This window comes from Crocodylus siamensis, chromosome 15 (assembly GCF_052110815.1).
Source record: "Crocodylus siamensis isolate JL-2025a chromosome 15, ASM5211081v1, whole genome shotgun sequence".
Lineage (NCBI taxonomy): Eukaryota > Metazoa > Chordata > Crocodylia > Crocodylidae > Crocodylus > Crocodylus siamensis.
This window is the reverse complement of record NC_143409.1, coordinates 4,739,554-4,867,067: the sequence shown is the minus strand read 5'-3', so window position 1 is coordinate 4,867,067 and position 127,514 is coordinate 4,739,554. Positions and strand designations below refer to the sequence as shown.

The 127,514-nt window shown below is 43.1% G+C and overlaps 5 protein-coding genes and 5 non-coding genes across 12 annotated transcripts; 2 read left to right on the top strand and 8 right to left on the bottom strand.

The window, feature by feature from the left end:
• Positions 1-9,119: 9,119 nt before the first annotated feature.
• On the top strand, positions 9,120-64,028 carry MAP2K1 (mitogen-activated protein kinase kinase 1). The gene is made up of 11 exons (XM_090028748.1): positions 9,120-9,566; positions 36,228-36,438; positions 39,448-39,594; positions 42,712-42,789; positions 43,300-43,351; positions 52,505-52,629; positions 56,157-56,364; positions 57,079-57,143; positions 60,461-60,522; positions 61,545-61,590; positions 63,089-64,028. Exons 1-11 carry the CDS (start codon positions 9,487-9,489, stop codon positions 63,200-63,202), a joined length of 1,188 nt encoding a protein of 395 aa, XP_089884874.1. The 5' UTR covers positions 9,120-9,486; the 3' UTR covers positions 63,203-64,028.
• Positions 64,029-67,795: 3,767 nt separating this feature from the next.
• Positions 67,796-70,335, bottom strand: SNAPC5 (small nuclear RNA activating complex polypeptide 5). Its single transcript, XM_090030166.1, has 3 exons — positions 70,196-70,335; positions 69,999-70,091; positions 67,796-69,349 (listed from the first exon to the last, which is right to left on the bottom strand). Exons 1-3 carry the CDS (start codon positions 70,283-70,285, stop codon positions 69,209-69,211), a joined length of 324 nt encoding a protein of 107 aa, XP_089886292.1. The 5' UTR covers positions 70,286-70,335; the 3' UTR covers positions 67,796-69,208.
• Positions 70,336-72,297: 1,962 nt separating this feature from the next.
• RPL4 (ribosomal protein L4) lies at positions 72,298-78,524 on the bottom strand. The gene is made up of 10 exons (XM_090030165.1): positions 78,386-78,524; positions 77,410-77,581; positions 76,482-76,588; positions 75,890-76,028; positions 75,411-75,535; positions 74,766-74,895; positions 74,159-74,315; positions 73,882-73,965; positions 72,514-72,634; positions 72,298-72,426 (listed from the first exon to the last, which is right to left on the bottom strand). The coding sequence occupies exons 1-10, from the start codon at positions 78,386-78,388 to the stop codon at positions 72,373-72,375; spliced, it is 1,092 nt and encodes a 363-aa protein (XP_089886291.1). The 5' UTR covers positions 78,389-78,524; the 3' UTR covers positions 72,298-72,372.
• Positions 74,631-74,701, bottom strand: LOC149852036 (small nucleolar RNA SNORD18). The gene has a single exon (XR_016439485.1). It is a non-coding gene; the product is annotated as a small nucleolar RNA SNORD18 (small nucleolar RNA).
• Positions 74,961-75,028, bottom strand: LOC149852035 (small nucleolar RNA SNORD18). Its single transcript, XR_016439486.1, has one exon. It is a non-coding gene; the product is annotated as a small nucleolar RNA SNORD18 (small nucleolar RNA).
• On the bottom strand, positions 76,097-76,196 carry LOC149852034 (small nucleolar RNA SNORD16). The gene has a single exon (XR_016439487.1). It is a non-coding gene; the product is annotated as a small nucleolar RNA SNORD16 (small nucleolar RNA).
• Positions 76,670-76,741, bottom strand: LOC149852033 (small nucleolar RNA SNORD18). Its single transcript, XR_016439484.1, has one exon. It is a non-coding gene; the product is annotated as a small nucleolar RNA SNORD18 (small nucleolar RNA).
• LOC149852032 (small nucleolar RNA SNORD16) lies at positions 77,655-77,755 on the bottom strand. Its single transcript, XR_016439488.1, has one exon. It is a non-coding gene; the product is annotated as a small nucleolar RNA SNORD16 (small nucleolar RNA).
• A 172-nt stretch (positions 78,525-78,696) lies between the features above and the next one.
• On the top strand, positions 78,697-108,874 carry ZWILCH (zwilch kinetochore protein). Of its 3 annotated transcripts, none has more exons than XM_090030163.1 (19): positions 78,697-78,914; positions 83,987-84,038; positions 84,765-84,860; positions 84,959-85,071; positions 86,290-86,486; positions 87,137-87,216; positions 87,627-87,782; positions 88,912-88,983; positions 89,392-89,485; positions 92,618-92,673; positions 95,181-95,286; positions 97,935-98,014; positions 98,230-98,386; positions 99,393-99,421; positions 100,471-100,607; positions 103,962-104,057; positions 104,154-104,272; positions 106,299-106,421; positions 108,746-108,874. In XM_090030163.1, exons 1-18 carry the CDS (start codon positions 78,859-78,861, stop codon positions 106,388-106,390), a joined length of 1,788 nt encoding a protein of 595 aa, XP_089886289.1. In that variant the 5' UTR covers positions 78,697-78,858; the 3' UTR covers positions 106,391-106,421; positions 108,746-108,874. The 3 variants fall into 3 exon arrangements, with proteins under 3 accessions (XP_089886289.1, XP_089886290.1, XP_089886288.1); XM_090030164.1 differs by lacking the exon at positions 108,746-108,874 and adding an exon at positions 108,098-108,729; XM_090030162.1 differs by lacking the exon at positions 108,746-108,874 and having other exon boundaries at positions 106,299-108,732.
• Positions 108,848-122,674, bottom strand: LCTL (lactase like). Its single transcript, XM_090029530.1, has 13 exons — positions 122,551-122,674; positions 121,678-121,838; positions 117,078-117,165; positions 116,568-116,677; positions 116,094-116,222; positions 115,897-115,992; positions 114,625-114,679; positions 114,373-114,534; positions 113,558-113,832; positions 113,065-113,191; positions 112,311-112,510; positions 111,402-111,465; positions 108,848-108,963 (listed from the first exon to the last, which is right to left on the bottom strand). Exons 1-13 carry the CDS (start codon positions 122,672-122,674, stop codon positions 108,848-108,850), a joined length of 1,707 nt encoding a protein of 568 aa, XP_089885656.1.
• Positions 122,675-127,514: the final 4,840 nt, after the last annotated feature.

Below are 127,514 nucleotides of genomic sequence, written 5' to 3'. Positions count from 1 at the left end.
CTTGTACATCTACTTTCAAGATAAAAGAAATATTACCAATTTGTGGGAGACTATGGGATCAGAGCATGATGTACCATTGTTGCAATAAAAGGCTGATAGCTATCCAGAGGAAACATTCTGGGATTTTTATTTGAACTGAGAGCCAGGCTATAGACTGCTAACAACCTGAAGTTGTTTTTTTTCTGTGGGGTGCAGTAAGATGTGTTAACAAGGTGACATATTTGTTTTAAATCTGAATGAATTGGTTATCTCAAGAAAGCAGGAACACACATTTTGCTTTACTGGTTTCCATAATTGGTTTCATGAAAATAACTGCCCTCTGGAAGAATAATCTGTTAGAGACTGAACTATGAAACACTACCTTAACTTTGCAAATTTTGACTAAAAATGCCAGCATTCAGCTTCCCACTCAGATTCTAATGAACCATCTCATTTGACTGAAGAAATAGTTTGCAACTTTAGCTGTGTTCCTGGACGTGTCAAAATAAGCACAAGACCCATTTCAGTTAACAACTGATGATTGTCAACAACTGAAATAAAGCAGTTTATGAATCTATCCTGCAATCAAAATGTAAGCACATAGATTACCTGAATCTTTCTCTCTGGTTTGCTCTGAATGTTACGTATCTAAGATCCTTGGCACACATTACACTTAAGACATGATTCACCAGTTAGCTATGTCTTACATTGTTAACTGTCCACACATTAATGCAGTTAATGGCATGATAAAACAAGGAATAAACAACAAAGTTATTACACAAAAAATGTGTAGTAACTTTGTACAGTAGTTGGTTCCTATCATACTATTAACTGAACATGTGGCCAGGCTGGGGCTCCCAACTTAAGGAGTGGGAACCCCATCAGCAGATAGGGCTTCCAGTAGTAGGACCACACCATGTGCCTCCACAGCTGCAGTTTGCTACCTGCCTGTTCAGGGGGAGCTAGGATCATGATCCTGGGCTCCCTCTACACCAGCAAGAGGACATGATGGGATCGGACACTGGGTCCCACAATCATGAATCCTGCCATGCACATGTGGCATGACAGGAAGCACAGTTGTGGGGGTCCTGCATCAGATCCTAGTGTGCCTTCACTTGCATGTCTGCCATGGGTCTAACACTACCAAATGGTGCATTAAAACATGTATTTGTATGTAACTGGATTCAGTACATGGGTTTCTGTCAAGTTTGGTGAGACTTAATTGCATCAACTAACTCTAGCCTTGACTTCTTCATTGGTTAAAAAATAAATGGTGGCATTTCTCAAATCCAGCAGATGACACCTAAATTACAAGTCATGAACTGTTAATTGTACAGTTCTCTGACACCTCCCCCCATTTCTATATGAAAAATTGAAATCCACCGTGTTGAAATTTTAAGTATTGGAAATGATTTTCTGAAATGATTTCTCATTGAGATAGGTATGTTGGTTAATGACCATCAAAGTAATTATTGCATGCTTCTTATAGATTAATATAAACACCATAGTTCAGAATATTTAGATTTTGTTTAAGCCAAGCAGCTCATAACTACTTCTTTATTTTTCCTTTTTTTTTAAACTTAAAGCTGAAATTCAGAAGACCAAGAATGTTATGTTAGATAAGTGCTGGTAGCAGCATATGGATGTATACCATCTGTTGGTACCCTGTGTACCATGCATACCAACTGTTTCCAAGCCTTACCTAAGGATATAGGCAGATAAACAAGTCACTGTGAAATAAACTTCAGCATGAATTCAGGATATGAACCCACAACTAAGTTCGTACAAGGTAATCTAATGTTCTGAGTACTAGTTACTGTGCAGTAATTACCCATGTGCATGCTTTTATCACATGCTAAATTGAATTACCCATCCCATTTTAATTGAGGAGTAATCAGTCTCACATTTACCTTGAGGTAAAAACATGTATTCAAGCAATAACTACAGAATAGCTGATATACTCTAACCCAGTGGTGCTCAACATCTGGCCTGCAGGCCAGACACACCCCACAAAGCCATGTCATCCAACCTGTGGAGCTCCCCACAGGTCAGTGGGAGTGGGGAGTGATGGCAGTGTGTGGAAAAGACTGACCAGACAAGCCATGGAGGCGGTGGGATGCCACGCCAGAAGACAAATGCAGTGAAAGTGAAACCATGGTGAGTGGAGTCACCGCAGGTAAAGATAAAAAGGAAAAAAAATGGCTGAGCCTAAAGGAGCCGGGAACGGCTCCCACGTCAGCATGGGTACACTTTGTAAGAGTGTGCCGGGACCGATTGGTCGGCCAGACGCTTGGGGCCGGGATAAAAGACCTGGCGGAAGACAAGCAAGGGGGACTGGAAGTGGAGTCCCCAACCGGCCTGGAGGGGCCAGAGCTCACAAGCAGTCCCAGTGAGGGGACCTGGTGGGTATCCCAGGAAGGGGTCCCTACAAGAATGCAGGACCAAAGAGGGCCCGAGGATATACTTACAGCGTCAGCGTGGGTAGAGGAGGTCTGCAGTGAAGACTGGAGCCCAGCAGGACCCAGCAGTACCAGGATCCAGATGTAGCTGATGGACGGCGAGTACCAAACCCGGGGAAGAGGTGACGCACCAGGGTACGGAATGGTGCCGAAGCTGGATGCCATATAAACGGAGGGAAGGGGGCCGTAGGAGAAGCTTGGGATAGTAACATCACCACTAGAGATCCCAAGAGCCAGAGCGCTGGGAAGGTTCAGGACATCAACCTCGATGACACAGGTGACAACATCACGGTTGGTGTTAGGCAGGGTGTAGGGGTGTCAGAGCGCCACAAAGGAGGAACAGTGAGAACTACCAAGGGAAGGCGCTAGGTGAGGCAGGACCAAACATCGTCTGTCCAGTCGGAACATAACATCAAAGACGTGGCAGATGAGGCCCCCTGGGGAACCAACCCAAATTTACCCCAATAACCAAACTCTTCATCTGTAAGAACCATGGCGAGGTTCAAGACGAACCCATATACGTGGCACCCAGGGGAGAGACACAGAAGAGTACACAGTGTTAATTGCCACTATGTTGCTGCCAAATTTTCAGACCCGTGAGGAGCTCCGTGACCCTGTGTGCTAGTTAGTGCTGGCACCTGGCCAGATAGTGTTCAGAGTTGGGCCATGCACTGGACTGAGTCAATGCACACAGCTGATTCTGGTACACAGGGTTGGGCCAGCATGTTGGATCATATGACCTTGCACTGGATCTAACCCTTAAACTAGTCCTGTTGGCAGGATCCAGCCCACGAACCAGATCTATACATAGGAGACTGGTTCCATGTCACTCATCTGTCCACGGGGCCAGAAGTTTGAGCACCGGTGCTCTAAACCCGTACCCTAACTTACACATGATAACTGGTTCATGTGCCCATGTCCTAAGGCTGAATACTAGGAGTGAACTCTCAGTGGTCTGAGGCATTTGAATAATTTGCAGGATTTGTTTTTTCCTGTTATTTAATTGTATTAGTCTCTACTTCTGCTATAAGAAATGCTTTTGGGCTTCTCGTCACCATGAAAGACAACTGCCTAAAGTCTTTATTAATATTTTTCTCCCAGTACACTTTTTTGTGAAGGTGAGAGGGGAAAACTGGAAGGTGCACTTTTTCCAGGGATATGGCATACCAGAAGATCTGCAAAGGCAGGCAGATACTGGAAAAAATAAAGTATTATTTTTATATGGTACCCATGCACCTGCATATTAATTATATTCAGAGTATAATTATTTCTGTGTTCTAACTAAAGTGCTCTTAAAACATATGGGGTGAATAGAATATGTTTTCTATTGTTTGGCAGTGTTTTAGCTTTGTAGTATATGTATACCACAGGAGGGAGCTGTCTCTTAAAAGGAAGTAATCTGTTACATTGGAGAAAATACTAATATGTCTTATATCTTTTGGACTCTAGAACTGGCTAAATAGCTAGATATATAACCTTGCTCTAACATTGTTATAGAAAAAAATGCGTTAAAAGGATAGAATTAATGCAAACACTGTGAGAAACTGGAACTAACAAGACAAAATATTTTCTGTTTTAAAACTTAAAATTATATTAAAAAATCACTTTAAGAGCATGAAAAAGAAAAGGACAGACTTTTGGAATGTGGGTATGTAATTAGTGCAGGCAGTTACTAAAGATCCTTGTGCAATTGCACTATTTGTGTATTCAGGCAACCAATCAGATATTTAATGATTCATTTTTCATTAATACTATCACAATTGTACAATACTTATTAATAATGCAGTAAATTCTGAGCACATTTTTCTATGCCAGTAGAGTTTTACAGTTCAAGAAATCTGGCTAATTTTAAAGTAATTTTTGGTGCTATGTCAAATAATATATGATCGTTCTTTATATTAAATAATGGCTACATATTTAAAAAATGTAACCTCTTCCAAAAAATATTGGGTAAAACTGTTTCAGTGGTAGTAGGCAACCATCTGTCCTTCTGGATCATGGTATATGCATGAGAGGTCACCCAGACCTTTGACATGCATGCCTAGACAGGATTACAGAGCAGCAGGGGCTGCCCAGACCTTCCACCCCACTTTAGGCCATTGAGACAGAATCCAAAGGCCAGGCTGAGTCTAGACATTCGGTGCCTTGATGGCAGTAGTTATGTACCCATCAGGAATCAAACCCAGGTCTTCTGTGTGGCAGACATGGATTCTACCACTGAATTATGACAGCAGCTATTTTAGTAGTATCTTTTAAATAAATTGAAATCCATAGATGCATCTCAGGCAGGTCCAAGGAGGTGATCCTCCCCCTCTGTGCGACACTGGTCAGGCTGCAGCTGGAGTACTGCGTCCAGTTCTGGGCGCCGCACTTCAAGAGGGATATGGACAACATGGAGCGGGTCCAGAGGAGGCCACCCACGTGATCAGGGATCAGCAGGGCAGGCCCTACGAGGAGAAGCTAAAGGACCTGAACCTGTTCAGCCTCCACAAGAGAAGGCTGAGGGGGGATATAGTGGCCTGTTACAAACTAGTCAGGGGGGACCAGCAGGCATTGGGGGAGTCCCTGTTCCCCCGAGCACCGCCAGGAGTGACCAGGAATAACGGTCACAAGCTGGCAGAGGGGAGATTCAGACTAGATATCAGGAAGTGCGACTTCATGGTCAGGGCGGCTAGGATCTGGAACCAACTTCCAAGAGAAGTGGTGCTGGCTCCGACCCTGGGGGGCTTTAGGAGGAGGCTGGATGAACACCTTGCTGGGGTCGTTTGACCCCAGTACTCTTTCCTGCTATGGCAGGAGTCAGACTTGATGATCTGCTCAGGTCCCTTCTGACCCGACCAACTATGAAATTATGAAACTATGAAAGTTAAATAATCAGTAGCTCTTAAGAGAATGTCAGAGAGAAGTTGGGCTGGAAGGGACCTCCAGAGGTCATCTAGTCCTATCCCCTGCCTTAGTCAGGGTCATCCCTATCCAAACCATCCTGTATGATCCATAATTAGGGACCTATCACAATAATGATTTTGTGGATTTTGCAAAATCCAGCATTTCCTGTGAAATCAGGCAATGCCCACACAATCCACAGAAAGAAAAAGAAAAGAAAACTTATTGAAAATAAAATGCTGGCTCCCCACTGAGGCTGAAAGGGGGAAGTGGGACTGCTCGCACAATGGGCAGCCCAAGATGACTGACACCCCCCCAACGCCTCTTGCTGCTCATTGTCTGTAAGACCTGTCCATCATACAGCCCTGCCCCTGTCCACCAATTGGCAGCAAGGTGGGGCTGCATTGCCTTCACAGCCAATCAGTGGCAAGGGGTGGGTCCTCAGCCTATCAGAAATTACTCCACCCAGAAAAATGACTGCTGGGCCCTTGTTTTCCCAGCAAAACGGGCTTATAGCCACCTTGAATTCAGTGGGTCCCTATCAAAAATCTGAAGTCTATGTAAGACTACCCTCATCCGTGACACAACATATAGATCTAACACCCTAACTTGTCACAGGTAAAGCAGGGGAATCATGGCCGCTGATGTACTGCTTCTATAAAATGTTGTCAATATACACGCAAGAGGTCTTGGGTCTGACGCACTAGCCTCAGCAGTATTAGCATAGCTCAATCTGATACTTTCTACTGTAGTTGCTGTAGTTACTAGTTGTTAGTTTTGACTATAAAATACTGATTTTATTGTAGACTACTTTTACCCTTAAACTTAATTAATTTTGAAGGTTTAAATCTAGTACTAGCGTTTTGGATTACAACTAAATCCAGGTCACTAGATTTTAAATCCTGTCTATCACATGACGAATTAATTCCTTCCCAAATGATGAGCACAATAAATACCGGTATTGTTTAGGAGAAGGTCATATCACTTCAAAATGTGCATTTTGTAAATCATTAAAAAAAACAACCAGATTTGGAAGTCCCAAGTCAAGTTTTATCTCATGGAAGGTTAAATTTTATGGTAGATTCAGGCCACTGACTCTGCATTGAAACCACACTATTGCGCTCTGACACCAGACCAGGAGCCTGAAGTCTTAGGCGAGCTTGATTCTTATCTAGAGGCTCTAATGAGACGATCTAAGACACCACAGGAACTGTCAATTACTCCTGTGCCCACAGAAGGAAGGCAGGCATCTCTAAATATACTTCTAAGTATTGGTTTCTGTTTCCAGTACCAAGCAGAAGGAAATTTGAAACAGTAAAGACTCAAGATGGAACTGAAGCAGCAAGAAAGGCTGTACTAAGAAACTGGATATTGGTACTGATAACAATTGAAACCTTAGTACAGTGGTTCTCAAAACCATTTTTGGACTTGAGCACCCCTCCATACTCTTTGTGAATTGAGTGGTACCCTATTTAAAAAAAAAAGGTATATATTAGAGTACTTATCTCTTTGGAGTGGCCAGGCAGTTAGGGTGGGGAGATTAGCTAGGCAGGGTCTGAGCCTGAGCCAGTGCTTATCTGTTTATTCCCTCACAGATTCACACAAGTTTAAGGCTGGAAGGGACCTCGTGAGATCATTGAGTCCAGCCACCCTGCTCTGGGCAGGAAAACTGCTGGGGTCAAATAACCCCAGCAAGGCATGTGTCCCATCTCCTTGTGATGATCTCCAGGGTAAGTGCCTGCACCACCACTGCTGGGAGTCTATTCCAGAGTCTGGTCACACAAACCATGAAGAAGATTTTCCTTATATCCAGTCTGAAACCTAGGAGTTCATGACCATTTCTCTTGGTTTCCCCCTGGGGTGCTTTGGTGAATAGTTGTTCACCTAGCCCCTGATGCTTTCCCCTGATATATTGGTAAGCTGCCACCAAGTCGCCCCAGAGTCTTTTCTCTTCTAGGCTGAACAGGCCTATATCTGTCAGTCTTTTCTTGTATGGCTTGCTCTTCAGGCCTCTCATTGTATGAGTGGCTCTTCTCTGGGCACTCCCAAGCTTCTCCACATCCTTCCTGAAGTGTGTTGCCCATGCCACACCTCACAACACCCTCACAAAGGACATGGCAACACCCCAAGATGGCCATGGCCCCCTGGTTGAAAAATCACTGCTTTGGTAATAAACTCATAAATTGTTTGGCAATGACTCATTCATTGCACAATTTCAGGGTAGACCCCATCAGTACTACTTTGTCTGGTGCCATACGGTTCAGACCCTTTCTGTATTCATTTCTTGTCTCTTGCTCTGCTCTTGGACTGTGACTTGGTGGGGCTTTTCTGTTTGTTCTGTGTTTGTACAATGCCATGCCACTTTGAGGTCCTAGTCCATGGTTAGGGCTCCTAGGGTCTAATGTAGGAGTAGGCAACCCCCAACATGCATGCCAGAACGTGGCACAGAAAGGCATTTTGCTTGGCATGTTCACCTCGGGGAAGAGGCTGGGGCTCCGTTGCCACAACAAGGATCAGGCCCTGCCACTGTTCACCCCTGGCATGCCAAGACCTTACAAGTCGAGGTTGTGGGTGTTTTTGGCACTCTACCCAAAAACATTGCCACCTCTTGCTCTAGTGCAATACAACTAATAGTGTTGGCCAGTTGAGGCCCACCCTAAATTCTCTACTAGGGTTTACTGTGTACAGGCAACACGTATGAAAACTAAAATGATCTTGTAGGCCCTCCTGACTAGATCCTTAGCTGTTACCAACTGGCATCGTTCCACTGACTTCTCACCAGCTAACGCAGCAAAGCTAGGGTTTTAACATATGAGTATGTGTTAGCAAACGTGTTAAAATGCACCTTTTCCTAGATAGACGGCGTCTCAGTGGCACAGAAGGTTAACAGTATTTTAAAAGTAAAATCCTTCTGCCCACTTCACAGTTGCATAGCTCAAATGACAGACAAGGCTCTTTGGGTGTATGTGATATCTTCTATTAGACCAGCTAAATTGTTGGAAAAAATTGTTCTTTTTCCAACAATTTAGCTGGTCTAATAAAAGACATCACCTCTACCCATAGAACCTTGTCTGCCTAGGCCTTAGAGCCACACAGCTACAACCAACACTCGCTCAAATGACACCTGTGCCTTCAACAGTGAGGCACACGCTAAGAGCAGTGTCCTTGTGACGCGTTGTCCACGAGTCACTGAGACGACGTACAGATGTTGGAAGTCCACTGGAGTTGCAATACATGAGATCCATTAATTATTTTACACGAGGGAACAAAAAGCGCATTGGTTTTCTTTTGGAAAACAAAGGCAACCTACAGAACGGAGCAGGGGCACCAGGCCCTAAGAAAAGTCTCTATTAAATGACTTGGGTGCATAATAGCTGAACAGAAGGGAAACCCGAACTGTCCTGCAAGCTTCCTGCTGGCTCTTTGCAAACCTCAATATTGCGAAGTCGCTTGTTAAATGTCAAACTATTAGCGCCGAAATAATCCGTCTTTAGAGCAGAAGGCATTGTCAGTGTCTGCTCCAGAGCAGTCGGCAAGGAGGGAGCCTCCTCCTCCTCCTCCTCCTCCTCCTCTCGCTTCTCCCTCTGCCTGGCTCTGTGCTGGTTTCCACGCTCACGGCTCTGCGGTGTGCAGTTTGAACAAGCCCCGGAGGAAGGGACGTGGATGAGAGGAGCAGCACCACCGCCCGCCGAAAGGATCTCCCATTAAGCAACACCACTGGCCCCACGCCTTTCCCGGGAAGTAAAACTGAGGGCAAAGGACAAGGTAAGGGCAAGGCTTCAGTGCAGCTTCACTTCCCCAGTGCACATGAGCGGGCGCTGCACACTTGCGCACTAGCGCCGCCCGAGAAGCTTGCACATGCACAGTAGCAGAAAAAGGGCACATTTTGATCCAGGGCACTTGCATCGCGGAGCAGCAGCGCTCGCTCGGGAAGAGGCCTTTGGAGCTGGGCGATCGGGAGCCGCTGAGGAAGGGGCACGCTCCCGTGTGGCCGGAGAGCAACCCGGAGCAGGGAGAGGCGCGCCGGCCTGATCCGCAGCGAAGACCGCCGCCAAGCTAGGGGAGCCTCTAAGTTTGCCTGGCTGCAGGGAGTCCTCTTTATCTGATCGGCGTCGGAAAAAAGGGTTTCTCAGTAGTTTGAGCCTCGCGTTCTGTTCATTTAAGCATGCCGAAGAAGAAGCCGATGCCAATCCAGCTGAACCCGACCCCGGACGGCTCCACCGTCAATGGGACCAGCTCTGCGGAGTGAGTGCGGCGTCCCCGGGGCTTGGGTGTTACTTCTGCGCGGGGGGAGGGCGGCAGGGCTGGGCGAGCCGCGCGCGGGCGGGCGTTGTGCCGGGGGCCGGGCCGGGCCGGGCCGGGGGTGCCGCTGCGTCTTCTCCAGGACCTCAGCCGCGCACGGCGGGAGCGCTGCCGTGTTCATCGTCGTGCGGGGGAGAGCACGAGGCGGGGCAGCACGAGCAGAGCTTGTAAACCTCTGTGTTTTAAAATCAGCGATGCTTTCAGACCTGGCGGCAGATAGCACGGTTTGGCTTTCAGAGAATCGAGATGATTCCCGCACAGTTTGCGTCGTGCTTGCTTTTAATACTTTAGAAATGCCTCTTCAGCTGGGGAGCAAGTGATTATATAAAAGTACGAGGAATTTGGTGATGCCTCAAGTCTGGTCACATTCACGGCGTAAACAAGTCAGAAATGCAAATTCTGTAACTTCCTTCAGTTTGAGTAGCCTTAGCTAGTGTTTGTAATGAGAGGGCAGCAGATTTTCAGATGGAAATGCAATTTTCAAGTTGATAGCCTTTCAAATTATGAAATATATAACAAGTATCTAACAAAGCTCAAAGACATTTTGCTTTTCCAAAAAAAGTATGTTGGGAGATTTGGGGGGGGAAGACATTATGACAAATCATAAAGATTCAGAAAGGTAGTTTTTTTCCCCCTTTAACAACAAACTTCTCCCCTTTATATCAGATTTCATTTACCTCACCTGTATTGCAGGGTTTTAAAAGAGTATTATTGTAAAAACAGTTGACACTTCCTTAATTATAATATTCAAATGAATATGTGTGAATGCATATGCTGCAGTTTTTGGTTGTAGCCATGTTGGTTTAAGGACATAGGCAGGTAAGCTTCTTTGAATAGATGTGACGTCTCTTATTAGATCAACTGAGTAGTTGGAAAAAACTTCTTAGCAAGCTTTCAGGCACAAACGCCCTTCCTATGCCTGAAGAAAGGTGCTTGTCTGAAAGCTTGCAAATAACCTTTTTTTTCCAACTACTTAGCTGGTCTAATAAAAGATATCACATCTACCCAAAAAATCTTGCCTTCCTTTTTATATAAATGTAGTATAGAATTAAACCAAGAGTAGCTGTGCATGGTGAAATGGGACACCTCACTAGCTCACATTTTGGTTGCACATGTTAAATTGTTACTTTTCAATAATCTGTGAATTTATGGGACAAGATGAAGGAAACAGGATCGCTAGAGAAGCTTACAGTTACACTAGCTGTAGTGTAGAGTGTTACCAAAGGAGTTTGCTAGAGGCAACAGGTCTGCATTCATCACTTCATTGTTAGACAGAGGTGATGGATTACAACTACAAGCTGTGGTTTAAACACTGCTGTGCCACGGAGCCACAAGTTCCTGTCCCAGCAGGATGAAATCAGCCTTTTGTTTTCTTAGGTAGGCAGACAGTTACAAGAAATACAGTTGTGCCTCTTTTCAGACAGCTGATAGGACTTCCATTTCAGATGCTGTGTTAGTCATGTAGTGATAATGCTCAGCTCATGCAATCAGAGCCTGTTTTTTTTTCCCATTGTGCTCAGTTTCTGTTTAATCACCTATATAAGAGACTTCCAAAATGTGTAGCACCCATTGTGATGCTTATGACCCAGTTTTCAAAATATTCAATATCTACTGTGCTCCTTGAAAATCTGGCTTATCTATTTGGGCACCGAAATAATTGTTGAGAACCCAGCTTCCTGCTCTGACAGTTAGGTGATGATCCCTATTGAGAGTTATGGTTTAAGTGACACAGCATCTGCTGGGAATTGTGTGGCAAAAGTGCAATAATACCTTGAAATTATACTATTTCTTGGTCAGTTACCTTTTAAGGGCTTTGCAAATGTAATTTGGTTTGATGTTTCCATATCTCTGAGAGTAGACATTATAATTGTCAGTTTGGAGAAGAGAAACTGAGGCATGTATCAAATGAATTAATTAATTTTGATACCTAAACTTAAAGCGAACCTTTCTGATGCTCGGGACATATACCTCCAATGTTCTTCCTGCCAAGAAATGTCACTCATTGGACCACTGTATGGAAACTTGGGTTACATACCGATTTGTCCCTTCGCTTCTGTGGTTGAAAATTTACAAAGAAGCATGAAATTAAGGTCACTTAGAGAAAAGTTTTATTTTCATAAAGGAGAGGATGTCTCAGCATTTTCAGTTTCCAGTATTAAGAAGCTTTTCTGTGTAGCTTCCTTATTTGGGATTAGATGTTGCTTCCCATATTTGGCCTGTGGAGGATGAGGGGTGACCTAGGTTCTTTTGATGATATGGTTTATGTAACACACATCTCCCAACCTGTCGTCATTTATACAGCCAAATTAACTAACCACAAGAACCAGAACTCCCCATCTTCCCCACGAGCACTAACTCTCATTAGGATGCATCTCTGGGTTGTTTATTTTGTTATGCCTTAACCTATAAATTCATCCTTTTAGATTTAATTTTCCCTTCCCAAATTCTACCAAGTCCAAATAAATTAATTCCTGCTATACATTATAGAAGTGCCTAGATTTTGGTAAAATGTTTCAGGATTCCCTGGAAGGAAAAGTGCCATGCATATGTAAAACTAGTAACACTTGTAGTAGTTCATTTGCTCAACTTCTGCAATTCTGGGTTTCTTACTGGCTGGGTGTCCTTTAGTTACTCATAGCCTGGTTTCATACGCACACATAAGCGTAGTTAGCTTCATTAATTTCATGCCTCTTTAGGGGAATGCAAAGCCTTTCTTAGGAGAGGAGGCAAAAAGAGCTTGGTTTGTTTAGCTTAGTGAAATAGTCTGAGCGGGATATGATTGCGCTCTGTAAATATATTAGGCAGTAAACACCAGATGGAGAAAAGACTATTAAAGCCAGAAGACGGCATTGGCCAGAAGAACTAAAGGGTATGAGCTAGCCATGAATACATTTCAGTCCAAAAAAGGAGCTTTCTGAGCATTGGCAGATAGAAGCACTAATCTTCCAATAGGAGTAGTTTAAAATTAGTTAAAATAATGGTCTTGATAATGTTATAAAAGGGATTGTGATGAGCTGCTGTGATGACAGTGGATGACTGAATGATTTGGGAGTCCCTTCCAGACCAACATTCGTGTGTTCTCTGTGCTCCAGGATCAGGTTCCACAGTGCTTCTGCCTTGTTTTGCATGCTTGAATCGGGCCCTGGTCTGCAGGACTCCCCATGGATCTGTGGGGAGCCATGCAGGCCAGATCACATGGTGCTGAGGGTCAGAACCAACCCAGAAGCCAGAGCTTGAGCACCCCTGGTTTAGGTGACCAGAACATATGTAGTTCTTGAGCAATTTAAGAATTGCTCCTGATGAGAGAACTAGTTCAATAAATATACTCTCTTTCAACTTCTATTTTGATTTTAATTTTTGCATATTTATTTTGAGTGGTCATTTTAACATTACAGTATTCTTGGAGTATTTGGCACATGTGCACCTCTAAAGCTTTTGTTTCCTGTGGCTCTCGGCTGTGTCAGTTTTTGGTTTGCAGCTAGAAGGGTCAAGAATTTTGGCCACCCCTCTGTTAGAAGCCAAGAAAAGTATACTAGTACATGAATATATAATGACAATTGTAAAGTATGTTCTAGAGGCCTGAATCTCACTTTCGTCAATGTCCCTTCACACTGCTAACACGCAGAGTTTATTTTTCTTCCTTCTACTACATAATTTGGGATAATTCCCTTCCCTTCAAACTTCTGCCTTTCCTGTACCTGTCCAAAATATGTGATCATGCAAGGTCCACGTGAGTGAAGTTAAATGCAGCATATCTTAGGTCAGGCTGGAGAGTGAACATCCTAGGCAGAAGCTCTTTTAAGAAGCAGGAAGGGAATTCTATCAAAGAGAAGCTTCCTTTATTCTAATACGGTTTCTTGTTCCCTGTAAAAGGGAGTGACTGTAATTTGTAGGTGGTATCTTTATTGCAAATAGTGTATGCACACTGAGATACTTATTCCAATGTAAAATCCAAGTGGAGACAAAGCATAGGTCTCTCTTGGTTTGATGCAACTGGTCAGTGTAAACTCTGTGAAAGAAGGCAGGGCAGGGTGGAACCTTTATAAGCAAACTTGTTCGAGGGGTCTGAGCTTCTCACGAGCGTTCATAGTAGCCTAGGAAAGCTCATGCCTCTGAACAAGCCTGTCTATTCTCGACCCATGCAAAAGGATATAGGAATTACTTTTTTTTTTTTAATACTACTACTACTAATACTACTACTATCACTTCTGCTGCTTCTACTATTTTCCTTCTCCTTTTTTGAGTATAGACAACTTTTAACACATCCATATGGCAATTCCATGACTGGAACAAATCTGCCTCGATTTCACTTCTCTCTAGAATTTCTTGCAACTTTGATATTTACCTGAGCCCTTTTGCTGTATTTAATAGCAGCAAAAGTCCCTGCACCGCTTGAAGCAGCACAGCAAGGGCCAGGGTTCATACCAGCATGCACCAATTTAGGTAAACTGGTTTCCTAAACCAGTATAGTTATTTTGGTACAAGCTTCTTTCAGGGTACTTATTTTGGACTAAATGTGACTAAAGATATTTTAATTTAAATTAGCTGGATTGAAAGGTGGCAGCAGTTTTGCAATGCATGCTCAAACTCAAAGGAAACTGCAGCCTCTTGTATCTTTACTAATACTTATGTGTTTTACTTAAACATTGTCATAAAAGTGGCACTGTAATTGGGGATTTATCATTTAAATGACTAAATTCAAACATTCCGTAATTCATGCTTAAGTATTTTAATGACCTCAGGAAACTGGGTGAAAATGTCTGCTAAAATACCTGTGCCCAAAAAGGTGTGTAAAGAAAAATCCTGTCCCCACGATTTAAACTGCATGTTAAAAGCCTGGTTGTACGTGCAAAGTAGCGCCGCGTATGGTATCGGGGTGTGTGGATTTTTTGTTCTTTTGTGGGGGAGTGGGGGGGGGTTGTGTTTTGTTTCTGAAAGCATGCACTAAATGACGGGCAAAACTGATAGGCGGCATTGTCCTTTTTTCAAGACAAACGGGGATATAAAACATCGAAGCAGATGAACTTGTTTTGCTCCATGTATACTTGGTGTTCATTTATCTTTCACAAAAATAACTTGTTTCCTTGTGAAAACAGCTAAGTGATGTTTGGCATTGTTGAGGTACCTATATTCTTAATAAGATTATGTTATTAGTGAATGAAGCTCATGCATAGTATGATTTAGCACTTCTAAAATTTTTGTTTTGAATGATAAAAAAGGTAGAGTGAATAAACAGAAGATCTGTGTGGTACCTTTGAATAAAAGCAATATTTCTAGACACCATCAAGAAAGGTATTCCCTGAATATGAAGTTACATGGGAGAAAGCCCAGATGGAGAGAAGCAAACACAGAATATCAAATCTAGTCCTATTGTTGTCAGTATACAATGAGGTATGGGGTGATGATGTAAGACTTTTTTTGTATCTATAGTAATGAATCCAGCCCCTACAAATAATACACAAGAGTAATTCCTGGAAAAAAAAAAACTGTGAGAAAAGTAACATGCTAAATGCTGCCAAGTTGCACTCTATTCCCTGTCTTCAGTCTTGTTGAAGGGGGATTAAAAAGGCTGCTAAATAGCTAGCACTATCCTCTGAGTACAGTTGCCCTATTTGATAGTCAAAGATGATTCCAGGAAACTGTTATGCAGAATTATCTTTGAATTCATTTCATAATAGAGTTTGCAAAGGAAATAGATGGTCGTTCAGTATGTACATCACAGGTTTTTCATAGCAGAAGTCTTTGCCAAGAAAATGTTGCTTGTTGTGTAATAGAGACAGCAAGTCAGGTTGGCTCCAAACATTTTCATTTATTGTCTCATCAAATGCTTTTGCCTTTTTTTTTTCCCCTGGGCTTCTTTCACCTCCCTCCTAAATAGTCATCTTCCCCGCCTTGTAAAATGGACCTCAATGGAGAGTGGAATTGAATTAAGGCTCTGGCATATGTTACATTTGTTGTGGTCCTCATGCAAGTTTCCTACAACAGATTATGACTGACCAGATGCTATAGCAGCTTGCTGAGGGATGGCAAATCTGCCCCAGAAACTGCTGATTGAAATAACAACTTCGTTGTGGTTCCACATCTGGCCAGTTACTGTAACGTCTAAGAAACACCCAGTATCCCGTGGTCCCCTGCTTTCTCTCCCCCTCTGCAAGATGAAGGGAAAGTGACTGCTTCCTGATCGCCCACCCAGCAGCAAGCTGTCATGGTGCCTAGCCCACTGTCCCCTGCCCAGTCCTGTTAACTGACCGATCAGTGTGACTGAATAGTCCTGCGGGGTGTGGGAGCTGCCCAACAAGGCCTTGGATTATTTTTGCAGGGCTCACGGGCAACCTGTCAAAGGCCCTTATGTTCATTAGGCCACTCCTTGGCATATCTAGTGGTTTCACCTGTGCTCCATATCTGATTTCTGCAGAGCAGATCTATAAAACATGGTGATAAAATGACCACTACTTCCTCCCACACTATCTTGGGTTTAAAAAAACCTAAACCCTCAGGTTAAACCACTCATGTACACCTGTGGTGTCAAACTCATCTGGCTTCATGGGCCAGGTAAGCTGGGGCAGGGCTGATTCATGGGCCAGCCCAGCCCCACAGACTCCAAAACCCACCGGCAGCACCAGGGTTTGAATGAGATGACCTGTGGGCCATATCTTTGACATCCTTGATGCAAGTGGCTTCCACTGGCTTAAATGAAAGCTGTATGTGTGGTATGGTCCATAAGTTTAGACCCCAAAGCCTCTGAAACAGCTGAATAGCAGTTGCAAGCACACAGTAATTGTGGATGTGTAAATGATGCATCTCTTACTACATTCCAAGCTGTTGTCTCTGTCATTTTCTTTTCATGGCAGGATAACATCTTCCAAATATATGGCACAAGGGTATTTTTGCTGGATAAGGCTTTGTAAATTTAGGATAATTTCAAAGGGAATACCGCCCATCCAGTCTATAGCCACCTGTTCAAGTCTGCATGTGTATATTCTCCTTCACTGGATTAGAAATGCAAATTTAATAATATTGAAAAGGCTAGTATAACATTATTAATGCAATAAGTGTTGGAAATTCAGGGTCTGCAACACTCTTCACTTCCTTCATTGTGGCTAGGTGAATGGATTAAAAATAGTTTGAAATATTTAATTAGCTAACAATTAATGCACATAGTGCAACTCCTAGACAATATTATATAATTCTTTTTTGCAAATAAAAAGTGCAGACGGTTTTTTTTTTCAGTGTCTTGGATATTCCAGCTAGTGTTCAATTCTGCTTTATTGCATAATTGCAGCAAGGGGGGAAAGATTTTACTGTAATAAGATTTTGGTTTGCTTTAGAAAGCATAAATCAATTTAGCACTAGGAAGACTAATTACTTTTAAAAGAGTAAACTATAAGGTACTGTAGTGAACCAATTTTAAAAACTCCACATGCTTCTGTTTTATTACAATGTTTAGACTGTAACTAATGTATCTGACTTTTATGTTTGGTTTCTTACAGTTCCAGGCAGGCAGGCAGTCTTTTGTGATAACTTAGTATGTACTAAGTAGGGATGAATTGCTTTTGTTTCTGTACGTACCTTGAGGTACTATGTAAACATGAATTGTGTAGTAGGTTCTTCTAAAAAGCTGTTTCTCTTTACCCACAATACAATAAACTGTGATTGGACTTTTAACCACAAGTGTCACTGAGCAGAAAACTTTATGGTAGAATTTTTTTTCCATGCTAGAACTTGCAATATCAGTGCTTTTGTAAAAGGTTTTCGATATCTTCATTTTATATTTTATACAAATGAGTACTAAAACAAAACAAAAAACCCTCAACCTACTTTCTACCTGAGGTTTATATTTAATTCAGTATTATAAGAATAACGGCTTAAATTTTTCTACAAAACAATGTTCTCCTATGAAGCAGGAAACAGCAGAAAAGCTAGTTTGTTCAGAAAATGTAGTTGTCTTAATTATCATCCTTGTGAATTAAAGGGAAAAGATTCAGAACAGCTCCCCCCCCCCCCCGGTGCCAAATGAATAACAGGCACATAAACTGGTCAAATTAAGTTTAAAATTAACATTAGTAATAATTACCCTGTTTCACCTGCATCAGCATTTGGAAATGTTTTATCTTTTCTGTTTCTGTGGTATTTAATGGAAGCTTGTGGGTAGCATCTCAAGTGTGGAAATGATTTAAGGCTGAAGGATTAATGGCATTTAAGCAGAAGATGTTTCCTTTCAAAGAAATTGTTTTAAAAAAAGTGTTTTAGTATTTGAATTGCTTATCAGCCTACATTTCTGTAATCCAGGGTGACTGATGTTTTTAATTTATAAAAAAAACAGAACAAAACTGACTTTACCTCTTGGCACTCCTATATCACAACACATCTGATCTATCAATACACACAACTTATTAAGAATTAAAGTTATAGAGATATCGGCCTACTGTTTCCAGTTGAAACAAAAAAGCAATTGAAAACAGTGATAGTTTTAGCTCTCTTGTATCTCTGTGTGGTGTGACTGACATTACAAATTTCCATTTAAAAAAAAAAATGTGGGCGAGTGCAAAATGTTTAATTCCCACTATTAGCATTTTATTGCTAATTTGCACAGGGGTGAAGAAAAGACATGGTATACAAGGAAGGGAAAGAGAAGGTTTTGTGAGTCGAGCTAGTATTACAACTTTTTTGTATAGGCATGACTTTGTCTTTAACCCAGTTTCTATCCCTTTTGGAGCACTTCATAACATCCTGATTAAACTAAGGAAATCTACCCTGATTTCAGGCTAACACTGTACTGAGCAAAGTCGTTCTTGGGATTATCCCGTTTTAGAGTGGTGTCTAGCTTTATCCAAATGTGTAGTATAAAAACCAACTATATGCTAATGATTATTGGATAAATCAAAGTATAGCGTAATATTTTCTGCTGTATTTCATGAATGCTCTCCTCTGTCCAGCAAAGAGGCAAAAATGTATTAATTAAGATGGCAAGACTGTGAACCTCTCAGACTGGGAGAAGAGCATTAGTTCCATTGAGTATTTTGCCTGACTGTAACCTCCCATGGGAACCCTGCCATGCAAGTGGGGCTTCATGTGTTCACGATGAGAAAACAGCGTGTAGAAATAAGAAGCAAACTTTAGCAGTAACTACCATACGTGGCTGATAGTGGTCTCTTAATGGCTAGCTTCTGGAATAGAAATCCACAAGAGTAGGCAAGGTTATACTGTTGTCCTCTGTGTTTCAAAATGGGCTATTACAGAATTCTGGTACACTCTCTTTAAATAGTATGGCTCCAAACCTGCAAATAACTTTACCTGATGTGAGGAGGTCTGTTTAAGCATGTGTATAAACATTCACAGGCTAGAGACTTGAGCATAGATCTCTTTGAAAAACAGGCTTTTTATCATCTTCCTGCTCCTGGCATGTAGACCTTTGGAGCATTTAAGAAGGATACTATCACTTTCTCAGACCTATTTTCTTCATGCTCTCAGTGCTGATTCACACTTGCTTTATCCTGATTTACAGTTGTGGTTTTATGGCTGCCATTACTATGAAACACCTACTTGTAGGCATGGGGGAGTGTGTGTACTGTGTCCATAAGAGTGCATGAAAATGATGTCTTTCATTTGCTGGTGCATGACACAGGAAGCCCACAGGAAGTTGTTTGCCGGATAGTGTGAGGGAGTACACACGAAGTATATCCATATATGCATAACGAACACACAGCTCATAATTCTACGTGTTTCTTATAATAGGATAGATGCATTTTCAGATAAGTGTTTTGTTTATTTCCTCTCGTCCCCAAGTTGTTGGTATCTCTCTACTCTTCCTGGAAGCAGTGCAGATCCCCTCTCCACATATTCCCTTGTAGCCTTAGGGATTACCTGGAAGGCTTGGAGAGGGGTTTTTGATTGGCAGCACAGTCTCTAAGTAAGAGCCTGGTTAGCAACTTTGGGTTTTAACTTGTAAAACTTTGTTTGTTCCCACTTCCCCAAGTCTTTCTCTGGAGTGGAGCAGTGGGCAGTTGCATCTTAGGGTTCTCTTTCTAAGAACCCTATTGATTTCTTAGCATATGGGCATTTATACATGTGCTTCGGGAGCGTGGGGGGTGGCACTTTAGAGTGCCCAGAGCATCTCTTGTATTAGCATCCCCATGCTGAAAAATGGTGGTGGGGACACTTTAGTTAAAGTTCATCAAATGAGCTTTAGTTAGTGCCCCAGCCACCACCTTTAGCACAAGGATGCTAATTTATGAGACACTGGCTTGCGATTTAATGAGTATGCTCCAGCAGACCCGATTAATTAGGTCTGCTCTGATGCCTGTATTAAAGCACATTGGAGCAGCCTCACTACATGTGTATAGGCACTTTAGTGACCAAGTGTTTTTTATTTGGTAAAGATGCAGTGGTATTAACTCATACAATGTCACTTCTACTGAGGTTAATATTTCTAAACGGAGACAAGCTTCCCTGGGAGTTACTGCCTACAGGGAATGGACAACTATTTCAGCAGAGGGAATAATTCGCTGCTTAGTAACTCTTCACAAACGTCTGCTAAAATGGAAACTCCTTGTTATCCACACTCATGTCTGAACAAGAAGAGAGTGAACTCCAGTAGAACTTAATCTACTTGTATTCTTTAATGGACATCAGCTTAACTCTTTCCTATATCTCATCAATGCTCCATCAAGAGAAGGTATACTGTAATGTCAGTGACTAGATGATACACAGGAAACTAATGTTCATGAAGGAGCCTTATTTTTAATTTACAATCTACACATGGGAGTTGGAAGCAGAGATGCTACAACAATATTCTGCCTAAGATTCTTCATAAAGATAGGTAATATCTTTGTCATTTATTTATTTACCTATTTACAATTTTTTTAAAAAAGCAACCAAACAAGTAAGGAAAACTTTCTTATAACACTTCTTGTGTTTTTATTTTTAGATTTGTATTCTGTGCCTCAGGGGTAGAGATGGTGAGTCAGCAAATCTGTTTCCCAAAGTAAAGCCTCCAGAGATTGCAATTTTATATGCCAAATCCAACAGACAAGTCTGGGTTGCATGACTTACCTGTGATAACTATAGACAACATACAACCTTTAGATCCAGGGACTGCACTGAATTCCAACAAAAGCTTTGCACATTTTCTTTCCTGTATGGTTTGACAGTGTCATTGTCCCTTTTTTCCCTCAATTGCACCCATGGCAGATGCATGTCTGTGTGTTCCTTTTTTTCACCTCCACAAATAAGGAATGGGTATACAAGAGTTCTGTCCTTATTCTGTCCCTGACTTCTATAGCTTTGATCAGTCATTTCAATCAGATAGAAACCATGGAGATACTTTACACTTGGGATTTAGTTTGGGATCTGAGTTTCAGCATCAAGAGATGAAATGCAAATGTGTTAAAGCTCATTTTACTTTGAAATGAAAATATTCTGCATCAGACAAATTAATTCTAAAAAACCATGCTTTATGCAAGGTTGTAGACAAACCCCCTCCCACTCCCCAGAACGTAGGATTTGTCTATTTGCTGAAAGTTTTGTTGTTAAAGAACTACTATCAGAATGCAGAGAGCTTTGTACACGCCATTTTCATCTGATTGAAAGTTTGTTACTAGGAATGTAAACCGAGTGCTTGGAAACTGGATAAATTTGCTCTGTGTGTGTGAGAGAGAGATGGATGTTGTATGTGTTTGCTTATATATGTATTTTGGTAATTTTGAAGAAATAAGGATTTAATCACTTAAATTTAGCTTGACTAGAAGTAAGGGTTTTTTTGTTTGTTTGTTTTTGGGTTTTTTGTTGTTGTTGTTCTTGTTGTTTTAAATTGATGATTAACATATGACTGCTTAAAGCCAGGGCTGCTCTTAAACATGTCAGGACCTTGGGGAAATTGAAACCCAGCTCCAGATCTGATGGGCTGTCACAGTGAACTAAATGGTAGATTTTTCTGGTCTTTTCAGTTAAAAATTAAAAGTTTTATGTCAGTATGTTACATTGTATTTGGTACAGTGGAAACCTTAGATCACTTTTAGGCACTTTTGTGCACCTTGTGGCTGGTGCATGTGCACCTTTTTTTGGTGGATGGTAGGGGAGCTGCAAGGGGCCTGATCCTTCTTGTAGCAGTGAAGCCCCAGCCCCTTTCTTGCAGTCTACTCCGGGGCATGTGTTCACCTGCTTCCAGCAATGAGCCAGGCTGGGGCTCTGCAGACCCCAGTCCAACTGCTTGCAGCCTTCCTGCCACATGCTGTGAGCAGCCTGAGCTCTGTGGCAGGCAGCAGGGGCCTGCCTGGAGCCTGAGCTGGCCATGGTGGGTAGCTGGGAGATTGCAAGTGGCTGCATCAGGGTCTGCAGAGCCCAGCTAGTTGCTGGCAGTGGGTGAATGTGTGCCTTGGGGCGGATAGCAGGTAAGGGGCTAGGGCTGTACTGCCACAAGAAGGATCGGGCCCCTTGCAGGTCCATCCCCCCCTTTTCCTGCCATGCTAGGTACTAGTCCCTCCTCCTCACTCTTCCCTCCTTCCTTCTCTCCCACCTGCCTGCCCTTCTGCCTTCAGGAGCTGCACACCACTTCTCTTCCCCCTTTTCCCCATGCCCCTCCCCATTGGACTGCTCCTTGGCCAGTGCTAAATGATAACCAGCATGGTTTTACCCCCCATTATCAATGTGTGAACAGTTAAACATTTAAACGTTGACATCCCTAATTCTAGTGAGCTGTGTAAGTAGAGTATTTGATGCAGAATGTCTGAAAATGGTAGATTTCAGACATTCTTTTCTAATAGAGTGAATTGAGAATCTTTCTTTTAATTAAAAACAAACAAACAAAAACCTCACCAAACCCCATGCTGATTCATTAATGTGGAACTGGATGCTAGTTGATGAAACTTGCTAAGAAGGCTTCTAAGCTTGGGGGGGAGGAGGAAGAGGAGGGAGATGAGAATCATACCCCAACAGTATCTCCACCATTGTCTATATATGCATTTATTAATTAGATTTATATGTCACCCTTCCCCCCCCCGCAAAAAAAAAAAAAGGCAGCTTAGGGCACAAGGGTTCTCATCAGGAATAGACAAGACTCAAATTCAGGTCCTTGCTGTGAACGACCAGTCTACCGGCGAGGTTGCTATAATCTTCAGCGGGCTATTGGCTATTTTGTTTTTTATGAAAATTCCTGACGAGCCAAGGCTTTGTTCAAGAAGAAGCAGAATGAAAACAAATGATCAGCTCAGAAGTTTTCATGAGATGGGATGTTATGTTCCTGCTGACCTCCTTCCTAATAAAGTCCCAAGAAAGGATTGGCAGACATTCACACACAGATTTCCATTAATTTGGTAGTAGAATACCCAAAACACCTGTCAACAAACAGACAAGAATCTTTCCCATTTACTAGTGGGACTCAGGGCAACTGATTTTTGAGGCTTTCCTTAACTCTGTTAAAAGTGACTTTGTATTAGAATTGAAATAATTTTCAAATCTAAAAACTTCTTTTCTAAGGGCTCCTCTCAGTCTTTCAAGTCATTTGATTGGCATGCTGAAATACTGATTGTATACATGCACACTTGTTATGGATAGGGGAATTCTGACATGCATTTCCATTCATTGGGTTTATACGAGACCGTTGGGTATTGGACACTGGCTTAAACATACAGGCAGTCCTCGACTTGCAACGTTTCGCACTTGCAGCGTTCCTAAATTGACACCCTTTTTCAACTTTTCTGATGTCAGTTTCGACTTCACAATGCTTGATCGGATGTGACACCACACCAGCGAACAAGTTCTGTGTCACCCATCTCCCTGGAGAACATCTGTCCAAACTTCCTTGGATGCCAAGACTCCTGAGAAGACTCCAGCCAAGAAACCTTCAAAAAGTCCAGGAAAGTCACCTCCAAGAAGTCCTTCCAAATCAATATGATTGCTGTTTACAATATAAATACATTAATGTAGCTATTTTACTCATCTGTAATTGACTGAGTACACAATTCTGGGGTATTTTTGGTGAAAATAGGGTATTAGGCCTTGATTCAGGAACGAAGCCGCCGTTTATAACACTGTTTCTCATGAGAAAATTGGCTCAGAGTTGCAATGTTTCAACTTAAGACATGGTTTTCAGGAACCAAGTAAGGACTGCCTGAATTAGAAAATAGTATTATATCTTATTACTCAGCTGCACTTGAAATAGTGAGCACTGTCTTTACACGAATGCAGTGGTTCTTGACCTGTTGAGATTTGAGGCACCTCTTGCTTGACTTGAGGCACCCTCCATAACTTCTTGAATTGAGTGGCACCCATTTTAAAAAACACTATTTGTTACGGTGCTTATCTCTTTGCAGTGGGGCTGGGCAGTGGCCAGGAAGGGAGAAGCCTGAGCCTGCACTTCACTCCTCACCTTACAGCACCTTTCAGAAATCTTTTGGCACTCTGGGTGCCCTGGTACCCTGGTTAAGCATTGCTGCTCTGGTGACACGCTTTTGACAATTGGGTCAGTAGTTTCGTTCAAGAAGAGCTTACAGTAACAATCGCCTCCATACATTCAGTATACCCTGGGTATTTTTATATTTTTAAAATCACTCTGGGATAAAAATATTTCTCCGCTGGTTGTAATCTTCTGAAGGTGGCTAATTAGCACAACTGAAGCACACTATAAAATAATTTGAAGCAAATTAGGTTGTTTGGGAAGTGTATAGTTAGCTAGAAACAGTAACTGTATGTAACAACTTGCATCCTTTTCCCATGCAACACATTTGACAGGTTTGAGGAGTCTCTGAAGTGGGTTGCCTATAACTGAGTCATTTCAGCAAATTTCCAGCACTGTTTTGGTGAAGACTGTATCTTGATCTTTATGAGCTATAATAAAACGGTTTGGCTAATGCCTTTTTGATGCTGAATACTCCTGGATAAGCCTCTTTTGACTTGCATTCAGGGCTTCTTTCTTCCCCCTCTAGTGAGATTTCTAAATTTTACCCTATTTCAAATGTCAGATGAGTAGGGTCTCACTGAAATATGTTATAGTCTGATGTAGTTCTGCAGTTTGAGATTGTTTGTTTGGTATTTCAGAGACTGGAAACCCTGCCCTCTTTAGCTTTTGACAGATTTCACCAAGGACTTCAGACTTTTGCATCCAGCTGTTCTGCAGAGTATGCAAGCAAGGAACAGTGGAGATAGTGAATCATGCTTTCAGCTCTCCTTGACTTCACCCAGTACTATGGATACTAGTAATACCAGCGTTAATTTGAGTAAAAGAGTTTTTCATGCTACTCTGTTCTACATCTACCTGCAAAAAGAGGGGAGGAGCCTAGAGATTTACTGCAACTTTCAATCCAGAGTGGCAAAGACATGCCTGCTTGTAAACTTGTATGCTGTTTTGGCCAAGAAACTTTCCTTGCTATCATGCCTGTTTTAATCTCTTATTTTTACATAGAGAATGAAGTTTTAATTTAGTTTGGTTTTGCTCATGGGGAAAATAGGACTTTTGTAAACACAGATGAGTTAATGGCACTTTCCTTCAGTTGCTGCAGTCTGTCAGATCTGTTTGTCCTCTGCAGCAGTAGTACTAGTTTAGTACCTCCTTGTGGAGGGATGTTTCTGTCTAAAGTAAGCCAGTTTTCTGTTCTGGGAACCATACACATTGTTTCTGTACAAGGTCGGGGGGAGGGAGAGTAGAGGAGCACTAGGAGGCCAGCAGGTAACCGGTAAAGGGAAAATCTGAGTTTTTACTGAGTGTTCAGTGTATGTTCTCCTTTATGTCCTCTCTCTTCAAAAACTCTATAGCAAACTTGAGCTTGGCACTTGGGTCAGGAAGATTTCTCTGAGGAGCTCGTATCAACCAGGCAAAAGTAAATGATGAATATATATTTATTTATTGCACCCTCACCAGTCTCTGTGACTACTTTTTCCTGTGGCTTGCTCTCTTGTTGGTTTTGGTTAGTTCATGTTGCTAACAGTGTTACCTGCTTAAAAAAATACAAGGCCTAATTGTTTTCCATGACTTTGGTAAACCTATGGCCCCCCCAAAAAAAGATGGAAGAATTACTGGGCTTTCAGTCCAATATAGTAAGCTTTTGCAGATTTATTTTGCACCATTGGTTGCCAAAGGCTTTCCAAGAAGAAAGGACAAGGGAACCAATAAATTGAAGTCTATCTTCCTGGTTTTGGGGGGTTAAGAATAGGGATCTATCTCCTTCTGGGGAAGGAACACTGTTCAGAAAGAGTGCCTTGCTAATTCTTTTTTTTTCCCCCTCAGACTTCCCTTTTACTTATTGAGGAAATGAACTCTAATCAGAGCTGTCTCCTTTTTGGTCCTAATTATAGTGTTTGTTTCCTGATAATATTGAACCTGAAAATGTGTCCTAATTTATTCCAGTAATGAGGTGTCTGAACTTCTGGCAGCTTTGGATGCTAACCCTTTTTTAATGGCCTGCTTGAGCAAATAGAAAAACACCCAGTTTCTCTAATGACTGATGTAGTGGCAGTTTGTATATAATGCTAGCAGATCAGCTGGGGTAAATCAATGTAGCTTCAGTGGTTTAGTGCTGCTATACTAATTTTACACAAGTGGGGAATCTAATGATTGAGGATTTCCTCAAAAAATCTGAATGCGTTTCTTGTTTGTCAGTAGGACATGGGTTTTTGTCGGCTCTTAGTTGTGCATTGCTTCCTGGATAGGTGGCCACCGCAAGGACTTTGGAGCAAACCGTGAAGTCCACTTCTGACCAGGTGCCTATACTTTTCCTCTCAGTTGTGGGGTAGGGATTGATCATTTTGGCATATTCTAAATAACTACTTTTTAGGAAAAGATACTTGAATATGAGCTAATGGAATGTTAGACTCTCTAAAGATGGCTCCTGTTTCACATTTTAAAGTCCAAAAAACCCCAACCTCCACCAAAGGAAAACATAACACTCATAACGCTTTTTTTATATAGCACCTCAAACGAGCTGTCACTTTCCAATGCTTAATTTTCCCCAGTAAATAAAATGGGAATAATTATATTTTCGTTCTGTTCTGTAATTGGTTTTAAATATTGTGGATCTGATGTTCTTTAGTGGACTTGTACTTTTTGAGCTGTACTACAAGTAAAGAGACAGTCACCACCAGAAGAAGCACTTGTAACACAGTAATAAGTTGTTGCTTTATTTTCTCTTTTGCGAGAGAAAAAGTAAATTAAATTTTTCTTACTCAGTTTTAGTGTAGTGGTGCAGTATTGAATCCAGATTCTTTTCAAATATATAAGTTGTTTTCAAGATCTTAACGGATTTTTTTTTTAATTTCCCTGACTGTGGTTGTTCATGTAAATGATGTAGTGAGCTGCCTACTTTTTTTACTATTTGACAGGTGTGTAGGTGCTTGGAGAAGCATTGCTGTCACTGTTCCGAAAAACAACCCCCAAACCTATATCCTTTGGTGACAGTAGATGTGAAAATTATGGTGCCTTTTGTGCAATTACCAAATTGGCTTTTAGACTGATAAATGCACAAAGCTAAAATGTGTAACTTTATAGAAAATATTTGAAGTCTTCTGGCAGAACAGTCTGTGATAACGATGCACACTAAAGAACATTAATCGAGTATTAACATTGTGGTATGGTATTAACCTCTGGAGAAGTGAATTGAATATTATCTTGCCCTCTTAAATAGAAGTACATTTATTTGCATTAATGTATATGGCATTATTGCTAGCGTGCCTTGAAAGCACTTTTCTGTTCCTGCCAGGGCTAAATTGTGACATAGCGAAGAAAGCAGCAGCAAACAGTCTTCTTCCCAGTCTCTCAACTACTCCAAAGAGCAAGGTTACTGTGACATATTGCAGCATGGGGTCCCTGGCTTATTGTCATGGTTTCACTCTCAGCCATGAACAAGGGGATGGAATTGATCCCCTCGCCTCTCTTGCCTTCCTGCCTACTGCGTACATAGGATGGAACTGTTTTGCATTGCCTACCTAACGGTGTTACAGTCCAGAGAGTTTGTGGCCACCTGTGCACCCTCCAAATTGTGGGCTGCTTCAAGGACTCTAAGTTCGTCTCCTTTAGGGGCTGTCATCTAAGCTATATACCTGAGCAAAATCTCGACAAGTTTCATGCTGTGATCCCGGCAATAAACAGGCATTCATTTCTACCAGTGGAAATGTCTCAAACTTCCCTAGGTAGAAATCTTTCATGGTCTGCACCCTCTTCCTCGCTTTCTGTGCCTTTACCAGGTTGGGACCCAGGTCTGGGTGCTGTTCTGCTCTAGTTGCTGGGGGTGGCAGCTGCCCCTGCCCCAGTTCCTCGGATTGAGGATCCTGGTTGGCTGAGCAGGTAGAAACTTTACCCTGTTGATCCTGTCCCCTCCTGGACTAGCCTGTGTGCACCTTAATTCATGTATGGGTGGCAATGCCCCTACCCATTCCCCTGACTAGGCAGCCCCCCATTTGGAGAAGCATGGGGAGCATTGCCTCACTACTTCACTCTCTTCTTGGACTAGACTGGTTGATACCTGGAAGATCTTCTCCCAAAAGGGGCATGTTTCCCCTGGGAGAACTTCTCTTCTCTACTGGGAGAATTTACTAGGTAGAAAGTTTAAGACCTGTATGTGGCCCTTGTCCAGACATGTCCCAATCCCGGTCATGCTTCCAACACCATGTATGGCATGGGCTCCAAGGGGAGGTGTTGGGCAGAATGTCCTATACTGTTTTCCCATCATTCTGTGGACAGAGCTGGACTCCTCCCTGATGTAAAAGGGCTGGAGTGGAAATGAGAATCTCACTCTAGTAACTGGAAGGTTTTTATTTTCTGTTAGTAAGAAATGGATACCTGCTGCTGTTCTCTTTAAACCTGAAAAGTAAACCAGATATGAACCTTGCAGAGAAATCCTGCCCTTCAGTTAGCCTTCATGTATGCATCTTAATTTAAGTTGTACATCTTGCAGTGAACTACTTATACTGGAAATGCTTTAACAAAAAAAGGTACATCTATTTTGTATTTTCAATACACCTGTATGTATTTTTGTACTTCTGCATTTCCAATATAAGTCCTATTGCGGGGTGGGGGCAGCAGTTGTAGATTTCTTTTTCGTTTATTGTTTTGTTTTTCCTCTGTCCTCTGTTGTCCCAGAAAGCATTTTACAGACCTAGCACCTCCAGGCTGATTGTTCAGACATTACATGTTCTAGTGAGGCTCTGGCTGGGTTAATTATGAACTATGTATACTGGTTTCCACTACCTAGTTGAGAATGTGTTTACTAAATATTCTGTGTGAAACTACAGAGTGCCTTTAATAAATGATGAAAACGGTGCTGACCTTACTAATGTTCCATTTAGCTGATTGTGTTCAATAACCTGGAGTCTTTCACTAATGCAGTGTCTAATATGCACTCAGTTTGAAAAGTAATATAAATTAATGAAATGATACCTGTTGTTTCAAAGTAATACTTGGAACAGTGAAAGAGTGGGATGGTTTGGTTATTTTTTGCTTTGATGGAACTCTGGCAAAGACTTAGCATTTTGACAGTGAAAACTATTCCAGGATTGCATGGAGTAATGGTGATGCATTTTAATAAGTATCTTTTTGTCTTTTGAATAGGCATTGTATATAAAAGATACGGCATCCATCAACATTGATTCTGCACCCAGACATTTTTTTAATGCTAAATGACTACCCCTTCCAGCTGGATATTTCTCATTATATGCAGATGTGGGCCCCTTCCTGGCTTGTGGCAGATTTAAAAATCAGCAGCACATTACAATGTGATGCTGCTGTTTTGGCTACCAGATCTAGAGCTGGATGCCATCTGGGAATCGGTAGGGACCTAAGGGCAGTTTATGATGCCCATGACATAGGTTTACCATCTTTCTGATTCCCTGGAATACTGAAACCAAATTATCAAAGATGACCAGAATATTACTCCTTTTTGACTTGTTTAAAATTGAAAGGTGTAGTATCTAGTACTTTTAAGTAAAGGACCAGGAACATGGGGATTTGAGTTCTATACCTGAATCTGCTGTCGCTTAGTTACTAGCATGTCACTTGCATTGCAGTTATATTCTGAATAGTGACTCTGAAAATGGGTTGATTGGATTTCATTTTTTTTTCTCAGTGACTTGTCTTCAAAATGTGCTCAGTTTACAGTTAAAAAGATGTCCCTTCTAGTCCTGCAAACTCAAGCTAGGATCTGAAAATAACACTAATTTTTCCTTACCTTGCGTATCAATACTTCTAATAGGTTCTGCAGTCAGAACTTGGTGAACAATTGTGATTTTTGTAGAACCCAAGAAGAATCTCCCTCTTGCTCTCAGATCTCTATTAGTTCTGCTGTGTTAACAAGTAAAAGCAATAGCTTTTGTCACACAAATATATGTGATCCTGAATAGAAAGATGACTATAGAGCCAAAGTAGCTTGAGTTATGTTAATTTTGATGTCCATAACCACACATTAGACAAGTAGAGAAATTTTAATCACTGTCAGAATCATGAGGCTACTACTTATTTACCTTTTTGAAAGCACTTTAAAATCTGTTAATGAAGAATGTTTCAACAAAGGATTGGTTCATATTATACCTCATATATATCAGCAGTCCAAATGTTCATTTCTGGCTTTCTTAAGCAAAAGTCAAGCATGCTGCAAATGAGGAACATCATAAAATAAAACAGGGTTTAACACAAACACATTAAAAGGTGTTTGCAAGAGGGCTCCATTACTTAAACTCTTACGTAACCAAACTCCTTTGGGTTTGCCAGCATAAGCATGCATGAACTCTCGAGAGTACTTGTTTGCTTTGGATCACACGTTCAGACATCTCTCTTGGCTGGCTAAATCCAGGAAGTCTCTCTTCTGGAGAGGAAAAAGGGTAGTGAAAATTAACTTCACACTAAGTTTCTATAGTTCTAGTTCCCTGAGTTGCCTTGGTACATTTTCTTGCCTCTGTTTACAACAGCCCCTAACATAGCAGGTTTATAGCTGGTGTCTTGTTAGCAAATATAATTCTACCTCGGTGCTTATAAATTAAGACATGGATTTTACCCACCTTCATAGCAAGTAGCTCATGGAAAGGATTTCCAAAAGAATTTTGAAAATCTGGTCTTATCAGGAGATGCTAAAGACTTCAGCTCCCACACAGGAACCAAAATTGGAGGCCAGTGTGGTGGGTACTAATCTGTTATGAAAACCTGCATATAAATATCATGGTGGGAGCTATTGAGTGCTGAACTTCTTAAAAAAAAATCTCCCTGTTTTATTTATGGGCATGATTTTCACAAGTGGAAAAGTGATTTAGGAACACAGATCCACTAAATCACAGTGAAGCTTGTGCTTCTATGCTACGTTGGTGTACAGTATTTAAAAATCCTGCCCTAGGTGTTTAAACAAGATCTGAACTCTGTTGAAAGGAAGGCCTTAATTGTAGGTGCTGAACACTTGCCTTTAAACTCTTTTGAAAATCTAGCCTCTTGAATGTGACAGGAAATCGATGCCTTCATGTAGAAAGGTCACATCAGTTAAAGTATATCTTAATGGACTATTTTTCTAAACTGTTAGAGACTATATGTATGCAGTGTCTAGTATCCACCTGATACTAGACTGACGATCCAGCCAGTTTTCTATCTACCTTATGGAGTCCATTCATCCAGCCCATACTTTTAGCTTGTTTGCAAGAATGCTGTGGGAGACTGTATCAAAAGCCTTGCTAAAGTCAAGGTTATGTTGCATCCACTGTTCTCCCTGCATCCAGAGGCAGTCACCATCACAGAAGACATTCAGGTTTGTCAGGAATGACTTGTCCTTGGTGGATCCATGCTGACTGTTCCTAATCATCATCTCCTCCAAGTGTTTAGAAATGCATTCCTTGAGAACCTGCTTCGTGATTTTTTTCTGGGGACTGAGGCAAGGCTGATCAGTCTGTAGTTTCCTGAATCCTTCTTCCCTTTCTTAAAGATAGGCACTATATTTGCCCTTTCTCAATCATCCAGGGCCTGCCCCAGTCGCCACGAGTTTTCAAAGATGATGGCCAGTGGCTCTACAATCACATCGGCCAACTCCTTCAGCACCCTCAGTTGCATCGTAGACAGCCCTGTGGACTTGTACATGTCCAGGTTTTCTAAACAGTCTCTTAACCTGTTCTTTTGCCCCTGTGGGTTACTCAACTCCTCCCCAAACCATTAAGTATTTTTTTTTCTTTATTACCTTACCATAAACACTTAAGTAATGGTGCAAGCAGTTTCTGCACCTGACCCAAAAGTGTAAACACTGGAACAGGCAGCTCATATTTTCAAAGGGAATATACTAACACTCTTCTTATGTCTGTTTACCAAGCCAGAGTGTCTTGGGCCTTTTGAAGTGTTTGTAACTTATAGGTTAGTCAAATAGCCAAGCACTATAATCAAAAGCTTAGCAATAAGAGAACAGACTTGAGTATGTGGTTTTTTCTTGAAGCAGGAGTAAACTATGGGGGAAGGGGAGCAGGGGAAACAATACACTTACCATTGCTTTGTCATGTATCTCTATTGCATGTACTGATGCATACACTTTGAAAGTACAGGCATCCAGGGCTGGCTTCCTGCTCACCCACCCCAAGCTGTCTCCAGAGGCCTTGTACACTCAATAAAAACTGAACTTTTCTAAGCACTTCTCATGCATGCAGGCATATAGCCAGCCAGTATCAAGTAGAGTGCCCTGGGGGTCAGTCCTGGGCTGGTTTTGTTCAATGTCTTAATCAATGACCTGGAAGTTGGCATAGAGTGCACCCTCAGCAAGTTTGCAGGGCTGCGGGGAGTAGTTAATATGCTGGGGGGGAGGAGGGCTAGGATTAAGAGAGACCTAGACAAATGGGAGGATTAGACCACAAGAAATCTGATGAGGTTTGGTAAGGACAAGTGCAAAGTCCCCTGGACCGAGACAGGCTGGGAACCAACTGGCTAAACAGCAGCTCTGCAGAAGAGGATCTGGGGGTTGCAGTGGACAATAAGCTCAATATGAGCTAGCAGTGTCCTTGTTGTGAAGAAGGCTAACAGCGTCCTGGGCTGTATTGTGAGCAGGTTGCAAGAAGTGATTTATTCCTCTCCATTCAGCACTGGTGAGGCCACATCTGGAGTCCTGTGTCCAGTTTTGGGCCCCCCACTGCAGAAAAGATGTGGACAAATTGAAGAGAGTCCAGTGGAGGGCAGCAAAAATGGTTAGAGGGCTGGGGGACATGACTTGTGAGAAGAAGCTGAAGGAACTGGGCTTATTGGGTCTGGAGAAGAGAAGTAGGGGAGGGAGACATAACAGCAAGCTTCAAGTACTTGAAGGGGGTTCAAAAGAGGATGGAGCTGAACTGTTCTCAGTTGAGGGAAGATGCATGAACAAAGAGCAATGGGCTCAGGCTGCAGCAAGGGAAGTTGAGGCTAGATATTAGGAAGAACTTCCTCACAAGGAGGGTAGTAAAGCACTGGAACAGGTCACCCAGAGAAGTTGTAGTCTCCATCCCTGGAGGTTTTTAAGACCTGTGTGGACAAAGCCTTGTCTGGGATGATGTAGCTGGGGCTGGTCCTGCTTTGAGCAGGGGGTTGGACTAGATGTGACCTCCTGAGGCCCTTTCCATCCCTAACTTTCTATGACTTCAAGAAAAGTGACCTTTATTTTGTTATACGTAGAGTGATTTGGAAGTGGGGTAATTGTATTGGAATAAAATGGCTTTTAATCATCACTAGAGCATTCACACAGGGACCTGTTCTAGCATAATGAGCTGACTCTGTCACGATTATAGTTATGCGGGCAAACTTTACCATGTAAACAAGCCTGTAGGATTGAGGAGTCTTGCAAAATTACACTTTCGTAGGTGTTAGGGTCAGAAGGGACCTCAATAGATCATTGAGTCCAACCCCCTGCATAGGCAGGAAAGAGTGGTGGGTTCAGATGACCCCAGCCAGATGCCCATCCAAACCCCTCTTAGACCCCCAGGGTAGGGGAGAGCACCACCTCCCTTGGGAGCCTGTTCCAGACCTTGGCCACTCTAACTGTGAAGAAGTAACTCCTAATGTCCAGTCTAAATCTGCTCTCTGCTAGCTTATGGCCATTATTTCTTGTGACCCCCAGGGCTGCCTTGGTGAGCAGAGCCTCACCAATTCCCTTCTTATCCAGGGTCAGTTGTTTGTGTGCATGTGATACTTCTTGATAAGTGAGGAAAATGTATGTTTGACACCCTGTGGATAAGAGAGGATGAACGAATTTGTTGGCTGAGCTGAAACATTTTCAATTAATTGCAAAAGAGGACAGAAATCAATACTGAATAAAAATCTTCATATTCTATATGCAGTCTACCTAATAGCTTGTAATTAAGCTTGCCTTGATTGTGCCTTGTTTCACTTGGCTGCGTAAACTGCTAACTTGTATAGGAATACAGTGGTATTCAAACCTTCAGATTGACCCTGGTTTGGAGAAGGGCTATTAAGACTTAGAAGTGTTAGACCCTTTCAGTTTTTGGGGGGGGTTTTGTTTTGCTTTTGATGGTTGAATTGCATTTTCTCAGGAAGGGGCTCTTACTTGGAGCTGCTTACACCTCCTTGATGTTAATTCCAAGTCTGCTGTGGAAGCAAGCAGTGGGCTTTTAGGAACTGTCTTTGTCCTTGGGGACAAGTCTTCATACATAACATAGGGAAAGTCACAAGTCTGATGCTTCCTGTTGCTAGATTAGGATCGCTTGTCAATGTTATTTGAAGAATCGTTCTCTCAGCCTGGCAATTTGTCGGCATTTTGCTGGGAACATAAAGTGCGTTCTTCTCTAGGGTATGGTTTTGAAATTAAACAATATAGTTTGTAGGGTCGGAAGGGACCTGAGCAGATCATCGAGTCCGACCCCTGCCACGGCAGGAAAGAGTACTGGGGTCAAACGACCCTGGCAAGATGTGCATCTAACCTCCTCTTAAACACCCCCAGGGTAGGGGCCAGCACCACTTCTCTTGGAAGCTGGTTCCAGACCCTAGCCGCCCTGACCGTGAAGTCGTGTCTCCTGATGTCTAGCCTAAATCTCCCCTCTGCCAGCTTGTGACCGCTATTCCTGGTCACTCCTGGCGGTGCTCGGGGGAACAGGGACTCCCCCAGTGCCTGCTGGTCCCCTCGGACTAGCTTGTAACAGGCCACCAGATCCCCCCTCAGCCTTCTCTTGTGGAGGCTGAGCAGGTTCAGGTCCCATTGCCTCTCCTCGTAGGGCCTGCCCTGCTGCCCCTGATCATGCGAGTGGCCTCCTCTGGACCCTCTCCGTGGTGCCCACATCCCTCCTGCAGTGCGGCGCCCAGACCTGGACGCAGTCCTCCAGCTGCGGCCTGACCAGTGCCGCATAGAGGGGGAGGATCACCTCCCTGGCCCTGCTCGAGATGAACTAATATTTGGTGATGGCTTTGTAGGCTTTTATCCTTCTCTTTCACTAGGGAGGATTTTTAACAAGGGACCTGGGGTGTATGCTGTAAGGCAGTGAGGACTAATTTCTTTGTCGCTTGATCTGAGCCTGCAAGAGGCTCTCTCCGCAAGTGCCACTCCGATCTCCTTCCTCTGCCTGATCTGCTGTTTTGCTTTCTTCTCCCTGCTGCGCGCTCCCTGCCCAATTCCCTGCTCTGCCTTCAGCTTCCTGCCCTATCTGCTGTCGTGCTGCCGGTCTCCTCTCCAGTCTGCCATATGCAGCACGCCAAGGATGGCTGTGCTGTTTGTGGCACTTGTGCCTCAGGCTGGCCACCCTTACTCTATCGAACTGGGAGCCGGTCCCTGGAGTGCTTACCCAGCAGCACCTAGTCCATTGTGGTTGTACGTTGAGAAGTACTTTATAATTTGGCTGAGCAAGATTGGAGGCCTTAGAAGTTTGCTGATGCAGCCGTTGTGGTTGTTATTGGAAGCAGGAGTCTGTATATTTGAATGGATGCCTGTCTGGATATACTGTTTTGTTCAGATGTGACATCCTGTTAAGACTTGGAACAAATAATTACTTTTCTTTCCCGCTCTTAACTGAGAAGCTGACCCTGCAAATCAAACTGGTGACGTGTAGCTGACCACAAGAACAAGTGGAATTTAAACCTTTTTGACTGGGTTCTGTTGAAACAAACACAATTTTATTCCCATACTGCACATGTTAAGTTTCTTTCTTCCCTTATGCATGTTTTGAATGATTTAATTACTCTATTTTAGAGTCAATGCTTTATTTTCATTAGAAGCCATGTGTTAGGTTTTAAATGGTTTGTCAGTTACATAATCGCACATGAAGATTGGGGGCTAAAACATTTAGACAAATTCTCATGAAGTTGCAAAGCACCTCCTCTTAACATCTGAATCCCAGAATAGTTTGTGCTGAGGTGTGATTCATCAAATCATTGATCAGCAGTGCTGAATCACTGAGCCCACTCTGGTAATGAAATTACATCAGACACAATTTTGGGCCAGTGCCTCAAAGATGGCAAAGCAATACATTTTTCTTCCTGTTTTACATTATTCATTTTAGAATACTACTTAAAATATGTTGCTACTTCCATATAGGAAGGACATGGTTGTGTGGTGCGCATGCTGGAGAACATGGCCCTGAGCCTAGATGATGATGTAACTGCAGAGATTCAGGGCCACACAAAGTGGTGTACTTCTTTCCCCCTCTGAAAGCTTTAATAATCAACTTAGTGCTCTTTCTCTCTGTGCTGTACAGGACAAATTTAGAAGCACTTCAGAAGAAGTTGGAGGAGTTGGAGTTGGATGAACAGCAACGCAAACGTCTTGAAGCTTTCCTTACCCAGAAGCAGAAAGTTGGGGAGTTGAAGGATGACGATTTTGAGAAGATCAGTGAGCTGGGAGCAGGAAATGGGGGTGTGGTCTTCAAAGTATCTCACAAACCTTCTGGCCTCATTATGGCAAGAAAGGTGAGAGCCTTGGGGACTGTAGGAAAAGGCTTTAACGATGCCTTTTCAAAGCTTTTTTTTAAATAAATATGTTGAATTAATTCAATTGAATTGCAACCCTTACACCCATCAAAAAGTGACAATGAGAATCTACTTTCAGGGCAATTGAAAATGCCTGCTAAAAACAGGAGAGGTTAAATTTCTTTACCTCCCACTTATCCAGCCTGCAGAGGTGGCATATATTCCTTGGGTTACCAGTGAAAGGCCAAGTAATCCATTCCAATTTTTTATCTTTCTGTATTTTTGAGGTGTATGTTGTATTTTACTTCTGGCCAAAATATTGTCTTCTGTGGCTAAATGCATAACAAGACCTCAGTATTAACACACAATACTTGTAACAAATTACAAAGCGTGTGTGTGTGTGTTGCGGGGGTTTAAGGATGGAAATATCTTGGGGCTGGAGGAGTAGTGAGAGGTTCTCCCCTAAACACATCCTCCACAGTCCTGTAGTATAGAAATGGGCCTACTTTTTGGTTTCTACTGCAGTATCAAGATCTGTACTGTAGGAGTGAAAAATGTTAATGGATCTGCTTTCTTCCCTCTGCTCCTTCAGTGCCTTGCAGAAAGAGCCCTTTCACTACACACTTGTCCTCCCATAAAGTTTTTCCGGCTGTGCAAGAAGATTGCCCTGAAGCTAAAGCAAAACAAAACCCATGACTTTGTGCCTTTTATCAGATATATCATTTAATAATTTGGTTTGTTAGCACCCTACTGAGACTACTTCAATACTTTGAGTGATGGCAGGATGGGGTGGCACCTTAGAGACCAGCTAGTGCAGGACAGCATAGGTTTTGTAAGCTACAGCCAACTTCATCGGATGTGATGAAACAGTAGATAGTTGCCTGTGAAAGCTTATGCCTCCCTAAACAAATTAGTCTCTAAGGTAATACCCAGTCCTGCCTTCTGCCTGACTTCAGGCTAACCTGGCTAACTATCTTAAGGTATGGTGGTGCTTCAGCAAGATGAGATGTCCAGGTGCATCATGGGAAATGCAGTCCCGTCAGGGACACGAGCCTACAGAGGATGGGGCACCAGACCTTCTTCAAATTCTGAATCCTGTGAAGTACCGTGGAATTTCCCAAGCTAAGCTTTTTACCTTTTGAGTGGAAATGTTACAAGTTTTTTGCTGAGAACTGAAAAAATATTTTTAATTTTTCCTTAGACAGTTTTGAAGAAAATACCACTTTTTCTTCCTGTGAACTTTGATAAAAAGGAGAATAATGCATGCTTTCTTATCGGCCGTCTTCAGTGATGACTCTCTTATTTGATGCTTTACTGTCAAATTTGTGTGAAACGGAGAGCTGGCTGTTTTTGAGTGGTGGGAGATAAAGTGTATAGATGGTGAAGGTCTCTTGCATGGGATTGTTCCCCCCTTCTCCCCCCTGCCCACGATGTGACACTTACAGGAAACTACAGCTCAGTATTTTTGTAATTTTGAAGTTTTAATTGACTTAATATCATGTAAGAGATGGTGTTTGTTTACTGAGCTACAGCTTTTCTTCAATGAACTCAGTAGGACTCTTATCCATAGACTTTTCCCCCAGATCTGCCCATTTATGAAAGAAAGAAACCCACCTTATTCTGCCTATAGGAAAGCCTAGTCTACTGAAGTAATAACTTTATAGTTTCCATTAAGATACGGATTCATGTGGTTAAATGATGGTTTTTAATGAAAATGCCTGAGGCTTAACTGGAGTTTGTTTTTTCACTGAACATGCTTGGGACATTGCTTTGCAAACATCTGGGCAGACATCTTTCTGCAGCTGCTTGTTAGTCAGTAGGCCTTGTGACAGTTTTATAGTTTCTAGGGTCGGAAAGGACCTGAGCAGAGCATCTAGTCCAACCCCCTGCCATGGCAGGAAAGAGTACTGGGGTCAAACGACCCCAGCACGATGTTCATCTAACCTCCTCTTAAACACCCCCAGGGTAGGAGCCTGCACCACTTCTCTTGGAAGCTGGTTCCAGACCCTAGCCGCCCTGACCGTGAAGTCGCGCCTCCTGACATCTAACCTATATTCCCTTTTAAATTTCCATGTTCCCTTTTAAATTTCAGTCGTGGACTATCTTCAGTCCAGATGGTCTTAAGTAGTTTTAAGTAGGCCCATCAACAGTAACTAAATAAAATACATAAATAATGCATCCAAGTAAAATGTTCTTACTGAAGAATTTCACAAAAAGATGAGAGCAAAATCCAAAGCATAAATACCAAACATCAGCTATCCTTTCATGCTGTAATTAATGGTTCTCTACAACTGCAGTTGTCAGAAAACAATGCGTAATTGGTTTTAATACTTTGATGTACTTGTCTTAACTACAATTTCATTTTTTTTTTATCAAAAGATCATTATTTCAGGTTGGAAAACTTAACTTGCTTTTCTTTTAACATGGACTCTCTTTTTTTGATTGTTTTTAAATTGAGGAGAAAATGCCTCCAGCATACTGCCAACAAAGTGGTGATTATTCTTTGTGGATCTAGAACAGAGGTGCTCGGTTCTGGATGATGTGAACACGTGTGAGCAGTCAGTATTAGTGAGATCTACAGGAACATACACCATCCGTCCCGAGTGAATTGTGACAAAGTTGGATAAAAATATAGAAAGAAAAAAGTTTGCTCATTTGAACAAATGTATGAACCTTAAAGCAGCTTAACTTTACATGCCTTCAGTAAAATAATGAAGACGGACTTAATTATTAAAAACATTGTATCCTAATTGTTCAATTTCTAGTGGGCTGGTGTTCACATAGCAAGACAACATTTTGCAGCTGGCACTCTAATAGAGAATTAGCAACAAGGTGAGCATAGAGATCAAACTATTCTTGGAGGCTTTCCATTCATATAATGGTTGAGACATTGGCAATAGTGATATATGCAGATCTTGTGGTGTTTTGTGTGTATTTCAAAATTATATTTTTTGTCTTGATTGTAAAGGCCATTGCCACTGAAGAAGAAAAAAATGTTTTATTTTACAGTTAATTCACCTAGAAATCAAACCAGCTATTCGGAACCAAATCATTCGTGAGCTGCAAGTTCTGCATGAATGTAACTCTCCGTATATAGTGGGCTTCTATGGAGCTTTTTACAGTGATGGAGAAATCAGCATTTGCATGGAACACATGGTAGGTACACAAACGTACGTGTTAATACAGAATCCAGCTGACACTTTTTTTTTTTCCCTGCCTTTGCTAATGGAATTCCTGTTCTTTTTTTCTTGTGCACTTTTTTGCCCCCTTCTTCTCTGGGGACTGTTCCTCTGTATCTTAGAGGCCAATAAACTCCTATTCTCCCCATCTGTAGTCCGTAAATGTATGTTGTCAGTACCATTTTTATTGCTAGCCAACATGTAATTTAACTATTTGGAGGAATTGCTCTTAAGCAGTATGTCATACTTTGACTTTATCTGCCATAGGAAAAAATAAGTTTCCTTACAGCTGCAGCTATATTGGGTGCATCCACATCAGTAGTAACCTTCATATGAGCACTGCTGTAAAAAGGGCACAGATGTCTTACTGTGTGAACACCACCTATTCTGAGATGGTTTTCTTGGTACCGTGTTAAAAACATCTGAGCCCTGACCCCAATGGTGGGTTTTAGCTGTAGACACCCTCCTTCTTTCACCTTATTTGAAATTCTAGAAAAAACACAGAAATTAAAGAAGTGTGTGTGTGTGTAAAAAAAAAAAAAAAAAAAAAAAAAAAAAAAAAAAAAACCTGGCAAAACTGGAAGGATATTATGCAACTGTGTTTATTTTTTATTTTTTTTGTTAAAGCAGCATTATTTTTAACTGATCATTTTAATAGAAAAGTACACATTATGCTTGACATCTGGCAGCATTTATCTAGCCATATGGAACCCAGTGATTAGAGCAATTTTTTTGTGATTAAAGGTCAGACAAAACCCTCCCTTTCTTTTCAGGTAGAGGAAACTTTGAAACATTTAAAATATATCACATCTGTGCAATAACTCCTTTTTTTTTTTTTTTTCCCCTCACAAAATTATGTATATGAAAAGAAGTCACCTTCATTTTTTGTGGATATTGTATGTGATTTTTATTTTAACAATGTGAAAGGAAATCTTTAGGGAAAAATCGGTAGCTATGTTGGTGCAAATGATGATGATAGACTATATATTTGATACAAACAATATGATGCTCTCAAATAATAGATATACTTGGGGACTTTAAAAAGGCGACTTTCCTTAAGCTAGAAATGATTGAGTAAAACTGAGAGGGGGAAATATTTAAAGATGTGAATGATAATTAAGCATATGGTTTAGGAATGCTTTGTTAGATGCCTAAAATTACTGTGCCTTTCTTCAAAACCATCCTGGATAAGAGCAGTTTGTCTGGGAGGGAGCAGGAAGGGAGGATTGGTTTTTGATTTGTTACCAAATACATATACAAATGGAAACATGAAAAATCTGATAGCAGTGAGTTTCAAACATTGTTAGAAAATACAGAAAATGAATTGGGGAAATAGGAAAAGTATCAGTAAAAAATATATGGTCAGTAGTGTTAAAGATTAAAATAAATTATTTAAATATATTGGGAACACAGTCCTGCCAGTCATGTAGTTTTGACAGTAAACCAGGATGATAAAACGCAATCATAATGCAGAAAATAAAAATGTAATTAATAAATATTCCTGCCTTCTAGCTGTTAAGAATCAGGATGGTGTGTATACTTACCATTACATGAATCTATTTATATTACTTCTTTCCAAGCAGGGTAGGAAGGAACCACACCTCAGGAGCTTTCTGAACTAGTCGTGTTAATTTTTAACTAATCCCGGTCACTGAGCAGGTCCCAGAGGACTAGAAAGTATCTAATGTTGTAGGCTTGTTAGGCAAATGCTGATCATCAGCAAAGTCATGGCAAGGCCAATATGGGGTGGGGGATGCAGGCAGTAAAGAATTAAAGGATCTCAGCATAAATGGTCATAACTGCAGGTTACATTAGAAGTATAAACAGCGACTGAAGTATAAACAGCAACTGAACATTTCCCAGTGCTGGGTTAAAATAGCAGAAAAACAGTCACAAGTTGGGTCATGATTTGAGGAAAGCCACAACAGTAAAATTGTCAAGTCTTTGGATATTGCTTTTAATTTAAGAAAGTTCTTTTTACCTCGTACTTTTGTTATATAGTTTCTGTTCGTGAACATTGGCACAAGGTTACTGTTGTATTAAATTATAATCAGCTGCTAAAAATAAATACCATTTGCAAAGTTTTTCTTCTCAAGCTCTTAGCAACAGGGGTATATATCTGAATTCTGTGCATGTGTCTAACTGGCTTAACAGTGGTAAGATTAATAACCCTGTCTGTTAAGCAACTCTGTTTTAAATATATATTACTTTTTGTTCGAGCCAGTTGTAAGTCTTGGAAGCCAAATGTCCCCTTCTCCCCATTTGGTGGTGTGACTGACATACCGGTATCCTCACATCCAGGGCATTTTACAGGATTAGGTTATGGGTAGGACCAGTGAGAGCCAAAGTGCTGTTGCATAAGGTAGGGCAGGTTGGCTCCTTTTAGAGACTAGCTGGTTCAGAGAGGCATAAGCTTTCATAGGTAACAGCCTACTTCATCAGATTTCAACAGACAGCATGAACCAGTCAGATAGCGTAAGTTTTGTGTATGAAAGCTCATGCCTCTCTAAACCAGCTAGTGTAAGGTGCCACCCTGACCTACCTTCCACCTGCCTTCAGACTTCTATATGGCTTGCCGCCGCTATGACTATGTGCTGATTGGCACTGTTATATAGGATACTTGTCTGTCGGACCAGGGTACTATATTTTACCTCGGTGATTGATTGTAAGGACTTGTGCTGCCCTTACCTCGGCTTTTGCAGCTCACAAAATACAAATGTATCCTGCCCGTATTGAGGACAGGCAGTTAACAGGTATCTGAATATGACTCAGGAAGCGAACGGCATGCCCAGTGTTTAGTTAGTGACTAATCAGACAATCCTCCAGAACAAGAATTGGCCAAGGTGTTGTGGTTAGTACAGGATCAGAGGACTGGTCAAGTTAGTGGCTCAATGGTTCACCCAAGAAGATATGGTTATTAAAGACTTTTAATTGTGCATAGCTTCACTTCTTTCAGAAATACACCACTGCAGTATAAAGCAATGGGAAACAGTATATTCTTTGCAAAGAGATGTCCTTCCTGAAAAAAGACTCCTGTGTAAAGTGTTTGGATAGATTTGGTTTAACATTTTAATATGGAAATGTTTATTATTAGGATGGTGGATCCTTGGATCAAGTGCTGAAAAAAGCAGGAAGAATTCCCGAGCAGATTTTGGGCAAAGTTAGCATTGCTGTAAGTAGAATTGTAATTTCCTCTGGAAAGTGGGTCTATATTATTCTATAATAATGCTAGAATAATGCCAAATCCAGAAGGCAAAAGGAACTGGGTTGGATGTTTACGGAGTGGCAAATAATAGATGTTCTTGCATATATGTCATTACTTTGTACCCAAGAGCATTTAATGGATTTTGCATGTTCCATTTGGGTGTTTCCTTTTGATTTTCCGCTGCTTAGATGCCTGAATTAACTTAGTTATGAAAATCTTTTGATTGTAATTGTTTTAAATATCTGTGTTGCTGTAGGCCATGTCCGTGAAATGTCTGGAAGGGGGTTTTTTGATGCTATCTTTTACTGCAAGTGGGAATGTAAATTTGAGAGCATTGCCTAATTGCTTTCTCTCTGGATTTCTACCGTGAACTTCTGAGTATAGATGCCGCTTCTGGAATCCTTGTGGAGAAGAAACTCCGTTTTTCATTTCTTCTGGTTTCGAAACTCTGACATTTTTCAATTTACTTGCTTCTAGGTAATAAAAGGTCTCACATATTTGAGGGAAAAACATAAGATAATGCATAGAGGTAAGAGGATGCTTTATTCCTGGTTTCTTTTTTTCTTACATTTTAACTTAATTAGAATTGATATTTTTTCCTGCATTGGGTCTTTTTCACCCCTGCCCCCCCTTTTTTTGGGTCTTGTACATTTTTCCCTGATCCCCTTTTTATAACCATTAATCTTGGTTGCTCTTGCAATTTCTATGGGCTTGTTTTTACTGCACAGTTAAGCAGAGCTCTCCACTGCAGGCTTAGCCCAAGCCCTTTGCCATCCACATGTACAAGTCACTTAACAGAGTTTTATGATGCTTTATGGCTGTCCGATCTTAACACCTGGGGTATTAGTTAAAGAATGGGCTCCACGTTTAACTCTGACAGGAACCTGCCTGCTTTGCAATGAAGGCAGATTGAATTGCTTACTTCTTAATAGTCCTCCAGTTTGTTCCCATAATCCCCCTCCTGAAGGACAGACTAAGCCATGATACAAAAGAAGTCTAGATTGGCTCAGCACAAAAAACTATGGGGTATGTTCCCAGAGGCATGGGAGCAAGTGTGGAAACAGTGAAGAGACTGGGTATGGACGCATGTTATGTTTGAACTGTGTTCCCAACAGTCACTGATTGGGAACTGGTTTCTAGCTGTACAGTGCATTGTAACTTGATTTTTCCAGGTACACCGTTTTTTGTTTTTTTTTTTGTTTTGTTTTTTTGATGCTGCCCATGGGTGATGCTTGCTGAGAACCACTGCCCAGTGCACTGGTTATGGCGAGTTTCCTTCAAACAGCAGCATTTCAGTCCACTTTAAACTTTCATACCAAGCTTTTCTGTCTACTTCAGGTTTAAACACAGTCATTGGGGTAGAGCTTTGCAGAGAGGATGCTTGCATTTGGGCTAGGCTAACCTGGGCCCCCTGCCTGATTTCTCTCACCTGACCAAACTCCACAGTGAAGATGTATTCTGCTCCATCAGTGGTCCCCATCTCAAGGTTTGCAGGCAACGTTGTTGTCCATGAGATCGTTTAACAGTCCATGCAGACCCAGGAAGTTTAGTGAGTTTTAACGAGCAGAACCTATGCGGGCAGCGTCGCAATGCTTGCTGAGGACTGCTGCCCAATGTGCTAGCTGTGGCACGTTTCTTTGAAATAGCAGCATTTCTCACAAGAAAGGTCTCAGTCTGGGACAAAGGTTTGCACATGGCTTGTGTTTCCTAGTTGTTGGTTAGGGAATTGCGTGAGAAATGCAGAAGCCGTTTAACGTGAGATACCTGTGAGGTGGGTTTTTGTGGTGCTGCTATCTTTGCGCTCTCTTGCTTCGTGCGGAGAACTGTTAAAACACATTTTGAAATGGTAGCTGTGACTTGTTTAATTGTTATGGCTGCTCCTCTGGTAGCAGCAGGTCTATTAGCTGTCTTGGCTAAAAGCTTTGAAGTAGTTCAAGGTACAAAATTCTGACTATAATTCCATTAAATTTCCATTATTACCACTAAGGCTACAATTTCTTCTTAAATTAAAAGTTGCAGGATTTTAGCAGCTATTTCAGACATTCACATGCTCCTTATTACTATGCAGAAGTATGGTGCTTTTACACTTCTTACCTAGTTTAAGTGTGGTTTTCTTTTCTCTTCTCTCTTAACAGCATGGTTTACTGTCAGATTGTAAGAAAAGAAAGAAGGAGCAGCAACACCTTTATAGATTTGTACAAACTCAAGCCTTTAGCTAGACTTTGCTGTGGGGTAAATACCTACTCAGGCCTCCCTTTTTGTGTGTGCATCTGTTACCTTTTATCCTTTTTAAATCTAGCCATTTTATTTATCTTCTGAATAGCCTACAAAATCAGCAGTGGGATTTGATGAGGGAAAAGGAGAACTTTCAGTCATTCCTAATATTGACTAGGGAGAATGTTCTCTCTGAGTGAGTGGTCTAGCTTAATGCAGCGATCACAAAATATTTATTAAACCATTACAAACAGTCCTGACTTCAGCAACTCTTGTATCATTTAGGACTCCGCAGCCATTCAGCTTTAAAATAGTTTATTCATCAGACAAGTCACCCGATATGTGATTGAGTCTGAGGTTGTTAAACAGACCAGGAAGGATTCACAGGAATGCAGAGGCATGATAGTGTCAAGAATTGCTTCCGACATGCTAAAATATATACTGTGCTATTGCATGTTGTTCTTTGGTCTTCCTAATAATCATACCTATGTCTTCACTGAAGAACCACAGGAAGGTGGCTTCATATGGATTTCTGCCTGTAACAGATTTTTCTGTTTTTTAAAGAGACCATCTTTTCTGGAGCAGACCAACGATATGGTAACTGCATACCCGCTGTCTTATTCAACCATAGTATAACTCCTTGGAAGTCAGTGCAGTTGCATCCTCTTATACCAGTGCTAAATTTAAACCTCAAATATACAACCAATAATTTGGGTTTTTCTTTTTTCTCTCTCTGATGGGGCTAACTTTTTTTGGGAAGACAATTTTTTAAGGTTTGTTTTGCTTTTTGGTTTTGTTTGGCCACATTTTGATTTAGTTGTTGTAAAAAGAATAATCCAGCCATGCCTCTGATGGCGATCCTTTTAGATCTTATAAATATACACAGCTTGAGAAACCAAGAACTGCTTTGATATTAGTGGTTCTGTAGGTAACTTTTTGTTTGAGCTGAATCCAGGCTGAGCTATGGTAGTTGGCCTCTACACTGATGGAGGTATCAAGCAACACTTTCAGAAGGGTTTGGGAGATCCTTCTGGAAAGGAGAACTGTCTTTAAGTGGGCCATTCGGTGTTTAAATTTTCTGTTCCATCTCAAGCCGCTACACTGAACTTGTTCAAGTTTCTCTTGCAGCAGGATGGAGTCTCATTTGCAATGTCTTATAGAGTCTCTGTGCTACCAGTGTCACATAATGAGTGTCAGCTTTCACTGCTGGCTGCTAAATACCAAGCTCAGTAGCAGAAGGGCAGTTTTAATGGAGAAACTTGATTTAAAAAAAAAAATCACAGCTAGTACATGGTGGGAATTGTATCTTGCCACGTAAGCTTTGTGAATGCTGTATAGAACAGAAAATAGGCTCCTGAGTATTGCTACTGGCATCGGGATCCTTTGGATCAGGCCTCAGACAGCTTTCTTTGTTGGGCTGACTGAACAGTTTCTGAACAGAACTTGTGTATTAAAGAAAATGCTAAGAGTGGGTATGTGAACAAGTTACTGGGAGGCAAGTGGGGTATGAACTTGCCCTTCCGTTCTCCGGTGGCGTGAGCCCCTCCACCACCCCGCTGAGGGGAACTCAGATGCCTCACAGTGACCGTGTCTACACAAGATATTTACTGCACAGCAGACTAATCTACTGCACAGTGTAGGGTGTGCTTGCTGCACAGTCAGTTTATTACCTGCATATGCAGGTAGTAAATTTACTGCGTAGTAAAGCCAAGTAGTATTAATTGTACATGTAGGCGCGCACAGTAATACTTTGAATATCGGTGTTCTTAATGATTTCTCTGCTTGTCACGTGACCAGCAGAATCCGACACGGCAAGCTGTGCTCACGCTTGGCGACGTGAGCAGAGTCTATCTGTAATGGTAGGTAACAGCTCCCCAAACTTAAATAAAGGAGGAGCCTAACAGCATCCAGATGGGCATCTATCTATGTGTCCTTCCTCCCATAGTGGGGAACGAAGCTGTCAAATCGTAAGGGAAAGCAAAACCCAAAGAGTCTAGCAGAGTACACTGGTGTGTTCATATTGCATGGGGGGGGAGACAATTAAGGTGTCCTGGGAGAGTGTGGCCTTATTCCACATGTTTCTTGTTTTGACTGTGGCTGATCAGTTTTGTGGGCAGAGCTTGAAAATGTCACTGCCTTTGTTCCCCAGCCTGAACCCCGGTGTACATATCGCATGGAACAAGGAGCATCCCATAATGCGCGGAGGGTGAAAGTCCTTTGGTTCCATTCAAATACCAGAAACCTGGTAAAAGATGTTGGGCAGAACTGAAGGCAGTGATATTGTTCTGTTCTGAAAACTCTGCAGCACTAAATCCTACTTTGTCTATATTCAGCTTACCTGTAGCATCAGCTGTCCCATGTGGTGGGATTATGGCCTGGAAGAGCTGGCTTCACAATGCAGAAATCGGATAAATGCTAGTGGGGAACTCTCCATCTGATCTAGGTGCTCCTTCAAGCTAATGAGTGCAGCACAGCAAAACGACTTTCTCCAAGTACACGGGGCCAGCACATGTTCATTCTTAACAGTTTACTCATTACCAGCCTCATACCATTTGCTCCAGTCAGCTGACCGGAGGGATACAAAGTGTGTTTGAGTTTAGCCTGGATACGCTGTGCTCTTACAGGGTCAGGAGTGGATTTAGTTTTTATATCTTACACTCTCTGTAGAGAAATTGTAGTGACATTGGATGTTAGGCAGAACCAAGTGTTTCAAATGATTTTATAAAATAGTGTCACACTTGGAGGTAATGCTGCAAGCCTGTGGTAACAATGGGAAGAGAATTTGTCATATGCTTGTATCAAGAAGTGAAATTTGAGGTCCACTTAAATCCAAACTTCCTGGTTTCCTACCTTATACTGTGTTAGTGTAATGCACCCAGGGTGCATAGATCAGTGGTCAGAAACCTTTTCTGACTGGACTGGAATGGTCCACCGTAGGTGAGTGCTAGGACCTGACCCCAGCCAGCACTTCTCCCTGCGGTGACTTTTGAAGAAAGCCTACAGTTGAAGCCCTCTGCCTCCCAGACCATCCAGTCTGTGGGGTGTATCCAGCCCACAGGCCATATGCCCTCTGTCATAGATTTTGTGCTATCATACCCATAAGCTCATAATGGAGTAGCTTTTTGCTTTGGAGAACTCCAGCTCAGTCTCCCATATATAAGCAAGCTACTGATTCTATGTCCCGCTGCTGTGTAGCATTGTCTTACAGGAATTTACTGATGGTCAGAAATAAATATCAGGTAAATTTTGCACTGGTTATGGGAAAAGGCATTTAAAGTTGCCAACCAATGCAGCTTGCTAAAAATGCTTTTATCTGAATGCTGAAGACCTGGCTTAATGCAGCATAAGTGCTCCTGAGTTGTTGTAAACCTACCAAATAATGTCTGGTGGTACAATGTCTTATGGAACAGGATCTGGGAAACCTGGATTGAATATATAAATAAATCTCCTCCACTTTGCTGACCACTGCCTTTGACAGGACAGTGTCTTGCAGTGGCAGGCCAGAATGGCCCAGAGGGGTTCCAAGGTGGGCTAGCCCCAGGCCCCAGCTGCCACCAGTACTGCTGCTTCTCCCTACTGGCAGTTTTGTCACCTATGAAAGATCCTTGCCACCCAGCCACAGCATTCAGCAAGGCAAGGTCCTTGCTGCACCCCAGTTCTGCAAGCCAGATCTATTGGCTTCCTGGGCTGGACCTGGCCCATAGGACCTAAATTGCCAACTACTGGCTTAAAGCAGAGTACTTCACCCATCTTTAAGCTAAAGGCATTTACTTACTCCGTGGGCAGAGCTACACATTGCCGTACTTCAGTACTTCCAAAAGGAGTACAGACACCTGCTTTTGTAAGTATTAAAGCATGGCACAGTAACCAGCACATGGCTAGTTTTCGCTGATACTTCGTGTGGCGCATGGTTAGTTTTTGTCACTGCTTCACAAAGTAGCTGCCAATTGCATGTAGACTCGCGTGATTGCTATGCTGCCGTAGTGCATCCTATGGCAACCTAGCATATCGCTTCAGTGACGTAGGGTGTGTAGATGCACCCTGTGTGGACATTTTTCTTTCTTTTTTTTTTTTTTCCCTTCAGGCTTTCCTAATTGGACTTTTGCAGAGAACTCCTAGTGTCTATGGCCTTGGAGCTAGGGTGCTGCTTAATGAGAATCTAAATTAAATGGCTTGGGAGAGCTAAGGCCAGCTCTATGCTGCAAGCACCTTAGCAGGATGGGAATGTTACTGTTCTAGGCTGTATTAATAAAGTGCTCTCAGTGCAGCTAGCTTATCCTGGTAAAGTTGTGGTTTTCCAGCCCTCCCGTATCTGCACCAAGTGAAAGAAGCAGTAGTGGCTCAACCGGTAACATTTCTTCATATAGAGCAAGTTTTGCATGTCAAAAATTCTTGCCAATTCTAATTGGACCCCCCCCCACATAGACAATTTTATATTGAGCTGTCATGAATTTCACACAATCCTTTCCTTTTTGTTTTTGCTTTTTTTCTAACTGTTTTCTGCAGGGTCAGGAAACAGGCCAACAAACGAACAAATAACATCCTGCTTCTATTAACCTCTCATTTAAAAACAAAGTATTGGAGTGATTTAGCAATTTATTTTCAGGTATAATGAAAACCAGAATCTATAGAATGGGCCTAAATTCTGTATCTGTATCCTTTCAGTTTAACCAGGTTGTTTCTTGAATGATAGTGTATCATCAGTATGTTACTTTGGACATTGAGGAGAGTTAGGGCATAATTACATAATAGGTATTGATGGATACTTTGAAAGTGAAAGCCGTACAGCACTGCCTATTTTTATTAACATAATTGACTGCAGCTGCTGATGGCCAGTGTAAAAACTGCAGTGTAATTGTTAGGCAGTAAAGTAGGAGTATGATAACAGCACAGGAAGAGAAACTGCAGTGTGTGTCCCCCCCCCCCCAATAAATAAATAAAAAAGAGTAGCTTCTTAATAATAGAGTGCCTCTGAAATCTAGCACTAGGGCATCTGATATGTATAAGGCTTTCCTGAGACTTATCACAGCAGGACTCTGTCTAACAGGCACTATTGTTATACAGATGCATAGTGCTAATCCTGATCTGGAGGAAGGGAATGAAGTGGGGGTGGTGTTTTTGCCGTTTCATTTAGGTTGGTCAAAGGTAGTGAAGAACCACGGGGCACCCAAATGGAGCTAGGTAAGTGAAGCACATGAGGCTCAGCTTAAACTAGTGAGGTGCAGAAATGAATCCTGAACTAGGTGTGAGCTCTAAAGAAAAATGTTAAACATTGTTCCAGGCAGTTCTCTGAAGAAGTCATTAGGGTGTATTAAGAAGGGAATGGAAAATGTTAAGCCTTCATGGATTGTTAGCTCACCTAGACTAATGTGTTTTTGAATCTGATTCTTCTCTTGAAAAAAGGATATAGTAGAGATGGAAAAACTTGAGAGAGGGAGAGAATTAAATTGATTGGACCTAAGGCAGATTACTTGCTGGGAGTTTACCTAAAAGGACTACATTTATTCGGAAAGGTGATGCGATTAAGGGCAAGAGAAACGATGAGTGGTACAGCTCAACCTCTGGCCTGTGGGCTGCTTACAGCACATAGGGCCATGTCCTCTAACCCACGGGGGGGGGCGGGGAAGGAATAGTGGCAGCATTTAATTGTTTTCTGGGAGCAATTAATGCTACCACTGCTCCGCCACAGGCTGGCTGTGGTGCGCAGGAGTGCCAGGTTGCACCCACAGACGGACCCTGTGCAGGGATAGCCCATGGAGTGAGCACGCCCGTGGGATCTGGCCCCAGGGCTGGGAGGTTGAGTACTGCTGGTGTAGATCACGCCAGCTGTTGATCTGTTTCCTTTTAGAAATGGAAAACAGTTACCTTAACAAGATATCCCACATCTTCTCACTACTGGTCTATGCATCTTCTTGAATTGGGTGTAACCTTTTATGGATAGGACCGTGTTTCAGGGGGTGCTCTGTTGGAATCGGCTTTGAGGTAACCCTGCTTGTGATGCGAATGGGTGCCAGACTTCGCAGTCGGCATGTTGCTAGCTGCCTGGAATATGTTTTGGAGTTATGGACATTTTAAAATTAGATGTGGAAGAAAATGCGCATGGGGTTGGAGGTTTCTCCAGTGGCTTATGAAAATGAAAAGTGATGCTGTATTAATAGACCAGAAAAAGATCACTATAGGCACTCCATACACATTGCATTTGCCCAGCTTGAGTTGGTAGTCTGTTTCTTGAAAATTACTCTTGGTTTTTATTAGCTTGGTTCTTTACAGATATTTCCAGTGGTCTGTCATCTAAGTCCTTCCCGTTTGCTTAAGGCACAGAGTATCTTGCATTTTTTTTATAATGAAATATATTTAAAAAAAAAAAGAAGGAAAAAAGCCCATATTTTTCCCTGCCATTTTTTAAGGAATGCATTGATCTGAGTCATGAGACTGTAACAAGGGACAGTCAGCGTGGCCAGGATTGCAGTAGGAATTCCACATGTAGGATTTCTGAGAGGCGGAGTGGATGACTCTGAACCAATATATAGCCATTTTCTAAATTAATCTGTGACATTATTTTGCAATTATGGCTGCCTGCTTGATAAACCTGGGAATGCATGGGTAAGGACACTAGACAAGTAGTCAGTTATACTGAGAAACTTCTTACACCCACAACAAAATATTAAAAGAAGTGTTCCCAGTACTTCAGCATTCTCAGCTAGTCAGTTATTAGTTGCTTAGTTACCAATGACCCTCATGAGTTTCTATTTAGGGAAATAGTGCTGCATGTAAAACCTTTAAAAAACCAAAGGAACAAAAACCAAACAAACAACAACCCCAAAACTACTTTGTGAGGTCTGTGGACAGGCCCTCTAACTATTTTAAGTGCAGTGTTTTAATAGTAAAATTGTTTTTATTTTAAATAATCCATTTACACAGCTGGTATGTAACTGCTAAGAGATAATAAATAAAGATTTTCACTTCCTTACAGTGACTTGATTTGGGTTGATATGGCCCATAGCAGCACTTAATTTATTGGGCTTAGTAAACTAAAATGTGTGGATCCTGACTTGAATATTTCTAGGCAAAAAGTGTGGTATAATTGGAGTGGTTTAAAAGTATGTGTCAGTGAATCTGAAACTAGAATGATCAAGTCCTTGCAAGAAGTTTGTAGATGCCAACAAGCGAATATTCAAAACCCTGAAAATTGGGTGATGTTTAAATTTAGAACAAACCTTGATGTGTGCCTGCATTTACAAGAGAGCATTCAAAAGTTTCTTCTCGTTCATGTATCTGTGAAAAGAACCCATGGAATAGTCCTGGACCAGGGATTGTGTCTACCCGAATCCTCCCAAGGAAAGAAATCAAACCAGATAAAGAGTTCAAGTTAAAAGAAAACGAAGGGAGATGCATGGTAACTCTCACCATTCATGTTACTTTCATTGTCAATTATTCCCATTTTATATATCCATTCATTTTTTTCCAGATGTTAAACCATCTAACATTTTGGTAAACTCTAGAGGTGAAATCAAGCTTTGTGATTTTGGTGTCAGTGGACAACTGATAGATTCTATGGCAAACTCGTTTGTTGGCACGCGCTCCTACATGTCTGTAAGTACGGATCTTTTAGCTTTGGGTTTACTATGTGTTGTGGTACAAGTTTCCACTGAGGAAACAGGGAACAACTACTCTCATCGGCAGCATTATTCATGGGTATTACTAAGGCTCTTCTTACATCACCAAAATATTAAAGCATCATATCAAAGTGCAAAGCTGTATTTTATGTTGCAATACAACATTGCCAAAGAGATGCTGATGTATCTGTATTGTGAAATCCATTGGCTAATGCATTTGGGTCGTGTGCACATGTCTCCAAAAGAAGGTGTTTTTTGAAGTTTGTCCTCCTTACAGAAGTCCACTTGTCTTCCACCTCATCCTGGCCATTGCTATAGTTGCTAGTATAGATGAGATGCTGCCTAGGCTACCACTCCAATCGCTGTTACTCTTGGGGTAGCTAACAGCTGCAACAACAGTGGGAAGTTCGGGGACTAGAGATGGGAAAGGAGAAGCTAATGAACATGGTGCTGTAGTGGCTGGTGTGGGACTAGTGAGTATTCTCTTCTGGAAACTCATTTGTAGGGCTAAAGTGTTAGTTAAGGAAGCCCTGTACTATGTGAGAGGGGAGTCACTGTATGCCTCTTACTCTAATGTATTTTGTCAGTTCCGTGGAAACTATTAACTCATGAAACCAGGGCTCCTGGGCGTTTCTTCTGTAGTGCTGAAATCTGAGAAAGGGCTTTTAAAAAGCAGGGGAAGGATAGTATGCTCTTACTTCTGCTCAGAATGGATCTTGCTCTTCCACCCACCGGGCGCTACCTTCTTAGCTTGTCATCTGAGACAGGTGTCAGCCGAGCACTGTTTCAGCGCGGAGCCTGGTGGAGGCTGTTGCGTTTTGTCACAGCTCCACCACTTCTGCTCCTAACTGTGTGGCTGGCATTTTTTTCCCCTTCCTAGCAGGAGGAACTCAACAGAGGAAAAATAGCAAATAGCTTCTTTCCCGCTGATGTGTCACATCCATGGGTTTTAACATTTAGCCCAGTTCCCAGGGACCTTTTCCTTTTCCTTTTTTTTTTCTTGTCCTCCTCTCCTGCCCCCCCTCCACGCTGCCCCCCAAAGACCAAATCAGGATTGTGATGTCCCTTATTCCTTATTATGGTATTTAAGCCTAATCCTTTTGCAAGCAGTTACTGGTTTGCATAGCGTCTATCTCCTTTAGCATGTTTTCAACCCGGGGTGAAGGTTTCTCTGGACTATGTAATCTTGCAGACAAGATGACATAGTGATGTCTCATTCTATACATTCATGGAGCTTACATGGGGACACTTTCTTTTTTGCAGTTCTGTCAGCACTAATGCCATGTAGGTCATTTTGATGGCAAACGTTGCATTGTCTGGTATTATTCACTCACTGTTGGTTTTTCCTCTAATCTAGTAAACTACAGTGTGTGTGTGTGTGTGTGTGTCTCTCTCTCTGTGATTCCTAGAAATCTAGTAAGTTGTCAAAAGGACTATGCCTGTAATGCAGGAGGAACAACTGGGAAGATGTGTGTGGCCTAATTAAATAATAAATGGTTGGTAAATAAAAGGCCAATTTACCAGTGTTGCAGTGATGACATAGTTTCATGATTCTAGCCACTCTTACATCCCATGGGAATTTGAGACTAAACTTATTTTGAATGTTCAGTCAAGTCTTTCCACCCTCTGGACGGCTCCAGGTTCAATGCAGAGCCAAAGGAAATGGATAGTAACTTTTATTTTTGAGAGAGCCCTGCACAATGTGTGTATGGGAACTGTGTGAACTAATGCATTCAAACTGCAAGGCAGAGGAGTGGTGTTTTGCTTGTTTTTTTTCCTCCAACCTTTCAAAGGGTGATTTAACTTGCACAATCTAAAAAGGCTAGTATAGAAGCTAAACGAGAGAGTTGGATTTTTTTTTTTTTTTTTTGCCAACTGCATATTCGAGTCTTATGCACTGAGCAGGAGTTCAGATTAGGACATCCTTGGATATCTTGAAAATGCCTCTAAGTTTTTGGGATGGCCAGATATGGGTCCCCCTATTGTAATTGATATTTTTCTCTTGTATCCAATTCCATTTCTGAAAGTGAAACTGAAACTATATTTTTAACAGAGCTGTTACATCTATTAAAGAAGCCCCGACATGTTTGCTTACTACTTCCTCAAAGACTAGGTTGGCAGAAAAGTGCATACAACATAACCTGGACTATTATCTCCTTAACGATTTTTTTGTTATTATTAACGCTTTCTGCTCAAGTCTTAAACATAAGGCAGTACCGTTATGTTTACATCTCTTGAACCTGTAACACTTGAGTGCTATTGAACTCTGGTAGAACAAATATGCTTATTCCACTTGGAAGATTTAAAAATAGTTTTCTACGTTTTTTACCTTGTACAAGCAGAATGTATGTTTGAGTAAGACCCTGCCACTTCTGAAGAATGTTTTAATACGTGAAATCAATATACTTCACAAAGAATAAATATTTCAGTAAAAATCTTATCAATACATAAAAAATATTTATTATACATGAGTAAACTTTAGTGTTAGATAAGTATTTGCTTTCACTTCTTATTAAAAGAAGCATGCTTAACTAATTTAAAGTTTATTTTTGTTTTTAAAAGAATCATTTTTGGAATGGTGTTTTAATACATTTAACTAAATTGTAACAATTTACCCATTTGGTTAAAATATAGTTGCTGTGGTCCATGTATCACCATGTCCTCGGTCACTTTGCATAACTAGCAATGTATTAATTTGCGGTACAGTAAATTAGCATATTCAGGCTTCAGTTTCATTGCCATGGGGCCTGTTAGCCCTGCAAAGGGTTTCTAGGCAGCTTCATCCTCTGCCTTGTTTCTGTCCAGAGCACAAACAATCTGGCACTGGTATTTCCCAGGGCACATGGAAACTGTTGGCCTTTGAACAGCGCCTACAGTATTTGGAAATGGAGCTTGAATTTAAGGTTTCCCAAAATGCATTGCTGCACAGGTGTCTCTCCTCTTCTCTTGGAACAAACAAAAACAACATTTTAAGCAAAAACAAGTAAAGTCTTGATCACTCAAATGACAAGGAAGCCAGCGGCAAATTTAGTTGCAATATTTAGGTGGTAGCCAAAAACTAGTGTTATATAACGAGAGAGAGAACATTTGGTTTGTAATTACAAACCAAACACTTTTTTTTTTTTGTTAGAGATGAATTTTCAGAAATGTAACTGGAGTATCTGGATTGTGCTACTGACTCTCTAACTCGGTGTGTGGGAGAGTGGATGGGCGGGATGTTCTGGTTTTGTTTTTATTATAGTGAAATTGTAATCGTGGTTTCTTGATTTTTATCTGAGAGAACCTGAGGTTCGTAGAACTCATGAAGTCTAGGTTCCAGACGCGCTCTAAAATAAAGAAATAAAAAATGGCTAACCGGCTAGAAAGCTTTTGTTTTTGTTTGTGTGTTTAAATGTTTTTTAAAATCCAGTCAAGTTCAGGAGTTGTGTTATCCAGGTCATTGCAGCCTAATATTTTTCTTCTGTTTTATAATGTTTTGCTGTGTCTCCTTTTTACTTTTTATAGCCAGAAAGACTCCAAGGCACTCATTATTCAGTGCAGTCGGACATCTGGAGCATGGGATTGTCACTGGTAGAAATGGCGATTGGCCGGTACCCAATTCCCCCTCCTGATTCCAAGGAACTGGAGCTAATGTTTGGCTGTGTAGTGGAGGGAGACGCTCCAGTTTCTGAGACCTCACCAAGGCAAAGAGCACCTGGCCGACCGTTGAGCTGTAAGTCACTGATACAGCCCTAGTACGCCCTAGCTCCCATAAATGGATCCCATGTTCGCACAGATTCCTTCATTGCACGGTTTTGAACTTTTTAAGAAATGGAAACTTTGACCAAATACATGTCGCAAGTCCTGGAGCTAAGACACGGGATATCACTGTAAGATTAGATGAAGCATTGCAATGTTTTATCTAATCTGGCTTCATATTTTCCAAGAATTTGCGGCTTGTATTCTGAGGCTGTTTTGGATCCTAGCCAACCTTGCTGAGAGGGTAGAAAAAGCATCAGAGGCATGCGTTCTGCAGTAAATGTATCTGCTTTGCGTGAACACCACTGGGGGGGAAAAAACAACTACGTTCCAGTGACCTGAATCGCCTGCCGCACAAGAGACCGGAAATCCGTGATTCGAAGATCCTTCTTGTTAAATGATAGCGTGACTCTGCTGCCTTTCCATCACTGTCCCGCTCCCCTGTCTAGACGTTGGGTGGGCAACGGCAGACAGTCTGGAAACTGTGGAACAAAAAAAACAAGCTGGCACTTTGGGGAAAGGAAGCCAGATGCATGTTCCTTTCCAGCTCTGTGGCTATCCTTAGAAGGAGTTTATAGGGGTCTCTTAATGTGGGTGGCAAAACTCAGACCTTTCCCCCTTGGGGCAACATGCTTTCAAAAGCCAATCTAATCTCACTGTTCTTATTTTTCTGTAAATCCCTTTCCAGCCTATGGACCAGACAGCAGACCACCAATGGCAATCTTTGAACTTTTGGACTACATTGTCAACGAGGTAAAAAACTATCAGTGTTATGTTTTTAAAGAAGTCAGCATTTCTGGGTCGAGATTTAAGGTGCCTTTTTAACGTGAATGGTAAACCAAGCCTTATAGCTCCCTTTCATACAATAGGCCAGACTCTTCCCTGTCATAAATGCACTGGCTTGAATTGATTTACATCTGGGATGGTAAACGTGGCTCAATCCATCACATCCTTTGAACAAGTCCATGAAATTTCCCTGGCAGAACGTGCCTCTGGCAAGGCAAGGTGGTGCCAATTACTACATTCAAGCTGACTGCTAAATTATCCCTTTCTTTGTTTTACTCTTATGAGCCGTCAGTGCTTTACTGCAAATCTGAAGCGGGGTTTTGTCGCACAAGGGAGGTGCCTGCTAATACCTACCACCAGGATTTGTGCAGTAATAACTAAAGCTCATGTAACTCCAGTGCCTTTTGTCTGTATTGCATCTACCTCTGTTTATGGACAACGGTTGACCTACCATGAAAAATGTGAGAGAAATTGCAATTTCAAGGGGTGAACAACCATTAGCTACCAAAACCAAAGAAATGTAATGAAATATGAAAGGAGTTAATTGCGTGTAGGGCTCTCTGGAACACTGTTACTAAACACAGGTGAGGTTTTAATTCTTCACAAATCCTGGATTTTATCTGAGTTACTGTCTAAACTACTGCACTGTTTCTAAGAGACTGAACTCCCCCCTCTCTCTTGAATTACTGGTACGCCTTTGTAGAAATGGATGGCAAAATTAAAGCACTTGTTGAAGGCAGCTTTGCAAAGCCTTTTATTGGGTAACTAAAAAAAAAAAAAAAAAAGTAGTAGCATTTGGGTGTCATTACAGAATCTTATTCTTTGGATTAAAAATGTACAGAACAGCATGGCCCATTTTTTTTCTATTAACTGATATTTAATTCCCTGCCCCCCCTTTGTTATTCCCAGATGCGTGGAAACCTTGCTTCCTTAGAGGCAGAGAGAAGGGTGGTATTCTTGATACCAAATGACAGACGCACATTTTCATCACCCTTATAACTGAAATGCTTTTTGCCTTTTGCAAGTTCTTGGCTGGCGATTTTTGCATTTGTATAGCTCTTGAGCAATCCGTAGACAAGGCACATTTCAAAATTGGAGCGTCTGCAAATCTGTGACCCGTGCTGCTAACATTGCTCATGCCGCAGTCTGTGTGTGCAAATGCATTACCATGGCAACATAGTATGTTTTTAATTCTTGCTATGCTGCTTGTTTACTGGCTTACTTGGCACCCCTTGGTCCTGCAAACGCATGCATGCCACAGTCATTTGAGAGGAGTTTCCTCGAGATCAATAATTTGTATGTGCCTGCATAACTTTACTCCTAAGACTCAGTGTTCATAAGATCCTTGCTACTGGATCAGTTAAATTGGCATGTGTAGGCCAACAGCATCGGAAGTTGCAATAATACACAGGCTTACATCAAATAGCTCTTCCCTCTTTATCACAGTGCTGGGATTTTAGTTAAGCATTTTGAATTCTAGGAGTTTACTAATTGTTGGGTTAATTTATTTAAATTGGGCTAGAAAGATATGTAAACCTGCCTCCCCTGACTTGAAGGACAACCAGAAGACTCTAGTGCATGTATGCCATGAGGCTTAAGCCCTTGTTAATGGTCATCTTATTCTGAAAAATTGCTGGGAACTGTGCAGGGAACTCACCACCGTCTGGTTCAACCATCTTGTGGGAAAACCCCAGCAAAGGGAACTGCTAGGCAGAGAGTGCATCTGAACTGAGGACAACACAGTGCTGCATAGTTTCCCTACAGCAATGTGTGAGTGGCCTTTTAAAAAAGCACTTTCCTCTACTGGAGACTGCCTGATCCCAGTGCTGTTTATACTGGGATAGTGCCATGGGGCGCAATTCATGATTAGGACCCCGTGTCCTGGGTGTTGTAAAAATGCAGACGGGCTCTGTCTCCAGGATCTCGCCATCTGGGACAACTGGGTGAATATGTGAGAACTGGAAGGAAATGTTGGGCAGCACGTGGCTCTTAGTACGTCTGCCAGTGGTGAGGCTGCTGTGAATTTCTCACAGGCATTGCTGCGAAGGAGACCTCTAGCAAGGGACTCGGAGCAGGAGGTTGTTGGGGGCAGCAGTGGAGTCCATCCCAGAGGGCACGCCAGCAGGCTTTGCACTGTTCCCTAGTGGTTTATCTGCACTTGATGGCATCTGTGATTAGACAGTCCCAGGGAGCTGCCAGGGCTTGAAGCATCATACAGATTCATCCTAAGCAGGATTAGTGGACGCAGTACTTAAAATGCTAGTATCATGTCTAGCCAAGCGTGCTCGATGGGCCTGTACCAGCAAAAAGAAATGCTGCAAAAGGTTTATAGTGCAGGAAGGTGCAGCACGAACTCTGTTTCATAACCTGCTAGTTCTGCTGGCCTAGCAGGAAAGTGTAAGAGCAGTCTTAGCCTTGCAGGACATAGTGAGTTGAAGGATCCGAGTCACAGGGCCCCTCTTCCTTTGCATACATGTGCAGGCATCCAGGAGAGGGGGACAAAACTTGTCCCCCAACAGCTAAGTGGAAAGTGTGGTGTACATGGCCCACATACACTGTGTGACATTTCCCCCTCAGCCACACATCACTTGAGTAGCTATAATCTAGCTCCTGCTAAAGCCCTTCCACAAATTGGACAATAGTGGGATCTACGAATGGTAGGTGTTTTTTTTTTTTTTTTTTTCCTCTCTGGAATCGTATGGCAACGTACCTACTTCTCACGGGCCTTGGAAGCCGGTCCTGAAGACACCAGATATAAAATATGGTTCAGCCCCTGCCGTACTGCTATAGGCTGTCCTCCGTCAAGACCAGGTTCTCTCAAACGCCAGCTAACAAGCCTGGTGATCTGTACATCGTGGAAGATGGCAAACCTGGGACGGCTCTGTGGTGGTTGTTCGGTGCATCCTGAAGTTCTTACGGCACTGTCCAAAACAAAGCAGAAATTTTGGAGAGGCCGTGATGATGGGTGCTAAGGGTGCCGGGACAGAATGAAACAGGCTTTTCTTTTGGGGGGCAAAAGACTGTTGTGAAAATGTTGACTTAAAAGTGGAGCCAGAAATCAAAATGAACCTACTTGTGCTGTCTGGCTAACAGATGAGAAGCAGCTGGGAGCCCAGGCATGCTGACGTAGCTCCAGAACTTCAGGCGTGAATGGAAATAATACAGGGGTCTTGCCGTTGTAGCCCTGGGCCGGAGACTCGGAATACAAGTGGGAGAACCCCCGCCCCCAAGAGTTACCGCAGGACATATGTACGTTGCTTTAATCACTTGTTTTTACTTTTCAGCCACCTCCAAAATTGCCCAATGGTGTCTTCGGTTCTGAATTTCAAGATTTTGTGAATAAATGGTGAGTAGCGTACGTGCTGTTAAGCTCCGTCTTCAAGACGCCTTTGCTCACTAGTCCAGGACTCCACGCTAAGAGAGCTGTTTTCTTCGTATAATGTGAACAGATCTCTGATGGAACTGAGTGGATGTTTCTCACGCTGTTGGCGCTTTTTATATAATATCAGTTGCAAAAGAGAATGGAGCACTACGATGTGGCCAGAACTCGCAAAGCCTCATTACCAAGCTTTGGGCGTGCAGTGAGGAGTGCTACTGAAGCCTTGTGCACTAGGGAGAAGCACCTGCAGTAGTGAGGGATTATCCATGTTTCAATGACCTGATGTCTCCCTGCTATCCTTATTTACACGGGGAATTCTCTCTTATCCAAAGCTTGAGTGCCCTGGGACATGCTAGTAACCAAGTGGTACTGAACTGGGTGGATGTTCTCCTACAAGGATGCACTTTGGCATGGGTCATTACACCTGGAAAATGAACTGAAGTGAACAGACTCAGAAATCTGTTCTTTACTCCCTGGACTGAGGGGAGCGTGACTAGCTCCAGATCCGAGTCTCTGCTCCCAAGGGAAGGCAAAGATGTTAGCAAAACCCCTGGTGCCAGCAGTCTCTTCCAGCTGTTAATACTTGGAAGGAGAGTTGCATTTGGTCCTTTTTCGCCAGACGCGTGGTATTGAAAAGGATTTTCAGGGTCAGAAAACTGGGGTTTTGCATCCTCACGTTGAGTTGAGTTGAACAGAAATGTGGCCTAACTGGCTGGGTTCCTGCTACTTATCTTTGCCTCTACAGGAGCATTTTGCAGATGCCTCCCAGGATGACTTTATATTTGAAGCTACTTGTGTGCACCCCTATAAAAAGGATAATTGTTTACAGACCCTTAAATGCACTGATGAGTACTGTGCCTCTGTGGTGCTTGGTTGTATAACAATCAATGTAGCTAGGGGACTGAACAGTTGTTCAGCATAACATGCTATTGATCTTGTTTTTAAAAGAACAAAGTAAGTGCTAACTATAACACCTTGTGTCTTCTTAGCTTAATAAAAAACCCAGCAGAGAGAGCAGATTTGAAGCAACTTATGGTGAGTTTAAGCTCTTGATTCAGTTCTTTTTATTAAGAGAAAACAGTCCTAGCTAAACACTATACTGTAGCTCTGTACAAGTTGGAGCTTCAAGCTGACCTGTTTGGGGCAAAGATTGCCCACCCTAAGACATCTCTCACCTGCCATGAACCTGTGGCTGATGAGCATCATTGTAGCAGCTTGTACCAGTCAATTTGAAGAGTTTCATAGTGCAGTGGGGGCAGATTAGCTCCATGTCCTACCTATGTGCCCCTTCCCTTTCTGCTCTTTTGCTTTCTGTTCCCTGGCCAAGCTGCTGCTCTGCTTCCTCTGGTGCCCTCTTTCCAATCTGCTGTGGGTCGGACATGGAGACTACACGTGCCACTTAGGACAGGTGTGGTGCAGGTTGGCCACCCCTGTCCTAGGGTCTGTTCTGCTGTGCAGAGATTAGTGCAATCCATTGTGCTCCAGCTCCTGCATATTCCTAGCCTGGACCCCCCTCCAGGGTGGGTAGGGAAATCTGCCAAAGGTGGCCATGCTGGGACTTGTCTGTTCTGCAGGAATCCCGTGTCAGCAGGTTTGTGGTCACTTGGTCCTATGCATGTTGTGCACAGGGATCTTGGCACAAGAGCTTCTAGTGAAATTTGGCCATGAAGGCCTGTCACTTCAGACCGGTATCGTCCTGCCAGCTGTTAATTACACTGAACAGAAATTATTCACCCCCTAAACTGTGCCAGTGCTCTTGAAGTAGTAGTCTGCCATAGCTGCTTGAGTTTAGTTGCTGATGGTAAAAAGGACCAAGAGAGAGTAACTCCTTGTTCCTTGATTGGTAGCTGGGTGGTTGTTTGAGGAGAAGCTGGGTGTTCCCATTTACCGTTGAGAGGCTATTGTCAAGGGACACCGCGAATCCGGGCTCAGTCCTACAAGCTCCTGCTTAAACAGACTCTGCTGACATTGGTGCTCTTCACAGCCATAAGATTCACATCACGTGGGGCAGCTTGCAGATTTGGAGCCTCCTGGTGCTGCACAAAGGAGAGCTGAATTGAAACTTTCTCTCCAGAACCTAACTGTAACTGGAAGCTGCAGAAAGGGAACCAGATTATTTTCACCACTTAATAGAGAAACCTTAATACTACAGATGAGTGCCTAAGACCCTGTACCTTGCCTGTTCTAAGTAAGAATTGCACCCTACTGGTATGCTACAGTGACTTTTATCTCTTAATTGGACACTGTTTTGTAGTGCTGGAGAATGAGTTTCTCTGCGGTATTTAGCAGCTCATGCATTGCTTCATTACACTAGTACCAGGCCTGGAGAACAAGGTTGACTAAGTGTTTCAAGCTGAGTGCAGTGAGAAACTATAACAAAAACCCAGCATGAACAGTAAAAGCTAATTAGATTTTTTTTTTTTTTAAATCATTCTTTCCATGTTAACAATCATGCGAGGCAACAATTGCTTAAAATACTTTAATCTAAATTACATTATCTTGAATTTTGTTTGGTTCCTTCCGTCCCTTACAGATTCATGCTTTCATTAAGAGCTCAGAAGCTGAAGAAGTGGATTTTGCAGGATGGCTTTGTTCAACTATAGGTCTCAACCAGCCAAGTACACCTACACATGCTGCTGGAGTCTGAATCTGGAGAGAATGAATCTTGTACTGTACATCTGTTAAAAACAGGCTATTTATATTTATCAAGCTTGTATCTGTTCAAATGTGTATTTCACCTCTTTAAAGAAGGATGTCTGTTATAGCATGTGCCAAATTGTTCGTTTTAAATTCCTGTCCTAAATTAATTGCTATTGCATTGGATGACACTTGTAAACTGACCAAAACGTGTGAAGTGTTTAAGTTACAGTGCTTGCAGATTTTTTTTATTTTTTTTTTTTTAGTGAAGATGGATATTTTTCTCAATGGCAATCTCACTGGTGGCGTTTAGCACCGGGTTGCTTGAAATCTAATCAGGATTCTTCACAGCTCGGTGGTACTTCAATCTTGCTGATCTAGTCTCCCAGAGAAGGTGGCGAGGGATCCTCTTAAACAGCACCTGTCAAGCATGCTTTTGCTGCTACCACCCTGCATCTGAAAGTTAGTTATAATGGTTCAGACCTTGCTTTGGTTTGGAGAATTCTTTCCAGTTAAACGAGACGAGAGCCCTCTATCTGCTAATACACAGGGCATCACTCTGTCTGTAGACCTGGTCTTATTTCTACATTTTTAGAACATATCATCATACTTGGATTGGTTAGTGGTATATATTGTCTTTTTTTTTTTTTTTTATTGGTATTTTTTAAATAAGTAGCTCTTCTCAAATGTCCTACAGACTCAAGGTGTAACGGTGCATCAGTCTTGTTTTCTTTTAACCCAACTAAAGACTTGACAGCTGTCTCTAGTGTATGAAGAGTCTCTATCACTTTATTCTTCCAGATGTTTAGCAAATTTAATCTCAATAAATATGATCAATAACATCTTTGGAGCCGGGTGTTTTTCTTTTGTTTTGTTTTTTTTAAATCAATGAAAACTGGTAGTAACTGGGATCTAGAGCCAGAGCTTGTACCTCAAATGTGAGGTGATCACACTTGCATAATGTGAAGGGAAACTGATACTTTCAGGAAATAAGCAACCATTTTCTATTATCGCTGCGTGTTCAGCACAGAGCATTATAACAGGCAGTTTCTGCCAGGCCCCCCTCCTCCCCCCCCCAGCGGGCCAGCTTCCTTTTGGCTTTTGTTGCACTGAACAGTTTTAAGGTTCATAAACGCTCTCATGCCAAGACGTTAAGAAGAATCAACACTTGACTGGACAGCTTCTGTCTCGGTGCATCGCGCACCGTTTCTGGACAGAGCACTCCTCTTTCGCAGTACGCAGAGGGGCCTTCAGTCTTCGGGCAGATGGTGGCATGTTTTGTTTCCACAGTTGTACTTGGCCCGCCGGCTCGGAGTCCTGGTGCTGACGTGCAGCGTGCACACAAGTCCCGCTCTTTCTACAATCTCCGTCTTGTGAAATCAGAGGCCCGTTCGTGTTGTGTATTTCATCTTCTGTACTTCTGTCTGCTTCTGAGGGAGATCTTAGAGCAGGACTCCACGGCTCGAGTGGTTTTGGTCAGGTGCTGTTTGCATTTGTGGTCGTAACAGCCTATTCTGCAAGTGCCCTGTAACAAATATATTTAAGTGACATCTCTTAAGTTTAACGCTGGCTCAGCCTGGAACCGAATCATCAAAAAACAGACGGGTAATAATATTTTAATGCTTGTGACCTAAGCTATTTTAAGTCAGGTTTGACTGTGGAAGGGCAAGCCTACTCCAGCTGATAGGAGAGCTGCATGTTGGGTGTTTGTTAAGCCATGTCTTACAAGGTCGTCTTTTACCTAAGCTGAAGCTATCTGGCACTAACTTCTGCCGCTTGCTTAGCACCATAACTCTGCACCAAGGCAGCAGAAATGTATTTTTAAAAAAGCAAAGCAACCAAAGCTGGTTGGGAAATCTCTTGAGAACAGGCCTTTGGAGATGGTGCTTTCCCAGCTCAAGTGGGGCAAATCACTTTCTTGTGGTAACACCACATCCTGCCTCTGCAGCAAGTCAGAAATGCAGAAGAATGTGCACGTAAAAACAAAACCGAACAAGCAAGAAGCCCACCTCCTGCCCACACTTAAAAGTATCTAAAAAGGAAGGTTCCTGGGGACAATCTTGATGAACCCTCACCTGACCCTTTTAGGCTACCCCAGAACAGATGAGGATGGAAAAGGGGTGCAGATTGGCACATTAACTACTTCTTCAAATTAAAAACTGAGATTAAAGAACACTTTCTTCTCCAGCATATAAATCATGTGTCCTGCGCTCATGCCCCAAACCCAGACTGCTTGTACCTGGCTCTAATCCACCTCAGCTCAAGCGGAACATCAGTCCCATAGGACAAAACTTGAGTTGGATCCCATTCCTAGCAACTAATGATGCTTTATCACCACATGAGGTAAGTGGTGCTGAATACAAAGGCACAGTCTATATGGAGCTGAAACAATGAAGGTCTTGAGGTCAGAATATTATTCCGGTTTATACAACCCTAAAGCATCTTCTGTGTATAATAAGTGATGAGGCTGAAATTCACCATGCAAAGCTTGTTCTTCCTTGGGAGAGGAAAATTTGAGCATTTTAAACTTTGACCTACTGAAAAAAAGCAGTGTCTGCCTTGCTTGTGAAATGCAACTGGTGAGGCTTCTGGCAGGGCCAAGTCCCATTAGGATTCAGCAGATTTGAGACCAACCCCCACAAAAGCTCAGCGTTGTGCAGGGACTTTCTTTGCATCTAGACTGTTGCATTGAGTCTGAGAAGCAAAGGCGTTACTATAGTTCTCAACAGGGAGCTTTGAATATGATGCTAAGTCTCCACGGGGAGTCAGCCACGCATGCAGGGCTGACATGCTCGTCGTAGTTGGGCTGCTACATTGGGTACGAGCTATAGGCTCCTGGTAGTCCAGTCAGGAGCTGACGTGTGCTGCTAGGGCCAGGAAAGCCCCAAGACGACGGACTGGGGGCTTCTAGCGAGTGGTACATTTGCATAGGAGCTGAGTAATCCACAAGGAAGACAGGAGCACTCCAGGAGTGCAAACAACCTGGTGTGGGCAATTTATCTTTAGGCAAGACTGCAGTGGGGCTGCAGGCTCCTCTGTGTTTTCTTTTAGCGGCATTGGCGCCTGGCTTGTTCCAGTTCAGTCTTGAGCAGCTGCTCACCTGCGCGGTCATCTTGTCTGACCGCTGAACCAGCCTGCTGACGAGGGTTCCTGTATGGTGTGAAGGGCAGGCAGAGCTGCACGCACCGCCACTGGGCCCATGCCAGTCCAGTCTTCAGGCAGCAGAAGGTCTATGCTGAGTGCAGCGAGAGGAAGTCTTGATCCTGACATGAATGCCCCAAGGACAGATCAAGTAGCTGAAGAATGGCTAGCATCTCTTCAGCATCTTAAATTTTGTCCTTCCGGGAAGATTCAATTATTCCAGCGCATTGCTCTGGACACCTGCCAGATACCTCTTGCTCAACAGTACCAAATGCTACAGAATGACTGTTTGCCCTCAACTAATCCACAACAGGAGATTGTCTAGCAGTGCCTCCAGCCATTTCCGTCCCTTTGCCCGGTTTGGATCCAGATTGTTTAGTGGAACAGGGCCAGCCTTGTGTGTGAATGGAGTTGAGAGCCGTTCACACCAGTCTGCAGTCCGGAACTACACCGCGTACAACATGTCTGCACGCAAAAGCACGGTAATGACCTACTTACAAATGACAGGTCACAGAACACCCCTCTATTCTCCCTTGCCTGCCTTCCCCCTCCAGGCAGTAATGCCAAGCTCTACAAGCATACTTGGCCCCTGGATGACCGTAGAGGGTGACAGATGGTAGAGACCCTTGGAACAGTTTTAGCAAATGGAAGTAGGCACTTAGCAGTGATATTTCAGCAAGTCAAAACTCCCCAGTCCAGTTTCAGCTGCAGAGTAGCTATCCCACGACACTGGGTTTGCCTTGACACAAAGGGTAAGAAGGCAACAAGATGTCACCGCTCTGGGGCATGGCATAGCAAAGTGTTGACAATCTACTTGGCCAAAGAGTATAAAAGGCAAGCAGCCCTTGGCCAGAGACCCCTATAAACTGAATGTCCAAATGCATTACCTATTAAAAAAATCCCAACCCAACAAAAATACAAAAAAATAAAACACTGTTTGCAGGGTCAGGGTTTGTCATTCGAAGCTCAACTTCAGACATTCTTGCCTAAGATAACAGCATTAGCTTCAGTGAGTTTGAGGAAAAAGCTTGCCCACTATCATCCTATGGCAAGATTCAAGTTTTAGTTGCAATGACATCCAGCCTAATCAGAGCCAAACCAATCTTTAAAGGTGTTAAAGAATTGTGCTAGTCACTGTCCAACCTTCAGTGCCCATAACCATACCCCACATCTAAATTCTCAGTAAGAAGGAAGATAATATTCCAGGTCGGAAACTTTTCGATGGCGGACTCTTCTTTTAACCACATGCAGGATGTTCAACACTGCGCACACTTTGCTTTTCTTCCTAATCTTTAAGAAGAATATATGTTTGGATCATCTGTAGTTCTGTATGAAGGTGTCACTAATAGGTCTGATGCTACAGAAACTTAACACCCTTAGTGTAGCAGAGACAACATTGAAGCGTTCCCCTCCCCGTTTTAACCATATACACGTTTCTCAGTAAACCAGGGTGACAGGAATGTTCAAGTTAAGATATTACTTTATTTCCTATTTTTATCAGCATCAGTACAGGGTTGGTTTTTTATGTTTCCAAACAACCATTTAAGGGATCATAAAACAACCAGCTGCCTCAGTCTTGTAACTGCATGCCATTGAAGAGGAGAAACTGCTTTGTTGGCCGATACGTGACACTAAGTTATTAGCGTAACATTACAAGGATTCCGGAAGGCTATCAACTTGCACTTCCTAAAGTAATAAACCCAAGAGACTTCCTCTGGCATGAACCCCAAAGCTGAAGATGGCTTTATAAAGATTAAGTTAAAGCTACATGCCAGGTTGGCTGCTACATGACAGCGGTCAGACCCCCCGGTGAGGACAACACTGACGACAGGAGATTTTCTGCCACCAGAGCCAAGCTCTGGCAGCTGGTAGACCGGCCCCCCCAGGGCCAGGCGCTATCTTTTCATACCCCTGCCAGGCACAGCTCTGCTGGAAAAACTCCAGTACGTTAGACTGGCTATGGGAAAAGGACACCACACCTAGTTTAAGTGTTATCCCAGTTCGGAGAGAAGTTGTACAGTGGTTTTTCTTTCACCACCTGGGCACAAGTAGACGCTGACTGGCTGCTACTCTTTAACAGGAACTTCCCTGGGACTCTGTAATTTGCACCTGGTTTAAAAATACTGGTCTCCTTCACCTTCACATTCATGCTGACAGTGCAGCATGAGGAAAGCACCAGTGATACTGAGAGGTTCCTTTGCTGTTGGGCTCAGGGTAAAGCTGGCATTCAGAGCCCCTAGTGCAATAGCTCCTGCTCCCAATGCACCAATACTTCATTTCCGTCACATTTGTAGGGAGTGCGACATTGAGTTTTCCACACAGCTGAGAATGCACCAATGCAAACAAGCATGCAAAAACCGTCTTGGACCACGTTCCTTCTTCCTGCATGTTAAAAAATTCTCAGCCTATGCAGATGAGGTTGTATAGTACCATTAGCTCAGCAGCAAAATGCTGATCTCTGCTATTATTTCTCAGCAATAAGAATTACAGTTGGACAGGTTATTGCTTTTAGTGCACTACTTAGTTTAACTTGACTAAGGACTTTTTCCCACTATATACAAACACTTGGTAAACTCCATGTTAGGCTTTTAAAAGTAAAAAGGGTCATGCTACATATTTGTGCAAAAACTTTCCACTCTTTTTACACCCAGCACAAGGTTTTGCCTGGTGTGTGCTGTCTGTGCCATCCGTCTAACATCCTTGGAGCTCTTCATGAGTCAGTTGTGCGTGTAGTTCAGATCTGCATCCGACCCCATCCACCCCCCACCCTCCCCCTCCCCCTCCAAAACCAGCCCTGATGGGAAGTTTTGCTTGAACAGCAGGGATGTTCCTGAGTCCGTGATAAAAAGACTGATTATTTCCCACTCTTCCCCTTTCAGGAGTCCAATTCCTCCTCTTCCTCCTCCTCTTCTTCTTCCTCCTCCTCCTCCTCCTCTTCTTCTTTGTTACGCTCTTGAATACTTAACTGCAATTCAGTTTGATTGATAGCAGCCTCGTTGTCCATCTGCCCAAGAGCCTGGTATGACAAAGAGTATCACTGCTCAGTTACTAAGAGGAATAATAATGCTGGATACTAGAAAAGGAAATAGCTAGGAACGACTAAATAAACCTCAGCCGCTTTTTAAACCAGCGCTTCTCAACCTTTTTTGGGGCCAGGACCCATCCGTGAACACCGATGGCCAGTGCGGACCCCGGCGGTGGGGGACAGGGGCTGGGGGAGCCCCAAGCAGCTGAAACGCCGCCAGCCTGCAAGGGAAAAGCCACAGCTTCCCATGTTTTCCTCCTTTAAAAGAGAGCCCATTTTAAAAAGTTGGTTCGCGTCCCTTTCGTACATTCTTGCGACCCACGGGGCTGAAAACCACCGTTTGAGAGGGACCTCAGTACCGGACTCCCCGTGCTGCTGAGCGGCACTTTCTCCGCAGCTCGCGTGAACGCCTTCTGAATCCACCCCGCGCTCGGCAGCCGCTGCCACCTGCGCCAGGCCTCCGCCCCGGAGCGGGAAGCGCTTCCTCCCCGCGCCGCGCGCGCAGCCTCGCGGCCCGGGACTCCCGCCGCGGGACCACCAGCCCGGGGTCGAGACGCGCGGGGGCCGCCGCAACCAGAGCGGCCCCAGCCGGGAGCGGGACTGCCGCCGGAGCCGGGCCCGGGCCCGGGCCCGGACTCACCTTCTGCGCCTCGTCCGCGGCGACGGCGGACGACGAGACGGTGACGGGCTCCTCCCGCGAGCTGATCATGGAGCGGAGCGCCAGCTCCTCCACCTGCAACGAGACACCGATCCTGACCCTGCCCCCGGCCCCAGCCCGGGGGGTGGGGGGGTGGGGGTCGCCCTGCCCCTGCCCCTGCCCCTGCCCCTGCCCCTGACCTTGAGCCGCGTGAGCTGGTCGTGCAGCGCCGCCTTCACCTGCAGCAGCGTCTTCTCCTCCTTGCGCAGCTCCTGCAGCCGGCTCAGCATCGTCCCGGCCCGGCCCGAGCCCCCTGGCGGCCGCCCGGCCCCAGCCCCGCGCCGCTTCCGCCCGGCGCAGCCCGATGACGTCGGCGCAGGGCACGTGACCGCGCGCCGGCGCCATCTTGCGTGCGGGCGGAAGTGTCCGGAGGAGCGGCACGTGCGGGCCTGGGCGGGAACGGGTCCGTGTGCCCCTCGCCCGGGGGGGCGCCGGGCTTTTAGTAGTTGTGCTGGCAGCGGGGACGGGCTGGGAGAGGGGGAAATAACAGCAGGACGAATGAAGGGGCGGCACCGGGATGGGGGGCGGCGGCGGCGGCGTTAGGGGCACTCCCTCGAGGGGGAAACGGCAGGAAGACCGCACGGAGCACCTCCCCATTCGCCTTGCTCCATCAAATGGGTTTTTGCCATTTTATTATCACCATAGAATTTACGGTTTTATAAAAGGGTAAAGCGGCTGCCCTTGTAAAGGGGCACACGATGTCCCGAAGTCTTCACTGGGCCCTAGCAGCCGCACTTGTTGCTTTAGGTTTGCACATTTCAACCTGCAAGCCAGCCCCGCCTCGCCTGCAGGAGCACCTCTCTGGGTTGCCAAGTGACTGAAGGTTAGCACCGAGAACGAAGAGCAAAACTCACTCCCAAACCTGGTTTTACGGCAGCAGCGGGGCCAGGGCAGAGGGTTTCCACCTGCCCCCTCGCGGCTCCTTGCAGAGTTCTTCAAACCACTGCAGCCCTCACAAAGCCCCTCTCTGCGTGAGTTGGCAGCTCACCAGTTTCAGATTTCAGCTGGTTACTTCTGAAGTTACTTAAACTCATTGACATCACCTTAATTTCCTTTGTCAACTGCCAGTCCTGCTTTATGTATTCATTCCTTCCTGACGTCGGGGGTGGGCACAAAAAGTTGAAACAGGTAATTAATATTTCTACTGCATGAGGTTATGGGGTGCGGGGAGTGAGTTTTGGCATTGCTAAGACAAGCACTTTGTTTTGAGCTGTATACTTCCTTTTCCAGTGAATTAGTTGTCCACTGAGAACATGTATGCACATATTCCAGGCTTGAACTAAATGTGCAAGAAGGTGGACGGACATGGACAGTATTGGCAACAGTAGTCTCAGCTTTGGATTTGTAATGCTGGGCTGTGACTTGCGTACAGTGCTCTGAACGCAGTAGAGCAGCATTTCTCAACCCAAGCGCGTCACAAGAATATATGAAAGGGTCATGAACACACTTGGCTCGGGGGCCGTGGGTCAGGAGTAATGTTTACGAACGGGTCCTGGTACATAAAAGGTTGAGAACCGCTGTTAGAGATGTATACTTCTCCAGGTCTTTCCGTAGGAACATTTTTATTACCTTGACACCATGGGTTCCAGTCAGGATCAAAGACCTTTGCACACACAATGTGGAACAATTTAATTCTCACCAATTTCAGGCCCCATTTTTTAATGTAGTTTACCTAACATTCCAGTTTTAATGAAATATATGTATTACTGGGGGAGAAGATGCTGCTGCCGCCATCTCCCTCCCCAGGGTACACACATACTTGCTATTCAGAGATTTGAATATTCACAGTGCACCACACCAACAGGGTGGGTTGGGGCAAGCACCCAAGCTCCTGCCTTTGCATAAGCAGGCATGGATTGTGGGGCAGGGCAGAGCCAGGCAGGCAAAGGGTAAGCATTAGGGATGGGGAGGTGGTGACAGGAGCAGCATGTTCTCACCCAGAAGCAGCCGCAGTCTCCAGGCACTGTAGGGGAGCCCCACACTTCCAGCTTCTCGCAGAGGCAGGGGGTGCAAGGGCAGCTGTGGGGTCTGATGGGGAGTCCTGTCAGTATATGTGGGGACCACCAGAGTGGACCCTGCAAATGGCAAGGGTCTCCTGTATTTACATTTTTCCAAACTGAAGCCCGATTGTGTGGTACAAGACAATCTTGTATTTATGTTAAGTGCTTTCCATGGTCAGTGAGTGTCTTTCCCCACCCCCAAAAGGTGTTTAGCAGTGTTAAATAACTTCACAACATTCCAGTATCATAATACATTTTATTTGTAGTAAATCTATGAGACCGCTTCTGGACAACAGCTGGATGAAACTGGTTAAGGCTTATGCTGCAGCCTTTGCATTTACTTTTGCTTTTTTCTCCTCCTTGAGTTTACGCTGTGAAAAAGAATCAAACCAGGTATCAGGACCATGCATAGTGTTTAGCATTTGCATTATACAACACTGATTTTGAGTTGCACTCACGTTTTGAGCATGACGCAGCATGGTATTGCGTCGCAGTGTCTTGGCATACGGGTTCAATTTTATCATGACTCTCAAGTTCTTCAGTGGATTTTTCTTGAGGACCCTACGGTGAATCTTTTTGCTGTGGAAAAAAGGCCCCACAAATCAGAATACGAGGTGAAAAATGCCAACTGTTAGGCATTTTATATCTATTTGTCCACTTTTTAAAAAAACCTTTTCTACATCTACCATCTGACTAAAACATTGCTTTAAATGTGCTTACTTTTCATATTTCTTTTGGTTTGGAAATATGTAGGAGTGGTCTTTCGTTTCCCCAATTCCCATACAGTAGCATAAGGCTACAGGTTAACTAATACACTGCATATACCACAGAAAGTCTGAATCAAGACCAAACACTGGAAAACTTACCATAAAAAGACCTTCAAATTTAAATCATAGAATCACTGAGTCAGAAAGGACCTAGACAGATCATCGAGTCCGGCCCCCCGCCATGGGCAGGAAGGAGCACTGGGGGTGACAGGGTCATAAGACCCCAGCCAGGTGCCTGTCCAGTCTCCTCTTGAAGATCTCCAGGGAAGGTGAGAGCACCACCTCTCTGGGAAGCGTTCCAGGCTCTGGCCACCCTTACCGTGAAGTAGTTCTTCCTAATATCCAACCTAAACCTCTCTTTCCGCAGCTTGTGGCCATTGTTCCTGGTGACTCCAAGGGGGGCCCTGGGGAACAGACTTTCCCCGAGTCCCTGCTGCTGGCCTCTGATAAGGTTGTAGGCAGCCACAAGGATCCCCCCCTCAGTCTCCTCTTGTGGAGACTGGAGAGATCCAGGTCCCTCAGCCTCTCCTCCTAGGGCCCCAACAATATGAGTGCCCTCCTCTGGACCCTCTCCAGGGTCTTCACGTCCTTCTTGAAGTGCGGCACCCAGAACTGGACACAGGACTCCAGCTGCGGCCTGACCAGTGCTGCACAGAAGGGGAGCAAGACCTCTCGGGACCTGTTACTGATGCCCCTGTTGATGCAAGACAGGGTGTGGTTGGCTCTGCCTATTGCTTCGTCGCACTGGCGACTCATATTCATCCTGGAGTCAGTCCTGACTCCAAGATCCCTCTCTCTGCCTCTGTGCTGCCGAGAGGGGCAGCCCCTAACCTATAACCATAATGCTGGTTCCCTCTCCCATAAAAGGTATCATAAAGGTACATTCTAAAGCTGATTTTTGCTTAGCTCCTGAAATTACTTGACATTGTCCCTTTAATTAACCACATTAAACCAAGGAATTGAAGGGCTGCTCTCAGGTTATGTCTCCATCCCTAGAGTGGAATGAAAATGTCCAAACAAAAGTTCATCTACTTGACCATGAGAATAAATAATGATTACTTTGGTGCACGCAGGGCTCTCTGGATCTCTTGGCTCTTCAGGATTCTTCCAAGGTCAGTATTGGTCATCTTATGCATCGGCAAGCTGCAAACAAACATTTACAGTCACAAGTTGGACAGAACATGGAAAATGCCCATAGCTACTGGTATGACAAAAATAGCCATCTAGGAAACCTACACTTGGAGGAAAATCCCTTATTAGGAGATGCATGGTGCTGGCTAGCACAATACCATTTTTAAAGTTAATTCTACCCAGACCAGATTCCAGATATACTCACTTATAGTTACTCTTCAGGCTAGCAGGTTTGCGCCAGGTACCATACAAGTCATCCAGTTTGCGGAAGGCACTTTCAGTCCAAATGCAGAAACGCCCAACATGCCCACCTGGAGCAAGTCTCAACAGATTCAGCTTGTTCACATTGAGAAGAGTAATTCCTATAAAAAAAGGCAGAAACACAGCACAGACATTTTACTTTAAACACACAATGGAAAAAACTGGATGTTTGGATCAAAAAGCTCTAGCCTGAGTGTACTAGCTTTAAAATCTTTATTTCTACAATGACTTGCGCACAGTATTACCAAGATATCTCACACAAAATCTCCAAGTTAGTTTTTCTAGGATATTCACATGAGCAGAAGACAGACCAGTAACAAGTTATCTTACCACTCCATGTGACAACTGGTTTGTTAACATGACATCCTTGTTGAAGCAGATTCTTAAAAATAATGCTCTACCACTTAACTAGACCAACAGTCAGAACTTCCACAAAATCATGCGTTTCAGAAACACGGACCAATGAAGTGGAATCTCATCATTTGAGTGCTCTAGAGTAGAGCAGAGCTCCTGCCAAGAGGTAACTGCCCTTTGTTTTGTAATTCAGTTACCTGGAATATTTCTGAATGCCTTGATGATACCATTGTCCTCATTGTAAATGATGCAGGGTCCCCTGCGCTGGATGCGACGGCGGTTCCTCATTTTACCCTTTCCAGCACGCATACGCTGAGAGGCATAGACCTACAGAGAAACAAATGTGTTAAAACTAGCCACTGCAATTCCTGAACACAACTGAACATCAGCTACAAGTCAGAACTTCACCGTCATCACAGTTCATCTGAAACACGGACCAGTGAAAGGTTCATCATTCTTACAGCAATAAACTCTTCAGTTAGGTCAAGTAAATGGTAATGTGAACGAGTAAATCAAGAGTAATAAATGTACTTTTCCTGGCCTACAGTTCTGTCTACAACCTAGTGCAGGGCCGGGCAATTATTTTGGGCAGAGGGACACTTACTGAGTTTTGGCAAGTCATCTAGGGCCATATGACAAGCAGCCGGGGCAGATGAATATTAATTTTCTAGATTTTTTTTTTAGGGATAGAATGGCCTGGTAGGCCACATCTGGCCCACCCCTGACCTAGTACATACTTTGCAGTGACATATTCACCAAACAGTTTGGAACCTGTGCCCCATAATATCAGCAGTACTTTAATGGTAATTTTGAAAAGCTCCTTTAATGAAGAACAAACTCACCTTTTTGATGTCATTCCATGCTTTAAGCTTCTTAAGAAGCAGAACAGCTTCCTTGGTTTTCTTGTAGTTTTCCACTTTGTCCTCTACTACCAGGGGAAGTTCTGGGATCTCCTCAATACGGTGACCTGATTAGGATTTGAAAATAGATCTTAAGTTACTTATTGCTTTCACGCAGTAGATAATTTATTTGAAAATAAATATAAAATTATTTGTGCAAGGAGCGGGTCCATGCTGGCTTCTCCATATAATTCCACTAATGTGCCTCCAACTATATGTATAAGGAACACTTCCAAGGCTGAGGGTAGCTCCACCTCAACTCTCACCCTCCAATACAAACAGAAGTCAGAACTGGAATGTGACAAAAGACTGCTATTTCAGTAGCTCGCTATCCTGAACTACCAGGGCAAAACCTAGAATGTTCCACACCTAGAATGTTATTCATGATAAAACCAACATTTTGGAGTACTCAAAATACCTACCTTTAGACAAGACCAGAGCTGGAAGGGCTGAAGCTGCTAGAGCAGAACAGATGGCATAACGTTTCTGGGTTGTATTAACCCTACGATGCCAACGTCGCCAAGTCTTGGTTGGGGCAAACATACGGCCCCCACGGCACATCTATACAGCTACTGTTAAGAAGAAAACATTCCAAACTTCACTTGCAGGTCAAGACCTTTCTTAAGCCTTGCTCAGCATCAATCATTCGTCAGCCATCTGTACCAGCTCATCGACAGCAGGCAACTGTCACTGAATACAGAGTAAGACGCAAATTACGACATCATGGCAAGCGAAAATACTGCATTCCGATCTCAAAATGTGCAAATCAATTCTTCATTCGTGGCAATCAGTGAATGTGTCTGTTTATTTTAAAAAAACCATAAAAGCTTTGAACCAGCACAGGAAATGCTATTCTTCACATTACAAGCTCAAGAACAGTTTCTAGAGCCTAAACTATAGTATGCTATTACCTCAAAGGGGAAGAATCTCCAAACTAACCTTTAGATAACTACTTCTGCTTCTTCTCAGTTATGTTGTATAACTACTTGGGAGAGGCAGCCAGAAAAAGGATACATTCCCAAAAGCACCTTGGCCAGAACGGTGAGTTCCACCACCTCGTACTCGGGGAATACGGGCAACAGCTCTCCCAGTACCCCAAGATTCAGCACTGGTCTGATGACCTGAAATAGTAAAGATACGAAACTCAAGAGTGTGAAACAACACTACTTTCCCATATAAGAAAAATACAGAATTCAGGATGGACAATCAGAACTTCCACTGATATCATACAGTTCAGAAACACGGACCAATGAAGTGGAACCTCATCATTTATGTGCCCTGGTCTGGTACTCTGTGCTGGTACCACACTTCATTTCTGAAGTAAGCTGGTTTTCAGTTTAATAAACAGACTCATACCAAAAAGTGCATGCTAGGACCACCCTCTGGCTGTGTCCTTCAGGTTAGATATCAAGTTGTGACACTGATGGCAATTCCATGTTCCCCAGGCCTTTTCCTGCTCAGCCAGAACCACTCCTTGCATGTTTAATTACCTACAGTCATTTCTGCAGCATGCATTTACAATTCCTTTTTTGTTTTTTTTAAACTACCGCTTTCAGAATGCATCTGTGTCATTTTGGGTGAAAGATAAATACCTAAATGTTTTATTGCATGTATATATTTAACTCAATTTGAAGTGTATTTGCTCTTCAGTTTTAGTTGGCATGAAAATATTTTAAGAGTCAGCAAGTCAAAATTTATGACCGATCTGAATGGTCTTATGTCGACAGATGGGACAAGCCCCAAGGACTGAATGGTAAGACATCAGAGGGTCGGACTAGACAAACAGGGGGTTGGACTAGATGATCTGCTCAGGTCCCTCCGACCCTAGCTCTACAAAACTACGATCTTATAGACAGGCCAGTTACACCATTACAAGTACTCAAGAGTCAATCCAAACCTAACAGACCCATTCCAGTTCGATGTGCTACACTCCAAGTCATACCTGCAAGTTCACTCACGGCGTAGGGCTGCCTGTTGTTCTTGCGCAAGTTGGTGTGAACGAAGTTCACAATATCTGGGCGAATGGGAGCCTTGAAGACAGCAGGCATGGTGACATTTTTGCCTGATGTCTCCCCCTTTTCGGAGTAAATCGATATCAATGGACGAGCACAAGCCTGAAAAACAAAACAAAACAGTTTTCCTCAGCGCAAGTCAATGGTGCTTCCCACCCAGAAACGTAACGAGCGCTGCTCAGAGTCAAACAGTCTTCAGCTCAGCAGTGCCGGCACGCTGACAGCAGGCTACTGTCGCCGAGCGCTGGATACGTCGCAAATTACATCATCACAGCAGCGCTTCTTCCCCAACGCATGGACCCAACGGTAGCAATACAGCACTTAAAACGTTAATAACAGCACTTGAAATGCTGAAGGCGCTGTACAAGCAGCAGCACATCCAGCTGGGGATAGACCGGGTTCATCACAAGCGCTCGTTCCTGCCCAGGGCAGGAGGTCGGACCTGATGATCTGTTCAGGTCCCTATAAACCATGAGAACGCCCATCAAAACTTCATCAAGCTTCTCCTGATTTGAGAGATCCGGGAGTGATGTTTCCCCTTCAACACCCGCTCAGAGCCTCCCAAACACCCGCGACGCGACCCCTCAAACCACGTGGCAGGCCGAAAGCTGCCCCCTTCCTTCTTCCTGGAGGGGGAGGGGAAACGGATCCCTTCTAACCCACCTCCATTGAGACAGCCCCTGACCCCCCACCCAGCGCTGTAAAGGGGCGACCACCCCCTGGCCCGGCCCGGCCCGGCGGGCCCCCCCCGGCTCCACGCGGCGCTGACGACTTCAAAATGGCGGCCGCCATCCCCCACCCGCACCCGTGTGCGGCCCGGTGCCCCCGCCCGGCTCCACTACGGCCACCCTTCGCCCCACTCCGGCTACTCCTCTCCCAGCACCGCCGCCCCAGGCCACGTCTCACCATGTCGGCGGCGGAGGCTGCGGCCCGTCTGGCTGCTCGCTCCTCCGCGACGCCGGCCGGAAAAGGAAGGATTCAGCACTTCCGCCTTCCTATATGTAACCTTCCTCCGCGCCCGCCTCCCCTAGGACCCAACAAAACACCGCGCCGGGCAACCCCCACTCCTCTTCCTTGCGCCGCCCCGCCGGGGCTGGCAGTTATTCCCGGTAGCGCCGCCTCCCGCGCCTCTTAGGGCCGCGGTAGCATGGGGACTATTTTGTCGGCGGAGGGATTCTGCAGGAGGCGGTAGAGGCTGAAAAGACTTGTAATAAAAATGTGTTTTTTTAAAAAAGCGGCTCTGCGCGGAGTCGCTGCAAAGGAGTGCGCTGCGCGGAGCTGTGTCAAACAAAGAAAAAAGATGTTTTTCTCCCGCCGGGTGCGCGGCGCGGGTGTAGTTCCGGCGGGGCGGGAAGGCGCGCGGTTCGGATGAGGAGGCAATGGCGGCTGCGCTCAGGCACAGCTCGGCCACCGGCCTGTACGACCGCCTCTTGCGGTGAGTCTGTGCGTGTGTCCCGGCCGGGGGGTGGCGGCGGCGGCGGCCCCACGAGCTTGCGCACGCTGGGGCGGGCCGCCGCCGCCGCGGGGGCCATTGACTTCCATAGCAATGGCGGGCGGGCCGGGGTCTCCGGTCGCCGGCGGAAGGCGCAGGGGAGACCCCGGGGCCGCGGTCCGCCGCCAGCAGCCTCCACAGGCCGGGGCCTCGCGGGGCAGCTCACAGCCGCACGCGCATGTCCCGTGCGCACCCCACCCCCCTTCCCCCACACCCAACCTCCTTCGGCACACAATCACAGCCCGCACGCTCACACCCCCCTATACCCACCCCCCTTCCACATGCATTCTCCCCCCCACACACATTTGCACTCCCCCAGTTGTCCCCTTCCACACACAATCACAGCCAACCACCCCCTACGTACACCCCGCTTCCAGACAGCCTTCCCCTCCACACACAATCACAGCCCACGCTGAGCCCCCACCCCCCAACACAATCACAGAGCACCCCCTTCCACACACAACACCCCCCACATACCCACATGGCATTCCCCACACACAGGCCTCCAGTCTCCCAACCCTCCTCTGCACACAACTTACAGGAGTAAGACGTTATTTTGAGCTATTTTGCGATCACCTCTACATACACTACACAAACACAGGTGAATAAGGACAAAAATATCTTTTGGAATAAAATATGTTATAATACATGTTTGATTTTTAGTATGTGATTTAGTTTTTTTTCTAGTTCCAAGATGGCAAGCCCCTCTTCCCAAAAGGAGTGCTTTTGGGGGCAAGGGGAGGGACTTGTGGTGGCAAAGGTCAGGGGTTAAGAGCAGGACTTCGAGCCCCAAGATGGTGACCGGGGGCAGGGCACCTGTCAAGGGCAGAGCTACCCTTGCAGCCCTTGACAACTCACCAAAACTCATTAAGCCAAAAATAATTTTCCACCTCTGACCTGAATAGCATGCTGTACAATGGCTCCATTAATCTTGATCCTTTTTCCGCAGGCCTCTCCCGCCATCGATTAGTGGAGGGGCCCAGTGGCCTTGCTGCTTGCTCCTGATTGGCCTGGAGGCCAAAATGGCGGTTTTAAATATGCCGAGGTTTTTGCCTCCTTCCACTGATTGGCAGAGGGGCCCCGGCAGCCCTGCCGCTCACTGCTGATCAGCTGGAAGGCAAAAACCATGGCATATTCAAAACTGTGGCTTTTGCCTCTCAGCTGATCAGGAGCAAGCGGCAAGCAGTGGGGCTGCTGGGGGCCCTTCCCCAATCAGTGCGGTGAAAAGAAGAAGATTAAAGGAGCGGTTGCACAGTGCACTTCAAGTGTGATTTCTGTAGATCCCTAGTTGTGGACGTGGTGTACACCCTGAAGCATCACGGCCACACTGTGCATGGGTTGAGTGGTTGAGCCTTTTAGGAGAAACCTAGAAAAGCTGTTGAACCCAAAGGCCCTATGTCACAAAGCAGCAGAGAGCAGATGCAGAGAGGGAGAGTGAACTGGGTCTGAACAGGGGATTTTCCCACTGTTCCTCTTTCAGTTCTTGCATTTAAGGTCTGGTTCAGATGCCGTGCCTCTCACTCCCATGACCAATAGCTACAGATGCCCCTTCCCCCAAAAAATATAGAGAAGTCAGACTGGAAGGGACCTCCAGAGGTCATCGGGTTCATCTGTCTGCCTGAGGCAAGATCATCCCTATCCAAACCGTCCAGGCCCTGCAGAGACTCCTCTATGGTGCTGGTAGCCACACGGTATGGAGCCACTTAGGTCACGCCTTCCTCCACCGCCTTCAGGGGTTCCGATAGGACTAGCAGCTCTTCCACCTGTGAGGGCTTCCCCCGTGGGGGTTTCTACCAGGACCTCTTCAGGGCCTGGAGGCTGGTTTCCACCTCCGTGTTCCCAGGGATGGTTGCCCAGGGTGCTGACCGCATCGCTGAGCCCCTGCTGAGAAATCCACAGCTGGTGGTGCCAGCAATAGAGGTACCCTAGGTGCACCAGGGGATAGTCCTGGCCCCCATCACTTGTATCAAGGACCTTCTGGACTATGCCAAGCAGGGCTGGGCAGATCCTGCTGTGCTGACCTGGTGCATGGAGGTGTCCCCATTGCATGCGCCCTGCTACTTACTCCAGGAGGTTACGGCTGCCCTGCCTGCCACTGCCCTCATTTACATCCATCAGGATCTGCATGAGGGCAGTCCTGCCTCTCCCCCACCCCCATGTCCCCCAGCCCACTGGAACTCATTATGGGGCATTTGTCACAGCAGGCCCTGCAGCACTGTCCTCACCACCTGAGCAGGCTGGAGGACATGAAGCCAGTCTATTTCCATACCGTGGATCACCGCCAGCTCTACACGCTAATTAGAGTCAGCTGACACATGGGGGCTGGCAGGCAAGGCTGCTGGGCTGGCAGTAACATCTTGGGAGCTGGTGAGGGAACATCAGTCAGCAGGAAGGCTGGTGCTCCTCAGTGCCAGCAAGGAGGAAAACATCTGGAGGTTTGTGTAGGAACTAAGGGGATGGAGGAGGTTCCTGGGGGACTCAGTGTGGGGGTCCAGAGCCCTGAGAAAGGGGCTGAGTGCACAGGGGCCAGGTGAGCCCTGAGTGAGGGGCTGGATCTTTGGGAGACCTAGTGAAGGGTTTGGGGGGACCCAGTGAGTGGGGTGGCTATTGAGGGGTCTGGATGAGCCCAGAAGGTAAGGGGCTGTGTTGGGGAAGACCTATGGAGGGCTCTTGGCATGCCCAGAGAGAGGGAGCAATCTATGGAGGGGCCCAAGAGGGTGGACCCACAGAGATGAGAGGTCTCACAGCCAGAGGACTGACCCTGGGAATTTCAACTGGCCTCTTTGGGGACAAGGCCCAGGAGGAGCCGAAGGGTGAAATAGAGACTGCCAGAGCCGGGAAAGCCTGGAGTTCTTGATGGGCATGAGATGGGGCCAGAGCCCAGGAGAGGCTGGATGGTCCTTATGCGGCTGTAGCTGAGAGGAAAGGGTCAAGGGGCATGCAGCCCAGTATGATGATGGCTGGTGCTAGGTCATCTGAGGGGGAGCAGTCGAGGAAAGGGGTCGTCTGAGAGTGATCTGGGGGCCAGAGATGGAGGCCTCGGATGGCAGATGTAGCCAGGGCCAGGGGTCCTGGTGGTTAGCAGCTCAGAAGAGGCATAGGAGATCTAAGCGGAGCCCAGAAAGGGACAAGTAAGATCAGATAGGCCTGAAGACTGGTCCTGGGTAGGACCTGAAACTTTGCCCTACTGGGGCTGGTTAGTGTGGTGAGGCTGCCTGTAGTGGGGTGGTCTCCATGAAATGCCACGCATGGGCTGCTGAAGGGAAAGGCAAGGATGGAGCACCAGAAAACCTCAGCTCCCACTGCTTTGTGGGTTACCCTATGGAGGGGGAAGGCTAGGGGAGCACAGCCCAACAGAAAAGCAGTTGGCAAGGAAAACCAGGACCACGTGGGTTCAGTGGCCCAGCAAGGGGCCGGGGGATAGAGTGCAGGACCAGAGGGGTCCGAGGGCTTGGAGAGTGGCCAGGAAAGTGGAAAATTAAAAGGGTCCAGGAGAAGAGGGCAAAAAGGTGCTGGTGGCCTGGAGAGGGGCCAAGAGAGAGACCAATGAGCCTGGTAGCCCAGGGCGTGGTTGTGCGAGATTGAAAGGTGTGAGAGCTCAGAGAGCAGCCAGAGGAGGGACCAAGGGGTCTGGAAACCCAAGTGGGGCTGAGAGGGGGACCGAGGGGTCTGGCAGCCCAGGAAGGGGCTGTGGGGAGAGACCAAGAGGTCTGAGACCTGGAGTGGGGCTAAGAGAGGCCAAGGGGTCAGAAGGCTCAAAGAGGGGCTGCATCAGCAAGTGGTAGAACATCAGTAAGGATGCCATCTGCAAGGCATGGGACTTGGTATAGGGAAGGTACGGAGCCATGGAATTGGCCTGGAAGGCTGGGACTACAGTCTGGGTGGTCATTGTAATAAGACCAGGGCAGCTGTCCACAGTCTGTATAATAACTAACATCAAGGCATGGTGGGCAAGAGCTGAGCAGACTGCCCATCGAGCAGGGTCTCACAAAAAAGAAATGTTGAGTACCCTGTGACACAGGTTACACATTAGGAGGTACACTTGCATTAGTTCACTCAAGTTAAATAGCAATCATAGTTACAGTGGGTCCAAAAGCACAAGTCTTAGGGAGGCCTAATAGGATGTTTGCAGTCTTCTACTGTATTTTAGGATCTGCATCCTATCCGACTGGCATCTTGTAATATCAAATAAATTACCTAAGATAATATTTTAGATGTTCTGATAACACAAATGGGTGTGGAAGGAGACCCTGAATAGAATGAGTGCTGTTTTTTCTCTGTTCAGATGCCTTGGCATTTTGGATGAGATCTGAAACCTGTTTTGATCATTAACAAAGATCACCCATTTAGCTACTTAGTACTTTTGCTTTTGCCTTCCAGGTGTAGCTCAGTGATATGTAGGTATACCGCCTGTAAAGTGCATTGGGATCTTTCAAGATGAGCGTTTAAAGGGGTGCTATCTGTCAAATACTGTTCTTCCATCTGAACAGTTACTTGCTGTCATTGCAAGTAATGCTTAAATTTAATGTAGCTGAGAGATTGGTGAATAATAGGATTTTTTTTATATTTTGTTTGTTGAATTCACCTGTCATCTATTTATTTATTTATTGTTATATTGCTGCTTTGTTTGTATCTTGTGTACAATAAGACAAAGAAAAACATTTTGAAAGAATGGAAATACATTGTCTAGATTTTCCAAACTGGAGAACCGTTAACTCTAGTAGGGGTCTGCAGGATCCAGGGGCTATGATTGTGAAACCACAGAAATAGTCAGGGAGACTGGCAGGAGTTAAATGTGAAACTTTGGAGGTTCTTAAATTAGCTAAACCTACTGATTTAAAAAGTTGCAGAGAATATCAGCTTCAAAGATGACACTTCAAACTGAGTGGTCTTTGTCATATATAGAAGGTAACAGTGTCCAATATATTGCACTGATATTTGAGGCTTATTTTGGCTTTTACAGATGAATGTAGTATTTGGGTAGGAAAAAAGTAAATATATCATTTATTTTTCAGAATTTATACTGAAGGAAAGCAAGGTATTCTCAAAGATCCATTTCCCTTTGAGGTAAGTACTTTTATCTTATTTTAAAAAATTCTAAAGCTCTATAGATGATTGTTTTAAATTTTATAACAAAAACAAGTGTGTAGGAGGAAAGAATGTAATCGTTGGATCACGGCAAGTTTGATGTTTAAAACAAAATAGTAATATAAATAACTGACTAGACAAATTGTACAGTACCCTGCCATAATGCAAAACCAGTCTTTTTAGGTTCCTTTTTTCATTCACACTCAAGAGCCTGAGCAAGAAAGTCTAATATGCTGCACACCTTGAGAAAAGAATTGCTTTTGGTATTTGGGAATTTGTCCTCTAGGAATTAATTCCCAAGTATGCTGTCCCTTTATGGAGCAATTCTTAGGAGTAGCCCTTTTGCCAAGGGGTTTCCAGCTTAATATTACCACAGACTGCAATTGCAAGAATATTCCGTAAGAAGAGGTTATTCTCTCGGGTCCCATGCCTTGTGGCTTTTATGGATCAAATTAAACTTTCTTTCTAGAAATCAGTATAAAATATGAATTAGAGTACAGACATCATGTGCTCATGGTGAGGTATTTTGCATTTGAGATGAAGTTTTGCTATTTTCTCTCGAGGTGAAAAAAGCCTGGATTAATTCATGGTTGTAACTGGAGAAAAAAATATTTTATAGTGTAATGCAGTCTTTTAATATAAAAGTGTCTCCTGAATGTGACCCAAATGCAGCACGTTAACAAAGTTTTTCTTTTCTTTTGTCAGAGTGATGTCCAAGTACGTTTTATTGGTGAGGGTTGTAAAAGTCCTGTTGAAAGTTTCTGGAACGGGAGTAGTATGATATTCATTATGGAGAAAATTGTAAGCGTTGGTTTATTTAAATCTAGACTTCTCAACTTCTCCGGAAATATGTTCAAATATACTCTAATCTTTAGACCTACATGTGTATTTCTTTGAAGGGACATGAAGAAACTGATCAAAATAAAGTGCCTCAAATAAGCACTGCTGATCTTTCTGAGCTTTCGCAACTCAGTAGTTGTGGACCAGTTGCTGTTTCTGTTACAAGAGCAAAGTAAGTTTCCATAAAACTGTCATTTTGCTTAGAAAGAGCTCACACCATTCAAGATGGGAGTACGTTCTGGTGCAGTGTAATATAACTCATTTATAGAAAATAAACAAATCATAGGAATTTGGAAAACAGTTTGAATTCTGTGCACAAATATGTATTTCAGTTGGATTGTAAGATAAGTAAGGAAATATCTAAGTTTCTCATATTTTCGTGTTATCTTCACCATTATTAAAAAAACCCCAAAACTGCCTGTCAAAAGCATGAGCCAGGAAGAGAACACTAAAATTGACGGAAAGACTCCTTATTAGTGATAAAAACATAATGATCTCATCTTCATTAGAAAAGAAAGATGTGCTATTAACCTAAAGTAAAATCCTGGTGTAGACAAAGTGGGTTGTAGTTATTATATGACTTAACAGCTTGAGTTAAAGACTGTGTAGCTCAATACTGAAAAAGTTTGGGGCTGTAAATACATGTTGGCCCTTTTGTGCTGGAGTGACTTGTTCTCTGTATAGGCATTAAAGAAGAATTTCCTTTCTCTTTACATTTTTTGCATGTTAGATCAAATCCAGAATACTTTGTCTGACCCCATAAAATCAACAACTTCTTGGTGTCTCTATACTAATGGGGAGATGATTATATTTATTTGTAAAAACTAAAAAAAGGAGGGAGATTCATACCCACTGGAAATATTCTTTGAAGATAAGATATACTAAAGTCCTACTCTTTCAAATGTGTTTTTGACCAGTCTCATTAAGTCACATGGGGCGACTACTGTGTAGGTTTAGAATGTAAATATTTTCTGGATGTATAACTTCAGCTCAAAGTAGTGGTCACTTTTCCAAGATAAAGTGGCTGCATTTTTAAAAAATTATTAATGAAAGATAACAAGTTTGATTTAATTTGAAAAGCTGAATTTTCAAAGGTCTAACTGATTTTAATGGGTTTAAAAGAACAAGAACTTTGTTAAACTTGTATGTGATGCATCTTAAATAAAGAATGTGTTTGTAATTCTTTAATGAAATGTTTTATTATTTACTTTCCACTTCTGTGTCTCTTTTTTCCTACCTATAAAATGAGAATAGCAAGACTGACCATTTTTGTAAAATACACTGAGATTAATATATCACTGTTACTATTTAGCTCTATTTCAGGGTCTAGAAAAGGATAGAATGAGTGCTTTCCTGCTAATGTTTTTTCTTTTCTATTTTTTATATCTAGGCAGCTGATTTCACTGTATACAATCACGCAAAATCCATTCATGACCCATTTGAAAATAAGCAACCCAATTGTGCTTCCTCCCCTGTGGGTAAGATGTGATGGATCTGATCCTGAACACACCTATTGGCTAGGAGCTGAACCTCTCAAAACTGGGAACAAAATCACAGGAATCAATCTCCATACAGTTGCATGTAATGGTAAGGTTCTCCTAGCTATAATGATATATACAAAGTTAAGTAAGGGGAGTCTGACGGAATGACAGAGTATTATGACTGGGACTGTTGTATTTTTCCATGACATCTGATCACTCTTGCTCCGTGATTCAAATTTTCATTTACAATAAAAAAGAAAATCTTCCATTTAGGACAAGTGGTGTTTAAAAAACAAACAAACTTTAAAGTTTGTTTTAAGTTTAAAGTGAAATCAAAGGAATGCTAGTATAACTCTGATGGTCCAGAGAATATTGGATCAGCAAATAGAAAAACTGTATAAACCTGTATAAAGCTATAAGCTATAGATGCAAACATGTAATTGGTCCAGTAAAAGGTATTGCCAAACAAATCCAGTTCTTACCATGAAATCAATATAATCAATTCTTATGCAGGTCTGTGCTCAGCCATGGCTAACATGCTGACTTCTTAAAGAAGTTAAATTGCTTCCATTTATGCTATTGTGCTGTGGTAACTGAAGCTTACTATATATATTTAAATGTCATTGTTCTTTTTTGTTATTGATTGTATGAAAGCAAGAAAGATCATAGCGTTCTGAAGAACAGTGTCACTATTTAAGCATGACATTCAAGTTGTGGTTAACATTTTTTCTGAAAAAGTCTCTTTTCCTTTTCAAGGTCCTATAGCTGATAAAACCTGTTTTGCAACTCTAGAAGAACTCAAAAAAGTGCACAAAATCAGGCATCACTCATCTGTGGTGGGTTTTTCCTGCTGTTCTGCTCTTCAATGTTGTGTATTTCTGTTTATAAATACAAGTTAGATGATTGTATTTGTGCATTTTTGGGGAGGTTTTTAAGAAGTTTTGTAGTTGGTGTTCATAACTTGGTCTCAGTCTAGGGGAGAGTCCTGCTTATTCAGGAACCAAGAAAGATGTGCAGCATCTAACCTATGGAACACCTGCATTGTTTGTCTGACACAAGGCAAATTTTATTTTTAAAATTCTTTTAAAGATGTTTCATATTGTTTGGAACTCTGCCCAGATCTATTCAGTTCGAGCATTTCAGAATTTTTTTGCAAACTGTGTGATACAGCTTTTCTGGTGAAAATAGCTTTTGAGCATAGTGAGACTTGATTTAATAAATATGTTTAAAAATATATTTATTATAGGTGACCACCAAAGGCTTTGCTCAGTATGAGCTCATGAGATCTACTGCATTGGAAGACACTATTGTAGAATCCGAGGGTAATATATATGTTGATATTTCATGGAATACTGTGGACAAGATTCTGCAGATGCCTCCTCTCACTTCGACAGCAACATTGGTAAGCTTGGTACGGGCTCTGGGTCCACTCATCGGGGTGGCCCTGATGCTCTCTGGCAGCCACATGACTCTGGCTCTTCAGGGTACTCTCCATGCCTCGCAGATGTTACTTTTGATCCAGACATAAGCTTGTATGAGCTTCAGCCCTCTTGGCTTTGGCCTGCTGGTTGCCTTAGCTGGGGACTTCTATGCCTTGATCCACTGGCTCTGGCCCAGCTTCTCAGCCCTGGCTTCTCCTCAGTCATGCTTCACTCTGTCAAGGCTCAAGCTCTGGCCATCTTAGCCATTAGCCCGCCCCTGTCTTGCCTTTGGGGTGTAGGCTCTGGCTTCCTCAGCCTTTAGCCTGCCCCTGTCTTGCATTTAGGACACAGACTCTGGCCTCTTGGCTTTAGCCTGCCCCTGTTTTGTCCTCTGTACACGCAGAACCTGGACTTCCACCCAGTCCTCCTTTGGTGGTAGTCATCTCTAATGTATAGAGTCAGGGTAAAAAAAGGAAGAGAAAACCCAGTCCTTCTGGGGACCTACAAAGCCAAAATCAGATGGAACTCAGAATTGTCCCACCACGGGGTAAACTTAAAGAAGGCAAAAGAAAAAGAGGCTTCTCCACCTGCATAATAGCGCTTTCCTCACTGTCCTCTCCTAAGCCCCGCCCCTTCTGGCCAGCTCGCCCTGTCATACCCAGAGTTCTTTCATTGGGCAGTTCTGCCCTGCTTGGGTTTACTGCACCTGCTGTAGGGCCACTAGTGACTGTGGAAACCCTGTCTCCATTTCCTGTATTCCTGCATCCCATTTCCTGTCTCTGCTCGCAGTTCCCCCTCTCTAAGCCATAGAAACTCTCTCCTTAAAGACCTTTGCAGGTCCTGTCTGTCCCCAAGCCTTTTCCCAATAACAGGATGAGGGTTTCCTGTTACAAAGTGCAACATTCCTGTCATTGTTTCTAATGAGTATTGCAGAGCACAGAAATTAAGCTGATTTTTAGTGGTTACATTATTTATTCAATTACTACATTAGCAGAAAGGTATGTTTATAACGTCAGTATTAAATTCTGTTAATCTAAATTCCATCAGCTGGGGTTTTAGCAAACTTTAATTTCAAAGTCAGGGTCTGACATGGCATTTCCAAATTTTCAGAATATCAGGCTGGCATTGGGAGATCCCAGGAGTCCTATATACCAGCTATATAGAGAACTGCAGTTTCTCCTGGTAAGTAAATACATGAGATCCTCATTTCAAATAATTGTGGTTGTCTGTATATCAGGAATGAACTCTTCATGCTTCAGTTGCCTATTTTGTATGGAATTTCAGAGCTATTTAGAAGGTTTTTGGAAATGATATAAGCATGCAAATTGCAAACATTTTCCTGCAACTTTAGGAATGTGGAATCAAGCACTCTAGTCAAGAAATCTCAGAAATTTATAATTCAGTGTTAGTCTGATAGGATTTTGTGCCAGATTGTTGATGCATCCCAAATTCAAGGTTGCATCTCAAATTCTTGATGGTAGAAGTTTCATACAGCTCTTAATTTCGTTGATACATTTATGTTCATTTTTGTATTGTATGCTATATGCAAAACAAACTAAGTTAGTTACTCTGAAATTTTTATGCTGCTAGGTTTTGGCTGAAGGCATGAAGACTGGTGTGACTGAGTGGCCAGAGCCTTTAGAAGCTGAATCACCTGTTGAACTTGTGCAGGAACTCCTGGATGGTATTTGTTTAATATGAGAAGCTATGATTGGGTGAGGTTGTAAAGAGGAAAGTAAATCTTGTAATGACTTTTTTTTGTTGAAAAGAAATGGAAAGAGGCTTGAAATTCCACATAAGTTATTAGAATTGGAAGTGCTAACTTGTAATGCGCTGTGGTTCATAAAAAGTATTCCAGAAATAGGCTACTGACTTACTCCATATACCTAACACTTCTGGTGAATGTACAGTAGTCTTTCTACCTTTGTGGAGAGTAGGAGGGAAAATCAAATAAAAATAGGAACTGTTTCTAAAAAAAACTGACAGATTGAGAGTTCAGAAGGAACACAAACATCATAGCTGATACTTTTCAAAAGTGACTGATTTTTTTGGATGCTGTGATAATTTTTTTTTTTAGTGCCTAACTGAATTATGACCAGCAAGCACAAAAGCATCTTGTTAGAAAATCTAAAGCAAGGGTAGGCAACATTTTTTGGCCAGAGTGCCTAAAAACTCACAATGTCTACCTTGGAAGGTGCCGGAGTGCCAACATGCCAGAAAAACAAAATTGTGGGTGGGGGGGAGTACATAGCAGGATGCACTGCATATTAGTATATTTAATAATCGTAAGTGTTGCCTTTGTTCTGTACTTTTTTTGTTAAGGATGTTGCAGTGAGAGAAAAAAAAGAGAAAAAAGAGAAAGAGGAGAGAGAGAAAGAGAGAGAAAAAAGAAGAAAGAGAGAAAGGAGAGTAGAGAGAGAACCAGGCACATACACATGCGCACAGTAAACCACACACACACACAGAACCACATGTGCACAAACACAGAGAACCAGAACAGACACATGCACACACACATCCAGAACCAGACACATGTGTGCACACACAGAACCAGATGCATGGGTGCACAGAGCTGGGCTGTTGGGCCACTGGGCAAAGTCCAACCCAACAATGCCTTGGGCCTGCTAGAGCCCCTGTGCTTCCCTGGGGAGCCAGCTCCGGCATCAGCTCCATGCTGGCAGTGACTGCGTGTGCTCCTCAGAGCAGACAGTGGGAATAGGGCCTGGCCCTGAGACAGTGCAGCCCTCCCGCTGTCTGCTCCAAGGTGCATGTGCAGTCACCACCAGCATGGAGCTGATGCCGGAGCTGTGGAGCCCAGCACAGCTGTTCGCATCCTGCCGCTGCTTTCTGCAGCTGCCCAGAGCCCAGGCTGACTACCATCAGCTGTGCCAGGCTCCGGAGCCCCACCATTGCCTCTGTGCTGGGAGTGGGGGAGAGACCAGGGTTGCACTGCTTCAGGCCCCTCCCACCACCCGCTCTGAGGCACATGTGGACACACCAGTACAGAGCTGATGCTGGAGCCTGGCACAGCTGTTCGCAGCTGGCCTGCTGCACCCAGCCCCGGATCTGGGTAGCTGCTGCCAACCACGGAGCCCAGCTTGCAGCAGGGCTTGCAGCTTCCTAGCCGCCACATGGGAGCAGCCCAGGCTGTGTAGTTGGCAGGAGCTACCCGGAGCTGTGGCTGGTGGTGGCGTGCCGAGCAAAATGGCCTCGCTTGCCATGCTTGGCACGCATGCCGGGGGTTGCCGACCCCTGCTCTAAAGTTTTCATAAACATAGATAACAGACACTGGATCTAAAACATAGGTGCAGGGGGAGTCTTCTAGTATAATACTGAAATTATGTACAAATAACTCTTTAAGAGGGATATGTTTTTATTTTTGTGTGTGTGTGTATCTGTATATAATTTGTGTGTTATTTATATATAATTACGCACACATGATGCATGTAGACATTATTTGTTTCTTTGTTTCTCTGTTTAAAAAAGGTAGCTATAATCTCTGTGTGTGTATGTAGCCTGTCTTATTTTAGACTGTATGCTAATTTGTAGGTAATTTCAATGTTAAAGCCTGTCCTCTAATCCTAAAAGAATGAATGTGTATTTCAGCAAACCAGAAATGTGGATTAAACAGTAGGAATCAGAACTCATAGCAGAGGTGATATCTTTTATTAGACTAACTAGATATTTGAAAAAAAAAATTCTTTATTTGCAAGCTTTCAGGCACACACCCTTCTTCAGGCATAGGAGAATGCAAAGTTTGTAAGATTTCTCCTAGGTGGAACACTTAACCAGTAAGAACATTTTTTTTCACCCTTAGGCTAGAGACAGAAATTACACACAAAATAGTATAAGTGATAGGAAACCAGTTCCAATCTGTAACACAACAGAAGTTCAGTGCACATAAACCACTTTCAAAATGGCTGAAATGAGTTTAAGATAAACCTGGTTGGATGTGGTATCAGACTGAACTGATTTAGGTTACATCTGTTTGTTGAACTTCTGACCCAGATCCCCTCTAGATTCAAGTTAACTCACAGTCCTCCAGCATCTGAGGATGCTTTGCACCCCCCTGACAAACCTCTCTTCACAGGGTGGATGGTTTTTCCTTGGCCCAAGCTGTCTGCTCCAGCTGAGCAGGGAGGTGTACTCTAGTGCACCCTAGCTTCTGGCCTGGGTCACTACAGGCATATGGCTGCATTTCCAAAATCAAAAGTGACAGTCTGTTCAATCAACACAGCTTCAACTAACCTGTGAAAATTGAATCAATTCAGCCTCAGACTTTCTGACTGCCTATACTTACCTTTAGTGACTAGAGGATAGTTATTAACAAGTTGTGCCTATAGGTGAGAAAACAAATTAAACTGTATTGTTAAAAAGGGACCCTCAAATAGAAACTTATCTAACAAGGACAGTATGAAAATAGTCTAACACATCCTGCTATTAAGCAGCGTAATAGTTGAGAACAGGAATAATTTAAATGCAGAATTTTTGTGATGTTTCTCAACATAAAAAAACCTAGCTTTTTTTTCCTAGGAAGGGTGGGTTACCCACAGCAGTATTATAAAATGTAAAACATATAAATACTTGGACACAAAAGAGAAGGGGAGGATTTTTTCACAACCCCAGGAAGAAGCCCTTCACAATCCAAATGAATCTAAGTAACCCTTTTTAAATTATGGAAACTCAGAGAAGAAATTACAAAGTTGTGTGATAATTGGATACTGTGTGTTAATTTTATTGTACTATTGCATATCAGGGGTTTAAGTTGTTCAGCTGTACAAAATTTCAATTTTGCAATCTTTTCCCCCTGCTCTAGATTTAAAGAATAAGCTGGATGTTTTTAATACTGCAGTAATTAAAAATGATCCTGAGGTACGTGGAATTTTCAGCCAACTTCACTTCTTCATTTTTTCAGTGTCATCATACTAGTCTGAAATGGTAGAGTTATTTATCTATGCATACTGAGGTGTCTTGCTATTTCTGCTAAGTAATGACAATGGAAGAGATTTTCAAAGACCGACATGACAGTTTGGTATTTCATTTCAGTGGAAAATGTCACATGTACCTTCTGAAAAATATCCTTCTGTCTTTTACGTGTTTCTTCCACTCCTTTTTTTTTTAGCCATTACAACCAACATTAAAAGCTAATTGTGATCTTATTCGGTGGACATCTGACAGCTCTGAGGGATGGAAACCAATTGGGTTTGCTTTCCTTTTTTCCTTCTTTCAGTCTCTCCATTGGGATTGCATCATTTTAACCTTCCCTGACTGCCTTCTCTTGCCTCCAGTCTTATGTTGCTGGTACCTTCTTGCAGGAAGCCATTCAGATGTGAAGAAGGGCTTGTCTGTATCCCTCCTAACAGTTGGTCCAATAAAAAATATTAGGGCTGTGCAAAGCTTTGGTCCCCGATTCAATTCAGCAGAGATTCCCAATTTGGTAGCCGAATTGCCAAATCCGAATAGAATCAGGAGACCCTTTAATCTCTCCGAATCGAATCAGAACCCTCCAGATCGATTTGGAGAGATTCCATGATTCAGGCATAGACACAGCTTTACTTTTTTTTTCTACTGCCTCAAAGTACCAGGAGCAGCTTGTGAGTGCGGTGATGCTGAGGAGGATGAAGCATCCCTAGAAGCACGGGGCACTCTCTAGCACGCTTGGCAGCAGACCCAGAAGTGGACTAGAAGCACTTCCGGACCCTCCTGTGCTCCCCCCAACTTGGCAACTGATGCTTGCTGGGTTGTGGGGGGCACCTGGGGTCCTCCCACAGTTGATCATAGAGCCAGGGAGGCATGGGGGGTAGGGGGGCAGCATGGTCCCTGGTGAACTCAGAAGTGGCCTGGAAGGACTTCTGGTCCACTTCTGGGTTCACCACCAAGCACGTGGTGGGGTTTCCCATGCTCCTGTGGGATGCTCCATCCACCCCACCATCGCAGCATTCACGAGCTGCCTGCTATCATGAGGAATGTAGAAAAAAACATTTAAAGCTGTGTCTATGGCTGAATCGCTGATTCTCCAAATCAACGAATCAAATCACTGGCCTTGATTTGGATCAAATCCAAATTGAATACGGCCCGCTTCGCACACCCCTAAAAAATATTACCAACACGGATCCTTGCCCCTCACCCCAACTCCACCTTTGACCTTTTTGACAGTTTAATAATATCACATGTGACTTCACTGGGGCCTTTCTGCAGTAACATGACAAAAATGGCTTGTAGTCTATGTACATCCTGTTGTGAGGTGGGGGTAGGAGGTGCAAGAGTCCTATCTAGTACAGTCCCTGGAGGGAGCTGCTGTTACTGCCACTGCTACTGGTTCTGTTGTCTCCACTGCTGCTACTGTCACATGCTTTTCCCATCCCCGTTCTTGTTCTTAAAGCAGCAGCAGCTTGGTGTGTGTGCACCAGTCCTTGATGCAAGAGCAATATTATGTGGGGCTGCTCTTGCTGCTGGGGATGGCGGACAATTTTGATGCCCCTCTCACCTGCCCATACTTACGCTACTGCCTGTCTGTCTTTGCTAGTTCTGGTTCAGTGGGGAGAATGAAAGAGGTACGACACATATAGTTCTCTGTCACGCTTCGTGCTATTATTTTAATACATTAAAGAAATTCAGGCCATGTTTTGAAGTCCTTTCTGAGGATACTAATAGCTTAAGTCTCTTTTCCTTCAAACCCACAAATAGTCCAGACTTTTTTCGTATCATAGAAGACTTCAGTCAAATAAGTGCATTTTCCATTTTATTCTGAAGACTGTGGTAAAATATGACTGTATACCAACAAAGCCATACACTTTTGTCCTAGATCAAGAGTATAGGAAAACAACCAGTTGCTTAGAGTAGAATTGCAAGATATATATACGAAAAACAACACTCTCGCTGAAAAATAAAATGCGTATCATCTGTAAATTCTCTGCAGCAGGTGGGGCATTCAGTACCAGTGCTTCTCTGCTTTCATCACTGCAGCAGTTATGCTATTATTTTATAGTTACACTAATACAGCTTATCATAAGGTATGGCAGAAGGACAGGCTCGAGGGAGACCAAGACTGTTTTTACTCATCCTGCATAAACAGTCTAGTCAAACCCTACTTTGCGCTGACTCAAAACGCTTCCTCTGATATTCATCTTGTTCTTGTGGCTGGGAACTAGCCTTTTTTTAAATGTTAGGACAGTAGCTAATCCCTAATTTAAGACTTAAAAACATATTATGACTATGAAATATCAGTTTGTAGAACTACTGCGTGGGATGGAGAAGAAGAGGAAATCTTGTAATTAGACTAGCTTGTTGGAGAGAATATGGATTTATATGGACTGTTGAATGTTAAGAAATGTTAAGCTTTTCTTTTGCAGTAGTTTTTTTGTACACCTCTTTTTCAGAAAGTCAAATGTGACACTGCTGCAGTGGACAGTTCAATAAAATCACTCTTTAGTGAGCGAGGTGACCTAGATTTTGCTGAACAATTGTGGTGCAAAATGAGAAGGAGTAAGTGTATTGCTGTTTCTCCCACTGTTCTGTAAATTTGTACATTTTTTGTATTTGCTTTTATTTGGGGAGATGGATGTAACATTTTTCCCAAGCTTTAAAGACTTATTGACTCTTCACAGTAGTTATTTTTTAAAAGGAGAGTGTTTCATCAAAGATGGCATCCTTTAAACTATGCTTTAGGAAAGGCTGATGAATTGTAAAATTTCTGGTATGTATTTTTATTTTGCCAAATTCACTGTCATTTTTATAATCGGTATAGTTCTTTATCTAATACATCTTACTGTGTTTCAGGAATTTATTCAAAGTAGATAAGAGTTTCTGAAAACCTATTTGCAGTCATGAAGTCATACTAATAATATCCAGTATTACTTTTGGAATATCATGTGAGAGTAATGGCATAGAAGTGGCATTTTCACTTGTGAGGCTGACTTCGATAGTGTGGCCATTTCTTTCCCATGTGGATATTGCCACGTAATCAATGCCTTGATAACATCAAAAGATGACTGGAAAAGTTTTCTACATCAACATGCTGTACTCAAACAGTATCATCACCTGAAGACCTCTTCTGGTGCATAATACAAATATTTGTTTCTTATATCAGACAATGAAGAGGGTATAGTAGCTTCTACAGAGCATCTGTAAACTGTTCACTAGGCCTGCGCAAGCCGGCAGTGATCCGATCTGGCTTCGGATCTGGTTGCTTGGGATGGCAGTGATCCGACCTGGAAGTCCAGGCCAGGTTTCCACCTCGATCCAGCCGAAGTGGCTCTGAAGCTACGGAGCCACCTCAGAGATCCGGCCATAGGGTATAATGGGGGAATCAATGAAATATCTATAACTTTGTTGTTTTTTGTCTGATTTGAATGAAACATGCAGGGTGGTAGTGTCTGCTGAGAGAATGAAACCTGTCAAGTTTCAAGAAGATTGGTGTAGGGGTTTGGGGGGAACTGTACCCCAAATTATTGAAAGCCAAACTCATGTCATGGCTGTGTGTTACACCACCGGGGCGGGCGGGGTGTGTGAAAACTGCAGGGGTGGTGGCCCCTGGTGAGGCCATGGAGCCTGCCAAGTTTCAAGAAGATTGGTGCAGGGGTTTGGGGGGAATTGTACCCCAAATTCTTGAAAGCAAAACTCCTGTCACATCTATATGTTACACCACAGGGGGGTCAAAGTGCAGGGGAGGTAGCTCTTACTGAGGCCACAAAGTCTGCCAAGTTTCAAGGAGATTGGTGCAGGGGTTTGGGGGGAACTTTACGTCAAGCTGCGGACAAGCAAAACTCGTGCCATGGGTGACACCGTGTTAAGGCGCAGCAGGTTGAAAGCTCCAGGGATGGTGGCCCCTGCTGTGGCCACAGTGTCTGCCAGCTGTCAAGAAGATCGGTACGGGGGGTTCTGGGGCCCTGCACCCCTAGCTGCTGATAGACAAAACTTGTGACATAGGGGCAGTTGATTGTATTGATTCTTTCTTCTTAGCCTGGTTTTGTAGGTGCTAATTGATGGCAATTAACTAGCTACACTTGCTAGGTCCTGTGTATTGAGCTGGTCTTGATTGATTGGTAACTGGTAACACAGTAGCTTAACAGCCAGGCCTGCAGTAGTGTCTCCCAGGCCCCAAGACAGACACGGTCAGTCCCACAACCACGCGTCATGAGTTTTGCCAGCTTGGGGTGTGGGGCTCCAGAACCCCACTGTAACAATCTCTTCGGCAGCTGTCAGGCATCGTGGCCACAGCAGGGGCCACCATCCCTGCAGTTTTCACCCCACTGTGCCTTAACACACGCAGTGTTACCCATGGCACGAGGTTTGCTTGTCCACAGCTTGAGGGGCAGTTCCCCAAACCCCTGTACCGATCTTCTTAAAACTTGGCAGGCTTTGTGACCTCAGCAAGAGCTACAAGCCCTGCAGTTTTGATCTCCTTGTGTTGTAACACATGGATGTGACAGGAGTTTTGCTTTCAAGAATTTGGGGTGAAGTTCCCCCCAGGCCCCTGCACTGAACTTGAAACTTGGCAGGCTTCATGCTCTCAGCAGAGTCTACCACCCCTGAAAATTTCATCCAAATCAGACAGAAAACAAAGTTATAGATATTTTATTGTTTCCTCATTATACCCTATGGCTGGATCTCCAAGGCAGCTCCGAAGCCTAACACGGCGAGCGCTTTGACCCAGGTGTGCTGCTTCAGACCCCGAAGCATCCAAAGCTTCTTTGGATCCAAAGCTCTGTCCGAAGCCTCGCACAGCTCTACTGTGCACTTCGATCTGTTGCCTTAACTAGAATTTGAAAGGCTTGACATAGTCTGGGATTTAGCTGAGAAATTACCTCTCTCCTTACGTACTGTTATGCTAGCCATAAGCAGAATTCCTTTTACTGTTGGCTTTTTGGGCCTTGAATAGGGTTGTTATCCATAGAGGACTACTGGGTAACCTGTTCATGGTGACTGTTTGACAACTTTATGGTGCAGTGGTAGACCTTTTGGTTCATTTAACATGCATTTAAATTATTTTTAGTCTATTCCTAGCAGCAAAGCTATGGGGGTTTTGAAGCTGCTTGGCATGTTCTGACCAGTATTTTCAGTGAGCTAAATACACAGATGTTTTTGTAACCATTATAAATAAGATACAAAAATACCTTCTTTTTTCCCTTAAGGTGTCACTTCCTATCAAGACTTGGTAGAGTGCTTCACAACAATCATAAAATCCCTCAAATGTGGTGAGATACAGCCATGGGTAAGTATGTGCTGCATGATTACATTTTCATGGAAAATGTGTATTGGGTTGCATGCTAAAAGCATGATATAATTACTGTAGAAATGAGGAAAAGTTCACAAATAATGTAGAGTTTGGTTATTAAATTGTTCACTATTTGGTCCTGTCTTCATGGTATCCTATATTGTACATTTCTTGTAATATTATAGATGAAACAAAAAAGTCTTATTTTTTAGATTCATCAAGGGAGTAGCAGTTTACTAAGCAAATTGATTCAACAGTCTTACCATGGAACAATGGAGGCTATTTCCCTCACTGGTATCACTCCAATTAAAATGCTTCTAGAGATTGGTCTGGACAAAATGAAAAAAGATTACATCAGTTGTTTCATAGGTAAGTGTGCGGTTTCAGGAGCTAGCTGAAAACTTACAGGAAAAGATCATTTTTTTCCAAACAATTCATCACCTTTTAGATTTTTGTTAATGTTAACTTCTCTGATGATCAGTCACCTTGATCTTAATAATATCTACTCTATAAAAATCATTTCTTTCCATTTGAAGTATAGTCTTTCTCTTAAGTAGAAAAAATTAAAGCCTCTCAAAATAGCTATGTTTTATATAAGTAGGCTGTAAGTTTTCCTTTTTGATCCATTTTTACTCTGAAAAAATCTGGTGTAGACGTTGGAGTAGAACAGCAGTTTTCTGTTTACAGAGCTGTTTTTTGTTTTGTTTTTGCATATAATGGCCTCTATCTCCTTAGTTTAAAAAGGGATTGCAGGAGGGAGGAGAGACAGATAAGAATACTGACAATATATTTTTTTAAGTGTAAGTCATTCATAAATAACACCTTGAAAAAAAAGCTAATGTAAGATTATTTCTAAAAAAAAAAAAGTTACTTTAATTGAGTTGCAGTTTTCTTTTCCATCCCATTTCCTTTCTTTGTTTCTTCATTATGTGTTTTTGTTTCCTTATTTGTTGTCACTTATTCTTATTTTTCATCAGGACTTCTCTATTAACCCACTTTTCTTTCCCAAATCTCTACCTCACTGTCAGGTTGCCTGCAGTCATTCTCCCTAAGTCCCCTACCTCTCTTTCTGCTGCTGCTACTTCTGTGGTTCTTAAAACATGGATAACATTGAATAGTTATGGTGGCCTAACTGGTCCTGACATCTGATACACCCCACTTCTGTTACCGCTCTGAATTTTTGAGGCAAACATGGTCTTTTTTGTGGGAGGTACTTCCAGTCAGTGTTTCTTTTGGTACTTAGAGCAGAAAATACAAAGAGGTGTGGAGATTCAAGTGCTCCCTCAGTGGCTTCCCATGCAACTATTTGTCTGAAGTATAACATGTTTTTGTTTGTGGGTTTTTCATTTTTTAAGCATTTATATTTGTTTTACAGGACAGGAACTTGCAACATTAACCTACCTGGTGAGATACTCGCAAATCTTTTATTTGGGAAGCAACATACTTGACATATTCTTGTTTAAATTAATGTTTCTCTCCAAATTCCTAAAACATTTTTTTCTATACCATAATATGTATTCTGCAATAATACCTAGCTCTTAACCTTGTAAATACCTTTATAAACTTTAGTTATAAAGACTTGCTTATTTTTCTTTAGCTGTGGTGAGGAGGAGAGTAAAAAGAATTTAGATCAAAGTTTGTGTGTCAACCTTGAGTGTCATAAACTAAGTGCTGCTATCTCTTGAAAAATATAACAGAACTATCCCCAGGTTTATATAGGGATTTGTCCCCGAGTTTGGATTTACTTCTCAACTGAGTGGCTGTGGCTCTTAATTTTTCTTCAGTAATAGGGAAGACTTTTTTTAAAATTTGGCTGTGGAGATGCAGGCTTCAAAACAGTTGATGCTGGTGATAGGAATTAGCTGCCTGTGAATTACAGTACCCCTGAAGATGTTGTCTGACACTTTTCAGAAGTTAGCCAGAAGGTAGGGGAAGGTGGCACCTTAGAGATTGACTTGTTTGGAGAGACATAAGTTTTTATAGATGACAGTCTACAATGTAATATAGCATCTGACAAAGTGGCTGGTCTCCTGAAAAAGCTTGTCTTTCCAAACAAGTTAATCTCTAAGGTGCCACCTTGCCATGCCTTCTAAATTAATTCTAACATAGCTAACGATCGTCTTTTTTCAGAAGTTAGTACTCTGACTTGGTGTTTGATATGTGTTTGCAGTGAGTACTGTCAAAATACGACAGACCTAAAATTCTTTTTTTTTTAATATATTCATTCATATTCACATTCTTGACCATGGAAATGTTGTCTTTTAAAATTAAAGTTGCTGTGTGGATAAAATGTCAACGTATATCTGAGCTTAAAAGATTATGTAGTTGGTAATACTCCTATGTGCAGGGCACTAGGCACCAACTAGTAAAGTTTTGGCCTAACTGACCACAAGAGTGACCTTGAAGAAAGATTGCTAGTTCATTTGTTCTGAAGTATGTATTTTTCTCTCCAGGACTACTTCATTTCCTCATCAGTAGGTCTGCAGGAACAAATTCATCGTGTTCAGAAACTTCACCATATGCTTGAAATCTTGGTCAGCTGTACAGTCTTCCTTCAATTTAAACATGAGAACCTCTTCCCTTTGACACAGTTAGTATTTCATTTTCAGTTTTTTACATTTAAATGGATTCTCTCTCTCTCAAAAAAACCCTGTACATAATGAAAATGCAAGCTGACACTTCCAATTTTATTGCAAATAGTTGTGGCAAATGAGCACTGCAGCCATAATGCTGGATCTTCCTATTTGATGTTCCTCTCTGATTTTAATATCCTGCAGTCTTTTCCTACACATTTGTGAGGGATTTCAGGAAATCATTAAAATTCTTATTTTCCTTTTTGTTTCTAAGCTGACAGAGATTCTAGCCATTTTTTCACCATGAAACATGTAAAACAGGTACTCATTAGAAAATACATTTACAATAACAGTGAAAACAAGTGAACAAGAAATAGAGATACTTTTTGGTTTTGAAAATTTGCTTTCTCCTTGTAGGTTTGCTTTTTTTTTCTCCCTGCATGTCTTCTCATAGCTGGTTCAGGTCATGGCTCCAAAAGTTGCAAGTTTTTAGTCTGCTTTGGTCTAAGCTGTTAACCAATGGAAGTATTTTAGAGCAGAGCTTCTCAAACTATCTGATGGGGTGGACCGGCAATTTTTTTTCCAGTGGGCCAGGGACCGGTGCCCGGTTCAGCCAGTGGCAGCAACTGTGTGTAACAGCGCTACACAAATGCATGACCGGCTGTTTCTTTTTCACAAATGCACGACTGGCTGGTTCATATTTCTCTTGTGGTCAATCATGACCCCCAAGTCCCTTTCGGCTGTGGTACTAGCAAACGTAGCACTGCTGAGCTTATAAGTGTGCTGCGGGGTTTTTTCCCCCAGGGCGGAGTACCTTGTATTTTTCAGTATTGAACACCATCAGGTGTTTGTCTGCCTATTTTCTGAGCCTGTCTAGGTTGGCCTGGATCACAAGCCTGTCCTCAGGTGTGGACGCTTTACCCCAAAGTTTGGCGTCATTGGTGAACTTGGCCAGTCTGCTTCTGACACCAATGTCCACATCATTAATGAAGATGTTAAAGGGTATAGGCCCAAGGATGGAGCCTTGGGGGACCCCACTGGCCATGGCGCATCGCAGCGATTTACTTCCGTCTATTACCACTCTCTGGGTCCAACCTCAAACCCAATTCCCCAGCTATTGGACTGTGATGTAGCTGAGGCCACAGTTGGCCAGTTTTTCTATGAGATGATCATGAGATACTAGATCAAAGGCTTTTTTAAAATCAAGATATAGGATGTCAATCTCTTCTCCCTTGTCTGGGTGATATGTCACCTTGTCATAGAAGGCAATGAGATCGGTTAGGCAAGACTTACCTGTGCTGGCTATCCCTCAGGATGTTGCCATCAGCCAGTTTGTCAAGAATGGTCTCTGATAATTTTTTCCAAGATCTTCCCAGGGATAGAGGTCTGGCTGATAGGCCTGTAGTTCTGCGGATCTACTTTCCTCTCTTCCTTGAAGATGGGCACCACATTCACCTTCTTCCAGTCATTGGGCACTTCACCTGAGTGTCACAAGTTCTTGAAGATCCATGCCAGTGGCTGAGCTATGATGCCTGCCAGCTCCTTAAGTACCCTAGGGGGTAGACTGTCTGGGCCAGCTGACTTGAAGGTGTCCAGCCTCTCAAGGTGTTCCTTCACATGGTCTGCATTGATGTAGGGTAACTATTCTCCCTCACCCTGGCCATCCTGTACTATATTGAGAAGGGCTGTCCCTTGGGGCTGGTGAAAACTTGACACAAAATACCCATTGAGCATGTTGGCTTTTTCCTGGGTGTCAATTGTCAGTCGTCCCATTTTGGTTTAGCAGGGGTCCAACATTACCCTTGCTTTTTCTCCAGCTAAAAAGGACATTTTATTGTCTTTGATACATGTAGCCACTTGGAGTTCAGTTGCAGTGTTGGCTTTCCTGGTTCGCTCCCTATAGGTCCAGACCAGTGCAGAATACTCCCTTCTTTGAGGTGGTTCCAGTCTTCCATCCTTTATAGGTCTTTTTAGACGCAGGAGGTCCACAAGTTTCCTGCAGAGCCAAGGAGGCTGCTGTCCCCTTTTGCTACTTTTCCTCCGAGATGGAATAGACCTTGCTTATGCTTTCAGGATTTCTTCCTTGAGGAGCAACCACTCATCCTGAGCTCCCCTCCCTTTCGGGTCATAGTCCCTTAGGGCCTTGCCAACAAGCCACCTGAGCTTGTCTGAAGTCGAGGACTTCTGCATTGCTGACTGACTTGCCAGCTTTACAGTGGATAGTGAAAGTGATCAGCTCATGGTCACTGTCTCCTAGCTTCCCTTTGATCAATAGGTTGCTGATTAGATCATCCACCCTTTGCCAGTACCAGGTTGAACAGCGCTTTGCCTCTTGTTGGTCTATAGGCTTCTTTAGATTCTCTAAATCCTGTTTGTGATAGCCTCATTTTCCACTGGTTTTGGAACCAGAGCCAAAGACATTTCAGAACTTGGATCTCCTGCAAATAATAGGAACTGTTGATCTTTTGCTTTAGGCCCAGCATGAAGACTTGGTTAGTTTTGTACTTTGTTTTTCTTGTGTTGAATTGTTGCAGAAACGTTTATCTGAAGAGTATAAGGAACAAGTGCAAAGTGCTGCATCAAGGGAGAAAGAACTGCTATCATGCCTATAGGCTGGGGGGCAACCTTCTCAGCGTCACCGAGGCAGAAAGAGATCTTGGAGTTAGTGTTGACTCCGGGATAAACATGAGTTGTCAATGCGATGAAGTAGTCGGCAGAGCCAGTCGCACCTTGTCATGCATGTGTAGGTGCTTCACAAACAGGTCCAGGGAGGTGATCCTCCCTCTCTACGCGGCACTGGTCAGGCTGCAGCTGGAGTACTGTGTCCAGTTCTGGACGCTGCAGTTCAAGTGGGATGCGGACAACCTGGAGAGAGTCCAAAGAAGGGCCACTTGCCTGATTGCAGGTCTTCAGGGAAGGCCATATGAGGAAAGGCTGAGGGACCTTAACCTCTTCAGCCTCTCCAAGAGAAGGCTGAGAGGGGACCTTGTGATGGTGTACAAATTCATAAAGGGAGAGAGCAACATGAAGTAGGCAATGATCTGTTCACCAGGGCACCCCCTGGAACAACAAGGAACAATGGCCATAAGCTACTGGAGAGTAGGTTTAGACTGGACAGTAGAAAAAGGTTCTTCATGGTCAGGGTTGCCAGGATCTGGAATGGGCTCCCAAGAGAGGTGGTGCTCACCCCCTCCTTGGGGTCTTCTAGAGGAGACTGTTCAGGCACCTGTCTGGGATCACATGATCCCAGGTTTGGTGACCCTTTTCTTGCCTGCCGGGGGCAGGGGATTGGATTAGGTGGCCGATTGGGGTCCCTTCCGACCTTAGAATCTATAAATCTATGAAACACTATTTAATTCTTGTTATTATAGGTCCTGCATAAAATATTACAAGGAAAACCCTCTGGATGAGAAACATGTGTTCCAGCTTCCAGTGAGGCCAGCAGTAGTCAATAAGTTCTATCAAAAGTAAGCCATACCTCAGGTCTTGTAATACTGAAATTTTGGATCATGACTGAGTACATAATTGTTCATTTGCATTTTTGTGCTATTTGATTCCTGCAGTGAGTACCCACAGATATGGAGGGTGGAAATAAGTAGTGGACACGGACAAAGGGAGATTAAAACAACGTGGCAACTTAGCACTAATGCTCCAGTTGAACATATGACTGTGAACAACTTAGGTAAGGCACCATTTATTGTATGGGAAAATGTTAAAGGGACACTGCCAACTTTTAATATTTTAATTTGTATTTTTAAATCAAGTTTCTTAAACAGTACCCTTGAAGGAGGATATACTGTATTTTCCTTGTTTATTAGTCTCTTCAGCAAGGAACAAATGAACTTTTTATATAAACAGTGGGCATTTATACACCTACATTTGTTTGCTCCGACATGTTGGAGATCTGGCGCCCACGAGCTGATGTGCCTGGTGCTGTGCCGCATGCATTTGTTTAAATGATGAAATGCGTATCAGGGCTGAGAAAATGGCAGTGGTGCACTTTTGAACTAAAACATCTTTGTGTTTTAGTTCAAAAGCGTGCTGCTGCCATTTTCTCAGTGCTGACATGCATTTCACCAGTTATACGAATGCATGTGGTGTTGTGGTGCAAGCTTGTGTACAAATGCCCAGTGAAAGTGAAACGAGGTGCATCTGAATGTACAATGTAAACGGATAAAAGTGGACTTCCAGTTAAAATAATCTTTATATCTTACTTGTAATCATTGGAGGTACAAAATTTTCAGAGCTACCTATAATTTTTTAATATTCTACTGAAACCTGAAGGGAAAATTCATTTAAATGGTTGTTTAGTAACTCATTCAATAAGATCGTTTTACATAAATGCTGAAATATTTTTCAACCCCTATTCTGCTGTACAGACCAAATGTGTCATTTGGCCTTTTGTTTGTTAGTCTGACAATAGCGGCAAGCCTTCTTATCGATCTAAGGCAGTGATGCTCAACCTCTGGTCCACAACAGTATGTCATCTGGCCCATGAGTCTCCCCACAGGTCCAGAAATTGGGCAACAGGGGACCCAAGGCAGTGTTTAATTGCAGCTGCCCTGCTGCCACATTTCCAGATCTGTGCTGAGTCCCAGAGGCCTAGATGCTGTGGCCCTATGTACAAGATCACGCTGGCTAGCAGGCAGTCAGATCTAGTATTGGATCAGGCCTGTATAACTATCCCACATTTGGGATCCGGGCTGTGGATTGTCCTTGCATGCATCTCTAGCTTGTGGAGCTGGAAGATTAAATGCCACTGATCCCAAGTAGGGAGTCAAACTCATCTGGCCCTGCAGACTGGTTGAGGGTCTCTGGGCCAGTCTGCAGGCTGGATCCAGCTGCACTGGAGCCAGTAGACAGGACCAGTCTGATGGGGTGCCACATGCAGTGCACTCTCCATGCCAGTCCCCTGTGCCACAGTTGGCACATTCTGGCCCTGCTCTAGGGCTTGTGCCGCAAGAAGCGCGTGGTCCGGACCTGGCACTGCAAGTACCACGAGCAGCTAGGGGGTCAGCTGAAAGCACATGCTGCATGTGGCGCTACACTAGACAGCCCTGCGAGCTGGCTCCAGGGCCCATCAGGATCAGGTGCCAGGCTATTCATGTCTCCCAGAGCCATATGGATAGTCATGTGTGTTGGCCCCCTGTTCCGTGTGCAGCGCTTCTGGGCTGAGGTCCAGTGTGTGCCCTGCAGGCAGCACAAGCCCCAGAGCAGGGCTGGCGTGTGGTGTATGGAGCATGAACTGGACCCAGTGCTGGGGGCACTGTTTGCACTGAATGGGACCAACGTGGGGTACACAGTGCCTCGGGCACCCTGCCAGACAACCTTGCTTGCTGGCTCTGGCACAGCCCAATTTGGACTAGCCTGTGCACAGGATTGGCCTGCTGTAAGCACTGCATACAGCTCACAGCCTGGACCAGCCCCCTGTGCTGTGAACAGCACATGGAGTGCAGGGTCCAAGACCCATCTGCCAGATCATGTGGTTCCCTGGGCCAGATGTAGCTCATGGGCTGTATGTTTGATATCCCTGGTCTTTTATCCCCGATCCCTGTTTGATATCCCTGATCTTTTATTACAAAATAAATGTTCACTGCCTATCAATTTTTAGTGTTTGTAAGAAGTTCTTGAAGTTTTGTCAAACTTTCCCTATGATCTGTTGTTTTTAGACTGCCATGTTTTCATTTAATTTCTTTTTTTTACTGCAGGCTTTCTTTGTGATACAACAATTAATGGAAGCAGTGAAGAAAGAGTGCATTTTATTGCAGTAGCTAAGTGCAGTCATGTGCATTTCACATGAAAGAATGCTGCTGAACAAACATGCTTATAAAGTATGTGGAAGTAAATGGAAGAATTTCAGCTTATCTGCCTCCCATTCATTTGGTATTTATTTGTGGTAGTGTATTTAAGATGCAACGTATACAGCTGCAGTTCTACAGGACATGTACCATTTGTTTTTATATTTTAATTTTATTTCAATTTACAGCCATTTGTTAAAAATAAACATACAGTATAATTCCTTTGAAAGCAACTGTTGTTATCTTGTACTTTATACATTTTTTAAAAACTTTTTTTGAATAATGTTCTTCCTTCTATACATGTTTTAAACGTTTTGTTTCGTTGCTTAAGAGTGCAACAAAGCAAAGTTTCAAATTTGGAGCAATGCAACAGGCCCAAATCAGACAATATTATCACATCTTCTCTAGTGTCACATGATAGAATCATCAGGAAGACCTATTTGGAGAGTTATTCTTTCACCACTTATATAGCCTACATAAAAATACTCTGGCATTGCATTTATATTTTTGAGTTGCTTTCATCATCCACTCCAAATTCAACATTTCTTAAATATGAGGTGGATTGATTTAAATTGTGCTTAAATATAGCCTCTATATTACGTATGATACTACTCTATGCTAACTAGAGAATATACATTTAAGTAATTGTATAGTGTAACTAGGGTTATAAATATAATTTAAAAATATTTGTTTAACCTCCTCCTAATTATATCAGCTAAACAATTGATTGATAAAACAGCAGCTCTGACACACCTGCTGCTGGGAGCTGCTCCCCACTCCCCAAACCCTTAGACTGGGGGAGAGCTGGGAGGAGGCAAGCCCAGTCAGACAACACTGTGTGAAGCCTTGCACTGGGAGGAAGGGAACACCTGGGAACCAGCAGCTAATTGCTTAATTGGTGGGTCATTAAGCCACTCCCTGTTTTCCACTTAGGTTATGGGTACTAGTCCCCCTTGACCCTCTCCCTGATTCCTCCCTCTCTCTGTTCTGCCTGCCCTACTGCCTTCTGATTCCTGCCGGGGTACAGTGGGCATTCCTTCCCCTCCGCTTACCTGCTAAACTGTACCCATCCAAGGTAAAGGATAACTCATAAGCTAACCAGTTATCACTGCACTTATCAGTTAAATGATTAAGTGTTTAACCTTTCACATCCCTAAGTATATGTTTATTGAATAACTGGAGACAAGTTTTACTAACATTTAAGAAAAAATAAAGGCCATCTTTTGCTCCCTTGTCATGAAAATAAGTTTGTAGCACATATATACATATTTTGATCTTAAAAAATGAGTAATATAATCAGGCAGAAATATATAAAAATAATTAAAGCTCAAGGAGACTCCATGAATTAATGAAATATTAAGCTATCAATAGAACATAGAATGCTTATAGGTAATATAGATTGCTTATACATTCAAATGTAATTTTTAAACAAAGTTAATATTTTAATTTAAAAGATCCAGTTTAAATCTGGGTCTTTTAATTCCTCTTTTTTATCTACCCTGCTTAATACAGGATGCACTAAATATGCCTATTTTTAACACACAACTGTCCTTAGAATTTGACATACACACCTGTGGTGGTTTACTAAAGAAATCTTAGGGAAAGTTGAATATGAAGCTTGATACCATTTTTGGCAGGAATGATTTCAGATTTGCCAATGGCAGGCTACTGGCCATATGCTGGAAGCAATAACAGTTCTTTGTATGCAGGTGCCTCCTGTGAAGCTGGTCCTGCTTACAGCAAGACTGAATTTGGTAATTCTTGTTTCATGTTACTTGGGCCCCAGAGAACGCATCTTTATACACTGAAGAGAAGATGTATCATGAAGAAGGTCCTGGTGGTTTGAACACTAGATTGGACATCAGGATTTCTAGTCCTGGCTTTGAATACAAGTCCATATTTGGCTTTGGATGAGTCATTTAATATCTCATTTTTTTCACAATGTATACAAATTTGGGTAATAAAACATGCCTTACTTGTAAGGATGCAAAGTTGAATTAGTTAATTGTTATTTTTTAAATTATATTCTGTAAATAGTCCATGTCTTCATTTTTTTAAAACAGCACTTACATGATAATTAAAAAGTGTATTGATGAACAGATTGTTCAAAAGTTCTGTTTTCAGTCTACCCTTGAAATCTGGAAAGGTTTGAATAAATTTCATCTTGGCCAACGTGAAGAACACATAATGTTTTGCAAAATGTTCAAGATAAAATCTCTAACTGAATTTTGATTAAAAATACTGAAACAGATGCATTGGTTTTGATAACATTTCTAAATTATGTCTTGGAGACAAAAATGAATAAAATATAGAAACATCAATATGTATACAAAAGCCATATTTCTTTGTCGTTACAGCATTACAAAAAGAAGGCATCTGTGGAAACCCTTTAAAACAATGCAAGACTATCATGGCATTTTATTACTTATGCAAAATGAAGTGTGTGTAAACTTGTAATTTTAGTTGCACTTCTGAAGGAAGATTGCTAGTAGAACAGCACTGATAAGTATGCAGAGTGTGAAAGCTATAGGCACAACAATCTCGGTCACCATTTCCATGTGAGTAGTCAAAGAATCTGAAATTTGAGAAAAGAAACAATACCAGATAAAAGTTTGGTTTAACAGAATTATTTTTAAAGTATTTTGTTCATTTTTATTTTTAGCAGAATTCAACAGTCTTGAATCTGTTTTTTGGACATAGTTTTTATAAAGCTAATATTTTTTGTTACCAATTGATAGCTGCATTTCATTAGCATTAGCATACCAATTTAAAAAAAAATTCTAATACTAAGATGTTTTATACATTTTGATAATCTCAAACAAGTCCATGCCAGGTTCACCTCATTTTTAGCGCTCAAAGGACTCAAAAGTTGTTTGTGCATACCATGAATTAGCTTAGTATATTAGCAACATATTCTGCTGTTCCTCTCATTTTTAGGAGGGGAGAAAATTATCAAAGACAGGTCTTTGGGAAGCACCTCAATCCTTTGAGGACTGTATTCTGTCTCTGCAAAGTATAAATTATATAGCTATTCTAAGCCAACTTTTATTTGGGGGTGAGCCTACAATCTGTTTTGTAGTGCATGCAGATTACAAAATAATAGGAGCCCTTGGAGTTGAATAAGTAGTACACTTCTGACTAATGTATTATTGCACAGGGGGCTGCATGTGTGACTTCCATTCATGGACGCTTTGCAAGATGCACTTACCTAATCTGAACTGTTCATAGTTTACTTGAGGGGATGTCAAATGTGGCCTGTAGAGCCCTGCCATCTGGCCCCCGGCACTGCCCCGGGTTTGAGTTTTTGGGCTGGACCAGCCCTGCATACAGAGCCCATGACAAATGCTGTACATAGTGCCTGTTTCGGCTAGTCCGTGATCCATGTGACGCCTTCCCTACCCAGACTGCACTGCACATGGCACATGTTCCAGCTGCTTTGGGATCCACACTGCACATAGCACCTGTACCAGCCAGTCCAAGACGTGCTGCATACAATGCTGATCCCAGACTGGCTGGGGTGGGTGCTGTGTCCTAAAGTGAGTGGTGTCTCTACCGAATCAGGCACGTGGGGTAGGCCCATGGGTCAAATGCAGCATTTGAACCAGCCCTGCACCATTCATTCAACCTACAGGGTCAGATGTGTTCAACACTCTTGGCTTAATCCTACCCTACAACCCGGACAGACATTATGTATCATCCTACCCTTCCTTAATATTTCCAGAAATCTATTTTAAAAGTATTCCTTCAATTTCCGGAATTGCCAAACACCCTAGTTACCCCTTCAGAAACTTCAGTCCATCTGAACTGTGAAGTCTCACTTCCCATTTGTATAGTTCATTATGTAGAAGCTAGATTTTTTTTTGGCTTTATTTTCCTGCTTCATAACTGTCCTGGCTTTGTTTGGTTTGAATTCACCCTTTGTTTTTTAAAAGGGCAAGCAATCCACTTCTCACTATATCCCTAATATTACAGGTTTCCCTCACTTTATGCAGGGTTCTGTATATGGGAATTTGTTCTTATGTGATTACTGTTTTTACACACTAAGTTCATTACTTGCGCGGTAAATTGGTTATATGCGAGGTAAATCTCTAGGGGGAGGGGCACGGTGCAGCCCAGTGGCTGCACGCAGGTGGCATCGGCAACTCCTGGGGCAAAGCAGCGGGAACTGGCAGTGGGTGTGGGGTGCGGGATGGAAGAGGTGCAGCACTTGCTGCTATGTGCACCCTGGGGGGCTGCACCGGGCTTTTCCCCGGGGGGGGGAGGGTCTCCCCAGATCTGTGTGTGGGACAAGGGCAGGCTGCTGTTGTAGGCTGGGGCCAGTGGCAGCACCCAGCTTTTCCCAGAAGGGGTCGGGCTGGGCCGTGCTGCATGTGGGGTGGGCAGGGTGGTGCTGGGGTGGGGGGGCTACAGCCCCCCTCGCAACACCAGTGTTGCCTGCCCCGAGTGCAGCATGGCCCAGCCCCAGCCCCCCACTGGGAAGAGCTGGTGGCACCACTGGCCCCTGCCCGCAGCAGCCTGCCCTCGTCCTGCATACAGATACGGGGGCGCATGCCCCCTGGGAAGAGCCTGGTACAGCCCTCCAGTCCCCAACTCTGGAACCTCTGCAGGGTGTGTGTAGCAGCAAGAGACGTGGCCACCCCGCACACACTGACAGTTCCCTCCACTTTGCTCCCTGCTGCAGCCCCAGGACCTGCCCATGCCACCTGCCTGCAGCTACTGGTCTGTGCCGTGCCTGTCCCCCACCACTTCCTGAGCCCCAGCCCCAGCCCCAGGCCCACTCGCTCCCTCCCTCCCTCCCTGCCGTGGGAACGTACCCCTATTTGTTAACCTTTACACACATAGAGGCAGTTTTGTTTGACCCTAAAGCTTACAGTAATTATCAAATAATTGTGTCTTCTGAAGAGGTTTTTTCAGGGCCCAGTTTTGACATAGTAGTAGTCATGGAAATGCTTGGCCTCTAAATTCACAAAATATGCAAATATAAAATGAGTAAAGCAGAATAAATATAAATACCTTCAGAAACTGGTTGGTTTGTGGTAGAACAAGTCTCCAAGGCCTTGTAATACCAACTTTCCACCTAACAAAATTGACATGATATTAATAATGGTGATTTAGTTTTAAATCTATTTAGTCTTACAGCAACAACTGCATTTGAGCTTTAGCCTGTTACATTTTTGGATTTTTCATTTTTTTTTATGTTGCCAATCAGAGTGTATTGTGTATTTAAACCAAAACTTTGTCTGTAAAGATTAAAAGACCATTTAACGCTGGAAAATTTACATTTTGGGTTTTGTGGTCACCAAAGGCTGGGGGAGGCGGGGAAGACATTTGTTTCATTTGGAAAGCTCTTAATCATTCCAGACAGCCATAATGAAGGAGCAGTAATCCAAGATTAGCTTTCATTTATATGAGGTTGACACATTCCTGAATTAAATACATAGGTACACTATTGTAATCCAAGGATCAGGGGTGGATCCAGAGGGGGTTTATCCTCATTTAATCTCCCTGGGTATTGCCTGCCAGCCCAGGAGCAGGGAGGGAAAGCTGTTGCCACGGCCAATGTCTCCAACCAAATCTGACTCCCCATGCAGCCTCTCCTTGGCCCTGCTGGAGGGGGCAGAAGTGGCAGCAGGTGGGTCCAGGGACAGAAGTAGGGAGGGCTCTGGGACACCCCATCCTGCAGGTCAGCCAGAGATAGTGGCACAGCCGATAGGGGAAGGGACTTGGACATGCGATTTAGTACAGAGGGAAGGGAAGGGTGTGAATTCTTATCTGATTAGAAATGTAAAAGTCCCTGGCTGCTGTTCCTGAGGTGTGGTCTGCAATGGGGGATCAAATGTAATGTAACTGATATGCTATCAGACTCAGTGTAGGTTTTGACCAGAATTTAAAAATAAAAACTGAATTAATGATTAACCTTACCTGTCTTAGATTTGGAAATCCATTTGCACTTATGATTTTCTTGTAGTACTGAACAGATGCCTTTGGGTGTCGAGGTTTGTTCTTATTCTGAAAATCAACATGGTAGAATCCAAATCTCTCAGAGAAACCTTTATTCCATTCAAATTTATCCAGCAGAGACCAGGCAGTATACCCATTAACATTAACTCCGTCATTTATTGCTGAAAATAGATTTAAAATGTTTTGTTAAATTTGAAGTGCTGTTTAACAAACATGGTACTAATCAATCATACCCTGTTTTATACCAAAAAAAGGATGGAAAAAAGTGGCAGGATAAAATTTTTAAAGGTCTTAAGTCTATCTGAAAGTTAATGGGACTTAGGCAATTTGGATAATGTTATCCTTAGTCTAGATCAGGGGTGTTAAAACTCACTTCCTGCCCTGGGCTGAATGCAGAGGGGGCTGCTTGTGGGCTGGATCCAGTCCAGAGCTCCAGTGCAGAGCATGGGGTGGCTGCAGGAGCAGTGGTGGCTCTGACTATTGGTCATGTGTCGCATGTCCCATGCTGGAGTTGGAACTGCTGCCCAACATGTGTTTTGTGTCAGGACTGTGGCTCTGGCATGGAACAGAGTAAGGGTGGTGATGGCAGCGGCATGACAGCTGATAAAGCTGTTACAATATTAAACACAATGTACTTCAGAGAAGTAAAAGTTTAGAATATAAAAATGTTAGAAAGCAAATTTAATTGTGCTTTAAGCTATTATTTAAAGTTCACCTTTCAGCATCTCATTAATATAACCTTTCAGATATTCCATTCTCCATTCGTCACATAGTTGAATACAGTATATCTTTTCAGAAACCCCATTCTCTGTCACGTAAATCAGAGGGTTCCCATAATGTGTCTGCAAACACAGATACATATTGACATTGGAAAGTTGTACTTCATACAACCAGAATTAATTTTATTTTTCTAAAACACTACATTTCTAGCAAACTGCTTCTAATTTTACATACTCAGCACGGTTACTTTTAAAGAATGGTATAGTCACACATTTAAAATTAACACTTCTTATTACAGCATTGCATACAGATACCAGTTAGTATTATGGCCCTTTCCGAAGATAGGTACATGGCAAGGAACAAGGCTCCTATATTCTGGTAAAAATGCTGGAGGTCTTGGATTTTTGCAGTTGACCATGAAAAAATGTTTTATACTCTTGTCTAAAACAAAATTAATTCCTTTCAAAGAAGGCTTAGTCTAAAATTACCTTAGCAAAGTTGAGTAACCTTCTAAAACCCCAGGGCACAGAGTATAACCATTTGGATCCTGGGTTTGGCCACTTTGGGTCTACCAGTTCTTGCAAATCACGATCAGTGTAGTAACTGGGCCCTTGCACGGAGGGATAATTCTTCCGAGTAATGTAGCGAGTAGTAAAGTGACCTATTCCCAGGAAATCTGATGTGCCTTTAATATAGCTTTTCTCTTGTGCTGAGAAGATTGGTAATCTTGTCAAGCCCAAGCCTTGTTGGGCACTCTTTCTACCTATCAAATAATTTAAAAAAAGGAGAGCTGTTAAATGATGGTAACAGTGTCTTTCATGCAACTGAATTGTTCTGCTTTTCTTTACCACACCACCAACACAACTAAACTTTCCTAGCTTGAAAGACTGATCTTGAGTGACTGGTTTCTTTTCTAACACGAGGATCTGCCTCTTTTCCAGTTACATGAAGCAAATTAAGACTGAGAAGATAGTCGTTTAAGCCGGGATTTTCAAAGAAGCCTCAGAAATTCTGAGTTGGGTGCCTGAAATTCACTGTCTCCTTTGAAAAACTCAGTCAATAAAGCACAGGACAAGGAGTCAGGTACTTTGCTGCTTTCCTTGGGCACATCACTTCCCTACTTCCTTTTATTTTCCTATTTGATTAATAGGAATAATCATACTTTGAAGAGCAAGTACTATTGGATCCTTACAATTTTTAAAATTAAAAATACCCCAAAAACATATAATCAACTTTGACTAATTTTTTCCATCATAATAAATTGCAACAGTATTCAAGCTATTAAATAGTCAGTATGCCTTACCTATATACTCTTTCATAACTTCTGGATAGTCTCCTCTGTAAATAGGATTTGCAAACCATCCCAAATAAAACTGAACATATCTCTCAGCAGCATCTATGTCGTCTTGGTTACTTAGATCCATAGGTTCACCCCAGGCACTTGTTAAAGAAATTCCAACCATCCCTTAAAGTAAAAAGTGACAGTTCTGCAGTTGGGCATAATCTTTTAAATCCTTGCTACAAATGGAGACATAATTTTACGCGTGCTTATTACCTTGCTGCTCCCTGCGCCATGTCTTATCATAAGAATGCCAGACCTTTGCATGAGTCTGTAAGTAAAAGAACACACACACATTATCACACACACACACACACACACAGAAGCATACTGTACAGAAATCAGTACCAAAAAACAATGAAGAACTGAGGGGAAACCTGTCACACTAATGCTTGTTTGAGAATTTATTATATTAGGATTTTCAAAACTTTTTTTTCTCTTCCTTATAGAGAAGCTTTTCTGTAGAAAGTCTAGAGCACCAGTACAAAGATTCTTTGCAACCTCTTGACAGCTTTGTGAGGGTGACACACCCCAGTTCCAGGAGTCTGTGCGTGAGTCTGTATCTCAATTAAATTCTGGAAAACTCTCTCATTTTAGTGAAATCCTGGTACAACTGAAGTCAGTTGTAAAATTCCCATTCACTTTGATAGGCTAGGGTTTTACCTATTTAATTTTAGAAGTTGCCTTAATATGGCCTTTTTGGATCAATTTTGCCATATTTAAAATAATAATTTAAAAAAATCTCAAATGCTGCAGAATAGTGCTATATAATGCAGCCACTACAATGTCTTTATTTATTGTTTTCAATGCCAGTAGTTTATAGTTTAGATTTAATTACTGGATGCTTTTAAATATGCTATTCAAAAATTCATACTTTTTTAGCAGACGTTTTCCTAGGGAGGGAAGGGGAGAGAGAGTTTCATAGTTTCTAGGGTCGGAAGGGACCTGAGCAGATCATCAAGTCCGATCCCCTGCCATGGCAGGAAAGAGTACTGGGGTCAAACGACCCCAGCAAGGTGAAGTAAAGCCTTGTCTTAAAGACCCCCAGGGTAGGAGCCAGCACCACTTCTCTTGGAAGTTGGTTCCAGATCTTAGCCACCCTGACCATGAAGTCGCGCCTCCTGACGTCTAATCTGAATCTCTCCTCTACCACCTTGTGACCATTATTTCTAGTCACTCCTGGCAGTGCTCGGGGGAACAGGGACTCCCCCAGTGCCTGCTGGTCCCCTGGGACTAGTTTATAAACGGCCACTAGATCCCCCCTCAGCCTTCTCTTGTGGAGGCTGAACAGGTTCAGGTCCCGTCGCCTCTCCTCGTAGGGCCTGCCCTGCTGCCCCCTGACCATGCGAGTAGCCTCCTCTGGACCCTCTCCATGCTGTCCACATCCCTCTTAAAGTGCGGCGCCTTCAGATGACTGCATGCACATGCCCTGCTTAATTCAGACATAAAATATCAAATAATAAATGAGGAAACATTTTCTAGTTTTACTTTAATTATGTGATGAGCTGCTTTATATGCCCCAGTTCCACTGAGCTTCAGTCCTGGCGCGTGTTTTCCTGTCTCATAGCCCTCTTCAGCGACAGCCTATAGCAAAAATAATTTTAACTATAGGGTAATTCCAAAAATTTGGGAAACAAAAATGTACATCACTCAAAACAGTGGGAAAGAAGATATCTGTAACTTACCCAAGGGTTACTAAAAGTAATCCAGTATTTCACACGATCACCAAAAGTCTCAAAGCACAGATTTGCATAATCATTAAAGTAATTTATTAGGCTTGCATTCTGCCAGCCCCCGTACTTTTCTTGGAGTGCCTGAATAAATAATAATTATAAAGCTTAACATGTATATTCTTTAAAATACAATATACCATTATTTGTTGATAAAGTTGATTTGGTATATAACTTTATACACTGGACAATGACATGCACTGCAAAGATTTAATTCATCTGATAAGTAGTGTGAATGAGGCAGAGTTCACTCTCTCAGGATGAAGATGAAAATGCAACAGATAACAAATCAGTTCTGCCTACATTTGAAAGTATACTGGAATTTTTAAAATTGGTTTGTTTTAGTATTCCAACCATTTCTTATTTATACAAACACATTTCCTACTGGAAATATTGGATTAAACATGAAAAATGTAAATATTCACAGACCTGTGGAAGATCCCAGTGGTAGAGGCTCACAAAAGGGATAATGTTGTTGTCCAGAAGACTATTAATTGTATCATTATAGAATTGTATTCCCATTTCATTTACTTCTTCTGCTGTGAAAACACATATTGAAGAGCTTGTCTGAGTTGTTTTTTGTAGAACTTGTTCGGAAAATATTTTCAAAAATTATTTTCTGGAATTCAATATATAAACTAGAGGGCAACACTGAGTGCAATGCTGGTCCAGGGCTGGCTGGAGCAGGTGCCAAATTTGGCATGCAGGGGACATGTGGAGCTCCCTGTCCCTCCTGCAGTGTGAACATTGAATTTGGCATGCGAGGGGTCCCAGACTGGTCCCACACGGAAGCCAGCACTGGCAGCCAGATAATGTGGTTCAACGCGCTAGGCCATATCTTTGACACCCCTCCACTAGCTCAATGGGCTGGTAGGCTCAAAGTGGACCTTTGCTGTGATATCCTTACTTTTAGGTTTCTAGTTAAATGGCTATGCTTACTTTTGATGCCAGTAGGCAGAATGCGAGGCCATGATATGGAGAGCAGATAGTAATGGACTTTCAAATCCTTCAGTAACTGAATGTCATCCTACAAAAAAGCAAATCCACTTGAAATAACTTTTGGTAATCGCAAAAGAGTAACTCTTCAGTCTCATTAAGCTGCGAATGAAATCAGTGGTAAAAAAAGACTTCAGAATGGAGAAAACTTAAACACAGAGAAGATTGGCAGAGCACATTATTTTTGGGGCAATCACTTCCTGTATTTCCTTTGACACACCAGTATTAAGTGCAACAGATTTTTGCATTCTTGCAACAACAGTGAATTTAGCCCAAAGCTATTTGTACATGCTCGTTATGCATCTTAAATCATTACCAGAATATAAACTGAGCAAAGCCAGTGTATTTCAAAGTGTTGGAAGTGTTTCTTTGCTCACTGAAGCATCAAGTGTTGTGCATTTCTCAACAGAAGCTATATACTTTGCTTAGTATATATTTTGGTATGTTTTAAAATACATTAAGAATGTATCATATAAATGAATTTGGGTCATATTCACTCTTGATGTAAGACTGTTTTTCCTTTGAAATGGTGATGCTCATTTGTAGTCCTATAAAAACATCCTCCACCAGGTTCAGTAGAGAAGCTAAACTTGTGTGTTTTCTCTTACTCTGTTGCCTTGGAAACTTTGAATGTGGTGATGTTCAATTCAAGGTTCACTGAGGAATCAAGCGGAGGAAAAGGCAAGCTGTGAGAGAACAAGCTCTCTCACAAAATGTAGCTGACATTAGTCTTCAAAACGTTTCAGCTGACTCTCCTTTTTAAAAGAATAGCGAGGGCTGTGAATAAGAGGAAATAAACTTAATTAACTTCCTTCTGCCTGGGCTAGTGAGTATGTTCATATGATTCAGCTGCAGTTTGGGATGTGGTGGCAGGTTTCATATGTTTGAAATTGTGATCACTGAGAACTACCCACATGTTCAATCCATGGTATATGTTTGAGTACATCTGCTTTTGCATACTGATCCTACAAAAGTAGGACAAACAGCTACTTGCACATACAATGAGGCTTGATTTGCATATGTACGTATGGGGGTTTGAGCACTCCCATTTTTGTGGATGTAGTCAGGAGTGAGTCTGCAAAATGGGACTGAAAATTTGGCACCAAAGTACGGTAGTAGCTCTTTGCCAGACTACAGAATAATCTAGTAGATGCTCAGATTTATGCCAACACTCTTCAATATAGGGATTTTATACAAGATCAGCTTTAAATACACCACCCAATCATCCCAGTTGTGTGCACAAAATGTTATTACTTTGGAATCTATACATTTTTAGTACTGCCATATTCTGAAGCCTTCCCATTCAGATAGAAATTTGTAATTTGTAATTTCCTCCCCACAGTGACAATTAATTTAATCATTTGGATGTCTGTTATTGTATTTATGTTATTTAAAAACCACTGGAAAACTGTACATAATGGTCTTATTTAAAAATTCTCATTTTACTATTTTGCTTTTTTAGTTTTAATCCAGTCTCTGTATGAAGTTTTAGAAAAATGCCAATAGTGGTTATCATACCTGTTATAAATAGCTGGGATTACCAAGTAGGATGGGACTATACTGAGACAAATATTTTTAAAATATAAGATAGAAAGCAATTTAACTGTGTCTGGTTTACAATCTAAAACATCCTGCATATGAACAGTTAATTTACTACTATTGCTTTCCAAAGTTGTGATCACCAGATTTTTAACTATAACTCTATTTTTTTAACACTTTGATTCTTTATAAATTCCCTTTTTCCTGCCAGTAAGGTTCTTTACTGTTATTTTTAACTTCCCATTAGCTATCAATAAAATGACCTACTCTTACTTCAGAATAAGTTAGTTTTAATTTTAATATTTTTTTCAGTTTTTTTGTTACTGACCGCATCTCCCCTCATCTCACCTGGATCCAAAATACTCCCTTATCATCTGATAGCTGGCAGCAAGTTTAACTGCATACATCTCCAGCACATCCCTGACTGCTAAGGAAAATTCATGGTAAAATAAACTGCCTATCAGTCAAGGAACCTGCTTGCTGAGCCCTATCTCTTGAGTGGAATTGCTATTTAGAGACACTTTTATCAGAGCGAATCTAAAGGAAAATCAGAAGTTTACAAAAAAGCACGAAGGCGTAACGTGCCTTTTTTCTGCTAGTATTGACTAATCTTCCTATACAAAAGCAAAGCTCCAGCCAACGGTAAAGAAGTAATTTACCAGCTACACGTTTACCATTTATTTAGATCTACAGTAAAATCCAGCATCAACACCTTCCGCGATTCTAATGCACACATGCTCAGATGTTTCATATAAAAAAGTAAACTGAATCTTGTGGCTGCGTGAAACAATGCAATACAAAGCATCTAAGAAAAATGGGTGGAGGGGTTTGTGTTTTATACAAAATGCCATGTGTGGAGCATGTAGCTGGGCAGGTGAAAATTAATTTTGTAAAGCTACCTCAAAAGTTATGCCAGCTGCAGCACTGGATGAATGTCTAACTGCCACAAAAGTCTTTCTTTAAAGATCAGGGCTGAATACTGGGTGAGCATATATTACTATGAATGGCATTAGAAAATATAGCGCAATGTAATATAATGTGCATTAGTCCATTCATAGCATCTGACAAAATAGGCTGTAGATTATGAAAGCTCATGGTTCTCTGAACAAGTTGCTTTATAAGGTGCCAGACTGCATAAATATTCAGGAATGGTAAATGTTAAAGAGGGATTGTTGCAGACTCAGCAAACAATACCTCTTTGGGAATTATTATTTCATGTAATTATAAACGGGATTAAAAATTACATTGGGTAATAGGAAACGTGAGGCACACTGTTATTGGTGATGTTTATAGGCTATACCTTCTCTCAGAAAATGAGCAAAAGAACCAAAAGATGGTTCTGTGGTGAGGCTGGATCTGGATTCCTCTCCCTGCTTTGCCATAGATTTCCTGTGTAGCACTGGGCAATTCGTTTACTGTTAGAGTCCCTAAAGGGCTTTGATGCCTAGTAGGGTTTAGCTTTTAGGCACCTGCCCGTGGAACAGAGTCCAGAGGCCTGACCTCCCTGTATAGTACAGTTCTGTGCTTTGGGGTGGGAGTCCAAGCAGGGAGCTGGCAGCAGCTAGCACTCTCAGTGCAGTGCTCCTTGGAGAGAGCTGAGAGGACACAGTGGGCATTTGTATATGTGATGAAAAACTGCCCGTTTTTGTGGTTTGTGTCACATATTACATGTATGGGGGGGTGCGATTTAAATGAGTTTCTTACGTTGCAAACTAAACCACATCCCCATGTAGTTTAATTTGCGACATAGCTACTTGCAGCCTTTAATTTAACAGCTTGCCTCCTGGCCACGGGAGAACCTGACTGAAGGCAGAAGCAGCGAGAGGACCAATCTTTGTTTTTCCACAGAGCCGTCTTGCCTCTCCTGCAGCTGGGGGGCGAGCTGCCAGCAGGGTCCCTGAGCTGCAGGGGTCCTGGTCCTTCCCTCTGTGGTGGCGGCACCCCCCAGGTCTGCCCAGGTGGGCTGCTACTGGGCCAGGGACTGCCCCAGCTTGGAGGCAGCACTCACCAGATCCACCTGTTCCCTGAGCCTGCATGGGAAGCAGTGCCCTGTTCACTGTCCCCACCGTCCTCTCGCCACTGGGGACTGCCCAGGAACGGGCAGCCTTTCGCCTGGGGCAGCACGGAAAGGTGGCAGGAGGGTGGCTGGGTGTGCTGTTAGCCAGAGAGGGCAATGGGGAAGCCCAGGTGAGTTCAGGGGAACATTGGATCGGGTGCTTCCAAGCTGGGGCAGCCGCTGGGCTGCTAGCAGCCCTCCTGGGTGGCCCTGGGGGTGCTGCCATGCAGAGGGAAGGACCAGGGCCCTGTGCAGCTCATGGGTGCTTGGTCCAACAGCAACTTACCCCCCCAGCTACGGGAGAGGAGGCCAGGCTTTGTGTGTGTGGGGGGGGGGGGGAAGGATCAGGCCCCTCGCTGTAACAGTGATGGAAGCCCCTAGATGGAAACTGTGGGTTTTTAATCCTCACAATTAAAAACCCACCATTTCAATTTCGGGGACTAACCCCTCATCACGTGTACAAGCACCCAGTGAGGACATGTTTGAAATCCTGCTGCTTCCCTCACCATCCCAGATAGACCTTGTTGGCAACAACAGGAAGGTGCCTCAGCTCACTCATTGTTTGTTGAAGTGTGAGTTCAAAATAAAGTCACTTTGAATCCAATGAGTTTATAGACTGAAGCTAAACATTTTGACTTTTTAAACAAGTTGGGGTTACCTTTTGGCATTAACAGTTCATGAAAATGGAGATAAAACTGAACTATTTAAGTATTGCTAGATCTGCATTTTTTTGCAGAACAAAGTTTGGCCTAAAATTTCACCTGGCTGTAGTTGCAAACACCAGTTCATGGCTGCACAAGCCAGGTTATAGTCTTAACTATGAATGCAAGAGCATCAGAACGATACACCTTTCATTTTGCTGCTAATTGGAACTGCATAATGAACTGTTACTAATGGTTGCTGGATACCCATAATATAGAAACAGTATTCTTTCTTTTTTAATCATACCTTCACTCTGTAGTAACTTTCACATGCTGAATCTGCTGTGTCATTTTTGTACACTTTTCCCTTTTTATGAGTAAAAACATCCCAGATACTTGGTCCTTTTCCATCCTCCTCCCAAGCCCCTTCAGTTTGGTAGGCAGAACTGCCGGCACCCCATAAAAAACCTATAGGTAGCAATAAACAAACACACCAATGACAAAGTGGAGACAACTGGTTGTTCAGTGCGTTTCTCCAGTGGGTCACTAATTAATATCCACAAAGTACGTTAAGATACAAATCATTAAAACTTTCTTCTTTTAAAGTGTTCCAGATTGAATAAAAAGCTTGTATTTCTGACAAGTTGAGGCCGTTTTTTCAAAAGACCATATTAAACAGGAAATAAAATGTGGTTTAGAGCATGCAAAAAGCTACCCTCCTTTTGTGACATTCAGATACATCTAGGTGAGCTGGGTGAGTGCAAGAGGGGTATTTTAGGGTGTAGCCCCATGTTTCTAAATTTGTTGTAAATGATTTATCAGAAGTGATGAGTTCCAGGTTCTGAACCACCCTACCCCTGCCCCTTGCCTGATCCTGTACAGCAGGGGCAACCCTGGGGGTGAAACACTCAAATCAGTATGTACCATTTTGCTCTAGCATGAATATCTACACCCAAGTGCACTCCTGTGGAAAAGGCAATGGAATACATGAATGTATATTCTGCAAGAGGCTATGGTGACCCTGGAGTTTCACATCTGCCTTCTCCCTCTCCCCCCGGAAAGCTTGACACTGTGCCTGTGTTTTCCTTCCAAAGGACAATCTTTTACCAAGTTTCTTGTACAAAAACATCAATGAGACAAAAATACTGTAAAACCACAAACAGCTCGAGATGAAAAGTACCAGCTGGGAAAGTGCCGTAATAGAAGGAGCCAGGGTTGTTCTTTGTCCATTGGAAATCCTCAGCTGCATTCAGACACAGCACCAACACAGGCACATACCACACTCTCAAAACATTTGTCTTCATCACTAGTTTCTGCACTGCAAAGCGTTCTCTGCTTCAAACCCCCACCTGATAAAACAGGAGAAAAATTGCTGAGCTTTACTTCTCAGTCAGAAATATTGGAACGATGAGCTACATTGTCTGGGTTCGCCCAGTGATACAGCATATGGCATTGCTTACCAGGAACGACTCTCCTTAAATGAAGACATTGTAAGGGAAAGATTTAATTTGCCTTTTATGAATGTCCGTTATATTTCATTTAGTACTATGCTATAGTTTTTACTGTCCTAAAAAAAAAAAGGTTTTCTGTTGAAGTGGTTTTGGTTTGGATTTGAAACTCCCCTTGCGGTGTCTAATACAAATCTTGTAAAGCGAAAGTGATTTAGCTGTTAGCATGGTCCCTGATGAATGGGAAACAAATTTAATCAGAGCTGAAAAGGCAATTAGATTTATAATTGTTGCAGTTTTAATAATTACAGCTCTTGCGCTGATGTACCTCCCTTTCAACACAGGGCAACATTGATTTAAACTCCTAGCATTTATATTCTGAAGTTATTTCCAGCTGTTCAGGGTTCTTGTCTGCTGGTGCATGGCAATGCATTGGGGTGCTCAACTGTGCTGATTTTACCGAAGGCTGCAAACCAGCTTGTTAGAACCTCCTTTTCCCACAAATGTTTAACATTCACTACAAGGTCACCTTTTACCTGCCTAACTCTCTCCAGCTGGTGAATGATTCTGGAACAGAAAGTTTGAGGAAAGTCTTTTTTTTGTTTTGTTTAGGGTTTTTCTCTTGAATTTGAGGAAGGTAATAATAAAGTCTAGGTATGAACAATATAATTACACCTTGAGACAGGGCTACCTTTGAAAGGTGCAACATAGCATGGACGTAGCCATCAGGGAGATGATGCATTTGTTTTCTTGATATCTTGAATGTTTAAAATAGGCAAGGGTTGGTGCTCTCTTGGCTTATGCTCTTAAATAGGTAACCATATGGCCACTGCAGAACCAGGACAGGCATGTTTTGCGAAGCAGCTGAGGTCGAGGTGGTTATTATGGGCTTCTCCACACATTGGTTCAGTGCTGCCATAGATGACATGGTGTCACATGTTCTCTGCACCAGCTTGTATAAAGCCAGCCTAGAGACCTCTTTTGCAGCATGCAGAAAGCCCAGGTGCCTCTATGCAACCTCAGCCTGTGGATACCTTTTGCTCAGGTCCAATTCAAGGAGTAGTAAGTGGTGAAGAATTGGAAGACATAAGGTAGGTCCTCTGTTTGAGGGGGACTAGTCCTTTAAAAGCTGTTTTGTCTTTGCTAATTATAGGACTGGAAAAGGTTGTGTTCAGGGATGGATCAGCTAAGCAAGCTGTTTTGGACTAGCTTTGCACAGTGTTCTCTGATATCCCTTGTATGTAAACCCACAGCTTGAGTCAAAGTGCAGCAGGCGAGTCTTTCCATGGACTCCAGTGGACTTGGAAGTAACCCCCTTGCAATCTGCGGTGTAGGACCATGAGCTCTATTTAAGCACTTGTGCTGTTAACAGATAAGTTCTTAGTGACGACGAAAGAATGACTAACTTAAGACCAGGAAGATACAGAAAACATTTCTCTGGTCACATAATAAATGGAGGACTGCAGAGATCTCTGACACTTTTGTACTAGCAGAGGAACTGTACATCCGGCTTGGGGGGAAAAATATGTGGTAGTGGGATCTACACTAAGGGCACTTGTACACATGCTGGCAGTTTAGTCCTCAGGATTTTATTCTGTGCCCCCTAAATTGAAATGGTGGGTTTTAATTGAAACCCACCAATTCACTTTTCTGTCATGTTATGACAAGGGGCCTGATCTTTTTTTTTTGTTTTGCGTTTGTCAGAGCTGGAGCCTGCCTGTGGCTGGGGGGCCAGCTGTTGGTGAGCTGAGCAGGCTCTGAGCTGTGGTGGGGCCCCACTCTGTCCTTCCGTGGTGGCAGCAACCCCAGGGCCACCCAGGAGGGCTGCTAGTGGGCTGGGTGCTGCCACAGGTCAGAGGCAGCACCCGGCCCAATTCAGCTCTTCCCCAAGCCCACCTGGGGAGCAATGCCCAGTGGACTTCCAGCACGCAGACTTGGAGAAGAGTTGGATCGGGTTGGGTGCTGCCTCTGAGCTGAGGCAGCACCCAGCCTGCTAGCAGCCTGCTCGGGCAACCGCAGGGGGTACTGCCACTGCAGAGGGAAGGACCAGGGCCCCCGCAGCTCAGGGGCTGTTTGGCCCACTGGCAGCTCACCCCACCCCCTCCCGATGTGAGAGAGCTTGGGAGGCTCCACTGAAAAAAAACCAAAAAAGGATCAGGCCCCTCACCAGTTCTGCCTTCAGCAGGAGCAGCGAGGGGTCTAATCCTTTTTTTTCTGTGGAGCCTGCCTACTTCTCTTGTGGCTGGGGGGGCAAGCTGACAGCAATGTTGCAAATTAAACTACATCAGGATGCAGTTTAGGTTACAATGATGCAAACTCATTAACCCACCCCCCAAACTGGTGCACAAGTATTGTATAATGCCATTAAGCCACACAAATGACACTTCTGTCACATGTACATTGTGATGACTATCACATGTACAAGCACCCTAAGAGAGTGTAAAACATAGGTCTTCAGTCCCGTAATTCTTAGGGAGAAACTAAATGGGAGAAGCAGAGTGCTATGCACCACTGTTGGAAATGCTTAGGGTTCAGAGTAATGTGTGGGGCAAAGCAAAATGCTTGCATCTTGGTGGTGGGGATTGAAGTGTGGGGAGGAATCTTGCTTCAGGTTGGAGAAAGCCAAATTCACCATGAAAATGATGCCTTCTAATGATGGTGAGGCTGCAAAAGGCATGGGAACATCGGCCAGTCCACAAAGGGACTTTGAAGGCTGCCTTGAGAAGTCCTCTTACCCTGTCCTGTCAGTTAGCCAGCCTTTCTGAATCCATGGGTCATGATCAAAAAGTGGCTCACAAGAGTATATGAAAGGGGTGTGAACAAATTTTAAAAATTGATCAAAAAATTTAAAAAATGGATTGTCCTTTAAAGGAGAAAAATGTGGGAAACTATGGCTTTTCCCTTGCAGGCTGGCAGAATTCCAGCTTGCAGTGGGCTGCATGATTCCCCTGCTGCCCTGCCCCACATACTGCTCTACAAATTGGGGGGCTGGGGCCTAGAGATGGGGGGCAGTGGGTTGGGAGTGGCCATTGATGTTTACAAATGGGTCCTGGACTGGTACAAAAAAATTTGAGACCCACTGATTTAGATAGTATATGGGTATTGCTGAATAGTGTGTTCGCACTCTGCTCCACTAATTTAATAATGATAATTTAATATTAGACATAACTGCATAGATTCAGTCACATTTCTTCATAACAGTTTGTTAGTGTAAGTAATAATTTTGTATGTAGTGTATTCATTTCATGTGGGGACTATTACATTGCCCTGGAGCCTGGACAGTAAGTTTATTCCATTATCACTTTGGAATCTCATTAGCGCCAGCTGAAAATCATTGCGAGAGAGCAGCAGGGATAATTTTGGGGCACTCTGTAGTTGGGGTGTTGGCCCCTGGCATTGGTACAGGGATAGCAGTGCGTGCTTTGGTTGGGGGCATAGTTTGCATTGCCTAGCATAGCTTCATATATTTGTAATTGGCTGATTTCTGTTTCTGGGGAAAATAGTTTATTTGGATTAAGGAACAGACACTAAAACAAAATCAATTCCTTTCTTTTGGTCAGGTGACCACAGTAAAGAAAATTACAACATTTCAAAAACTTCATAAGGTTGCTAAAGATGCACATTAGGATCATATATGCATTGTACAAGAAACAAATATTAGACAAGCTCTTACGATTTCACAACACCCTTCCTGTACTGAAGAAAATAAACTTACTCCCTTTACCATTCCACGTGAAATGATTCATCGACCAATTATCTCTTCAAAGCAGTAAGTGCCTTTTTGAGTTGCTACTTGTTCCATTTCTCTATTACCAGCCTTCGCAACTAGAGAGAAAGCAGCTATTTAATCAACAACTAGCAGTAAGGAAAGGGTTTATTTGGCTTAGATACTATGACTATTACTGTATTCCTCAAACAGCCATTGCATTCCCTGGTTTGTAAGCATTCCTGTAAATACTGCTTGTGCAGCATGCTAGCTTGAATTACGTTACTATTCTACTGTTGCTGGCTTACCTGTTGTTCTTCCCTGTGCATGTGTTCTGACTGGGAGAGTCCTCCAAACTGCCAGAAATTTACCAGAGCATTTTGAATAAATTTACTTCCACAGAGCAGTCACACAGCATTCGTGCAACTATCACAAACCCTCGGGAGAAACATCTAGTTAAAAACAGCATTTTGTTGATTTAAAGCTGCAGCAAAACAGATTAATCCTTCTTTATTCACAGCCAATGATGCAGGAAACAATTTAGCTTAACCATACAAATCTTTTTGCAAAGCAGGTTTTTCACTTTGTAAGCAAAGTTAGTTTTATTAGTGCCCACCACACTGGTGCCTCGTTCTGTGTGGCCCTGCGTGGGGGAGATTATGCAGGCATCTCTATCCTGAACTGGATTTGCAGATGGCTAGAAGTATTGGTGGTTTTGCTTTCTCACACAGTCATTCTGGTTCAGGATTCAGAATGCAACCTTAGGAGAATAAGTACTTTACTTTTTCCCCTCATTACTAGATATGTAACCCACTAATGAATGTAAGAGAAGAACCCCTTGCACTGACACACAGAGGATATAGATTTTTACAACCCCTTCCAATACAGGCTTGGCTAGTTCAAGCCGTAGCCGATCGTTCTTTTAGCTCTGGAGGATACTGGTTCAGTTCCCAGTGGTTTTTGAAGGTAGCTGTCATAATCATGAAGGCA

Coding starts and splice junctions, on each gene's coding strand:
- MAP2K1 (XM_090028748.1), top strand. CDS start 9,487: ATGCCGAAGAAGAAGCCGATGCCAATCCAGCTGAACCCGACCCCGGAC. Junction 36,439..39,447: donor GCCTCATTATGGCAAGAAAG/GTGAGAGCCTTG, acceptor TTTATTTTACAG/TTAATTCACCTAGAAATCAA. Junction 42,790..43,299: donor TGGGCAAAGTTAGCATTGCT/GTAAGTAGAATT, acceptor ACTTGCTTCTAG/GTAATAAAAGGTCTCACATA.
- SNAPC5 (XM_090030166.1), bottom strand. CDS start 70,285: ATGCTGAGCCGGCTGCAGGAGCTGCGCAAGGAGGAGAAGACGCTGCTG. Junction 70,092..70,195: donor ACCAGCTCACGCGGCTCAAG/GTCAGGGGCAGG, acceptor GTCTCGTTGCAG/GTGGAGGAGCTGGCGCTCCG. Junction 69,350..69,998: donor CCGCGGACGAGGCGCAGAAG/GTGAGTCCGGGC, acceptor TTGTCATACCAG/GCTCTTGGGCAGATGGACAA.
- RPL4 (XM_090030165.1), bottom strand. Junction 76,589..77,409: donor CGCCGTGAGTGAACTTGCAG/GTATGACTTGGA, acceptor TTACTATTTCAG/GTCATCAGACCAGTGCTGAA. Junction 72,427..72,513: donor TGCTGCGTCATGCTCAAAAC/GTGAGTGCAACT, acceptor TCTTTTTCACAG/CGTAAACTCAAGGAGGAGAA.
- ZWILCH (XM_090030163.1), top strand. CDS start 78,859: ATGGCGGCTGCGCTCAGGCACAGCTCGGCCACCGGCCTGTACGACCGC. Junction 84,039..84,764: donor AAGATCCATTTCCCTTTGAG/GTAAGTACTTTT, acceptor TTCTTTTGTCAG/AGTGATGTCCAAGTACGTTT. Junction 98,387..99,392: donor TTACATCAGTTGTTTCATAG/GTAAGTGTGCGG, acceptor TTTGTTTTACAG/GACAGGAACTTGCAACATTA.
- LCTL (XM_090029530.1), bottom strand. CDS start 122,674: ATGAAGACAAATGTTTTGAGAGTGTGGTATGTGCCTGTGTTGGTGCTG. Junction 113,833..114,372: donor AGTTATGAAAGAGTATATAG/GTAAGGCATACT, acceptor ATTATTTGATAG/GTAGAAAGAGTGCCCAACAA. Junction 111,466..112,310: donor GATTTCCAAATCTAAGACAG/GTAAGGTTAATC, acceptor CAATTTTGTTAG/GTGGAAAGTTGGTATTACAA.